Source organism: Electrophorus electricus, chromosome 1, assembly GCF_013358815.1.
Source record: "Electrophorus electricus isolate fEleEle1 chromosome 1, fEleEle1.pri, whole genome shotgun sequence".
NCBI classification, from domain to species: domain Eukaryota; kingdom Metazoa; phylum Chordata; class Actinopteri; order Gymnotiformes; family Gymnotidae; genus Electrophorus; species Electrophorus electricus.
The window spans coordinates 29,244,795-29,367,567 of NC_049535.1; the positions used below are offsets into that span (position 1 = coordinate 29,244,795).

The 122,773-nt window shown below is 41.5% G+C and overlaps 9 protein-coding genes across 15 annotated transcripts; 1 reads left to right on the forward strand and 8 right to left on the reverse strand.

The window, feature by feature from the left end:
- Positions 1-791: 791 nt before the first annotated feature.
- On the reverse strand, positions 792-8,330 carry LOC113569887 (proline-rich transmembrane protein 2). Of its 3 annotated transcripts, none has more exons than XM_026997971.2 (5): positions 7,943-8,330; positions 5,992-6,346; positions 5,392-5,690; positions 4,958-5,090; positions 792-4,233 (listed from the first exon to the last, which is right to left on the reverse strand). In XM_026997971.2, exons 2-5 carry the CDS (start codon positions 6,251-6,253, stop codon positions 4,217-4,219), a joined length of 711 nt encoding a protein of 236 aa, XP_026853772.2. In that variant the 5' UTR covers positions 6,254-6,346; positions 7,943-8,330; the 3' UTR covers positions 792-4,216. The 3 variants fall into 3 exon arrangements, with proteins under 3 accessions (XP_026853772.2, XP_026853770.2, XP_026853769.2); XM_026997969.2 differs by having other exon boundaries at positions 5,392-5,693; XM_026997968.2 differs by having other exon boundaries at positions 5,974-6,346; positions 7,943-8,308.
- Positions 8,331-9,172: 842 nt separating this feature from the next.
- Positions 9,173-21,598, reverse strand: mvp (major vault protein). The gene is given in 19 exon segments (XM_035524385.1): positions 9,173-9,622; positions 10,455-10,643; positions 10,871-10,997; positions 11,386-11,502; positions 11,854-12,065; positions 12,673-12,817; positions 13,443-13,640; positions 14,328-14,563; positions 15,034-15,231; positions 16,032-16,137; positions 16,139-16,155; positions 16,489-16,725; positions 16,993-17,087; positions 17,387-17,518; positions 17,773-17,899; positions 18,190-18,385; positions 19,843-19,939; positions 19,942-19,978; positions 21,533-21,598. Coding segments are annotated over 19 exon segments (2,655 nt in total). The 3' UTR covers positions 9,173-9,499.
- Positions 21,599-24,712: 3,114 nt separating this feature from the next.
- Positions 24,713-29,600, reverse strand: LOC118241051. Its single transcript, XM_035524389.1, has 6 exons — positions 29,595-29,600; positions 28,608-28,684; positions 26,885-27,370; positions 26,701-26,736; positions 26,388-26,486; positions 24,713-26,300 (listed from the first exon to the last, which is right to left on the reverse strand). The coding sequence occupies exons 1-6, from the start codon at positions 29,598-29,600 to the stop codon at positions 25,337-25,339; spliced, it is 1,668 nt and encodes a 555-aa protein (XP_035380282.1). The 3' UTR covers positions 24,713-25,336.
- Positions 29,601-29,850: 250 nt separating this feature from the next.
- Positions 29,851-33,932, reverse strand: LOC113569886. The gene is made up of 5 exons (XM_026997967.2): positions 33,720-33,932; positions 32,318-32,803; positions 32,151-32,186; positions 31,838-31,936; positions 29,851-31,750 (listed from the first exon to the last, which is right to left on the reverse strand). Exons 1-5 carry the CDS (start codon positions 33,731-33,733, stop codon positions 30,799-30,801), a joined length of 1,587 nt encoding a protein of 528 aa, XP_026853768.2. The 5' UTR covers positions 33,734-33,932; the 3' UTR covers positions 29,851-30,798.
- Positions 33,933-43,060: 9,128 nt separating this feature from the next.
- On the reverse strand, positions 43,061-46,009 carry dnal4a (dynein, axonemal, light chain 4a). 2 transcript variants are annotated; one of them, XM_026998003.2, is made up of 4 exons: positions 45,947-46,009; positions 45,034-45,117; positions 44,424-44,507; positions 43,061-44,072 (listed from the first exon to the last, which is right to left on the reverse strand). In XM_026998003.2, the coding sequence occupies exons 2-4, from the start codon at positions 45,103-45,105 to the stop codon at positions 43,908-43,910; spliced, it is 321 nt and encodes a 106-aa protein (XP_026853804.1). In that variant the 5' UTR covers positions 45,106-45,117; positions 45,947-46,009; the 3' UTR covers positions 43,061-43,907. The 2 variants fall into 2 exon arrangements, with proteins under 2 accessions (XP_026853804.1, XP_026853805.1); XM_026998004.2 differs by having other exon boundaries at positions 45,918-45,999.
- Positions 46,010-52,992: 6,983 nt separating this feature from the next.
- Positions 52,993-62,299, reverse strand: LOC113569861 (neuronal pentraxin-2-like). Its single transcript, XM_026997931.2, has 6 exons — positions 62,122-62,299; positions 60,174-61,978; positions 59,104-59,356; positions 57,893-58,134; positions 57,189-57,368; positions 52,993-55,094 (listed from the first exon to the last, which is right to left on the reverse strand). The coding sequence occupies exons 2-6, from the start codon at positions 60,819-60,821 to the stop codon at positions 54,861-54,863; spliced, it is 1,557 nt and encodes a 518-aa protein (XP_026853732.1). The 5' UTR covers positions 60,822-61,978; positions 62,122-62,299; the 3' UTR covers positions 52,993-54,860.
- Positions 62,300-63,328: 1,029 nt separating this feature from the next.
- On the reverse strand, positions 63,329-70,200 carry LOC113569862 (chromobox protein homolog 6-like). Of its 4 annotated transcripts, XM_026997932.2 has the most exons (5): positions 70,056-70,200; positions 69,337-69,380; positions 69,185-69,250; positions 68,232-68,298; positions 63,329-67,943 (listed from the first exon to the last, which is right to left on the reverse strand). In XM_026997932.2, the coding sequence occupies exons 1-5, from the start codon at positions 70,122-70,124 to the stop codon at positions 66,672-66,674; spliced, it is 1,518 nt and encodes a 505-aa protein (XP_026853733.2). In that variant the 5' UTR covers positions 70,125-70,200; the 3' UTR covers positions 63,329-66,671. The 4 variants fall into 4 exon arrangements, with proteins under 4 accessions (XP_026853733.2, XP_026853734.2, XP_026853735.2 ...); XM_026997933.2 differs by lacking the exons at positions 69,337-69,380; positions 70,056-70,200 and adding an exon at positions 68,652-68,793 and having other exon boundaries at positions 69,185-69,200; XM_026997934.2 differs by lacking the exons at positions 69,337-69,380; positions 70,056-70,200 and having other exon boundaries at positions 63,329-67,938.
- A 2,174-nt stretch (positions 70,201-72,374) lies between these two features.
- baiap2l2a (BAR/IMD domain containing adaptor protein 2 like 2a) lies at positions 72,375-78,121 on the forward strand. The gene is made up of 14 exons (XM_026998062.2): positions 72,375-72,428; positions 72,945-73,020; positions 73,434-73,520; positions 74,389-74,450; positions 74,550-74,621; positions 74,725-74,805; positions 75,146-75,277; positions 76,138-76,239; positions 76,330-76,387; positions 76,666-76,873; positions 77,001-77,066; positions 77,150-77,294; positions 77,876-77,916; positions 78,046-78,121. Exons 1-14 carry the CDS (start codon positions 72,375-72,377, stop codon positions 78,119-78,121), a joined length of 1,260 nt encoding a protein of 419 aa, XP_026853863.2.
- A 2,990-nt stretch (positions 78,122-81,111) lies between these two features.
- pvalb6 (parvalbumin 6) lies at positions 81,112-105,446 on the reverse strand. The gene is made up of 5 exons (XM_026997824.2): positions 105,234-105,446; positions 82,850-82,918; positions 82,367-82,499; positions 82,126-82,235; positions 81,112-81,830 (listed from the first exon to the last, which is right to left on the reverse strand). The coding sequence occupies exons 2-5, from the start codon at positions 82,908-82,910 to the stop codon at positions 81,805-81,807; spliced, it is 330 nt and encodes a 109-aa protein (XP_026853625.1). The 5' UTR covers positions 82,911-82,918; positions 105,234-105,446; the 3' UTR covers positions 81,112-81,804.
- Positions 105,447-122,773: the final 17,327 nt, after the last annotated feature.

Here is a 122,773-nt window from a genome sequence, read left to right on the forward strand (position 1 = left end):
TATACTCATTTTTGGATATTTACAAATATTGTGCTTGAACGGAAACCTGTTTTTCCATGGATGGGACCCTTTCCGCCTTGCTATATTTTTGAGATCGTCACACTTGACTATCTCATTCTCACCCGTTGAACTTTAGCTGCACTACAATAGAGGATTCTCTCGTTATATCATCTACAATCGGGCTTTCTCCTCCTTTATCCTCATTACTGATGATCCATTACTCAGTAGCAGTAGGAGTTACTAAGTATTCAATATCAGTTACATATCTCTGTGCACTGTTCACTAATATATGGCAGTGTGGTGTGACAACCGAGTTTTTGCTGTTGGTAGTATGTGCTTTCTTTGCCTGAGTACACATCTGTGCAGTGTGTCTCCTTTCTCTCATCTGCAACCCTACTTTAAATGTCTGATTCACCCTCTAGCCACTGCTTTTGCAACCCCCCTGAGTGCCCTCCCTCTCTGTCCTCTCCTCCAGCCACACCAGAAAAATCGTTAAATAATTCAAGCTGCTTTAAAATTCAAATGAGAATTTTTTTTATTAAAAGACTGGAGGCAGAGCACACTACCTCTCCTCATCCTCCCTCACACTAGTTGGCTCCTTACCAACTGTTGCCCTGGAAACTAAACATTCTAGAAGCACACAATGCTGCGGAACTAGCGAGTAAAAACAGTGGGAGGCAGATAGTGAAGACTGCTAGTAAGCATTGATTTTACTGACTCAAGAATTTGAGACATGCATACATGCACAGTTTTTGAGGTGAAGTTCGTGTTCCAGACAGAAAACACAGGAATGTCTTTGATGAGGAAGAATTTATTCACAAAGCTCATTATCAATATCAGTCCAGTACTGAAAGAAGGTCAATACAGAGAGCTCTATCAAACGATTAGACTTACATAGTATGTACGTCACATTGTTGGCTCAAAGCAGTCCATTAAGGCATGCACAGGCAAGTCTGCACAAAGTCAGGATTATAGGAGCAACAGGGTCTAGCAGTATGCCACAAACATTAAGTTCATAGAGAAAAAAAACACCAACCTCTACCACTGGTGGCTCAGCCAACATAAGGGTGAAATTATGAAATGAAGAAAAGTCATATTCACTGAACAAGAGGAGCAGAAGCAAATGGCAAAGAGAGAGTGCTTTTACGATGTGCCTAAAAAAGGCAACGAAGAAATGGACTTACTAAGACAAGTTGTGGAACCGAATGAACCTCAGAGATTAGAACTCTGCTGGTGTTGCCAAAATGTTAGACGGTTCCTCTTTCAGCAATGTCACTGAGCAGCATGTGGATTCAGTAATAAAGTGTGTAAACATGTGAGGTCAAAGTTCAGACCTCAGAAATATACCAATAAAGCAATCACAGCGAAAAGTAGATTTTAAAAGCTGTGTTGAATATGTGTATTTTGAACTCAGAAGCATAACTCTAAAACACATAACCATAAAAATACATGTAAAACAATACTTTTTGTGAAATTTGTGAAAGCTATGCAGTGGTAACAGTCAAGAATTTGCATTACTAATATTCATCAAAGAGTAACGCAGAGGCAGCAGTACAAAGTTATACATACACATATGTACATAGCTATATACAGGTGGAGAGCTAGCAGTGCAGACAGAGTAAATATCTTTAACCAATTAGAGCATTTCAAGAACAGAAACCAAGCCAAGATTTTTCCACTGGTCCGCAGACCATGTCTAAAATAATAATCATAATAAAGCATGCTACAAGTTACTTATGTTTTGGGAAAGAAAAGGAAGTGGTCAAAATGCAGAAAAATTAAACTAAAAGAACATATAATTTCTCAAGGTTTTAATAACACTTGTATCTGGAAGGCGCAGAGGTGGTCTTAGATGAACCCAGCAGGGTAACTTCTATCAACCTGTGCTTCAGAACCTTCTGCGTCTGAATATTCAATTATGTGGCCGCCACATACAGTCAATTTTGCACATTTCAGGTTTTTGTTATATTAAGTTATATTAAGAAAAGGATTAGTAAAAATTGTGCTAATAAGTAAATGGGCATCATAATTAGTGTGCACCTGACTGGACATCTCATTCAAGTCCAGGCTCAGATCCAGTTAATTGACTGTGAAAGGATAAGATGAAACATTGATTTTGAAGTGCTTATTATAGCGTCATTTTGCCCTTTAACAACACCTCATTTGTGCAGCTTTAAAACACAAAATGCATATAGCCTCTCTAGTCACTAATATAACCCAGATAACACTGGACCCACCAATGTGGGTCAGGGTGTTTAACAATCCTGTAAACTTTGTCATATCAAATGGATTTCTTCACTTTCACATATTTACAAAGTGCTACTAAAGGAGGTTTCACCTTCCCCAAAACTGAGTATATCCAATTTCAATGAATAACCCATCATCTCCTTTTCCAAAGTCATCATACTGTAAACATCAACCATGTAAGAGAATGTATGCTTCTATAGAGAGTATTTTCACAAGTTTTGAATGTTTCCATGAGGAATTGGTTTGCTCAAGGCTAAGAGGGAAATGTTCATCCAGAATGCAAATTTAGACCTCCCACATGACTTACACACAATAGGATATATATGTAAGAAGTGATTCTGTGAAAACTTGGGGATTGGGATATTTCAGAATAAAGCCCACGGTACTATCAGTAAATGCTTACCTCCTACATCGCACACTCTAATTCCCTGTCTCAGCTTACTGCATACAAACATAAACACCTTCTAAGCCAAAAGCTGTCATTCAAACATTTGGCACAGTTTTTGTTTTGGCAAAGCTATCTAAACAAAACTGAATCACTCTGTTGGGTGAAATGAAATGACTCCATCACATAAATGTGATGATTCTCCATACTGAAAGGTCCTGATCTGGTGTCTGATTGTACAGGCTAATACTGGTTTCCAGTTTTGTTGTAAACATTAAGGTATACACTATACAGCGTCCGGCCAAACTGCAAAAAACGGCTACATACTAACAGATAGCACTAATTCGCCATTACATAGATATGGCCTGCACTGGAGAATACAGAAGGAGGAAAGGAGGCATAGCTCCCCCTTTTACACATACACACATGTACACACAGTACGTTATCCTTTTTTACATCCTTCTTTGCAACACTGCATTCCTTCCACCTCTCCATGTCTGGAGTATCTATTCAGCAGTTGGCCACCTCCCTCTCCACCTCCTCCCTCCCTTCTCTCCTCCCTCATCTTTCCATCTGTGGGAAACAAAAGACTGCAGCACAGCTTGGTCCCGTGCCCCGCCCCCACCACCCAACTCCACACTACTCAAGCCTCCAGTGTGCTTTAGTGAGCCTCTCAGCCAATGAGGATCACCTGCATCTCTCTCTTGTTGTTTTTCTCCTCACATGAGCACTGTGTTTGAATCTTCATGCGCCAAAGACTAGTAAACAAAGAGGTAAGCAAAGAAGGGGTAAATAGCAAGGTAGTTGGACAGATGGATAGACATAGACAGTAAAAGAGACAACCAGGGGGAGAGAGATATATTGTAGCAGTGTCTACGGTCGATTCTTTCAAAGAAATGGCTCCTTTGGGACTTTTACCATGTGTAATAGTCTCACTTTCTCATTTAAAACACAGGCTGACATATGTTTATAGAAATCTGCTTTCCAGTAACCTGTTTATTGTTTCATTGGTTAGTAATTGCAGCAGTCCACATTGCCTGCCTTCACTCCAATCTGCCTTTGACTTAATCTCAGCTGTTCAATTAATTTCTCTATGACTTTTTTATGTGTGAAACTCATGCAATTACTCAGAAAATATATAAACTTGGTAGTGGAGGGACAGGTCATCTATGTGTTCTCTAAACAAATCACCTGCTTCAAATTCATTTGTTCTTTTCAGCTCCTCCCCCATACAAACCCACAACTGACTGGAAACAGGAAATAAGATCACACTGAAAGCTTCCTTTCTGACATCATTTAGAAAGATCAGTCCTTTTTGTTGAGAAAAAAAACAAACATGTGCACTGCTGTTTTGCTGGCTTCAGTCATTATACCTGCATTTATAGTGTTGGGGAGGTCTACATTGTTTTGTTTCTATAGGTGGAAATGGAGTGTTTAGCCTAAGAGTCTCGACAAAGAGTAGAAAAGAACGGAAAAAAGCTCCAGGTGCTTCAGAAATATCTGGAAGGATGAGAGGATGATGGGCATCATGGATTGGTTGGTTGTTCAGAGACTCCTCCTCAGCCCTCATTGTCATGGCAACCCTCAAGATTTTAATATAGCTGAAACAGATGGAAAGAGGTCTGTTAGATACAGTACACACACGTATACACACACACACACACACACACACACATACACACACACACACACACACACACACACACACACACACACACACAAAGCCAATGAATATGCACAAATAAAAATGCACAGAAAGGACTAGATGTAGAGTACCTTTCCAAACAGAAGACATTAAATACAAAAAAGCTAACAAACCCTATACAACAACCTAATGGCTTACGTAATACCTCAAATACTAATCAAGTATTTTTTTAGTGTATCAAAAAAAGATGTGGCAAAAAAAAGATGTTCAGGCACCCACAGCTAGCCATGCCAGGATAATAACACTTAATAGAATAATTTAGCCAAAATATAATAATAATAATAATAATAATAATAATAATAATAATAAACACTAATTTCCACTTATGAAAAATAAACAAAGTGTAGTCACACTAATTCTAATATGAAAGAAGCTTGTACCCACCAATTAGCATTGTGCAGACTGTACATTGAAGTTATCACATGCAATGACCTTTTCATAAACAAGGTAAGCATATGTCCTACTTAAGTGCTCTTAACACAAACAATTACACACTCTACAGTCACATAAATCATGAATACAAAGGTGGAACTAAACTATCAAGTGGCCCTATGTGACCCCCATAAAACCACCTGTCACACATTCATTTCCAATGTATTCTGAAATCAGGTGGAACTTACGTCCCCAATTGATGACAATAGCGGCAGTAATGATGAGAACTCCACCCACAAGGGAGACGATTGACAGGACCTTAGCATTGCGGCCCAGATGGCGTGCCCCATCCACGTTCCCCTGTTGCAGACTGTACCGAGACTGAGGGAAGGCGTGGCCAGAAAAAGAGCCCAGGAAAGGCAAGATGATGGAAGACAAAAACATGAGAAACAACAGTATCAGTAAGCAGATGAAGGAGGAAATGATGGAAGGCATTAAGTGTGTAATTTGATTTGGAACAAAGCGGGCTTAATATTCTGAGTGCACCAACAAACTGCACATTAATTTAGATAACATTCTAGCTATGGTACATGCTTATTGAAATCACTACCCCTGCTTGCTTGTTAAAAAATTGATCATGAAGACCAGTCCAACACCCTCTCCTTTGAAACATAACACACACCATAACAGAGAAGGTCAGGCCGACGATGTTTATGGGCCAGAGGGGGCAGAAGCAGCTGAGTATAGCCAGAATGAGATAATCGTTGGGCTTGGAGCCGTCTGCTGCCGCTTCGGTGGCAGCACTAGGCTGGCGTGTGAGTGATGGGCGAGGCGAGCCAGCATGGCTCAACGACTCCGAGCGACTGCCCAGCCGGGCATGCCCATTGATGTGGGCATGGCCAGGCTTGGCATGACGAGGTGGGGAGGTGCGGGAAGAGGCAGGAGGAGAGACATCCGTAGTGGTAGGGCAGACTCCATTACCTACTCAGGGAGTGAAGGGGAGAGAAGGTGGATACAGTACAAGAAAAGCAATGGTTAAAGAAAGAAGGAGGTTACGAGAGCGAGTAAGTGAGTGAAAAAGGGAGACATCAAATCATTTTTATAGGTTGGGGTGACTGAAAAAAATACATGGAAATGTGGGGTTTTACAGTTTACGGTGTGACTGAGGTGTTAATTACATGGCAGCAGGACTAGGCTATCAATAACATTACACTCGCGGTAAAGAAGAACGACAGAGATGTTTAGCTTAAACATTGTATTTTACTTTCAAGAGTCTGTTTACTTGTTTCCATCTTTTCGTTGATGACTGTGAGGTGGACTTTGGGTGGTTCATCCGACTTGGGGGAGGTTTCTGGGCCAGGAGCAGACTCTGAAACAGAAGTTGGATCTTGCGGCTCAATCTTCACTGGCTGAGAGGAGATTGGGGTGTGACCAGCATCGCCATTTGGTTGCTGATTGGTTCCTTGTTCTGTCTGTTGCTGCTCTTCCTCCTCCCCTACATTCTGGGCAGTTTTAGGTGCACTGGCATCTGAGTTCAGAGCCATCTTGATAATGCAGAATTTCAGTGAGGTCCAATTTTCTTCAATTTACTTTATGATACTGTTTCTTTTGAGGTAGAGTGGTTATGTATGAAATAACTGGAAAAGAATTAAAATAACAATGTCATTAATGTCTGTCAAATTGATGCAATATTTTTTATGTTTAAATTCTAATTTGCATGGGAATTCTTAAAAAGAAGGTCTAGCAAGAGGAGCGTTGAGAATATTTTACAACTGTAGAACATTTAGCCTCAACAACTGATTTTGTTCTCATATATATGAGATATAGAATGTATAGCAACTCTTAAAATAGACTACACAGTACACAGAATGGGAATGAAGGTCTCAATAATGGGTTAAAACAATTAAAACAGACTATGTGGGCTATATTTAATACAGTCAATAGCAATGCACTTAGAGGTAGTACTGAAGTGTCTTTAATGCTGTTCCAACAATTCCTAACTGTGAAGCTGTGCACCAGCGAGCTTACTGAAGAGTCAAACTTTAGAGAAGGGGACTCTACTGTGGCTCTGTATAATTTACTGTTTGCCTTTTGCATCCTCTGACATTGTAGTCAGAACTGTATACCTACCTGCATTACAATATGCAGAGAAAAGAAACCTAATTATAGATGAAAGACAAACAAGGAGTCCAGTGGATATGAGATAGCTAGCTGTGTCCTCTTCCCATCCTCTCATTGCTTGCTTGCGCTCTCTCTCTCTCTCTCTCTCTCTCATTGCTCACTTGTGCTCTCTCTCTCTCTCTCTCTCTCTCTCTCTATATATATATATATATATATATATATATATACACACACACACACACACACACACACTTGAATATATCATCATCATCGCTGAATTACACATTGATTTTTTATTGTGCAGTTCTTGGTTGGTTCACTGCTTAAATTACCAATGGTTCTTTATGTTTCCACTAGATTTCATGTGACAAAGCTTTTGGTGAAATCTATTGCACTACAGCCCAGCCACTGGCACAAGACACTATATGCACCATGTCTCTGAAATTACAGCAACTTCACTCCACCTACCCCCAGCTTTTCCTCAACCGACAGATATACAGTTAGGTTAGTAGAGAGAAGCGAGCGTTGTCTGAAAGAGTGTAAATGGGTGCAGATTCTGTATTGTGTACGACTTGCCCAAGAATATCACTAATTTTTCATTGCATTTGTTCAAAAGAACGAGAGATGGGGGTGGGGGTGGGGGGGATCAGAGGACACACCCAATGCAACCATCATTTCTGGATGAAATGGATACAAGCCATGTGGCCAAAGCCACTTATATACAGACAAGATCAATAAGCAAACACTAAAAGTGAAAAATGGCAAAAAGTCTACACAGTGCCAGGTATTCTTAAACTGTTTCATATCAGTGATTTATTTGAACTTTATGTATTCTCCTATCTCCATGACTCATATTGTTATGTGCTACGTGAAGAGACGGCCACATCAGTGCAATCATCTCTCCTGTGCGTTTTAGGCTGTATTTTAGTGGGAATAATAGCATACAACAGCATACACTTGGGAATAGTTTACAATGGCAGACACGCAGGCGCTCCAAGCGGTAAAAAGAGTGACACACCCACATTAGGCTACACGTTTGCTACTCTGTCCTGAACAGCACAATGCGCAAACAGAGCAGAATTAGGCAGCATGCAGACACGAAGTGCACCCACCTTTTCTACAGCGAGACAAGAAAAAATATTCCGATAATCATTATCATGTTGAATAAAACATACTGGTACAAGATAGTTAAGTCCAAAGAGGTTGATACGTTATTGATTAACAATTAATTCTAAATTTAATGAAGATAAATTTTCATTGACGGTTAGAAAATGTGAGAGACTACTGCATTTGAGCTTCTCGGTCCACCCCAGCAGTCCTCTTACTGCGCTGTGCGAGCCGTGTGTGTTTGTGTGTGTATGTGTGGTGTTTGGGTGAGGGTGGGGTGGGATGAGAAGGGGGAGTGGTGGTCGTGAGCCCGGAATGAGGGAGTGTGCTTGCTATGACAACTCCTTTCACAGTTCAGGCGTCGCTTGCGTCAAGGCTCTCGCCACTTTCCATTTCCCCACAATCTGCTGAGTGAGCAAGCATAAATCCGAATAAGTGTAATAACATACACCGACAATACTATTTAAATTATGTAAATCTACGTTTATTTTATCAGAGGAATTACTGTTTAGATGCCGTGGATACTAAGATAAAGGCTTTGAGAACATTCATAACTCCTACTGCGCAGTGCTGGCGGGTTTATCCAGGCAGGGCGATGCGTTTTGTTATTCGGAGCTCGGTTGTGACCCATTTCCCACGATACGCATTACCTTGGATAAACTCGTAGGGCAGTTTAGAATATAATTTGCATGCGCATACGAGGTTATTTATTCTGTCTAAGCCGGTAAATTGCCTGGATCCACAGTGGGGCTGAATTCTGCCTGAGTCATTATGAAATAAATGAAAGTGCAAGCTAAAGCCAAAAAGGTACCTAGCTCTTGCAGGATAGAAAAATTGATTGTTGAGTATTCCCAGTTTTTGAAATAGGGCTATTTTAAAATGCGGCGTCTTTAAGCAAAGCAAGCCTTGTTTTTAATCTTGGAATGAGCAAAGCGCCATAAAAAAAACCAAACCGTTTTTTATTTTTATTTTTTTAAAATGTACCTGACTGGAGGGGTCATTCGCATGATCGATGACGTGAACCACACACCTGCTGCTTTTGCAACATTTGAAACCTGCAACCGCGCAGTAGGTCTCCTACTGAGAACATCTGACAACTTTACACAGAGCCTTACAAGACTGCTTATCTTCATATGGACTAAGTCTTACGAGAAAACATTGCATGTGTGGTTTGTAGATCCTAGAAACAGCGGCTACGTCAGCAGGTGGCCAACGGTAATAAGTTCAAAGCAACATTTTAACATGCAGCTTAATTTTTATTGCTGAAAAATGGAAAAGGAAGTTATATTTGGGGTTCATTGCATGTATAAAAAGTGCTGGGTGCAAGTCATTTTGATGTAGTCAGATTAGTCTAAATTCGGAGTGGATGTGAGATACCTGAAACCTGAACACTAGAGGGCCTTAAGCGACTATTTGTCAGGTTAAGGCAATGGAACAAGATTTTACTACAGAGATGAACCAGATCAAGACTTGCACCTAGCTAAACACAGCATATGTGGTCATACTGAGGCACATCTGATAATTTCCGTAATCTTTCTTCTTTTCTTGGTTTCTTAGCTCCTTTACTCTTTCTCACTGGCCTTCATCGCCCCCAGCAGCCCATTAGCGGTAGTGAACAGATTGATGGGGGAAGAGCCGTCTGTGATCAGAGTTGACTTAAGACCCAGAGCTTGCAGCAGTTTCACCTGTAGGGGAGTGGGGACCACAGATTTATGTGATTAATTCAAACAAACAACAATATTAAGACTATTATTATTAATAATAATACATCTGAAAAGTGCTTTTATTTTACATTTATGGCATTTAGCAGACACTTTTATCCAAAGTGACTTACAATTGTGACCAAGTACAATTGAGCAATTGAAAGTTTAAGGGCCTTTTTGGTTAGAGGTGTAACAGTGGTAACTTAGTGATCGTTGGGCTTGAACTGGCCACCTTCTTATTACTAGTCCAGGACCTTAACTTCTGAGCCCCATAATGCATTTTATGTTCAGCTTACTATGATCAAGGATCTGTGAGCATATATTTTTAGTGGTTCCAGCTCAGGTGGGACAGTTCGCTTGTGTTGTGTGCTGAGATGCATCACTGTTTACTCTGCCCACCAGTGACAGTGACTACATCTGAGCATACCACACCATACCATACCACACCACACCATACCATACCAGTGAGACCGCCCAGTGTCATTACTTACTAACTTGAGTAATAATTTATAGGAAATTTAGAATGAATTGAAAAGCCCCCGAGGTATAAAACATGGCAACTCTGCCCTGACAGCCCGTATATTAAAATTACTCAAGGCATGTAACACACACACAAAAAGGCCAAATATAAGCACATCTTTAAGACAGTTTGTAACCAGTAAAAGAATACACCTGACTAAAACCAAACTAGGCTACAGCTAGAGTCAGACCACATCACAGGCAAGCCCTGTTGTTTGAAATCCCCCTCAGAGCCTGTGGAGGTTCTAACTGAATGGGTGGAGGTCAGCGTGCAGGGTTGGGTAGGAAGGTGTACCTGCAGCTCCGGTCCAGCTCTGGCCATCTCCGTCAGCGTGTCGCTGCCGATAGACTCCACCAGCTGCTTGAAGCGGTGGCTCTCAATGTCTGCCAGCTTTTGTTGCTTCTCAATCTCTAAAGAGTCCATCATCTTCTTATAGCTGAGCTCCTGCTCCCGTGCTTTGGCCAGACGTGCCAACTCCGCCTCCTGCAGGGGGTGGGGGGTGGACAGAAGACACACCGATGAAGCTGCGTCTTAAAAGTCCGTAGGAAGGTTATGGAGGATGGTGCACAGTACCGTCTACTATTTTAAATTGTTTAAGGCTTACGAACACTGTGTGAGAAAGAGGGAAAATGGGGGGTGGGGGTGGGGTGGGGGGGGATAGTGGGAGGAATGGCAAAGAATGAGACATGAGAAAGCACAGACTGACATACCGCCTCTATTTTCTGAGCTTCGGCTTTGAGCTTGGCCTCGCTGACTGCTGCCTCTCCCTGGATGCGTGCTGCCTCTGCTCTGGACTGAGCCTCAGCCTTTGCTGCTCCTGTGCTCTCCACCGTAGCGCTGCACACACACACATGCGCGCACGCACACAGCTAGCACAGCAAGCAACTAGCTCTAGGACTCTAGCCACAGGAGGTGGACTGGGCTACAAGAATCCATTTTAAGAAAAGGCATACTTTATTAATGCGTATATATTTACATTAATTTTATGATTTACATAAGTTACCCATGTTTTCACCTCTATACTGCTTTTATTTTTTCCAATCCCGAATTTGCATGTAGGTTTTGGATTAGTTTTGCAAATTACATGTTTCCATGCAGATGAACACAGGTGCACCTGACCATCAGTGGCTGCCCTGCAAAAAATCATCCCAGTTCTCCTTAGCTCTGTCAGGTTGAACTGCCTGGGTGCACTCGGGAGCCATGGAGCACAGCAGAGCGCCTTCACCTGAGAGCCTCCAGTTCCAGTAGCTCTTTCCTGGTCTTCTCAGCCTCCGCCTGGTCACTGATCCGCTGCCTCTCCAGCCGGCCACGTGCTTCCTGCTCCAGACGCTCCGCCTCGTGTCTGCGAAAGAGATTAGAGAGCAAGACAGTGTGAGTGAGAGAGAAAAGGTCATTAGAAAGAGAGACAGAGAGCGTACGAGAGAAAGAGAGAGAGAGAGAGTTAGAGACAGAAGCCATGTATGTGATCAAATGGACTCATCATGAGTTAAAAAAAAAAAAAAAATCAAGAACAAAAAGTGAATAGAAGGTTAATCACCACACAGAAGGAAGAAGCACCTCTTAAATGTGGACCCAAAAAAAAAGAGCAGGAACAGAGAAACTGGCTCAGCAAAACCTGAAAGCCAGCAGAGGCAGGGTGAGGAGGTGGGTGAGGAGGTGGGAGAGGAGGTGGGAGAGGAGGCGGAGTCCTGACCGAGCAGCGGCCTCCTGCGAGTTGGTGGTGATCTCAATGGCGAGCTGCACACTCTTCTGCAGGGCGTCACGCGTGCGCTGGTCCACGGGCTCCACCGACTGGATGTCCACGCTGCTGATCACCAGGCCGTTCTGGCCAAACCGCAGACTGGAACGCACCGCCAGCTTCTCGTCGAAGCCAAACACGGCCGAGCAGATGATCCGGTTCGAGTTCTGCAGAGGGAACAGCAGGGCGACCAGTGAGCAGCACATGAGCAACCACACACAGGGGCTTCCTGAGACTTTACAATTGGTATTACTATGAACAAGTGAGGAAACTGCTTGTGCTCAAGTCTCCAAATTAAAAACACAACATCTTTCCATTACACTGAGTGGACAGTTCTTCATTAGGCATACCTACCCTTTAACAGCATTAAATAATATTACATTTTATTACAATCAATTATGGCAGCCATATTGTATTCTGTTGGTTTACAGCCTGTGCATGTTATAGCATTTTTTATTAGCCTCTTTCATGACAAACCTGGTTTTAACCAAAGGGTAATAATTATTTGGATGCTTTTAATATACACTTATATTGCACATATAAATACTGTTTATATAAACATTTATTAATAATGTATAACTGATGCATATATACACACACACACAACACAATCTACACACAACCTCTCGAGTGGTCAGATGCTATTTGCATTGTTTTCAAATTTTAAACAGGCGTGAGTATCAGGCACCATGTGAGGGACATCTTGGCCTTTGACCAAGCCAAGGGGAAGTGCTGTGTCAGAGGTGGAGCCGCGTCCACGCCAGGCTTATGCACCTTGTGGAAGTCGTCGAACTGCACAGAGGCCACAGCTCCCCTGATTCTGGAGGCGATGGCCTTGCAGGCGTCGCCCACGAAGTCAGGCACGGAGAACAGGGTGGCGGCTTGTGCCGGATCTGTGCGGCTCTTTATGTCAAAGTGCCTGGGGGAGGGGCAGTGGGAAGAAGGCTTTTAATTGGACAGTACACATCCCCTTGCGCCCTCATTTGCCTTAATAGAATAATTTTAAGCCTGTTTGATCTAATTTAAATGGAAGTTATTTTAAATCAGGGAACACATGACATTTGACATTCATGCCAGCTATAAGGGAATGGCTTGGTCCATCTGAAAACATGAGCAGGAGAGAGGGAGATAAACTATAGCCACAGACAGAAACCCAAAATGGAGCCTGAGGGACACTGCCGCGCTGCTAAACAGGATGGGCAAGGCTTTGTGGCCACGTGACCATTTGAAACAGGAGAGACAACAAATTACCACACTAATGTATGGCCACGTCTGCCATGTGTCTCCAGAGACTTCTGCAGTAATGTCTGAATAAAGACTCTCTTTCACAGATGTCATAAGAGCAAATGTCACCAGGCACATTCAGCTTAAGGGCACTGCTGGCTATGCAGGATTTTTATTGCACTGCTAAGCAGAATTTTAACTTGCACACACACACACACACACACACACACACACACACACACACACACACACACACACACACACACACACACACACACACACACACACACACACACACACACACACACACACACACCTACCAGTTGTAGGAGAGCTGGAGCTGCAGACGGGCATGGTCGGCAGTTTCTATGGTGATGATGTCAGTGCAGAAGTCAGGGCCAAGCAGCAGGCAGATGGCTTTGATGACATTGGCGCGTTTGGGCTTGTCGCCAGACAGGGAGAGTACGGTGAACTGCTCATCTGGACCCAGCATCACCAAATCTGGCCCAAACACCACTCTGACAGGGAGAGAGAGCTATTTTAAAGTTTTTACTTTAAAAGACTTAAACAGTTTAGTTATGGTGTCAAGATTGGCCACTCCCTAGCATCGTATTGTCATGGTTACCATGTTTTATGCCTATGATTTGCTTTACTTCCTTGCTGTGGTTCTGTTCCTTAGTTTCATTTTCCCCTCCCCTCATGAGTTTCACCTGTGTCCTGTTTAGTTCTCATCAGCCCATGTACTTAATCCCTGTGTTTGCCTCAGTGTGTGGCTGGTCATTGTGTTAATCCTAGCCACTGTTTGTAATTCAGGTACAATGTTCAGGAGACAGGAGTATTCATTGTGCATGTGTAAAAGTGGATTTTTAAAGACTTCTTTGTGGGGCATTCCTGTTCAAGGTGCAAAGCAGTCTGACTAGGCTTACACAAAGCCAACATGTACTCATCCATTGTGGAACACAGCAAACAGCGTTAGGTTAAAATAAGCACTTACTAAGCATTCAGGTGTGGAATAGTAGAAAAGCACAGGTAAAAGAAAATCCTGATTACTTGCAAAAAAGTCAGCACTCCCCTACTGCAGAAAGTGCAGGCTAGCCCTGTGGGGTGTCCCCAACCTGTGCGTGTGTATATATACTATGGGTGTTAGAAGGACAACTTCCCATAAGAGTGAGTGAGGAGAGGGTTTGACAGGGGTGTGTCATTACCTGGCTTTCTTCTCTCTGTAGTCGTACACCTGCACAGCAGCATTATGGGGCACGCGGAAGGACACCACTCTGGTTTTGTCCCTTGGTTCGCCGGTATCATCCTGATTGCGCTCAGATCGACCAGCCAGCGGATCACGTGTGCTGCCCAGTAGCACCTCCACGTTGACAGGCAACTCTTTCTCCCACAGCTCCTCATCATGGGTCAGCATGTAGGTCTGACCAATCACTGCCCGCACCTGCACCACGGGACAGATCAACCAAACCGAGAGAACCAAGGATCAGGCAGAATACCTCAGTCTATTTTAAGCCTGTCTTTAGGGTGTTGCTTTTTGGAGATTAAGTTGTTTGGAGGCTTACAAACTTTCAAATGTTTCTTCACCTCTTTGACATGCTTCATCAAGCAGGTAAAGCAACCAGTATAGCAGTCATCAATCACCCACCCACTATTTAATGTGGTCAAGCCCAGTACTTTTTAAAAGAAGGGTGGAGACACTCTTTTCTAAACATTTCACAAGTGCTCATTTCTCAAACGCTCAGTCGGCAAACATTTCCATTGTGACGGAGGGCTGTGAGATCATTTAGAGATACCTGTAAAAATCCCCCTACCAAGGACCCACCCAAAAAGACCCAGCTCAATACCCACCTCCACCCACATAGTTCAAGCTCCGCCTCCCACCCACACAACATGAGCTGGCCTGTGGCACACCTTCCCGGTCTTGATGTCGCGCACGTAGATACCCTCGTTCTCGTCCAACGGGATGCTGTTCCGCTGCAGAAGGACCTCAACAGTGACAGGCGGGACATACTCGATGGGGCCACGCAACATCCAGCGGTCGCCAGGCCGACGCTGGACGCGGGCCTTTTTGGCGCGTACCTCCTCCTCCTCCCTCTCTTCCTCCTCTTGCTGATGGGGAGAGAGGGCAAGAGAGGGGGTGAGACGGAGAAAGAGGGATGGGGAGCAACGGCAGAGGACAGGGATGGGTGGGGAAGGACTCCGACATGTGTGAATAACACACTGAGCATGTGCAAGTATGTGCATGTGCATGGAGGCGTGTGAGGAAAGCAATGTGAAAAACACGATTAAAAAAGGTATCAAAATTCCAAAGCAAAAAGAATTAAAAAATTAATAGAGGAGGAGGGTGAAATTATTCAGATAAGGGGAAGGGAGACAAAGAGGAGGAGTTAAAGAATCAGGCCATGGAGAAATCAGAGACAAAGACACTTAATCAATCTCCTAAATCTCCCCTTTATTTTAAAATGCTCAATCACTATTAGGCCCCTTAAGCACAGAGCATGTCTACGTAGGAAGACTGAGAGGCGATCAAACAGCCCACGTTCTTTGTAGTTTGAGTGCGTCTGACAATCTCTTCTCACTGCGGAAGAGGAGGTGGAGCTTCATGACTACTGTTTTTGCAGTATGTTTGGACTATGAACTTTTTTTATGCACCTGGCAAGGTAAATGATGGTGCATGTTTCAGAAGGGTGTGTGGTGTATGTTTGCTGGGGAGGACAGAGTTTGGCACACATGCAGATATGATTCTGGCTGAACAAGTAGTGAAGCACGGACAGAAAGCTGAAGTTCTGTTGGACACCTGCTGCTTATCTGCTGATGGTTCTCCCACAGAAAGCCTGACCTGTTCTGTCTTTTCGGCTGCTAACTATGCCTGACACCTCTGTGCCTGTCTGTCTCTTGACCTGTCTCACCGCCTCTGTGTCGGTGAAGGCCTCCACAGCACGCAGGACCAGACCCTCATCCTCGGACAGCACATACACATCCTGAATGCCCTGCTCCAAATGCTCGCCAGCCTCAGAAGAATGACCGCTCCCCCTGAGAGAGAGAAAGAGAGAGAGAGAGAGAGAGAGAGAGAGACAGGGAGGAATGAAGAATTTATTTGCTCTAAACAACACAGTCCTGCAATAGCTTAGCTTTGCGAAAAATAAGGGTCAGTTACACATTTACAATTATCTACAATCACAATATCATAGCAGTTTGGCAAAAATGTTTGAATATCTGAAGAACTGGTATAAGAATAATTTAATTGCACTGAAGAGTCTGTAAATGGCAGCCATTTATAACATTAGTATGTTTCTCCGCACCCTTATCACACTTTAGACTGCCTGCTGAGCATTCAGTTGCCATGAGGAAGAGTAGGGAGAGCACCTTCACCACCCGCTTCTGTCCGAGCTGAGGTTTGCCGTCCGGCCCCACCGGGTCCAGGATGACACAGTACTGCCTACTGCTCAGTGTCGTCACGTCGACCACCCCAATGACCTCCTCAGCGACAGAGGGGACATGCGCTTCGCGGTCGGCGACCGTCACCAACCACTCCTCACCCGTGCGACGCTCCCGCCCTCCTTCGTCGCGGAAAGGGCGGAGCGCACGCACGTGTAGCGCGCTCTGCGGAGGCAAGGGTGGAGTCAGGCCCGGACCACACCAGTGGGATCACTCCACATGCAGTGTAAATGCATTTGTCTCTGTGTTATAAGTGTGACCTGTGGGCTAAAACACCAAACCAGTTTACTGTACATCCCTTGCTGCCCACAAGAGGTGCATGAAAAAGACAAATGGAAGACTGGGAGAGGGAGGGAGAAAGACAGCGAGAAACAAAAGAAGCAAGACATGAGGTAGAAGGAAAGAGCAGAAATAAATTAAAAGATGAGTTACCTTGTCATTGAGGATGAAAGCATTCACAATGTCGATGACTTCCTCAATTGCTCCAGGCAGGTATGCTCCCACCTTACGAACTTGCCACTCCTCACCTAGTGCGCACACACACACACACACACACACACACACACACACACACACACACACACACACAATGTAATGCTACTTTGAGCTTGTCAGAATGAAATTCATTCTAACAATTTAAGGAACTTTTGGAACAATTGGAGCCTGGTTCTAAAATACCACTTTATACCACTTCCCTCCCATGCGCATGCACACATTCTACTGAATGGCTATTTGAATGTTTGCACGTAACTGCTATGGGACAGTGTTTGAAATGGAACAATGCCTGTACAAATGATCATTTTGCTTTTGTGTGCATGTGTCTAACCAGTTACTCTGCGCACGCCACTGCGGTCTACGCCCTCTTTGCGAGCTCGGAGACGAATTGCCTGGTTCTCGCGGATCACCGTGGCTTTGATGGTCTCCAGCACGGCCACCTCCTTCCTAGGGATGTACGTCCCTGCCGGGGGTTTAGAGGACACCATGCTAGCCATACAGAGGGGAATAATGTCGCTCCAACATGATAAGAAATTCCTATTAAACGAAGAGAAGACTTGTGAAGACACGCACAGTAGCTTTGGAGGTGGGATGCAGCAAGTCTGATATCTGAATGATACGCGTGTATTCATGAAATACAGGAAGGAGAGGAGGGAACACCGGCTTGTGTGTGGGAGGAGATACAGCTAATTGAGCAGGTGGAAGGAGCAAAGGCACCTGGTCCCTCAAACAGCCACTCATCCCCAGCCACTCTCTTCTCAGCACCCTCCTCCTCCTCAAAGTCCAGCAGAGCCTGAAGGCGCAGGGCAGTGTCGGGATACACAATCTGCAGTGGGGTCACTTCCTGAGAGAAAGACAGACACACACAGTGAGAGGGACAGACGGGCAGGCAAGAGAGACAGAGAGGAAAATACAAAATAGCCTTCTGAGCAAAGAGAAAGGCAGTGGGAGGTATTAGGAAATGGCAGAGTAATTATTAGAAGGTATGGAGAGAGAAGCCAAAGAAGTCTGAAGGTAGCCCGCAGTGCTTGTAACAGATAAAAACGTGTCTAAAACATGGAACCACCAATGAATGCAGTTCTCGGGAATTAGAGAGCCTTATGAGGGGGAAGTGAGAGAGAAGATTAGCTATACCTTCTGGATCTCTTCCCCAGGGTAGAGCGGGAACGGGTCCTGGGTCAGGCGGATCTCCAGGTCAGCATGGCGGAGCTTGGCTTGGCCAGCGTCGTCGAACTGAACCCGACCCTCGTCGTCACGGGCGACCGGGTTTACGATGACACAGTAATGGCGGGGGGGAACCATGGTCATGCGGTTTGGGGGGAAGAGCACCCTGAGAGGGAAAGAGGGAGGGAGAGAATGAGAGAAAGGGGGGGAGGGAGAGAGAGAGAGAGAAGTTCAGAGGAGCCACTAAGACACAAGAAGATATCAGTCAGACTTTAGATGACTAAAGTTCTAATAATATATAAAAGATGTATACATTATGTATTACATAAATGGGAAAATTTGTTCAAGCACTGCTGGTCTAAGTATCTTGCCACTATATACATGGTTTAACAGAACACAATGCAAACTATGGACCACGAAAGGAAGGATTCGGTTACAGGTGATACAAAACCACTTGCAAAATATCAATCTGCTTAAAACAAATTATTGTCCACAAGCTATTCCACAAACACAATTATACCTCCCTAATGCTTAGTCAAAACTTCACTTTTACTTTCTTAAATATTCTCCCACTTGCTGTCCGGACAGCAAAGTCCCTTGAAGTCTTCAAATGCAGACTGAAGACCCATCTATTTGCAGAATATTTAAAGGACAACTGACACTGCTCCCATACTGACTGACTAATTTAGTACTTATTGTAGGGTATTGTTTATTATGTTTAACAAACTCTAGCACTTGTTTATTGCACTCATTGTTTAAGATGGACCTTATGTATTTTGTACGTCCAGGTATTAGCATTGATCCCTGTATTCTACAGTATTCTAGTTCATTGGTATGTTGGACTTTAACCTACTGTACTGTACTAGGATATTCTATGAGTAAATGTCAAAGCACTTTTCTAAGTCGCTCTGGATAAGAGTGTCTGCTAAATGCCATAAATGTAAATATTCAGATTTGAGGTTATTAACATTTGGGATTTACAGAGAGCACTGTAGCTGTTCAATAATGAATGAATCCTCAAAATACAAATGCCTAATAATTGTGCACAGTGTAAGGATAGGTACAGACATGGACAATTCACCCTCTCTCTAGCCTCATTTTTTAGAGCTTTGAGCCCTGCCACAAGTCTCCTGAAGTTATTAAATGCTAGTCCGCATGAAGCTGATAACATAATAAGGCGAGGTTTACATAGCTGAAAGGGTGGAGTGCATATGTTTTGTAAAGAGAACGACACTTTAGTAGGGGATATACAGGAGCTGAACTTTAATGGGCTGTCTACAGGAAGCACTGCTAGAACGTCTTCTTAAAACCATGTAGCTTGGCTGCATTCTCACACCTACACTTTGCTCCTGACCTATATAACACACCATTGCATCACTATAAGGTTCAGAAATTAAAACTACTTAATTCTTTGATCTAAGTTCATGTTTTATTGTAATAAAATAATAACTGCAACCATGAACTTCATCAGTTAGAATAATGTACCAGGACCTGCTTGTTCCTTATCCATTTGAAAATAGTAATTATTTTAAATAGGAACTGACTGGACACTAAGGTCAGGGTTCTGCATGCATGCACACCACGATGACCACATGCAGTCCGCGGGCATGCCCCGCGGACTACCTCTCATTGTCCTGGCGGATGTAGGTGAGTGGTCCGATCTCCACACGGGCAATGTTGGTATTCTGATCCAGCACATGGATGTAGTGGTGTGGGGGATCCTGATGATAGACGCGTCAGCCTGCTCCCCCAGCCTGCACTAGTCTGGTGGACAGCATCTGAGGGGAGGGGAGGGGATATGTTTGGCCAATTGTTGAAAATTGTGTCAAAGTGAAATATCAATTTGTTGAACACAATACAAAGAAAGACTGTAAAAGTTCTTGCACCGCAATCCTCAAACTATATCTGGTAGAGGCATTTTGCTGGGTGAAATCCATATTGCATTGTGACTACAATTAAGGGGGAGATATGCAGAACCTTCACTGCTTAGAAGTCAACCCCTTATCTTCTCCTCTCAAACAGATTTCTGATAAGGTTGCTAAGATGTAGCTCAATTTTATTGCTTTTTAAGATACAAATATTCAATACGAGTGTCCCTGGTGCAATCAAGCTGTGATTTGAAGGGCTAACTGGAACTTTGTTACTGTCAAACCTCATCAGCTTACCCAGAACCAATCTAATAAATGCTCCACCCTTCACCCCCAGCCACACGTTCAAAGTTCAAAAGTTCAAAGAGGCTTTTATTGTCATTTCAGCTATATACAAGTATACAGCAAAAATAAGACAATGCTCCATGCTGCAGAAGTGCAAACAATCCAATATAGTGCAAAATGTCAAACATTAAACAACAATAAATACAGGACAGGACAAATACAAAATGAATAGACAGTGCAATTATTTCGTGCAGTACACAGTGCTGGGAATATGTAAAGTGAGTTGTGCATAGGAGTCAGTGACATGCTATACTGAACATTTGCAGTCACTGGTAGCAGTTCAGAGTACAGTGATGGTTTAGTACAGTACTCTAGCAGCAAGCAGGGTAATGTGCAAGATTGCAACAGGAGTGCATATTTTATTTGTGTGAAGTTCGACTTCAGCACTAGTCCAATGCAAAACAATGTGTGTGTGTGTGTGTGTGTGAGTGAGTGAGTGAGTATAAGCATGTGTGTATGTATAAAAGTGCCCATTTTTGGAATCTGAATTGGGAATGGCGTTAGCCAGAGTTCAGGAGTCTAATGGCTTCTGGGAAGAAGCTGTTGCACAGTCCGGAGGTGCGGGACCGGACGCTGCGGCACCTTCTTCCAGATGGCAAAAGGGAGAACAGGTTGTGTGAGGGGTGTGTGGAGTCTTTCACAACGTTGGTGGCTTTCTGGATGCAGCATGTTGTGTAGATGTTCGTGATGGAGGAAGAGAGACTCCAATGATCTTCTCAGCTGTTCTCACCATTCTCTGGAGGGTCTTGCGGTCAAAGGCGGTGCAGTTCCAAAACCAGGTAGTGATGTAGCTGCTCAGGATGCATTCTACAGTACCTCTATAGAAGGTATTGAGGATGGGTGATGGGAGATGGGCTTTCCTCAACTTGCAAAGGAAGTAAAGACATTGCTGGGCTCTCTTGGTGATGGAACTGGTGTTCAGGGTCCAGGTGAGGTTCTCCGCTAAGTGAACACCAAGGAACTTGATGTTCGACGATCTCCACTGAGGAGCCATTGATGGCAAGTGGGGAGTGATCTCGCCTTGCTCTCCTGAAGTCAATAACCATTTCTTTTGTCTTGTCAACATTCAGATACAGGTTGTTGACTTTACAGCAGCTCACCAGTTCTCGCACCTCCTCTCTGTATGTTGACTCGTTGTCCTTGTTGATAAGACCCACCACGGTCATGTCATCAGTGAACTTAATGGTGGTGTTGAATGCTGAACTGAAGTCTATAACCAGCATTCTTACGTAGGTGCCCTTTTTATCCAGATGTGTGAGTGCCAGATGAAGTATGATAGAGATGGCATCATCTGTAGAGCGGCTGGAGCGGTATACGATACAACAACCCCAATCATGGGCGCTTTAAACAATGTAACATCATTATCCATAGTTCTCAAAAGAATCAGTAGTGACTAACCACTGAGAGAAGCCAGCCTGCACAGTGTCTTAGGACCAACTTTGAGACCAATCTCCCCCGTATTATCCATAGTGTTTAGTCAATGTTCAGATGATTGATCAATTGAGACATGAACAATGTAAAAGAAAACCCCAGTGTAAACACAGGAGGGTGGAAGGCAAAACCAGCTAGTCCTGTCTATGCAGCAGTTAGTCATGGTGGTAGTCACCCACGTAGCGACGAAATTCACTGTTATTCTGAAACACCTTGTCATATCCTATTTCTCATATATTAACCAAATATTATGCAAACAAAATTGAGAAAACCTAACAAGCAGCACTAGTTCAATCGTTGTTTCAATACTGTGCGGGATCTTTTCATTCTACCATTACTACGCACTTCTCAAACAATCTTTGGCTGGGACTAGGGGGCAACAGATGACAGATCGGTTTACTGAAACGCACATTTCCAGTAATCCAATCAAGAATAGAATAAAGATAGAAGCAACGCAAACTACACTAGAGGTGAAACACAGAGAAATATTTAAACCTATACTAACACGCAGTGTAAGCCTTTAATACCAAAACTGTAATAACCACGTATACTTTCTCCAAAATAGTTATAATATGGTGGCTAACCAATAGATGACGTCCATCCACTCATTATTTCCATCTGAATGTTTTACTGTTGGTCTGCTGCTGGCTCGGAGTCCATAAATCGTTTCATTCTGTTGTCGAAATCAAAGCGTCGAAGCTCGTTTCACTATTACAGGGCACACCGATTCAGTGTATTGAAGCTTGTATCACAGCTGCTATTACCACATGGCCAGTTGCCTACATAGTATGTCGCCAGTATAGTTTGCAACATTTTATTGTACTGCGTTTTCATATAAAGGTAAACAGTAAAACATACTTTTATTGTAGCACTTTAGCGACTAAACATTATTAATGATCATAATTAGATATTTTTATTAAATGTGGAGTGTAACTGGAGTCGTCATTGGAATGTAATTTCCAGTGCTGCGCAGTTTTTAAACCCGACTACTATAATTTCTGCAAAGCACCAGGTGTCACATGTTCTAATGTCGGTCTCAAAGTTCCAAAGCTTCCAATCCTTCACCGCCATAACCAGGAAGTCCCAAAAGCTTCCCGAGTATTCGTCGGCTATGATCACTGTAAAAGGTTTTGTTTTAAGACCAGAATATTTTGTTTTCCTGCAACACTTAACATCCCATGATGCTTCCATTTCCTACATGCTCCAACTCAACAGAGCCACATTCTTATAACTGGGTGAGCTTGCCCGGTTTGCGAGGAATGTAGCTGCAGTTTAACACTGCGTAGTTAAAAAAAACACAACTGAAATGTATGTAGACTTACGATTCAGATGAATAAGGATCCAAAGTGTTTAGGCTGTCCACTTGTAAGAACTGGACTGAGCAGCTGTCTTTCTCAAGCTATTGAAAAGTTGTTACGTGACAGCAGTGGCACTTTATGGGCATGTCAATGCGGAAGAGTGAGGGCAGGGGCTACATGTAATATACATTTTTATAATAAGAGTTTTCCGTGGCGTCGCCGTCCTTCTGTCACACTTTAGGACAGCGACATCACACCCCGTAAATTAAGAATAAGCCTGTATCTACAAATACTACACTACAAATACGGCCACCACATCTAAGGGGGGGGAATCCCGGCAGTCACGTGATTGATTCAAAGCAGATTAAATAATGCACCGCGTCCCCAAACGGGCATACTCAAATAAATTACTTGATAAAATCGAATATTCTTAAAGTACAGTACATTTATCAACATAACATTTCTTAGGACTAATACAAGTCCCTGCTTACCGATTTTCAGCCGTCTACATGCATCCGTTCGCCAGAAATCCCATGCTGAATACGCCGTGTTTTTCGGCTAAATTTCCACAAACACGTGCCTGCCCTTTTAAGTTGCCTTTTAAAACATTCTTCCGATATAAGAGAACTTCAGATTTTGTCATAGAAAATTCAATTGTACTGAAGCTTGTATCACAGCTGCTATTACCACGTGGCCAGTTGCGTACATAGTATGTCGCCACTATAGTTTGCAACATTTTATTGTACTGCGTTTTCATATAAAGGTAAACAGTAAAACATACCTTTATTGTAGCACTTTAGCGACTAAACATTATTAATGATCATAATTAGATATTTTTATTAAATGTGGAGTGTAACTGGAGTCGTCATTGGAATGTAATTTCCAGTGCTGCGCAGTTTTTAAACCCGACTACTATAATTTCTGCAAAGCACCAGGTGTCACATGTTCTAATGTCGGTCTCAAAGCTCCAAAGCTTCCAATCCTTCACCGCCATAACCAGGAAGTCCCAAAAGGTCACGAGTATTCGTCGGCCATGATCACTGTAAAAGGTTTTGTTTTTAGACCAGAATATTTTGTTTTCCTGCAACACTTAACATCCCATGATGCTTCCATTTCCTACATGCTCCAACTCAACAGAGCCACATTCTTATAACTGGGTGAGCTTGCCCGGTTTGCGAGGAATGTAGCTGCAGTTTAACACTGCGTAGTTAAAAACACACAACTGAAATGTGTGTAGAATTACGATTCAGATGAATAAGGATCAGCCTGGTTTTGACAGTTTGATTAAAAGCTTTGTTACCTGATAAACTCTAGGTTCAGTTGTTCTTCATTCGGAGGCTTAATTTGTTTTATATATAAAAAAAAACAAAACAGGTGTAGATATATTCATAAGCTAATACACAACTGTAGAAACAAAAAAAATGTAAAATAAGTAAATCTTTTGAAAATTATGCAAAGAGATATTAAGGTAAAGCAAATAAGATAACATGGATAACATTCTCAGCACCACTGCTGTTAGGATTGGAAATAACACTTTATCACACTATCACCTGCTTGCATTTTATATATATTTTTCTACATCATACAGCAAAGCACACTTGAATTACCAATCAGGATTATGCAAATGACTTGTGGTCACAGAGTTTCTGACCCAATTATTACTTTACATTTAAATTTATGGCATTTAGGAGATGCTTAGCAAGTATCCTTAGTTAGCTCAAATAGGTTTGCGTCCAAAAGTACCCCTAACTGTGTTTGTACTGATGTGTAGAAAGAGAGCTAGAACACAATACTAAAAAATGTGTTTTTGTTTCTGACCCATTTAATACTTTAATAAATTAGCAGATGATTGTATAAATGCAAATATAAAAGCTTCTTTTCAAGTGCCCAATTTAATTAAGGTGCTTTTAAAAGATCTGAGTTTGCAGACTATGTTTGAAGACAGTGAGGAACTCAGTGGAAGAAACTTGATCTCTTATAAAGCTCGATGGGAGAGGTATCTCAGCAGTTATGGTACTAGTCAGTATGTTGCTGGTTCAAGTTCCACTATTTTATCTATTTTAGTTTTAATTCTAGGAATGAACACGATTCACAGTACTTAATTCTTGTGTCATTGACTCCTTTGGCTAGTGCTCTATTCCCTGCTATGTAAACATTTTAGGTTGAGTTATGTGTTTAATGGTAAAAGGGTTGCTGTAAAATGTTTTTACTGCTGTCGAAATTGCTAATCCCTTCACAAAGACAATTATATATCTTCTCCCATGCCTTCACTTCTGAGCACCAAAGAGCTGATCTATTGCGGATAAGTTCAGAGGTTTCATTTTTCTTCCCTTCGGCCAGGCTTATGCTTTCGTTATAGAGAGACAGGGCATCCATACCAATGGATAATACAGCCCCAGGACCAGCCCTAAGACCAGCCTTAAGACCAGCCTTAAGACCAGGCCTAAGACCAGCCCTAAGACCAGCCCTAAGACCAGCCCTGGCTGACTTTGAAAGGATCAGAGTAGTGCCCTTGGCTAGCTTCCCAATGTCAGGCAGGTCTGCAGCAAGGCTAGTGATGCTGGCAGCTGCTTTCATCATCTGAAGTATAACCTTCTGTTGCTCAAGAAACACCTTATTAAAATCTTTGGCTACTTTTCCAGTACACATTGATACTTTATCTGTTCCAATGGTCATATTAACCATTTCTTGAGGGTCTGGAACAGGACCTTCGATGTTGGCTGCTTGCTCCATACAATCTAGAACCTTCAGCACATGCTCCATAAAACTGATGAAGATGTTATTGGCATTCTGCTCCTCATGGCTGTTCACTGCCATTTCAGTGACGCCTGTGACCATGCTGGTAACACCACTGCTGACTCCCAGTCCAGCCCCTGTCAATGTGAGGGTCAGGGACAACCCTGCAGTGACAGGGGCAAGAACCAAGCCTACGGTGGACAAGACAGTTCCTGCGATGCCTACAGAACTTCCAACCACAGTGGAGATGCTGGATCCCAGCGCCATCCTATCCAGCTGAACTGCAGCCTCCTCTAAATCAGAGAGCAACTGAAACATTCTGGAGCCATGCTGACTGAATACGTCAATGAATCGCTGGGCCTCACCACTAAAAAGGAATGTCAGCCTGAATGACTCATCCATCCTGAAATGGTCAAGAGGTAAAGAAAATCAATGCACCACAAATCTTCAAAATGCAAATATATTTATATAAGAGAAGAAATGTTTTTACCTGATTCTGTTTAGCTTTTCTAAATGGGCATGCAAGTTACACACTGACTCCTCACTCATGTTCAAAATAAACTCCAGGGAAGGTTTGGAATTTTCCCAGCTGCAGTGTAATATGTGATGAAATACATGTCAATTCGATGTTCAAATATAAGCAAAGTAAAATTAACGTTTGATTACTAAAGTTTAGCCTTAATGTTAGAATATTACTTTGTTATTAGTGTGTAGAGGCCTAGGAAGAAAAAAAGACCATACCATTTTAGAAAGGCTAATATGTTAATACATTTCTATTCAATTTCTATATGTGTAATACATACTCATGAATATCTCCAGAAAATAAAACACTGTTGGATCTGCAAAGAAGAAAACACAGTTCCACAAAATCATTGGGAGAAACTTTACAAAAACCATAATTCATATTATTATTATTATTATTATTATTATTAATATTAATATTAATAATAATAATAATAATAATAATAATAATAGAAATAAACTTACTGTTTCATTATCTTGCAGAGCTGATTTGTGATCTGGATGTACTTGTCCAGCTGGAAGACCAAGACCTCCACATTGCAGAGGAAGGGCATGAAGAAAGCAGCTGCATCTCTCTTGAAGTGGATGAGGAGTGGAGACACAGATCTGATTGTGAAGATCAGTGATTGAACAGCCTTGGCGCTCAGCCCTCTTGGCACAATGCTTTCACTCCTAAACACTTGCACTGAGGTGACTGATAGCCTCTCCAATGCATCCAGGAAGTGATGGAGTTTCTTCAGTCCCTCCAGAGTATCCTTCAGGGCTGACCCCAGCTCTTTCTCCAGTTCCTCGGCTTTGCTTTTTGCCCGGTCTTTGATGTCTCTCATCATGCGTAGCTCCGATTTCCTCTGTAGAGTCCATTTTGGCTCTCTGTCACAAAATTTCCTCACTGTTGCAATGTCTCTGAAGGTGTCTGAGATGTATTTTTCTAGTACTTGCTTTATTTGTCCTCTGTGCCAAAAAGAAAATTTATATCAGGCAATATTTTCATACACACTTAAATGTTCAACAGATCTTATGCAACCTGCAACACAATATGATAATATTTAATATGAGAAGAGGACAAAATATGATTGTTATTTGTGAATATTTTTAAAAGTTCATCATCTCATTTGGGAATCAAACATGCCTTATGTCTAGTTCCTCAGTGAGCATTAGCATGGGAACCTAACGATGGATACATTTTTAACAGTTTCACAGAAACTTGATGAAACGGTACACCTAATAGCCGCTTCGTTCTTCTGGATGTAGCATACCGTACTTTCACACACACACACACACACACACACACACACACACACACACACACACACACACACACACACACACACACACACAGCTAACTGTCACGAAATGGCCCCTGCCGCATCCTCAGACATACGTGTGTGTGTGTGCGTGCATGCGTGTGTCTGTCTGTCTGTCTGTCCGTCCGAGTTCTATGTTGTCTCAACGTGCCTCGTTAGGTTCCAAGGAAAAAATACGCGAATTCTTGAAGCTGCAGATTCAGAAGCGCGAATTTTCGGGATATCAATGTATGTCTTCTTTACAAATGAATAAACTGGCCACCTAACACCTAATTACAGGGCACACCGATTCAGTGTATTGAAGCTTGTATCACAGCTGCTATTACCACATGGCCAGTTGCCTACATAGTATGTCGCCAGTATAGTTTGCAACATTTTATTGTACTGCGTTTTCATATAAAGGTAAACAGTAAAACATACCTTTATTGTAGCACTTTAGCGACTAAACATTATTAATGATCATAATTAGATATTTTTATTAAATGTGGAGTGTAACTGGAGTCGTCATTGGAATGTAATTTCCAGTGCTGCGCAGTTTTTAAACCCGACTACTATAATTTCTGCAAAGCACCAGGTGTCACATGTTCTAATGTCGGTCTCAAAGCTCCAAAGCTTCCAATCCTTCACCGCCATAACCAGGAAGTCCCAAAAGCTTCCCGAGTATTCGTCGGCTATGATCACTGTAAAAGGTTTTGTTTTAAGACCAGAATATTTTGTTTTCCTGCAACACTTAACATCCCATGATGCTTCCATTTCCTACATGCTCCAACTCAACAGAGCCACATTCTTATAACTGGGTGAGCTTGCCCGGTTTGCGAGGAATGTAGCTGCAGTTTAACACTGCGTAGTTAAAAAAAACACAACTGAAATGTATGTAGACTTACGATTCAGATGAATAAGGATCCAAAGTGTTTAGGCTGTCCACTTGTAAGAACTGGACTGAGCAGCTGTCTTTCTCAAGCTATTGAAAAGTTGTTACGTGACAGCAGTGGCACTTTATGGGCGTGTCAATGCGGAAGAGTGAGGGCAGGGGCTACATGTAATATACATTTTTATAATAAGAGTTTTCCGTGGCGTCGCCGTCCTTCTGTCACACTTTAGGACAGCGACATCACACCCCGTAAATTAAGAATAAGCCTGTATCTACAAATACTACACTACAAATACGGCCACCACATCTAAGGGGGGGGGAATCCCGGCAGTCACGTGATTGATTCAAAGCAGATTAAATAATGCACCACGCCCCCTAGCGGGCACACGGGCGTCCCCAAACGGGCATACTCAAATAAATTACTTGATAAAATCGAATATTCTTAAAGTACAGTACATTTATCAACATAACATTTCTTAGGACTAATACAAGTCCCTGCTTACCGATTTTCAGCCGTCTACATGCATCCGTTCGCCAGAAATCCCATGCTGAATACGCCGTGTTTTTCGGCTAAATTTCCACAAACACGTGCCTGCCCTTTTAAGTTGCCTTTTAAAACATTCTTCCGATATAAGAGAACTTCAGATTTTGTCATAGAAAATTCAATTGTACTGAAGCTTGTATCACAGCTGCTATTACCACGTGGCCAGTTGCGTACATAGTATGTCGCCACTATAGTTTGCAACATTTTATTGTACTGCGTTTTCATATAAAGGTAAACAGTAAAACATACCTTTATTGTAGCACTTTAGCGACTAAACATTATTAATGATCATAATTAGATATTTTTATTAAATGTGGAGTGTAACTGGAGTCGTCATTGGAATGTAATTTCCAGTGCTGCGCAGTTTTTAAACCCGACTACTATAATTTCTGCAAAGCACCAGGTGTCACATGTTCTAATGTCGGTCTCAAAGCTCCAAAGCTTCCAATCCTTCACCGCCATAACCAGGAAGTCCCAAAAGGTCACGAGTATTCGTCGGCCATGATCACTGTAAAAGGTTTTGTTTTTAGACCAGAATATTTTGTTTTCCTGCAACACTTAACATCCCATGATGCTTCCATTTCCTACATGCTCCAACTCAACAGAGCCACATTCTTATAACTGGGTGAGCTTGCCCGGTTTGCGAGGAATGTAGCTGCAGTTTAACACTGCGTAGTTAAAAACACACAACTGAAATGTGTGTAGACTTACGATTCAGATGAATAAGGATCAGCCTGGTTTTGACAGTTTGATTAAAAGCTTTATGTTACCTGATAAACTCTAGGTTCAGTTGTTCTTCATTCGGAGGCTTAATTTGTTTTATATAAAAAAAACAAAAAACAACAAAAAAAAAACAGGTGTAGATATATTCATAAGCTAATACACAACTGTAGAAACAAAAAATAAAATGTAAAATAAGTAAATCTTTTGAAAATTATGCAAAGAGATATTAAGGTAAAGCAAATAAGATAACATGGATAACATTCTCAGCACCACTGCTGTTAGGATTGGAAATAACACTTTATCACACTATCACCTGCTTGCATTTTATATATTTTTTCTACATCATACAGCAAAGCACACTTGAATTACCAATCAGGATTATGCAAATGACTTGTGGTCAGAGTTTCTGACCCAATTATTACTTTACATTTAAATTTATGGCATTTAGGAGATGCTTAGCAAGTATCCTTAGTTAGCTCAAATAGGTTTGAGTCCAAAAGTACCCCTAACTGTGTTTGTACTGATGTGTAGAAAGAGAGCTAGAACATAATACTAAAAAATATGTGTTTTTGTTTCTGACCCATTTAATACTTTAATAAATTAGCAGACGATTGTATAAATGCAAATATAAAAGCTTCTTTTCAAGTGCCCAATTTAATTAAGGTGCTTTTAAAAGATCTGAGTTTGCAGACTATGTTTGAAGACAGTGAGGAACTCAGTGGGAGAAACTTGATCTCTTATAAAGCTCGATGGGAGAGGTATCTCAGCAGTTATGGTACTAGTCAGTATGTTGCTGGTTCAAGTTCCACTATTTTATCTATTTTAGTTTTAATTCTAGGAATGAACACGATTCACAGTACTTAATTCTTGTGTCATTGACTCCTTTGGCTAGTGCTCTATTCCCTGCTATGTAAACATTTTAGGTTGAGTTATGTGTTTAATGGTAAAAGGGTTGCTGTAAAATGTTTTTACTGCTGTCGAAATTGCTAATCCCTTCACAAAGACAATTATATATCTTCTCCCATGCCTTCACTTCTGAGCGCCAAAGAGCTGATCTATTGCGGATAAGTTCAGAGGTTTCATTTTTCTTCCCTTCGGCCAGGCTTATGCTTTCGTTATAGAGAGACAGGGCATCCATACCAATGGATAATACAGCCCCAGGACCAGCCCTAAGACCAGCCTTAAGACCAGCCTTAAGACCAGGCCTAAGACCAGCCCTAAGACCAGCCCTGGCTGACTTTGAAAGGATCAGAGTAGTGCCCTTGGCTAGCTTCCCAGTGTCAGGCAGGTCTGCAGCAAGGCTAGTGATGCTGGCAGCTGCTTTCCTCATCTGAAGTATAACCTTCTGTTGCCCAAGAAACACCTTATTAAAATCTTTGGCTACTTTTCCAGTACACATTGATACTTTATCTGTTCCAATGGTCATATTAACCATTTCTTGAGGGTCTGGAACAGGACCTTCAATGTTGGCTGCTTGCTCCATACAATCTAGAACCTTCAGCACATGCTCCATAAAACTGATGAAGATGTTATTGGCATTCTGCTCCTCATGGCTGTTCACTGCCATTTCAGTGACGCCTGTGACCATGCTGGTAACACCACTGCTGACTCCCAGTCCAGCCCCTGTCAATGTGAGGGTCAGGGACAACCCTGCAGTGACAGGGGCAAGAACCAAGCCTACGGTGGACAAGACAGTTCCTGCGATGCCTACAGAACTTCCAACCACAGTGGAGATGCTGGATCCCAGCACCATCCTATCCAGCTGAACTGCAGCCTCCTCTAAATCAGAGAGCAACTGAAACATTCTGGAGCCATGCTGACTGAATACGTCAATGAATCGCTGGGCCTCACCACTAAAAAGGAATGTCAGCCTGAATGACTCATCCATCCTGAAATGGTCAAGAGGTAAAGAAAATCAATGCACCACAAATCTTCAAAATGCAAATATATTTATATAAGAGAAGAAATGTTTTTACCTGATTCTGTTTAGCTTTTCTAAATGGGCATGCAAGTTACACACTGACTCCTCACTCATGTTCAAAATAAACTCCAGGGAAGGTTTGGAATTTTCCCAGCTGCAGTGTAATATGTGATGAAATACATGTCAATTCGATGTTCAAATATAAGCAAAGTAAAATTAACGTTTGATTACTAAAGTTTAGCCTTAATGTTAGAATATTACTTTGTTATTAGTGTGTAGAGGCCTAGGAAGAAAAAAAGACCATACCATTTTAGAAAGGCTAATATGTTAATACATTTCTATTCAATTTCTATATGTGTAATACATACTCATGAATATCTCCAGAAAATAAAACACTGTTGGATCTGCAAAGAAGAAAACAGTTCCACAAAATCATTGGGAGAAACTTTACAAAAACCATAATTCATATTATTATTATTATTATTATTATTATTAATAATAATAATAATAATAATAATAATAGAAATAAACTTACTGTTTCATTATCTTGCAGAGCTGATTTGTGATCTGGATGTACTTGTCCAGCTGGAAGACCAAGACCTCCACATTGCAGAGGAAGGGCATGAAGAAAGCAGCTGCATCTCTCTTGAAGTGGATGAGGAGTGGAGACACAGATCTGATTGTGAAGATCAGTGATTGAACAGCCTTGGCGCTCAGCCCTCTTGGCACAATGCTTTCACTCCTAAACACTTGCACTGAGGTGACTGATAGCCTCTCCAATGCATCCAGGAAGTGATGGAGTTTCTTCAGTCCCTCCAGAGTATCCTTCAGGGCTGACCCCAGCTCTTTCTCCAGTTCCTCGGCTTTGCTTTTTGCCCGGTCTTTGATGTCTCTCATCATGCGTAGCTCCGATTTCCTCTGTAGAGTCCATTTTGGCTCTCTGTCACAAAATTTCCTCACTGTTGCAATGTCTCTGAAGGTGTCTGAGATGTATTTTTCTAGTACTTGCTTTATTTGTCCTCTGTGCCAAAAAGAAAATTTATATCAGGCAATATTTTCATACACACTTAAATGTTCAACAGATCTTATGCAACCTGCAACACAATATGATAATATTTAATATGAGAAGAGGACAAAATATGATTGTTATTTGTGAATATTTTTAAAAGTTCATCATCTCATTTGGGAATCAAACATGCCTTATGTCTAGTTCCTCAGTGAGCATTAGCATGGGAACCTAACGATGGATACATTTTTAGCAGTTTCACAGAAACTTGATGAAACGGTACACCTAATAGCCGCTTCGTTCTTCTGGATGTAGCATACCGTACTTTCACACACACACACACACACACACACACACACAAAGCTAACTGTCACGAAATGGCCCCTGCCGCATCCTCAGACATACGTGTGTGTGTGTGCGTGCATGCGTGTGTCTGTCTGTCTGTCTGTCCGTCCGAGTTCTATGTTGTCTCAACGTGCCTCGTTAGGTTCCAAGGAAAAAATACGCGAATTCTTGAAGCCGCAGATTCAGAAGCGCGAATTTTCGGGATATCAATGTATGTCTTCTTTACAAATGAATAAACTGGCCACCTAACTCTTGGTCATGTCGGTGTCAATAACTTCCTGCTAACATAAATCCAAACTGAGATATATCTCAGTTTAAAAGTTAAGATATATACAATTAAACTATAGTTTAAGCTTTTTTTTTTTCTTTTTTTTAAAAATAGGAAACGCCATCATAAATCCTTAGAACATGTTACATTCATGACGTGTTACATATTCAATGACAGTGTTTTTTTGTTTTCACTTCAAATAGTAGGATGTTAGAACTACAAAGTAGTCTTTGGAAACTATTTTAAACAAAACTGCTAGAAAGGATTCTAGCCTATAATTAATAAGTACTGGGACAAATAGAAATTAACAGAACTTACTTCTGCTGCGCCATTTCATCTGCCGTGCTGGAGCAAGTGTTTCACAGTTGTTGAAGTTTCTAAGCATAGCTTTCTCCTTCAAATGGACCCACCTACCCTGAGTGACTAGGGACGAGGGGACAACAGATGACATCCGCTCATTTGCGGTAATAAAGAGTGCAGCACTAGAACAAAGACAAAACAGGAAGTAAGCTGACACAGACAGAGTTGCCACCACCCTACTTCGAGCCAAGCACACTCGTAGAGACGACGGCTGGGGGACCTGAGGCGAAGAAGAAAAGAGTACTGTGGTGGAAATTTGAATAAACAGCAAGTCAGACGTGATTAAATGAATTTAATAAAGAAAATAGGACACACAAAACACAGCTGTGTGAGAGCTAATGCTCGAAAGCGAAAGCTCTAAAGGGGTAGACTGACTCTACTCCTTATATCTAAACTTCAACCCCCTCCCCAGGGAGGGGGTGCTCTGTGATCTTGTTTATGCATTCCCTGCTCCATTTGGTGATGAAGATTCCTGCATATGCCAGGACACTTCAAAGAACAGACACCATTTGCAAGAAAACAAAAGCCTAATCCCTTTTTATGACCCCTGCAAGTCACATGCAGGTCACAAAGCAACATTCCCACAGTCATTTGTTCACACAATATACAGAGACAGAGTATGCAGACTAAACCATTCATATAGGATTATATGATGGAAAGGATTAACATGATTATATATGAATCATTACATATGAATCACATGATAATACATGATCAAATAATATTTTCCATCACATTACCCCATCTGGGTTAAACAGTATCCCCACAAGCCTGAGGCGGAATGGGGCATTAAGGACATCATTGAGGGACTTATACACGCAGGGGTGTTAGAGCCGTCTGTCTCAGAATGGAACACACCAATTCTACCGGTGGAAAAGAAAGGGACAGTAAAATATCGTATGGCTCATGACCTCAGAGCTGTTCATGAGGTGTTGCTCACACCGACAATACCAGTGCCCAACCCGTATGTGGCCCTGACGAGCCTTCTACCTGATCAGTCATGGTTCACCTGCATTGATCTAGCAAATGCATTTTTTTGTGTCCCGTTAGATGAATCATGTCGGCACATGACCTCATTCACGTATAAAGGTCAACAATTGAGATATACTAGTTTGCCACAAGGCTTTGCTTTGTCGCCCGGCATTTTTAATCAGGTCCTCTGGAATGCCCTGGAGGATTGTAAATTACCACCAGATGTGACCCTTATTCAATACGTGGATGACCTCCTGTTGGTAGGAAACTATGCTGAATCCTGCCTTGAGGCCACCGAGAACGTGCTGATGCATTTGTGGCGACAGGGCTTCGTGGTATGTAAGGAGAAATTGCAAATAGCTTGGAAGCAGGTTAGGTTTCTCGGTCGAGTAGTCTCCCAGAACGCCATTGGGCTATCCACTTCACATAGGGTGACCATCCTACATCATCCCAAGCCAGAGAAAGTGAAGGACATGCTTTCTTTCTTAGGACTGACAGGGTATAGCAGACACTACATCCCTGAATACGTGGGCCACACCCAGGCCCTACGGGACATGGCGAAGGTGCAGGGTATGAGGAATCTCAATGCCACACTGGAATGGACTGGAGAAGGTGAAACTGCTTTCATCAGATTCAAACAATTGTTGGCTCAGGCTGTAGATCTCGCTTCTCCAGACTACATGAGACCATTCTTCTTGGATGTTTCTGAAACAGCAGGGACAGTGAACGGGGTGCTGTTTCACAAAAAAGGGGGAGAGAGACAAATACTCATGCATGTGAGCACACAGCTAGACAACATGGAGAAAAGACACCCAACATGCAGCAGGAGTGGCTAAAGCCATCCAAAAAACAGTGCATCTGGTAATGGGACATCCAATCACGGTACTAACCACACACAGTGTAATAGCATATGTGAACTCACAAGCATTCACCTTGACAGTGCTAAGGCAACAGAGGATCAGCAAAATTTTGGAAGCACCACACATCACGTACACACGTGAAGGAATCAACATGGCAGACATGATGGGAGGAGGAGAGCCTCATCAGTGCGAACAGGAAGTCAAAAAGCAGGAGAAGGTGAGACCAGACCTAGAAGGAGAACCAATTCCAGGAGCATGGAACCTGTTCACTGATGGGTGTGGATTTAGAGGACCAGACGGTGATATAAAAGCAGGGTATGCAGTGGTGGCAGAAACACAGGGAGAAGTAGATGAATTTTGGACGGTGAAAGCAGAAAGGCTGAAAGGTTGGCAATCAGCACAGCGAGCTGAGGTAATAGCAGCAGTGGAGGCCTTGAAGTTAGGAAAGGGCAAGGAAGTGAATATTTATACTGACTCCGCTTACACAGTAGGGGCAGCACATGTGGAGCTAGAACAATGGATGAGAGCAAGGTTTAGGACAGCGGGAAACAAACCAATTAAACATGAGGCAGAAATGAAGGAGCTGGCAAAGGCCTTGCAGGGACCAGAAAGAGAAGGGAAAACCAGCCCTCCCACCAGGGCTCAGACCCCAGGTACTAGAAGAAGCTCATGGGATGGGTCACGTGGGTATTCGCCAGATGCTGAGGAATCTGGAAAACTGGTGGCATCCGTACCTGAAGGAGATGGTAGCACATTGGGTGGGGACATGTAGAGTATGTCAACAGTACAATCCCAAACCTACAATTAAGGTGGCACCCGGTAAGTATCTGTTGTCATTAACACCAGGGGAAGAGATAGTAATTGACTACACAGACATGGTGGACTCAGCACGGGGGTACAGGTACGTATTGATGTGCGTAAACAACTACACATGGTGGCCGGAAGCGTGGCCAACAAAACGGGAAGACAGTGCATCGGTGGTGAAGTTCCTGTTGAACCAGTACATTCCTCACCATGGGTTTCCGAGGAAGGTGAGATCAGATAATGGAACTCATTTTACAGCACGCGATTTGCAGGAGGTAGAGAAAATGCTGGGTCTGAAACATTCATTTGGGGCAGTGTATCGTCCTCAGTCTCAAGGTAAGGTGGAAAGGATGAATCTAAATGTGAAAAACAAATTGGCCAAAATCTGTGCACAGACAAAATTAAATTGGGTTGACACCTTACCTTTGGCATTAATGCAAATTAGATGCTCAGTAAATGCAACAACTGGTTTTAACCCTTTTGAATTGCAGACAGGTCGAGGATTCCACGACCCTAGGGACCCCTAACAATGAATGAGAAAACACAAACACATCTCACACACAAATCATAATTTAATTAATTGCAAAATATCGTTTCATCTTTCTCCACGCAGGTGGGGGACCTGACGAGGAGCAGACAAACCCAGACGATACCCGTTAGACTGGGCGCTACTGAGAGTCATTTTTATAATAACTGTCCCAATTTAGGACAGCGACAAAATCACACCCCGTAAATTAAGAATAAGCCTGTATCTACAAATACTACACTACAAATACGGCCGCCACATCTGAGGGGGGGAAATCCCGGCAGTCACGTGATCGATTCAAAGCGGATTAACTGTCGTAGTAGTTTAACCAGTGTGTTGGAGATTGTCTCGCGTGGCACATGGAAACGACCACGACGGGAGAGTAATTGCAGTTTGTGTGACTAGGTTTATCCGTTGCTGACTGGTATTTGAGGAAAGAAAATAGTTCGTTTCTTTATATATATATAAAGACTTGTAGCTTTTATATCGACCAATTATTATATTACAAAATTTTGGTTTTCAAATCCTCAGACAATTAAGTCCTCTTCCACTTCATGTGACTTTCATATTCATGAATTTGATGTTTGAAAAAATCCATACAATTTGCAGACTACTTCATCTTGGTTTCATCTTTAGGTAAAATATCACACACCAAATTCATGTAACTAGAATTAGAAAGGCTATCCGGAACTTGTCATTTGTCACCCTGTCATTTCTGCATTCTTAAGACAGCCAAATCTCATACAAACAGAGCTGAGAGAACTTGATGCACAACACCTGTCCAATCTCTCCATTTAGGTACCTTTTACTTAATCATTATCTCAGATTTCCCAACCATGGGCTACATGGATTCCCATTAATGCATTAAGGAGAAAGTGTTTTCCCTTTTCTTTATGACCAGAAAATAGTAAACAAGTGCATACATGGAAGATAACGCCATTGTATTTATAGGAAGAGGAGGAATGACTCACAAAATAGGTGGGACCGTGAAGAGTGTCAGCACACCAATAAGAAACTAAGACACTTTTGTTGTAAATGAATTTTGACGCTAGATGGCAGTAGATGATCAAACGTGGCACATGCATACACGCACGCACAGACATGTGCACCGTAGCAGGACCATACATGATACATGCGCATAGTAAATGACACTAGTTATAACGGTTTGCCATGGTTTAAATGGCTAGATGAAAAAAGCTCACTAAAAGCTGCACATGTACTGAAGATGAAGGCTATGTTCCCTAATTTGGACACTGTCATAAATTCACATTTATATACCTTCTGTGTACTTTCCTCTGCTGTATGTGTGATTTTAACATAATGATAGACTTACTAAAGGTAAAAGGGGGAAATAATCAATGTGTTAACAGCTTACCCATGAAAAACGTTTTACGTCTTTCAGTGAGATACTACTGCCTTTGATTCCCAGATCAAACAAGAACGATCAAACTGTCTGAACTGAATTAAAGTGAACAGATGCACTACATCTGGTCTTTCGGGTAATTATTACTTTTCTAATGTTGTGCACAAGTAAAACGACGTTACAGGGCTCAGCTAGACTACACTTGGAAATTTGAACGTCCCGGATTTAATGTTTTCTGTAAAAATGACGCCGGTCCACCATGGGAAAAACTCGGACCTGACGTCAGCACTACAGAAATAAGGAAAACAACCTACGCACTGGTTCAGAGAGTAAGGCGAGATCAAATCAAAAGATATGTGCAGCTCAAGCCGTTGCGCATGACATGGGGTGTTATTACATTGAGACGATAGACATAATCACTTTAAAGCCAAAGACAGCGCGCGGATTTGATATGTCTTTATTCTCGGACCTGCTCCTTGTCCCGCTTGGCGCGTGATCACCCGCATCATTAATTTAAAATCTGCTTGTGCATTCGCACCGCGTGACATGGAACCAACTCCCGGGCTGTGGAAAATTTACACACAGTCCCTGCACATTCCCTTACCGCCAGCGCCCACGTACTGCCTCGGATTACCAAAACTGAGTTAGCCAACTCGTGAAATAACTACGTGATTATCGCAACTAAAAAGGCATTTTATTAAATGGAAAAATCTTTTAAGATAGAACGTTTGTATTTTTAATTATTTATTAAGAGCAATATAAGACTATGCCAAAATAAATAAACTGTTAAATTCCACAGAATGCTGTATTATTCGGGTCCCACGTTTGGGAGTATTAAGGAGTTTCTCTTTCATTGTTCTCACACATACCCGCAAGGGCACCGACAGAAGCATACAGCAGGGAATGACAGACAGACAAGCATAATATTTGAAGTTAATTCTGTTTGTTATCGTACAGTGATTCAGACAATCAAATATTTATTTAGTTACAGTATGAATGTAGCTACTTGACATTCGACATATACTGAATGATGCCTGCTAGTTTAATCAATGACCTTTTCCATTTATATTTGTAGATGTATAACCTTAACTGTGGGTTTGTTTTTGTTGTGTGTGGAAGCTGCCTTTTGGCTAAGCTTCTGGTGTTAAAGAGATCACAGTGGACTTCCATCAGACAAGGTGGCGCTAATAAGGATCTGAATGAAGCAAGAGAATGAATACTATCCTGTATGTGTAATGGTAAAGTAAAAGTAACAGAACACTTTGTGTGAGTGGGTTCTGTCCACATAAATGTGACAAGCTGAGTCACTTTGAAGACACACAATCTTTCTCCCATAGTATATTAACTCCCTGCTTACCTATAAATATTTCATTACTCAGCTAAGTGTCAGTCTATAAATGGTGTGTGTGTGTGTGTGTGTGTATGAGAGAGAGAGAGAGAGAGAGAGAAGAAGAAGAAGAAGAAGAAGAAGAAGAAGAAGAAGAAGAAGAAGAAGAAGAAGAAGAAGAAATTTCAACAAACTGAAATGTTGGGAAAGGTTATTTAAATTATTGCACATATACACCAAAAATAACTTATAAAGCTTGTAGGAAACCATGTGAATGCATAGGGAGTATATGTAATGAAAGAGGTAGTACATTCTGAGAGAGGCAGTGAAAAAAGCTGAGAAGATTCCTGATAGTCTCTGATGCTTCTCTCAGTGCTGATGTGCTTTTAGCATTCTATCTTCTCCACACATTAAAAGCTTGAGCAGACTGCATGCACACACAGTCACATGCGCACATGTAGAGTTACATAACCACAGTGTAATCCCACTCACCCTTCTTTCAGGACTGCAGCATCTCTCGCTCCTGCTTCATTCAATTGTACATTCAGTTACCACATGCACTGATCACCTTAATTGTTTTGTCATGTCTTATTGCAGAATTGCTTTCCTTCTGGATATCTACTTCAGAAAAAAAATTCTCCAGTTTCCCTCCTCCGAGCGATCTCTTTTCCTTCATGCTCGGATTTCCTTTACCTTCCACATTACCTCCCTATTTAAAACACTGATTATCTTGTGACAATAGGACCTCTCAACGGGTGAGATATATTAAGCAGCAAATGAACAGTCAGTTCTTGAAGTTGATGCGTTGGAAGCAAAAAAAATGGGCAAGGTTAAGGATCTGAGTGACATTGACAAGGCCCAAATTGTGATGGCTAGACAACTGGGTCAGAGCACCTCCAAAATGGTAGGTGTTGTGAGGTGTTCCCAGTAGGCAGTGGTTAGTACCTAGCAAAAGGGATTCAGGAAGGACAACGGGTGAACTGGTAACAAGGTCATGGGCTCCATGATGTGCTTGGGGATTGAAGGTTAGCCAATCTAATCTAATCCCACATAAGAGCTGTAGCACAAATTGTTGAAAAAGTTCATGCTGGCTATGATAGAAAGGTGTCAGAACACACAGTGTAGCCACAGACTGTTCGGAGAGCCCATGCTGACTTCTGCCCACCACCTCCTACAATGGGCACATGAGTATCAGAACTGGACAATGGAACAATGGAACAATGGGTGGCCTGGTCTGTTGAGTTGCAGTTTCTTTTACACAATGTGGATGGCCAAATGTGTGTGCGTTGCAAACCTGGGGAAGAGATGGCACCAGAATGCACTGTGGGAAAAAAGGCAAGCTGGTGGAAGAAGTGTGATGCTCCGGGCAATGTTCTACTGCCAAACCTTGGGTACTGGCATTATTGTGGATGTTACTTTGACATGTACAATATATCTAAAGATTGTTGAAACCAAGTACAGCACTTCTTGGCAACTGTATTTCCTAATGGCACTGGCCTCTTTCTGTAGCAATCCCGCACTGCAAAAGGTTGTTCAGGAATGGTTTGACTCTTAACTGTCAGCGTCTTCCATCTTCATCTATTTCTCTAAAACCTAGCTTTTAGCTGTCCTTCCAGAAACCAGAAATTTCCTCAGCACCCACTGGTAAATAAACCAATGAGTCACATGAGCAGTTCCCTCAAAATTGTGGGATCTGGCAACAAGATGCTAACAGGCCTAACAGAGAGTGAGAAAGAATACCATACCCAAAGCTGTTCTTCCTCCTTCTTTAACCCTCTGTTACACATGCCCATTCCAATTCTCCTCAATCCTATCCTCATTCCCCAAACCTCTCACCTCTGTGATCATCCTTCTCTCAACTCACTGAGGGGACTAGGAGAAACAGTGTGAAGTCCTTGTCAAATCTAGCCTGACAGCTGATAATCAGGTATGTTTGGGATGAGGGAACGTCTCTGGGAACATCTGTGCTGCTCTTTTTGCAATGGATCTAGTATGCATGCCCTGAGCAAGCCACTGTCTCATCAGTTCAGAGAGAGGATGTAAGAGACGAAGGGAAACAGGTGGTGAGACACCTAAAAAAGAAATAAAGAGAGAGAAATGTCATGGGGTGAAGGAATAAGGCAAAACAGAAAGATATAAAGAGGGAAGAGACAGCACGTACAGATAGAGTGTTGGCTGCTGCTGAGACATGGAACAGTCTGTCAGGAGCCCCATTTGAGGGATGAAATACAGAGCTTAAAGAAAAGCTGGTGGTTAATGCCTTCATACTACACAAACATACACAGACACCCATTTAACCACAGAAAATGCACGCTACTGGCACACATACTTTTTATCTAATGTTGTTCATATATCACTATTTTTAACATGCACACCTGCTAGTGAAGGCATCATGAATGGGGTTCTAATGGTTTCCTCCACTTTATCAAACCACGAAACTTTGCCGAAGTTGACTTCCATTACCTGATGATAGGCCATCTAATTGCCTTTAAAGGTAAAGCCTTGCAACAAACAGGTATGCTGTAAATGTGGGAGAATATAAAAGCAGTAGCCATTGCATTTATTTAATGGAAATGAGTTTCACAAGCCAGTTTATTAAGAACACCTATCTCACAGTGCATTTTAACAGGTGAGCTCTTGTAGACTGGAGCATGTCGTCATGCACAGCATCTGTCTCAGCCATCCTCTACCCTGGTTATCACTGATCACTTTCTGACCATCACTGCTGACTGGATATTATTTGAGTGGCCGAGCATTGTTAACACAGCAGTAAAATTGACATTGGGCACCCCAGTGCTTCTGGAGATTTTATATGGGTTAATGTCACTACTAGATAAAGAGTAGCCAATAAGCCCAAAATATCCAACCAGCAGCAGTTATGTGGTCAGAAACAAGCAAAGGGTTGGAGGACTATAGGAGGTGTACTTCAGGCTTCAAGTTGGCTTTAACTGTACAGTCTACAAGGTCTTTTCTTAGAAATGTTTATATTATGAAAATTTATTAAAATTGAGTTTAGGAATATTTACATTTAGCTGTGTTTACCTGGATTAAATCTTAATTAGTCTCTAGTCTAACTAGTCTTAACTAGTCTCTAGTCTAAAGTGTGTGCTCCTACTCCTTCTGAGAGAAGGTTAATTATTATCCTCAGTCATGGTATCACAGGGATACATCCTGATCCAAAGTGATGCTCAGAACATAAACACTAGAGCCACACCAAGAGCAGAATACCATTACCCACCTGTAAATGGCCAGAGCAGCTATTTCAGTCTAAGGACCACTAGGTCTGTCTTAAGGTTTGGTTGACACAATCACACTGATGCCACAAGAAACTTAGTCTAACAGGCAAGAATAACACTGAACCTGCAATTAAGATTACTTTTCTTCCATGATATATTCAAAACTGAAAATTTTGAGAGGTAAGACAAATTAAGTACTCAAGAAAATAACTAAACTTAATTTCATTTATTTAAAAAGTTTGAGATCTACATTTGTATTCAAGTTTTCACACAGAGTACACCTCACAAATGCTGGTTTGGTAAAGAAAAAAAAAGACAAGAAAGTAGGCTGCAAGGGACACCCACCATTGGCATGGGAACAAAAGAAGGGAAAGGGAGAGAGAGAGAGAGAGAGAGAGAGAGAGAGAGGTAGTGATCTGAAGCAGATGGCATTGCAGCACACTGAGAGATAGACTCTGCCACTTGCCAACAGACAGAAGGGGAGAGAGAGAAAAAACAAAGTGGTGGAAGCATTTTTAAAAACATTTGTGATATGAAACAACAAGTACCCCAACACAGAGGACAACTCTTAAAGCCTTTAGAGTTAAATAACAACACAATGTTCTGTGCATCACTGTAGATGAACACAAAAGCCATCAGTGTTGTAACTAGACACAGCATTGATTTTCTTTTTTTAACTCTAATATACAGCAGTCCACAGATATTCTTTAATTCTTTGATAAATATTAGTGCCAGTACTGAAAAAAACAATGTTCTAGTTCAGTTTTTCCATACCTTCCCTTACAATGTGACCTTAAACACAAAATCAAAGCAGTGTTGAACACAGATGAGAAGAAGGTGAAATTTAAAGGGTCTATGCTGTTAAGGTGTCTGTTTCTCTCTCAGACATACTTGCCCAAATAATCTGACACGCACACACACACACACACACGCGCACTCATGCACACACATCAAATAGAAAAAGGACTGCATAGCTGAGACAGTACTGTGAATACGGGTATATAAATATATAAAAGTAGGTACTGTGTGAGGGAGGGGCAGGGGGACCATGGCTGGTGCTAGGAGCATTTCCACACACACACAGCCAGACTGCCACCAAAGAACATATACAGGAGATTCTTCACTTCGTGAGTCACCTCGAAGCCAAAGCCTTCCCCAATTACCACGTGCCAGGAACTCCCAAACTTCTTATCCATGGATTCCTTTATCATCTTAGCAGCACTCTGTGGGAGACAGAGACAGGGGGAAGAGAGTCATGTGAAGAGAGAAAAGACAAAGATTGTGTCAACCAACCCTTATTACTGATTTCAGACACAGATAAGCTGACAGACGGCATGTTAAAGAGGCGAGGAGGACTGATAAAAGAATGCGCAGGCTACTGTAACAGTCCAGATGGCTACGCCATGAGAGTCTGGTATGATGTAAGTGTATGGACTCTGGGCCAAACAGAAGGAGGAAGTGCCAGTACTCCCACTAGTGTGGACTGGTAAAATCACGTCACGAAGGAAGCTACTTTAGTACACCCCGTGTTATCTGACTCCACACTCACAGAGAACCATACATACAGTTCTGACCTCATTGTTGGTGGCAAACTTTTCACAGGCTGTGACGCATAGCTCCATGGTTTCAACTCTCATCTCCTCAGGCATATCTGTGTGCTACAATGCAAAGAGGTCAAAGATAAAATTAACTGAAATGTGAACACTCACTGGTTCATACAAGGGATGCTGTAACTGAGCACAAGATTAGAACAGAATTAGGGCATTTAAACCCTCTCTCACAATCCTAAAATTATTTGGCAGATACTCTTGTCCAGAGCAACTGACATATTTATCCATATGACCTTGCTCTACCTGTGCTACCTTGCCATGATACCTGAGAATAAAAACATTCAAAATGCTGATCTCACCAAGGCTGAGTTTCCTCAAAGCATTGTAAAACAAAGATTATCTTTAAATGGCAGGATCAGTATTTCATTGAACACAAACTCTCTCTCTCTCTCATTTAAGATGATTATAACACACGAATAATTTTGGGAAACAGGGATCCAAAGACAGCTATGAAACATGGACTACATTTTGGGAAAGATTGAAATAGTTCATTCCAGTGACGATTCAAATCTGTGTGCAGAACAGAATGACTTAGCAGTCCATCACCTTAAACCCACCCATTCCCCCCACGTACCCTGATGAGAGGAAAGCTGTGTAGTCTCTTGTAGTCTGCTTCCTCTTTCTTACTTTCACCTGTATCTGCCATTTTAATTACTTACTAGAGATAAAAACACAGGGAAAACTTGATTAACCTTATGTAAGGTCGTCCATCATACAAAAATGAGAAGGTGTTAGTATCTTTAATGCTTTAAATCTTTAAGTCTTAAAATTCATCTGAAGATATTATGACTGTTTATTAGACTTCTGCATTCTCAGTCCCTCAATGCACTACACAAAAACATTTATACCGTGTCTCTGTGTTATCGCATCTTATGTAACACATTATGTAATTAAAACTGTCACGAGCTGGGTGAGGTGTGTTAGAGCAGAGAACACAGTTAGTCTACTGGATCCCCAAGACTGGATCCCCAAGTTTAAGCACAACTGAAGTGGAATAGCTAGAGAATAAATTCATGTTACTGAATGAATTTCATGTTGTTTCTGACTGGTTATCTTGCTAATAACATTAATATCGACAGCTAATTATAACCAGCTATATGCTCTACTACCTATAGGTTATAATAGCTAGGGCTAGCTAGCTAGATTAGCGAAGTAACAGCAAGATATCATTGAGCGTTCAAAAATCCAAATCAGCTAACTTAACTTCAAACTACAAACATGAGCCTTAGAGATGAATAAATAAAAACGAACTTGTTTTATTGCAAGTTAACTAGGTTAGATTAGCTATCTTAACACCTTAGTCGATTTTGTTTTTAGCTAAATACTAGCTAGCTAGCAAACTAGCTAGTTTTCCTCTGGAATCCAACTACATTCTTGACAGATATTAAATGCAAAGAATAACCATGTAAATTCAGATTCATCATTAATCATTGTGTCAATCTTGTCATTTAACGTTACCGTTTGCTTAGTGCTGCGAAGAAACTTACTTTCCTCAACTACCGTTGACATGGAGACGAGTCAGCCATGGCAACCACTGAGAAGAAACCCATGTGATCTTACTATTTCCGGTGTTCTAACGTTTTAACGAGCTATACAACCCAGCGTTATTGTACGTTACTACATTAAGTTAGTGTTGATTAGCTATTTCATACTGTTTTTTTATTGTTATTGTTTCATCATTAGTGTTGTATGATAATCTGTATTTTGAAATGTATAAACAATTTAATGTTATTATTTCTCTAGTGTTCAGAAAGTGTGCAATCCCCAAAAGGGGCATCCTATTGGAAGAAGTCTTGGGAGACCACCAGTCAATCGCCAGTCATTCGACAGTCACTGTCCACCTGCCTCCGCGGCTGGCTCCAGAGTTGTGAGTTTCCCATTCATCTGCAGTGGCCACCACCAGTCCTCTTTCACAAGGTGAGTACAGGAGTATGATAAAAACAGCACTGCTCCTCTCTGTTACTCTCCATTTCATACATTGTCCACAGCATCTTTGGTACTGACAGGGGTGCTACTTGTATGCACTGCCCCTTGATTTAGGAGATCTGCCAACCTGCCCTGACGAAGCATGTTCAGCTCCTCCAGAACCATTGTTTTCACTAATGGAAAATGGGGACCATGTTGCCAGTGAGCCCTGACACTCTGCCCCGACTCTCTCCATCCAACACAGCTGACTGCTTCACTTGTTTCCTGCAAAACCTCAACATTTTCTTCCTGAGGTCGAGTATAACCTCGAATGCAGTGAAGAAACCCAAGTCAAGTATACATTCTTCATGCATAGGTGTGAGCCAGAACTCATGCACAGTGTGTTTCTTGTAAAACAATCAAACAAAACAAAACAAAGTGTACACACCTTCCTAGTGAAATACCCATACCTGTTGCTTCTAGTGCTTTCAGGCCTTAGCAGTTAAAAGGCATCTAACTGAATTGGATCTACGCAGCGCCTATAATCTCATCTGAATTAGGGTAAGAGATTAATGGAAGACAGCCTTCAGTATAGCCTCAGGACACTTCAAGTACTTAATTCTTTATTATGGCCTAGCAACCACTCCCTCTTTGTTTCAGGTGTAATGATGTCCTGTGAGAGTACCTGGACAGATCAGTCATTGCTTACATCGACGGTATTCTGATCTATTTGGTCTCTGGATGAACATATGTGCAATGTGCACCAAGTTCTCCACATACAGAGTGTTTTGTAAACTGGAGAAGTGATACAGTGATATACATTTCCTGGGCTAATGTTATAGATGAGGCCGGCTTTCAGATGCAACCCAACAAGGTCAAGGCACAGACACAGTGGCCAGACCCCTCCATGTGTAAAAGGTTGCAGTGCTTTCTAGGGTTCACAACCTTTTACCAGAGGTTTATCTGTTCATTTTGTTCTCTCACTCAACTGCTCATGGATCTCTTAAAGTTCAAGTGAATATGCCTTGCCTTGTTCTTGGAGGCGAGAGCCACCTATACTGCTTTGAAAACCACTTTCACCAAGACCCCTGTACTACAGGATCCAAACCCATCCTGTAAGAAAGTATATAGCGCTTGTGTTATATTACCGTTATGATTATTGTTGTATTACGTTTTGAGTTGTTCCTACTGAGATGCCATAGTTTTCATCAGGCAATAAACTGACCTCTGACCTCAAAGATAAAACAACCATGCATACTATAGTGGATCACCTCTCTAAAATGGTCTGTTGTATCCCTCCCACCGTGTTTCCGTTGGCATTAAGTAGTGAACCTGTTATTCCAGCACATTTTTCACCAGTTTGGACTACAGTTTACATACATCACATGCGTGGAAGGAGTTCCTGGGCTAACTCATCATCATACTTAGACTCTAGTTGGGGTACCAAACTTATCATGTTAAACAGGAGCTGGGGAAGTTCCTGCAGCTCTTCTGCCAGGCACACCCTGACACATGGAGTTCCTTCCTTGTGTGGACAGGGTACACCTAAAACTCCCTGCGCCATGCCTCTACTGGGCTTATGTAATTAAATTGTATGTTGGATTTCCAGATGCCACTGCCCCCCTGGAATACACCTACTTATCAGCTTGGAGATCAGGTATAGATGCATATCAAGAACCACTGGACCAACACCAGCAACAAGCTGGACCTCAGGTATGTTGGCCTGTATACTATCCACATAGATCCACACATCTATGAAGTCACTTGTACTTATCTGTGGGTGGCCTCATCTCTGTCTTTCCATATCAAGATGCTCAAGTCTGTCACAACAGGTTTCCTGATCTCCACAGAGTAGCATACCAGCTCTCTACCACCTCCACCTATGTAGTGAAGGCACTGATAGACTCCAGGTGGGTAAGAGCACAACTGCAGTACCTAGTTAATTGGGCAGGATATGGGCCTGAAGAGAGGAGCTGAGTGCCAGCCAGCCAGAACCATGGACCTAGACCTCAACTTGTGCCTCTGTGCCCATTCCTGTGCCCATTCCTCATCCTCTGGGTTGCCCTCGTTCACGGTCGACTGTGGGCACCTTAGCAGGGGTGCTATCACGTCCCACCTGGCACCCAGTCGAGTACCCAGCCAAGCATGCAGTGTATGCCCACAAATCATCACAACCACACACACCCTCATGAGCACCAGTCATGACTCTGGCTCACAACACACCTCTCTGCTATATCACATGACACCAAGCTTCTTTGGCTGAAAAATGAATACCTACATCTGCTTCCTATCCACCATTCCCTAGATTGTTAAATCCTGTTTATGTCTTCATGCCCTTTTGTTTTCCTTCAATGTTTAGTAGCCTTTGTTGTTATTGTTTGGTTTCTTTTAATAAATCTTTTTTGCTCATCTGCTTGCATCTTGCTCCCCTGCCTTACTTGGTTTATGAGGTAGGTTTTATTCAAAATGTTTTTATTTATTGTGTTTACATTTTAGAGCCCTCAAGAAATTAGTCATCAAACAGTAGAATGACTGGGATGTCAATCTATATTTTTATGTATATATCAGAATTTATGGCTTGTTTTTATTTTTAGGTGCAGAGTTTGTCTGTGAAGGCGATGGGCACATTTCAGTTGTGCCTAGTGAAATAAAGAAAAAAGATGACAATTACATCTGTAAAAAAGTTTGGCAAATAAAAAATAGTTTTTAAATTTATGTTTTATGCTAATTCAAAATATTCTACCTGTAGTATTAACACCGGCAGCATTTTCCGATAGTGTGATTTAGCCTATCAAATAATTATGTTAATAGCAAATGTTATAAGGGTATTTAGACAGTCAAACGATGCTACTTATAGGATGTTGGTAGAAATTTCAAATAAGGTCATTTGAGTAAAGTAGAAAAAAGTAGCACAAAACACTTGCAGTATAATATTCCAACAAGGTAGCACATATCGATAGATTGGACCTATAAATACTTGCTATGGTAGGACATTTCAACAAGGGAGGACAGAAATCGATAGAACACTGCTGTACATCATGTATTCAAAAACTCTCTTTAATAGGCTGTGGTCTCCTCTCAGTTATATGAATACAGCTATTTTGGGTGGTGTGTTTGATCAGAACTGATATTGTCTAGACAGTGAAGGATAATAAACAGGTTTGAAATGAATTCTAAACCTACAGCTCAAAACAGTTATTTCTGGCAGTCCTGTGGCACTGCAGTTTGCCTCCTCTGGCAAACCTGTTCCAGCTCAGCTAATTATCAAGTCTGCCAAGAGATGTTTTAGTGAGTTGTGGCAGAGAGAGGTTGAAAGTGTGCAGACATGCCCAAGACTGGAGGTGAAAGCCCCTGCTCTATTTTCTGGAAAGTTCCAGAGCAACTGTTATATTTCTCAAATGTTCTCAATAGACAACCATTGAACCTCACACCTTTTTTTTTTTTTTTTTTTTTTTTTTGTAACGCTGGCCCGATTGCCGCAGGGCGTGGTACAGAACGGGCAGACTCCCTCGACGGTGACGGTGATGTTTATTAACACCCAACGCAGACGTTATTGGTGGCACTCACATATAACATTTACGAGTAACACGACTCTACGCTGAACACGTAACAAAGCTAACTAACATGCAAGGGAAGACGATACAAACAGGCATAACAGCTACTCAGACGTTTTAACATTACAAGGCGACAACGACCAACGGGGATCACAACCCGACAGGGGTTTAAAAAGCCAGACTAACATTTAACATTAATCCCTGTCCAGGTGTACGCAAACCCCGAGGGGGGGCGTGGTTACAAATGACACATGCGAGCCCCCCTGCATGCCGTACCACGGGCCGTACCACGTGACTCGTGGGGGAGGAGCGTTCCGTGACACTTTTGCCGTAAACCCATTTGGTATTTTATAGGCGCAGCTACTTGTAATGTTTGAGCTGTTTGTTGGATATGGTATGATTACCAGGTTATCAGGTTATCAGTTTATAGATAACTCAACAGGAGTAATCTCAGTAAGAATTAGTACATTTTATAAATGTAATCACGAATAATAATTATGAATGTCATATGAATATCAGAATTATGAATGTCATTTTGGTAACGGCAACATTCAGATCTTGCCCTTAGGCACTATGAGGGGTCAGAGAAGAGCGTGCGTGCAGGTGTCTGTCTGTCTGTCTCTCTCTCTCTCTCTCTCTCTCTCTCTCTCTCTCTCTCTCTCTCTCTCTCTCTCTCTCTCTCTCTCTCTCTCTCTCTCTCTCTCTCTCTCCCTGTGTGTGTGTGTAAAATGTGAATGCGTGTGTCTTCTTTTCCTGGAAATATAGATCTGTATCGTTTTTTTGAGATCAATATATATTTTTTTTAAGAAAAAAGAGTCACACATCTAGTCCAACTTCTCCAATTTACTCCACTTGAGACCATGTCCATTGTCACCCAAGTTTATTTAATGTGTTATGACTTGTGCTGTGATGCAAGCAGGGGACAATTAAACCAGGGCAACGCAACTCCTCATCTTCCAAATCACACTGACCTTTTCCAATGTGCTGTTAAGCCAAACCCTTTGAAGGATCCAAATAGGAAAGTGATGTATTTCATCTTGAACTTTCATGTGATGCACAGGAAAAGTACAATTTCTTCTTCTGTAAATCTCTTTGCCATCATGCATGGAGAAAAGGTCAATAATTGGATCAATCAGCATCAAATACTGGCCTCCTACGTTAATTAACACTGGACCTTTTTGTAAACAACAACAACTCTGATTTAGGTGTTATAGTGTTGGCATTCCACAGCCAACCTTTATCATTGTGCCAGCACAATACATACTGTTTCATGAGTTTACCTCAACAGCCCTTTCCCCCTTTCTTCAGCAGAGTCCTTCATGCATTTTCTACTTCAGCCTAGATTGTTATTTTTGTGAAATATCTTGAACTAATGATTTATTAATGACTTATCTGGCCTAAAGATAAAATGTAAAGGGAAAGAAATTTCAACAAAGAAAATGACTTGGTAAAAATCTGCATATGTTTAAAAATAGTCATGAAAAGAAATGTTCACAGGAAGCTCAAAAACTGATTATTTACTTCAGGCTGACTGTGTTCAATGATATTCCAATTTCTTATATTTGTATTTAATACAGTCATTCCCCTTTCAAATATATAAATAAATATATGAGAATATTGTGTAGACAATTTATATTATAGATTTCAATATATGTATAAAATAGGCCTATACATTGTTACTTCTGTATTGAGCAAGGGGTATAGAAAACATATACAGTACAAAGTCTATTTACCTAAAAACAGAGGAAGGCACATACCAGCATTCCTCTCCTAAATAAACTTCTAGTAGCAGGTGTTGGTGTTAGGAGGTGGAGATTGTATGCACACCTGTGAGTGGGGCTGTCTGTCTGTGACTATATGTGTGTGTTTGGAGAAATATATATACTACTGGTCTGCAGGCAGCTCCACTGTGATAGGGGTTAAGAGGTCTAGCCCCTTCGCATAGATCTGCAATTGCTGAAAGTAATTAGTGTCTTGACATGGTATAAGAAAGAATGCTTTGGCTTGGTGATGTTTACCAACTGGAATCCCTGGGTTTGAGATGTGTGTCATCGCACTCCTCAGCCTTAGCCACAGATACATGAAAATCAGTCATGAAAGTAGCTGGATACTGTTTTTTTTCTATTTTTTCCTGAGAAGTAGAAATAATCATTATAAAGACAGAATGTCAATTCTAACACACACACACACACACACACACACACACACACACACACACACACACACACACACACACACACACACACACACACACACACTGTCAAGCCAACATACCGCAGGTTATATATACATAATGGGACAGAGAGGTAGAGCCAAAGAGACAGATCACTTTAGAGAGGGTTAAAAACGCAGGCAGGCAGATGACATTTGGAGGTGGGTTCTTTCTTCTCCTGGGTATTAGTTTGTGTGGTCTGCTTGAGCCCTGTTCAACCTCTATAGCACTTTAATGTGTTAGCACAGCAGAGGACTGCAGAACACTGGGGAAGTCTAATCTAATGTGGTCTAAACCAACATGGTCTAATCCAGTATTCTCATTTCAGTCTCAATCTAGCGATGTCTTCATGCAACACGCAACATTTAACATATCTAATCAGTAACTGATGAATTCCTGCAAGCTGACTCAATTATCACACCCTTTTTCACAATGCATTGGGATAGATAATGGATGTCAAACAACTGCAGCTGTTGTTCTAACATCTGAACAGGGGGTGAGGATCAGAAGGGGCTGTGTGACAGTTGGGGTCGGTGGACACACTGCCTACTGCTCCTAGGTGTGTGGTGTCAGATCGGCTTACACGGAAGCTGTTTGTTGTCTCAGGGACTGGGGAGCAATTCTGATATGTTGTTTCAGTGCATCTGTGATGCAGCTGGCCAGAAGACAAGTGTACTGTCTCTAGCACTCTCATTACATGACATAAAATGAGTGGAGTGGCTGTGATGCACTCAATGGTTGCTAAGTGATGATGACTGTCTTAAATATGCCATAATTCAGTTAGATGATAACAGGTTGAGTGAATGCATGTCTTTGGTATGATTAGAACCCCAAGGCCATGGAAGAAAGAAAAACCAAAGACTCAGTTACTAAGTAAATTTTATTCCTCATAGTGTACTTAAGAGTTTGCACATTTGGTCTCCCAGTCAGGTATACACAGTGACAAAACACAAGAATGCAAGACTAGATTAGAGATCAATTTAGAAAAAGCAAACAAGCTCCAAAATAGAGTACAGAAAAAAATGACCAGGCAAAGAGAGAAAGCTTCAATTCAAACACATTCTTGCTACTAAAAGTTTCATAGCCTTCAGAACAACCAGCAAACCAATATATATTTATATATATTTATGTATGAGCTATTTTTAATGCACACACCAAGTATATGACAGCACAGTGACCACGTAAATCCAAACTCTGAACATATAACAGGCTTCACAGTAACAACAACACAGAGTGTGAACTGGACATCAGTGATCTCCAGGACAGAGAATCAGTGAATATACTGGTCATAATAAAGGGTTTAATCCCCAGTCTCAGGCCATTTCTGATAAATGTCAAATTTCTTTCCCCTCATGCTGTTCTATTGCATGGCACTGCCATTATCACATCACCCACGAAATGTGCAAAACTGTAACAATATCCTTCCAGCACTTTTGGTTATTGTCAATTGGTTTGGACCAAAGGTTTGACCATTGTCAGCATAAGTCTATTCCTTGCTGACGTATTCTGATCTCAAACCCATGCTTGAGTCCACACATCCCAACAGGATCCAATCCATGTCACTTAAGCATCGCAGAATTTTTGATATAACAGTATAGGAGACTTCAGATATGATACAATTTCATATGACATATACACAATATTTATTGTATGATACACTTTTTGCAGTATCTCAGTCTTTGAAATAGATTTATAAGAAGATGATATGTATATTCCACATTCATCAACAATAAAAAGTATAGATATTAACAACAATGAATAATGAACAACAAACAAAAAATACTGCATTATCAACATATGGAAAGTTCTAGAAAGTCATGTTGTAGTTTGTGATTTTTACTTATACTGAGGTCTATGCCTGTAACATTTTGGATTAAGAGGAAAATGACAGTATTTTGTGTCATGGCACAAAAAACAGAAGAGGTCACTGTATTAACATTAATGTGTTCTTTTCTGAATTGGAGAGCCTACTGGTCATTCGGACTTTTAAATCTATTTTTCCTTTCTCAGCAGAACTGTATTCTGAACAGCTCTTTTCAGGGAAACCAAACCAGAGCATGATAGGTCTTAGTTCTGTTTACATGAGGAAAAATCTAATATCTCACTGCTCAACACTTGGCTGACCAATCTGTGTAAGCCTTCCTCTCTTCAACATCACCATAGAAACCAGGAGACATAAAAAAATAAATATCTAAATAATAAATAAATTATATATCATAAATAAATAAATTATATATAGATTTCGTTTCATATATATATATATATATATATATATATATAAAGACAAAAAGAACAGAAGTAGACAAACTGATATAAGACTGTTCCGAGCTGCTTGTGTGAAAAGCTTATCAGTCTTTGATGAAAAAAGATCAAAGTAGTATGAACAAAACACACCATGCAGCACAGGCATCGAACATTTACTTCTGACAACTCTGTGAAAAGTAAACTAACTAGACACTGTATCAAACTAGACAGTGTATCAAAGTCAACCTTCAAGTTGTCAAAGCTTAAACAAATCCCTCTTTTCTCTTGAAGGCCTCTGAGGATCCTTCCAAATAAGGAAACATTAAAAGCCCAAAATTTCTTTATATTTTTACTCCAGGCAAAATGGAATAATGTCTGATGATAAGTGTCCTAGTGTCTCAGAAATCAATTTGCTTTCACCTTGACCTATACTGAGACACACCACTCAGAGTAAGGCTGACCCTTGGGTGAGTATCTGCTGACCCCTCACTGCCGCACACTAGCATGATGGATGCAGCGTTCAGCTGGCTGCTTGGTGACCCCTCCAAACACTTCCACTTCACGGCTGGTCCAAGGGACCACATTACCCAGGATACTTGTGCTGCAGTGTGCCAGTGCGGAGAGCTCTGTGTGAGTGAGCGGCCGATCCCACATGTTAAACTGAGAGAGCTCGCCTACCAGAGCACGAGATGCTTCAAAACGAAGGCCACCCATTGAACTCTGTAGGAGAGAAGACATTCCTTGAAACATTTATCCTACAGTTACTCTACACACAAACACACACACACATACAGAGAGAAAAGGGCCTGAAAGTATGGAGTGAACAGGAAAGCTTTGCGTTGGGTAATGACAGGGATGATGGAGGAGCCATCATGGATGGACTGAGGCGGGATATTCCAGAACTTTGGTGGTGAGCAACAAATTGTACTGAATGTGGGAACATACCAGAAGTCTGGGTAAATGAAAGGGAATGGGAGAGATGTGAGCTGTATCACAGGTATGTGCTATAACTCTCACCACTGAATTCTGTATGCATGCTGTATGTCTTGGAGACTATGGAGGGTTTTAGATGGAATGCCAATAGAATGGGAATTACAGTAATCCAGTGGAGTCACAATAAAAGCATGGATAAAAGCTTTAGTGTCTTTGGTATGCAGCAAATGGCAAAGGTTAGCAGTATTATGAAGGTGAAATAGAGCAGTTTTGGTGACTAATGTAATGTGTGGCTCAGTAAGGGAAAGGTCAAAGGTTATATTAAGCTTCTGTACTACAGGGGATGGTCTGACAAACTCTCTATCAATATTATAGGCAAGGTTGGAGTAGCAACTACGGACTTGGGACCCACAGGTTTTATTAGTTTTACGTTTAAGATAGTTGGAGTTCATTCATATTTGTTGTCATCAATACATGAGACCATGATCCATGATAGGCAGGTGGTGGAAACAATGAGTCTATTAATACAGGGTGTCACTGCTGAACGACTATAGCAATGACTGATATAATGAATGAAATTAGTTTTATTACTTCTGCCTGTTTGAAATGTGTTTCTCTGATGGATCTCCATTTTCTTTCCTGCCACATGACTCAATCCCATAGGCCATTAAAGCAAAGGCTTAGAAACACATCCCTGGTAAAAGCAAAGAAAGCCCAGCCATTCTGCACAAGATAGAGAAAGTCATAAAGCTCAGCGAATCTTAATGAAGGGATGAGGAGTTTAATGACAGACTAAGATAAGAGAGGAGATTCAGAAGGGAGGCCATGTGGATAGAAGCTTAAGAGGGTTAACTGAGTTTACTGGAGCACTCACATATTCCATTTCCAATTGGCTAGCCCAGTTATAGTTGTGGAAAAACAGAAGTGTTGGAACCATCGCAATGCTAGAAGATCAACCAGCTGCATTCACTAACCCACTGAAAACTAATGCAGCAGTAGTTGTGTTTGCTCCTCATTAGGATACAGTATTGAGTACAAGCGTAATGGGACATATATTTTAGATTTGCATCTGTGGACTGATTAATGCTTTATGAAATTCTAGGAGCTGTGCACTCACACCATAATGTGGAAATCATATGCTTAAAAATATTAGACACAGAATATTACTTTGTACATTATAGTTCCCTAATTTACACACCCTTGTATCTGGACATGTCTAATAAGCTAGTCTCTCTTTCTGCCAAGATACACATACCCCTGATGTCCCCTGCTGTAGCCCACCACACCTCTACCCCAGCCAACTACTTCTCAGTTGCCCTTAGTGGATGTTCTCTTGCAGGGTGGGTTTTGGACACATGCACACCATTGGGACAAGACTAGGACCTCTAGAACACTGGACTAGACATTAACTGCTTATTTATTTATTTTTTTAAATTTATTTTTCTCTTAAAATTGTTATTGCGGTGACCGTTGTCAGCCAGAAGAGGATGGGCCCCATCTTTGAGTCCTGGTTCCTCTCAAAATTTCTTCCTCATGCTCTAGGGAGTTTTACCTTGCCAATGTCACCCTTGGCTTGCTCACTGGGGGCTTTTGTAACGTTTTTGCACATTTGTAAAGCTGCTTTGTGACAACATCTGTTGTTAAAAGCACTATATAAATACATTTTTATTTTGATTTTTTATTTGACCTTTAAGAGAAAATATGGGTTTAGAAATAAGTTGGAGAAAGTCTGTTTTTAAAGGGCTAAAATTACTTATACACAACGTCACTTGAAAGTATTGCAACACAGCTTTTGTGTGCGGAAGTATGACCAATTAAGCAATTTGTAGCCACCATGCTGAAACTCTGGTCTTCCAGAGATGTGGCCAGGTTATGACTCACCTGTTCCTGGCCCAGGACGAGTGTTCCTCCAGGCCGGATGGAGTGGCGTGTTGCCAGTTCCCTCCCCTCACCTTTTAGTCTGGCTCCTAGGTAAGCATGCCAAATTCCACCTCTCCTGCTCCAGCTGATGCACACATGCTGCCACATACCCACTGTCAGGTTGAGATGAAACTGCACCACCTACAAGAAGGATCAACCAAATGCTTAATGAATTGTGCAATATTTCCATACTCTCTCCTTGACATCACTTTATGGGATGCATTCCTCCAGCTACATTAATTCATGCATTTTGAACCATCCTGATGAGAGCATATGGGGCAAAGAATCACATTAAAGCTCATGATTGCCTATTATGTTACTATTTAGACCATCTGCAGCCTCTGGGATTCACTAGCCATTAGAACCTGGTTAAGGCATGAGATAAAGGGTAGCAATGAGAGCAAGTCATAGTGATCAAAGGATTATTAATCAAACCAATTTACCTAATTTAAGCGATAATATAAGTCATTAATACTCGGGGTAATCTGTTCTTACACTGGGTCAAGATAGCATGCCCATCCCAGATTATGTCCTGAACCAATATAGAGAAAACTGCAAGGCTGGGTATGTATTACCACATGAAAGGGGAATCATTTTGCATTAGAGTCATCATTTTGCATTTGTTTCAGTGACTGATCTGGGGATGGGTTAAAAGTGGTCTCTACCTCATTATTGATGATGAGCTCAGTGGGGCCATGGACCAGCTGCTGCAGCACCAGCTCATGAGTTTGCTCTGGCACGGCGTAGGAGACTCCGGTTCCCAGGATGCTCTGCGCAGGTCTTATCCACATACAGATGGTGAAGGCGTGGAGCGTAGGGATGGCTCGCTTCACCATAGCATACATAGAGCTGCTCCTCACAGGAAAAGAGAGCCTGTAACCCTCTGGGAACCTGTTCTCAGACAGACCTGACACAGAGGCACAGATATGAGCAAATATGAACAAATTTACATATCCAGGAGCTCATCACTGACTTTTATTTAGTTTAATTAAACTTAGTGAAATATTCAGATATTGCTAATTAACATATAAGGTATAATTATTTGAGTTGTCCATTCTGGGAAATGATTTGGCTATTTGTTATTGTAATTTGCAATACAGATTAATTTCAAGCAATTACAAGCAACAAAGAAACAGATGAAAGTGTCAAAGTCCTTTTACATTTTAAGTAAACACTGCAAGTAAAAAATGTGTGTCCATCCAACACAGGCCACTTGGGTTCATAATAGAATGTCTAATTAATTCAAATAAAAAACACATACACCTTATTCTCATATCTATTCTTACAGTATATAATTGATGTGGTTTGCATTTAGAAATGCACAGTTGTTAAATTATTGATCCAAATGACCAAAGTACCACTGCTTGTTTAATTTTATGTCAAAGGTATTATGTCAAACTGATTTATTGTTACAACATGCCATTTACTGCTTAAATATGCTGATGAGTGTACCATCAAATGTATCTCAAAACCTCAAAAATCTAAATCAATAAGAAACATATTATGAAGCATGTTCTTTGCCGAGTGTGCTTGATGAACAGAGGCAGAGTCTGGAGTGGAGAGAAATGTATTGGACTTGACTCATTATAGCTCTCTAGTGTATGTCTTAATGTTTAATATTGAACAGCTTTGCATAATTGATCCTGTGCTCTTAAATAGTAATATGTTTTCCATTAAACTTCACTATTTCTACAAAACACTTTCCAGAAATTACTGCAGGCGTAATCAGTATGTCCTATCAGCTCATTGCAGAAATACATGAGAAAATACATGAGAAAGTCTTCTCTTGTCCACTTTCTCTCTCTCTCTCTCTCTCTCTCTCTCTCTCTCTCTCTCTCTCTCTCTCCCTCCCTCCCTCCCTCCCTCCCTCTCTCACCTTGCTCAAGGCTGTGAATGCGCTGGTGGACAGTGTCCAGTCCATGGTCAATGTGCTGTTGATGTTTCTCTGTCTCTTTGCGAAGTGCCTTCCTCTCTTCTTCCAGAAGCTTCATCTTTCTCTTCAGCTCCCCCTCCAGATCATCCACTCTCCTCTGCACCACAGCCCCCTGGCCCTTGATGGCACTGGGGCCATTTCCAGAGCCCTTCACCCCAGTCTCTGTGTGGTTGTGGGCCTGCGGTGTCATTTCTGCCTGCATGCAAAACATCAGTGTGTTAGTGATTTACAGGTTATTGAGCTCTCTTGGGTTTTCTAACAATGGGAAACTTCAGAACTTCAGAACAACTGATGAACAAGCAACCTGCAATTTTCTTTCATGTTCAGTTTCACTGAAACATTATTTTGTATTTGTGAGAGCACGTGTCGTACATTACACGTGTCCTACACTATAGGAGCTAAGATATAGACATGCATATGGACTATATAGCTATAGACTCATAATGTGGCTTCAGCATCACCATTGCATGCTAAATGTCGTCACAGCGGGTTATTTGTTGTTTAGCGCTCTGGCTTCATGATTCCATGAAATCGTTAAATGTTGGCTGTGCTCAATTAGGCTTCGTTATTTGTGGTCGGGAACCTTTAAATAATCGATTACTAGCAAGTCTTAGTCACGCAAGCAGCCACATAAGTACATTACCACTGATGAGAGTTGTTGCACTGTGGTAATAAATCAAGAAAATGTATTCATCTGAACTCAATTTGTGAAACACGTCTGGTGCAGGATCGTAAATCTTTGCTCTGTGCTACGTGAGCAGAGCAGAAATGAGCTCGTGGAATCAAAAGGGAAGTGAACTTTATGGCCGCAGACATCTACACACGGTGTGCTGGTAATTAGGTATGTTATGCCTCTGTTTCACAATGTAGCCTCAAGTCTGTGACTCTCCCATTTCTAATATTATACAGAAAAAGAGAAGAATATAATTATATACAGTGAATAATATAGGTTCCACGGTCAGCAAACAATTTGTTTACATTATCGAACTGGTTATTCTTTGTTACCTCCCTACCTCCAATTTCTCAATACGGTCTTTCATCTGAAGTATGGCTTGCTCCAGCTCTTCCATAACGAGGGACGTCAGCACCGACGCCGAAGCTCTTGCATCGTCCTGCATCTCAAGACGGTCCCTCTCTACCTTTTTCCCGCTCCGTTTCTTTCCACTCTCGCATTCCGAGAGCTTTCCCGTTAGCTCCTGTATGGTCCGTTGGTCTGTGATAATTTCGTCCTTTTGTTGTAGCACTGTCTGCCGGAGCTCCTCGGCCGTCGTGCGGAGATAACCCCAGTCCTCGCCAGCATAGAGTGACTGGTCGTCAGCTTGAAAGTTTTTCGATTTGCACTCTCCGGGGGGAACTGGGGTACAAATGAGTCTGCTGTAGGTTACCTGCTGCTCACTGCCGGTGGCACCGGTTCCCACTCCGGTCATACCATAGAAGATGGGAGCCTCCGGGCTGACCCTCTCTCTGCTGATCGTATCAGCACCATGGAGAGCGTTCAGCGGTCCAGCCCTAGCTACAGATTTTGAGGGGGTAGACTGTCCACCTGCGCCCGGAGACAGCGACTGGTTGTCGGACAGCTGCGCTGCGGTCGAGGTAGCTGCAGGTGAGCCACCGTGGACCGCAGCGATGATGCAGATAACAGCTCCAACAAAAGCCACCATCCCGGCGGCCAGAATAACAACGATGAACTTCAGGGTGGCGGTTTGAACGGTCGATAAATATGAGAAACGGATAAAAAAAAACCGTGAGATTGAAAGCGTGCTAAAAACAAGAAGACGAAAAATAAAAAAAAACCCAAGATCGCCAGATAATCCTTCAGCCGTCAACTATATAGCCTATACTAGATCGAAAAACGTGTTGCATATCACGGCAGGTCAATTACAAATTCTGCCTTCTAAGGATGCCAGAAATGTTTTTTATTTAGACGCTCTCGTGCCGAAAGATGCCCCCGTTCTCTGCTGCACTGCCAAGCATCTCTCCCAGTAGTACCACTGACACCACGAGTCAAGCGGCAGCTCGAGCAGAGTGGGAGAGGGAGGGGAAAGAACGAAAAGCGGGTTGGCTTACAAATGTACACTAAATCTGTAGCCGCTTTTGGAAACGGAACTCATCACAAGGCATCTTAAGCCAACATACACATCGTCAGGTCGGTATGTAAGGCTAAACGAAGCACCCCGGACTACAGCTACATGCAAATCATAAGGTTTATAAGCTTATATTTCCCCCCTATGTATTTTACACTGGCGCGATTACTATTCCATAATCAGTGTCTTACAAAGAGCGTCCCAGTCTCAGCCAAAGCCAGGAGCTGAAATCTTCGTAGTGAGCATCTTGGACGCCAGTTATCAAATGTTCGCGATTCACCCCTGCCACGCCATCGTCCTCGTGAAAGGGTGGTCACGGAAAACATGCGTGAAAAAAGCGGCTGAGGTATCACAGATAAGAATGAGCTCATGCTCGTGGCACTGTGCCTAACGGGTTACGGTGATAATCCACATTTTCATATCTCTCAAAGGCTGCCCACAAACGCAGAGCACGTGTGGGAAAAAAAGACATTGGAACATGTAGAGTTAAATCACATGGTAGATATTAGTGTATCTGCAATCTACGTTTTCCTTTTATGTGGAGTCAGTAAACATCTTTAGCTCGATATATGACTGTTAGAACAGCTGAATAGATTTGACCTCGGAACAATCTGAAGTCAGACAAAGAGAGAGAGAGAGAGAGAGAGATAGAGAGAGAGAGAGAGAGAGAGAGAGAGATTGTTGCCCAGCCAGTTATTATGATAGAGAGACACTGTTGCTAAGACAGTTTTTACCTGGGGGGAGGGGGTAGAGAGAGAGAGAGAGAGAGAGAGAGAGAGAGAGAGAGATTGTTATCCAGCCAATTATTGAGGAGTGAGATGAAAAACAAAAATAGCTTTAAATACTTGTCATATAGTTGTAACTGATCATCACTTACAGAATATCATCAGGCTGAGAAGTAACATGAACTGAGACAACGGTTCTCCAAGTGCCCTCCTTTCCTGACACAGATCCCCATAGATCAGAACTTTCTTCAGTCCCCATATAGGGTTGACACTTTTAATCATCACATCAGTCAGCCCAGTTTGAGAGAAACCTGATCTCACAGAGTACATGGTCTATTTTCAGTCACACTCATGCACATCAGCTTTGCTACCAAGCATGGATTATGCAAGGCACAAATGTGTGAAAAGCACCCTGAGGGCAAATCTAACATTTTGTCCAAATACATTTTGGCTGCAGCAGAAAATGCCAGATGGTGGGTGGTGCCGTTGTCCCTGGTAGCATAACCCTTTCATCAGTCACATCCTTATATTTGCAAGAACAAACTAATTTTAGTTTATTTGTTATGGCATGGGTTATTTCTCACATGAAAGGAGATAGGAGAACAAGTTGTCCTGTTCCTTTGCACACGAGCATCTGCATTATATTAACATCGGACTGGAATAGAGAAGCGACAAGCAGCCGTTCGAGTCCCCATGGTTTTGCACGAGTTGTAGAGTGCTGCCCTCTAGTGTGAAGTTATACAACTACGTATTCGAGGCACACAGCTCTGGAAATGGACACTTCTGAAAGTATACGAAATTAAGCCTGCGTCTCCATTAGCTGTGATTTATAAAATCTAATGTTTACACTGGTAAACAAAGTAACCTTACAGTATACACTTAAAAACCTGTAGGGATAATGTCACAAAAGTGATTTCGCAGTTAGCTAATAAGCAAATAAATAAATAATGATTCGTTAAATAAATAAATAATAAAATCAGGTTTAGCTTCAAAAATCATTCCATTAAAGTTTAAGATTTAACAACTGTGATTAAAAAATAGAATGAATCTGACCACTTTAATGAACACCTCATTCCAAATAGTCGTCAAAAACCCAAATGTAAAATGAATGCCTACTGTATAGCGTCTTTATAGAGTACATTACTGACTAGTCTAACACTATGTCTAGGGACTACTAGACAGCTAGACATAAAAAGCTGGGTTGGAATTCTGTTGTGGAGAAAAGCTTAATTAGGCAGCACTTCATCAGGTAGCACTCAAAAAACTATAAGCCTTCAAGTCTTTCACTACATTTGTCAGTTGTAAATGCCTTTTTATGCTGAAATTAATATAAATGGACTCCACACATACCACACTCAGTTGCAAAACCACAGACAAGCATTTATTCAAACCTTTTTTTTTTTTACAAGCTATCCTAGGCACACTATTTGAAAGCAGTACAAAACTTGATCTCTTTTGCTAGACAATTTAAAATTTTGAAAAACCTATACAGAACACACAATAAAAAGATGCCTCTTATGTAGTATAAAAAACCAAAATAAACCTGTAAATTATCACTGCAAAATCATAATTTCATCATAAAACAGTATCATCAGAGATTCTGCTTTCCAAACTCAACACAAAGCTCATTATTGCGTGAGAGCATGTCCAGAGACTCAGGTGAGGCTACAGTGACACTCGCGACAGAAAGAAATACACCAAGAAAGACTTCAGCGACCCCCTCCCCACAAGTTAACCTGCGTAAGACTGCAGCACTTTGGATAGATAAGGCAGAATCAAAAATTTCAGACCAAATTTATCTCTACGGCCTTCTATCACGTGCATGCGTGTGCACGCACGCACACGCACACACACACACACACACACGCACACACGCACACACACACCCCTGTCTTTACCAAGAAGTGTAGTTCACAGTCTTCCTTTACACAAGAGCTTCATGTCAAAGTTTAAAGGGACAATACATAAGGACAGAGCTTCTGATCTACACAGTGACATGGCATTAGCTTGAGTGCACCACCACATGGAGTAGCATATATTGAGAATCGCCTCAAACACATAATGGGCATGATTCGGCAGGACCCAAGTGCAAAGTCTTAGGAAAACCCTCTAGTCTCATAAGACAATTACAATAGAAGAAGAACAAAAAGAAACGTGTAAAGTTATGAAAGAAAAAACAATACTTTATGTATACATGAAACTAAATATTATTTCGGTGGACATCTTAAGGCTAGGCCCTCTTGTGCAGTTTGTTGACAAGATGCAATTAAGTCGCACAGAATCATGCCATAAAACCATCTTTGCACGATTAAATAAATAAAAATAATAAAAGCATTACAATAGCATTTCTTTCTTAAATAAGAATCAACATACACTGCCAAAAAATATTAAGTGCATTAATTTTCAAGAAATTAACAATATACAAGACAAAAAACAAATACAACAAAAACAACTAAATATGGCTGTCATGCAGGTCAATCAACTAAAAAAAATAAGTTCAAAGCTATCAAGCTGATTAATTCAACAAATCACAATAAACAACTGAAAAACTGCCATTCCTGAACATTGGGGATTAACCGTGAGAGGATCTTGATCTGATCAGGCCCAAGGCTGGCATGCCGGAGTGATGTAGCTAATGCCCCGGCAGGGGTTTGGGAAGGGAGCACTCTCCTCAGTATGCTGTCCCCGCAGGGGTCAGTGTTAGGAGGGATTACTGGCGCTTCTGGCCAGCTCCACCTTGGGGGAAGGAGCTGGCATTACTGCCGCCACCACCAGGGGGCTGGCGACGGAAGCTGGGGCCCAGGCCAAGGTGCCGCTGCATGGTGCCAGTTCAGCATACCAGCCTGAAGCACTGACTTGTTCTTGAAAGGCTGTTTGAGAATCAAGAGAACAGATAATAAATGCATGTCTATGCCTGTGAGAGGTTTTCGGTGGTGGACTAAGAGAAAATGTCCTGCTTTTCTACAATGGCCTTCTTTTATGTTTGACTTGCTTGACCAACATACTGTCAACAGTCTTTTTGTAAACAAGTGCATTTACAAGGCAAAAACACTACTTTACAACTGTAACAGTCTATAAAGTTTTCAGCGCATTCAATGGCTAACAAGTTGCTCAAAGATAATCAATTCAATGCCCAGCATTTGCCCATATTTACTGCCTAATCAGGAAGAAAAAAAAAGACTCTGTTTGCCATTATCCAGGAGAATAAATACTGCAGCAGAACACATTTTAAAAGCCAGTGCTCCAAGCTTATTATCGAAACAAATAGGGTCAATTCAAAAGATAATTCCAGGTCTCCATTAAGTAAGACTGCACATCTCGTTATATGACATCACCACCCACTTCTGTTTGCTGTGTGGCCTTCCTTTTGTTGGCTAGCAGAGTGTGGCTCAGGGGTTTGGAGCTTGCCTTAAAATGAAAGTCATACTGGAGCATAACCCATTTCAGCATGGCAATGAGATCAAAACCCTGCTTTCCTTTACAAGTGCCACATGACAACTGGAGCTCATCTTTGTGGAATGCAATGGCTGCTTCCAAAAGCCCCCCTGCTGATGTTTGGTACCACAGAAAGACAAAGATATGGGTGATTCCAGGGCTGGTAATGTGACCCACTGGCTCAAGGGGAGGAAGGAGCACATGGCGAGGACACACTGAGTACATGTAGTGAATTACCTCTTCAATGATCATTGATTGCAAGTTGCAAAAACATCTTTACACATCTTGAGGGCATTTCATTTAGGTGAAGAGGACATCTGTGAACACCAGCAAATAAGACTTCTTACAGAAAACATCTTTAAAAAAAGATCAGTGACAAAGCGGGAGCCTAACTGAAGCAAATACTTAAACTGCAGTCACCCCCCCCCCCCCAGCTGACACCAGATCTCTCTAGTTGAAGCCAGTCTATTGGACAACTAAGCAGTCTGACTTGTTTTCTTCAGGTTTGTATAGAATAAAATTCGACGACTCTCACCACAGGACTGAGAAACCATAAGCCTTTCTCAATAGAGAACAGAAACAACAGTGCCTTCACCCTATCCCCTATAAATGTGTATCCCAGTTGTATACGTCTGAATGCTGAACTATTAATTGCTCAGGGTGAAAAGTCCCATGAGATAAGACCATTATTATTACACAGTTATAAAAATGTTAGGTGCTTTCAGACAGTTGATCATTAGACCAGACCATTGTCTCTGATAGCAACACTGGCCAACCACACCCAATATAACCGAGCACATATGCTCACATGCCAGACACGGAGGCTGATGACCAAGGTAGGGCATAAAATAAAATGGAAAATCCATCATAGAAGCTATTCCATGAAAAAAATGTAATTGCCTGCTCCAGCTCACAGGACAGACTTCTGCTCCAGACCAAAGAGTGTGAATAGGCAGTGAACTAATGCAAGCTACTCAGCCTCTCACCGATACTCAGTAAAATACTGTTTACTGCGAGTGCAACCAGCATGACATTTACCCGCAGGGTTTTGTGTAAAACATGATAAGGACAGAAACCCATTTCAGAGTTACCCTTTCCCACTTCTCTGGCACTTCAAGGGAACGTCATGGCACAGTATTATAAAGGGACCTGCTTCTAAGACCAACAAATGGTATAATGTATGAGACAAATAAGTCCTCAAACATGTCCTAGGTAAAAGGCAATATTTGTAGCTTCTGTGTTCAAAGAGTTTTCTCTTTTTTGGTTTTCATGGTCGAGTGTTGGTTTTATTTGAAGCTGATAAATGATTAGAGAAGCAGGCAGAAGAAACTGGTGGAGGGAGACCTGGAGGATGGCAGAACTCTTTGATGGTTACGGTGAGGAGGTTGGTCGTCACGTCTGTGACGACCACGTTGGCACACCGTGCTGCCATCTCAGGACGCCAGTCCAGATCCTCATCTTCCTCCGAGACTTTGTGAGGAAGAGGATTCTCTGGGAACTCAGCTGGCCGGCGGGGGCCAAAGGAGTTGCGCCGGCGACAACGCCGTTCAGTGCTGTGAGGCACGGAGAGGTCCAGGATGTGCTCACTGTCTTCGGATGATGAAGATGATGATGATGAGAACATGGGGGAGGAAGGCAGGGTGGACTGAGCTGGAGTGGAGTTAGGTTTGCAGTCTGTTAGCTGGGTGTTGGGTTTGGCAGGAGGTAAAATGGCAAGGTTTGCCTGACAGGGTTGGGCAGCTGAGGGAGGAGGTTGGGGATGTGTTGGGGGTGGGAAAAGGAGTTCACCCTCTGACACCTCAGGGCTGGAGGGGGAACAAGGAGGTTCACTAAGTGCTTTAGGTATGTCTGGGGTCATGACCTTTGGACTTTGAGAGGAAGACGGTAAAGATGATGAGTTACAGGCTACTTTGGGAACACACTGTTCTACCTTGGGCTTTTCTTCAGAAACCTCCATTGGATGACACTCGAATGGTTTTCCAAAAACAGGGAATCCAGCAGCTGTGGCAGGTAGGTGCAGCCCTCTATATGATACATCTCCAAACCTCCTGCTCTTTCCGATCACCCTGTTCCGAGATGGGACTTTTTGCCGCCCAATGTGGGGCTGGTGGGTAGCACTTGGAGTCCTTCTGTTATTGGCTAATCCCCCACCCCCAGGCTTATCAATCACTTTCAGATTTAAAATTACTCGACCCTTCTTCACCTCCCGAGGTTTAACCTTCCGGTTAAGGATGCGGACTGTCTCAGAGAAGGGGCTGACTGTGGGGCGGGATGAGAAGGGACCGGATGATCCAACTTGCTGAGCCAAAGGATCTAGGCGGGGCAAGGGCCGCCGTGATATACGATGACAACGGTGGATGTCTTTCTTCAGTTTTGGCTGGGCAGCTCCAGACTGAAGCTTGGCATTAGAAGGGCCACTGGGGGGGTATGAAGGTGGAGAAAGGGGAGGAGGTTGAGGTGGAGGTTTGGAAGATGGCTGGGGGCGACTGTGTTTGAATTCAGGGACTCGGGGGGAGCCCTCTGCAGCATGTGCTCTAGACTGGATGCCACACACACACACACACACACACACACACACACACACACACACACACACACACACACACACACACACCAAAGCAGGATCAGAAAAACCATGACTAAACATCAGTTTATAATGGAACATGCTTAAAGCAAGTAAAAACAGAAAGGATTTCTTAGGTTAGCCCAACTTCAGACACAGATCACATTAGTTACAAAATGACACACTTGAAACCTAAAAGTTTGAACATTGTACATATGTGACTACAATAGACATTTAATAATATAATTTACTGTATTGACCAACCTTGAGGAGCAAGGTTTTAGGCTTGGGTCCTCTCTTCTTTGGTCCATAAAGTTCCTGTTCTCTCTCTCTGGTAGGAGAGACAAGATGACAAAGATGCTGAGTCTCATACCAGTGTTAAACAAGTGTGTTATGGAATCAACTACCAAGCATATTCTTTCTTTTAGAATATGTATTTTGATAAATGGTGTGACATCATGTAAGCTTATACTGTATAGGGAATTGCACAAGTTTGTGCATTAAAATGTGCATTATACTTGCAACATCAGCTGCAAATTTCTTTTTATTTGTATAAGCAAAAAAGACATCAGACACACCACCACAATTCACTCATAGCCAACTTTCACTAATTTTTGATAGTGTTCTTATGTGGCAGAAATGACTGTTTGAGTATTTCCTGCAAACCTACATCAGAGTGCAAACCTGTGACTCACGCAGACCACTTCAAACAGTCGTACATCAACGGCCACAGCAGCATTCAGAACACATGCAACGGTCACAGTAAACATCAGCGGACTTCCTTTCCTCTAGATGATGATTGTGCATTGTCTCGCGCCATAAGCATCTGTTGGCAACTTCAGTAGGTAGTTTATGCAGTATACCTAACTTGCTGAACCTGCTTATAACCACATATATTTTGTAAATAAAGATTACTGTTTCAGTTTAATTTCGCCTGGGTTTCGGACAGCACACCATACAGGGTGGGAAGCATAATTACAACTTAAGACAAATAATGCAACACCCAATGTGGCAAATATGTTGAAAATAAATAAAACATTTATGTGGTGTAAGAAATACTTTATGCTCATTTCTGAAGTCTAAACTAACAAATGCATGTGTGCAGAATTGGAGACATGGATTTTCTTTATGTCAATTGCGTCTTTACAGATCGCACTGCCATAAACACATGTATGCACTGTATGGTGGCTTAACAGGAAAGAAACAGCAAAACTCACTTTTGTTCAAAAGCTGCTACAAGACGATCATCAAGAATATTTTCCTCTGGCTCCCAAGTACTGTACCTGCAAGAGCACCAAAAACCTGCAATCAGTCTGGGCAATGGTTTGTTTAAAAATGTATTAATAACAAAGCGATTCAGACAACTTACTTTATAGCCCACCCTTTCCATTTGACTAAGTACTCAATTCGCCCCTGTAATGAAAACAAAGGCAAAAGTGAACTTTGCTAGCTATACATCAATTTTCATAAAGTAAAAGGTTACTGTGATAGAAACTACTCTTATTCTTGCTATAGTTTAAAAAGAGACGTGTGACTTCCCTAATCTCATGGACATGACAGCAAACATTTAAGCTAATATTTGTGTGCGCTCTAGCTAAATGATTTCCAGTACTGTCCCAGCAAAGCGACTGTCGTTAACAATCAATATATGGTAGGCTATCTCTAACTCCAAATAAACCATCGCCTTGTCCCAAGGACAGACTGCTCTTTGTCAGAATTAGCAATTCGCGCAGACACAAAACAGCTGGCGCCGTCATACTAGCTAGCGATAGCTAGCTACATGGCTACCGTGCTAGCTAGCTAGAGAGATCACATCACTTTACAGTCAAGTTCAAAAAATATCGTTTCACAATAGCTAACCATATCAACAGGATCGTTACTAAAAATTTAGTTGAATGCTCTCGGCACCTTCGTGGGATAAGGTTATATAAGTGAACATTTTTCTAGGCTTGCAAATTGGAGTGGAAACACGGCATTGTATTCTCTCAGAATTTATTCTCTTAGGTTAGCTAGCTAAAGTTTAACCGTGAGGAAACTAGGCCGCAGCGAAACAAACAAACCAGACTAAAACACATGCTCGGGACTAACCTTGCGCACACGACGTTTTAGTATGGCTTCGGCGGCAAACACACGGTCCCCCGCCACAGATAGCTCCATGTTTCGGGACAGGACAGGAGGTTTAGAGCAGTGATGAGAAGGAAGGATCCCGCGTCTGGGAAAATAGCAGGACAGACGCACGGAGCCCAACCAGTAACAGCGGCCCAGCACGGTCACGTGCTCGCAGTCGGCCCCCTTCGGTCGCCCGGGCAACCAACATGAGTTTTACTGTAAGTTTTGTTGCAGAAAACGCGGGAGGGTAACAAAAGTTGATCTTTTTTTTTTTCAAAAGCATTTTTCAAATTATTGAAATGTTTTTGTATTTTTTTCAGAAGCAGCACACATTTACACACTATTGCGCACACGATTCCCTGACATTTGGTAGGACACAGCTTATTTATAAGGGTTGGCACGAGCGATCTATTATCCTCCATCGTTCCAATTGTCGTAACGTCTAAATTAAGATGTAACATGCATGCAGACATAATACAGACTTAATCTTATTACAAGCATTGTTTCGTTTTTAATAGGCTTCTATTGATCAGCTACCATCATCAAACATCATCTTTGAAGAAGGAATGTGGTCGGAAAAAAACTTGAATAATCGTGATCGGCGATCACTTAAACGTGTGGTGGAAACAAATCGTAGAAAAACAACAGTAGAACTCAGGGATATGTTTAATAGTTAAAGTAAGAGCATTCCCACACGCACAATGCGAAGGGAACTCAAGGGATTCGAATTAAACAGCTGTGTAGCCTTAAGAAAACCACTTGTCAGTGAGGCTAACCGGCAAAAACGGTTTCAATTTGCTAGGGAGCATAAAGACTGGACTCTGGAGCAATGGAAGAAGGTCATGTGGTCTGATGAGTCCAGATTTACCCTGTTCCAGAGTAAGAAGAGAGGTGGCTGAAGTGATACATCCATCATACCTAGTGCCTACCGTACAAGCCTGTGGAGGCAGTGCTATGATCTGGGGTTGCTGCAGTTGGTCAGCAATGTTATGTGCCCAAAGAATGAGGTCAGGCTTGTACCTGAATATACTGAAGGACCAGGTTATTCCATCAATGGATTTTTTCTTCCCTGATGGCACAGGCATATTCCAAGATGACAATGCCAGGATTCATCGGCTCAAATTGTGAAAGAGTGGTTCAAGGAGCATGAGACATCATTTTCACACATGGATTGGCCACCACAGAGTCCAGACCTGAACCCCACTGAGAATCTTTGGGATGCGCTGGAGAAGACTTTGCGCAGTGGTTCAAATCTCCAATCATCAATACAAGATCTTGGGGAAAAATTAATGCAACTCAGAAATAAATGTTGTGACATTGCAGAAGCTTGTGGAACCGATGCCACAGCGAATGCGTACCGTAATCAAAGCTAAAGGGGTTCCAATTAAATATTGTGTGTGTGTGTAACCTTTTTTTTAACCAGGCAGTGTATATGGTTAATTTTAAACACATTAGGCCACAGTAGAAATATAGTAAAATATTAATATAGCTCACAATGTTCAAAATGTATGACATATTTAAAAAATATACACAATATATTTCTAATATAATTCAAAATATTACATTTGTTTCAATATATTTCTTTGCATAGTGATAGTGGTCTTTTCCACAGTGTAGTGCTCAGCTGTGGTTACAGTTCCCACACGTCACTCCCCGCTCCTGCCATAGGTTCTTCCTTCTCATTCTGTAAATTGAAAATCTGTCAAAGTGATTTTTGTTCTCTTTTAGCCAGTCAGTTTTAAAATAGAGTATCATAATGAATGAATACATGAATAAATGTACAAGTAAGTAAGTAAGTAAATAAACAAACAACAGGGGGAATCACAAGATAAATGCTATACACATATTTGTGAAAACCTTTTTTTACAAGTTGATCTCACTCATATATTTTTTATTCTAAAAATTGAGTTATACTTAGGATTTACATTTGAAATCTGTATCAAATGCCATTCTCAGTTATGATCTACCTCACCCCACCTCTTTAAGACAGTGAGCAGTGTTTGTAGCAGGTGGCTAAGTCCACTCCCAGACCTTTACTATCTATCTTTGTTCAATAATTTACAGCTTAGAATGGTGTCAATAGCGCTCTTTCTCGCTCTCTCTCTCTCTCTCTCTCTCTCTCTCTCTCTCTCTCTCTCTCTCTCTCTCTCTCTCTTTCTCACACACACACACACACACACACACACACACACACACACACACACACACACAGGGCAGTAGTTTACATTACTGACATTATTGGAGTTTCGTGAGAACTCTTTGTTTAGCTATTGTTGATTTGTTTGATTTACCAGAAGGATGTCAGTGCTTAACAGTGACCAGTTACACCGCTCAACACTTGGAATATACGTGGTAAGTCTAACATTTTCAATTCATAAACCCAGTTCTTTATTTAGTTACAATGATCAGATTTCACAAAGATAACACAAACTTCCTTGCCTATTTTAAATATGTAGGTAGCAGGGGTCAAGAAAATCAGCCCAAACTGAACTGTAGGTAGATATTCATTTCTAATCCAAGGGAAAGGTTGTTTCTGATAGAGAGTGCCAGCTTTTTAAATTCGATTTAACAGAACAGGCTGACCTCTTAAGCACCCCAGTGGCTAATACTCTGATATACTGAGGTGTCCAGGCTAAAATATCCCTTCTTCTATTAAATGTCTTATACTGAGAGAAGGTCTAATTCAGTATCATAGTGCAGAAGACGGCTCTCTGACACATGCTGCTTGTTGAACTGTAGTTACTGGTCCAACGGAAACACCATCCTAAAGAGAAAAATGTGGGTAACATTGTCAGTCTCTCTTGTTCTCTCTCTCTCTCTCTCTCTCTCTCTCATTTTTATCTCCTTCTCTTTCTGTCTCTGCTTCAGACTCTAATGGAACAGTTCAATCCAAACCTGCAAAGTCTGGTAGCATTGGGGAATAACTACATTCAGGCTTTTCAAGGTATTGAGACTTGAATGTGGGAGAGATGTGTAAAAGTCACATTTTTTTGAAGAAGTGAAATGGAAAGTGTAAAAGGGGTGTGAGGGAAAGAAAGAAAGCTTTGTTCTAGCAGGTGACATGACGCTGTCCAAAAAAGAACTAATCATCATTGTAAACACATAAATAAGACACACCACCAAATGTCATATAGCAGTTAATATAGATAGTAATGCATCATAACATCTGCCATTGAACACTCTAAACTGATTACAGCATTACCCATGTGTGTAAACATTCACAGTTTGCACTCACTGTTAAAACTCATGTAGTACATTCAAAAATAAGCACTTGGCTAATATTCTCTGTACATATTCTCTACAACCAAGTGGAATATGATAATGAATGCTGATGGAGTGTTTTGTATATGTCTGAAGCCCTGGCAGTGACCAGTGAAGCCTATTTCACTGCTCTTGCAAAGATGGGCGAACAGGCTTTGCAGACCATGTCATCTCATTTACTGGGTAAGAACCAGCTTCATTTTTTCCTTTTCTTTTTTAAAATGATTTAAATTCATCAAAATTGTACTGTACTTTACATTATGAACAGAACTATTCACATTGCACAGAGGGCTATGGTAATTTAATTAAAATGCCAGCAGCCACTGTGTGATTTCTCTAATGCCTGGCTGACTGACTGACTGTGGATCTGTAAAATTAGAACATAGTCCCAGAGGTCTAAACTATCACACTCCCAACTTTAGTATCTCTGGACAGCTTGAGTTCTGTGTTGACTAACTGGCTTTATTGCAGGCTGTTAACTCAATTGAAGACTATGGCCTTCACACACAGATACAGATTAGAAAGGATTATTCACATGGCACTTTGGTCTTTTTCTGCTTCATTTTTTTTTGGTGCAAGTTTTAAATTCAATTTTAAATTTTTAGTTCTTACTTATATGGCTTCAGTGAATATATGCATGTGTGCTATCATATTACAGAGGCCCCTCTGTGGTGGTAAATTATAAATGATGACAGACCATCAACTGCACTCCATGTGTTTAACCTTTAAAAGCCTTACACACATACACACACAGTCTTGTTTACTATTCTTGTAGGGATCTTCCAGTGACATAATTATTTCTTTAGTTTTTTAATGCTACACTTAGACCTAACCCTAACCTTAATCTTATTAACCAAAATTGTTAGGCTCTTTTAGTTTTTGAAATGAAAGTATACATTTTTGTAAAAAAGCATTTGTACCCACAAGATGGTCCACACAAGATCAAAAACGTCAGATCATTTTATCCCTGTGGCGATATCTGGGAACATCTTTGTGTTATTTTAGGTTTGAAAGTGTGTCATGTACTGAGGTACAATATTTGTTTTAATAGGAAATATATTAATTCAGATTTCTGAGAGTCAGAGGAGACTTACCACTGAGCTTGAAGGAGTGGTATGTCTTCTTTACCCACATTCACCCATATCTACCTATATTTCTCTGTTCTCCACTTTTTTCTTCTCTTGGTCATAATGATCTGTGTGTGTGTTTCAGTTTAGCTGGTTTTACAATGAAGTCCTCAGAGAAATGGAGAATAATGTCAGACTGGACAAAGATTACATATCAGTAAGTAACAGCTACACATGTTATAATAACAGCAATAAATCTCTTTCAGAATTTTGTATTATTATAAGTTTAATTATTGATTTTGGCGCACTCTGGCCTCCAGGCCAGTAGGAGACGCTATGAGATGGAGGTGAGGAACCAAGCAACAGCCCTAGAGAGACAGCTGAGGAGAGGGGGTTCAAAGGTGAGTTTAGGCGATTATTGATGTGGGACAGCACTAAAAATATTAATTAACAACTGTTAAATGTAGAGGAGGTATGATGAGGCTACTGATGGTGAACTCATCTCATATGCACTCTTTTAACTTTACAACCCCATGGAATGAATGTTATGATTTACACATCTACTTTTTCATATATAACCTGGCTCCCCCTGCTACTAATTCAGAAGCACTTTGCTTGCACAGCTGATGAAGGACTTCTTTCCGAAATGTTCTGTTTTTCTGGAAACTCTGTGCACTGTACTACAGTTTTGAATATCTCTCTCTTTATATATATAAAACTATGCACTATGCCTGTGTATAGGATGGCAGTGAATATGTGCAGTTCCTAAGGGAGAGTCAGAGAGAGGCACTGAAAGAGCAAGAGAGGAGATATCGCTTTCTGGCTGAGAAACACTGTGGACTCACCCAGTCTATTGTATATCTCATCAACAAGGTACAACATCAACTGATCTTCCTCATCCTATATGATATATTTATTTGTAGCAAGCCTATCATAAATCACATATTGTCATAAAGCAAGACTATAGAATGCATTATACATGTTTCTTAATAACAACCCTAAGAAGAAAGATTTCACTTCTATAATGTTTGAATAACAGTCCACTCTGAGTGTATATTAAAGAGGAAAATATAAAAAGTAAGCTTTCTAACTATGTTTATGAGCATGTGAGGTCTATGAATACACTTCTAATGCAACATGTGCATTTCTTCATGAGTAAAGCACAGATTCCCAACCAGGTGCCCAAGGACACCCAGTCAATATTCATTGGTTGTTCTGTTTGACTTGCATTAATCAATTAATTAATTAAGCTTGACTGTTTGCATTAATCAGTGCCTGATTATTTAGCGACGTATGAAGATCTGTAAGAGAAGAGACATGTGACCTGTAGACTGGGCTGCCTGGTGTCTGCTTTCTGCTGCGGGCTATAGCTGATGTGTGGATCCACTACTGTTTCTGTTTAGAGTTTTCATATGTATATATGTTCATACATAATTCAGTATGTGTTCGCACATACTTTCTCACAACTGAGGCATTAAATGGATTTCTTTCTGAAACGCTGCCAAGATGTCACAGCCGAGGTCAGCTTGCCTGGTTCATTCAAGCATTGCTGTCTTGCAAATAGTAAACATGGACTGCGTAAAATAATTTGAAATAAATAAGAATTGTTTCCAGAGAGAAGTCACTAACTATTTTTTATTTTGTCAAATAGATAAGAGGGCAAAAGGGACCAACTTTGCATTCTAAACTGAATCTACACTGAAATTTAAAGGAGGATATGTCTCTTGATAAAGACAGGGGGCGGCCTGCAGCAGAGGGCAGAGGGATGGAGGGAGCAAGTCAACCAAACGAGAGTGTCCCGTCCACACACTCCATCAAGACTGGAGGACAACATGGTGAGAAGTTTCATGACAATGAACAAAGGTCTTAAGTTCCTTCAATGACATGCGCACGAACAATAAATTGTGCTTCTCCAACTCTGTCAGGTTGACTTTCAAGGCCATTCTTGGGCTGAGCAGCCTTTAGGCAGGGTGCCTTCGAGAGGTGAGAGGACTAAACACCAGCACAAAAGACACAAAATGCTATCACAAAACCTCAGGTTCTACACCCTCCACCAGAGCTTTAATCCAGCCCTTGGGGGCCCCCAGTCACTCCAGGTTTTTGTTTTGTTCTAGTTGCACATACACCTGAGCAAGCAGAGCTCATCTTGCCATGTTGGAAAATGGGAAAGAGTCATTTATTTGGACGGGCATTTTGTCCTTAAGGACTGGATCAAGAACCTCTATGCACCTCACACCCTGTTTCCTTTTTTCTATCCCTAGGTCCTTCCCCCCAACCCGTTCGTTCCCGCTCCAGCTCTTTTGGTGAATCTCTCGGAGTGGGTGGTGCCAGAATAATGCGAGCACTGGTCCCCCACTCTTCTTCATCAAACCCCACCCTTCTATCATTTTCCAGAGGAGAGACAATTACTGTGCTTGTGTCAGCACCCCAAAACGGCTGGCTATATGGCCGCTCTGAGAATTCTGCTCGGTGATGAAATCTACTTGTATAAACCAGGAAATATAACTATTAATAATGTGATATTCAGTCACATCAAGTGACTATTACCATGATACCATTGTCAGTGTATGTTGATTCATTTATTTTCTTGTTTTAGCCAGGGCTGGTTTCCAGCGGAATATGTTGGCCCTATAGAGGACACACTCAGACCACCTGGCCCCGGGTGAGCTGTAATCTTGTGCTTGGCAGCACCTGCTCGGGTAGCATTCTTGTCCATTCATGACTTGGCATTTTTTTCACGAACAGTTCTCTTAGAAGCAGCAGCAGCCTGAGTAACATACTTGACCAATCAACGAGCAGCAGAAGCCATGCTCCTCCACCTCCTCCCCCGGCACCACCATCCAAATCAAACAGCTCTTGGCCTGTCACACCGACTCCTTCAGAGAAAACGGTATGCTCAAAAGAGCAAAAGATGCTTTATTTTACAGTGGTCATCAATAAAAGGGAAAAAAATAATCACGGACAGAAAATGAAGGAGAAATACAAACATTCAAGTAACATACAACCAAACCATCCATTAAATGATTAATAATGTTCTTTTTAAGAAGCTAATTTTCACCATTGGCCATGAATGCATTTTAATAATACCCAAGGTAGGCAGTGAAAGGTACTGTTGAGGTGTATTTTGTGCTGAGTGTTAAGTCTCTGTTCCCCGGTCTGGCCAGCAGAGGCACTGTGGTAAAGTTTTGTTCTCCATGACGCCTCAGCCTTCCTTCTGGTGGATGGAGGGAGGCAGTTCCAGCTGCTGAGGGTCTGTCAGTGTGTGTATGTGTGTGTGTGTTGTCTTTACATGGCAGAGTTTCCTGTGGTTCTCACACTGATCTTGTGTGCATGTGGGGACAATACTATATTCCCCTGTGATACACTAGACACAAGACATCCTACTGCTTATTGTAGTTTTTGCCTGATTTACATCCTGTCTCAAAAGAAAAAAAACTTTCATTGTTTAATTCTTCACCATTGGTTCTGCAGAGAAAAGAAGGCTATGGTCCTCAACCAGAACTTTTCCCCAGGTATAAATTAACATTATAAAATATGTACACTACAGATATGTCTGCTCATTAAGTTGAACTGTATTGAAACGGTATTGAGCTATGGCTTTCTTTAATGGAACTGTTCTATCCCTTGTGTTGCTCATGAAGAGGGACCAACCCTTTTGCCACGGTGAAGCTGAAACCCACCACAACCAATGACAGATCGGCTCCATGCTTATTCTAAACTTGCCATCCAATGAAAGTTGAGAGATGCATATGGCTGACTGCACCTAAGGATACCACTTTATAATGAGACGAAGCTGCTGTAATTCATTGGCTCGTTCCTATTTCAACCAGAGATCATCTGTCAAGAAAAAAATGACAGTAAAGGTTTCGGTGGTTCAGTTTAAGGGCAGAATGAATATTGAAACAGCATTGGCAGTAATGTGACTTTTGCATGAATATAATCTAATATATGATCACTTTCATTGTATTTTGTATATGATAGCAAAAATGCTCCAGAATAACAAACCCTGTGAGTGCTGTTTGTAAACAACAGTTTGTAAACTATTTTCGTTTAATCAGTTAATAAACGCTATTTCGGTGTATTCAATCAATAAACACTATTCACACTATTCACATTTCACATCTCACATCCTGCATGTTTCCACTGAACCAGATCAGAGTCTTTGCGGATGCTATGTTCTGTGGGGGCGGGGCTTTCTTCCCTCTTCACTCCTGTGCTTATCTCTACTGGCACTGATAACCCTATGACAAACTGCAGGCTATCCCTTTATTTCATTAAATTCTAGTTTATTTATGTGTCTTTGCTTGTATTTTGTCATATAGAACACTTAAGGTCAGGTAATACGTACAAATGCTACTATCGATATCATGTATAATTTTCTGTCTTTATAAGGCCAACAGACTGGGAAGAAATTCAGGTAATGTGTTAGGAACATTGCACAGGTGCCTATTCCACAGTCAGTACTACTGTGTGGTGTTTGGGTCTATGGGAGCCATTTTCAATATTTACTAAAAGAAACTTGATAGAATTAATTATTTTTCAAGCCTGAGATTCACTGGCCTTGGCTCATTTTCTGAAGAACATGTAAAAGGATACATTTACACTCTGAACCCCCCTACACATTTATATTACATATGGGGTGTTCGGTTCACTGGATCAGAGAATAATAGAAGTGTAGTAATTGTAGGTGAAGTAAACAGAGCAAAATGAAAGAAAAAGGTTTGCCATGTACCTTCACTCTGTCTTCCTCCTACCGGGACATGCTGTTAGAGTGTGTGTGTGTGTGTGTGTGTGTGTGTGTGTGTGTGTGTGACATCCCTCCAGAATGGCAGCACGTTTCATAGAATGAATACAACCATCTTCACCATTTTATTAGGTATTATTGCCAAATGTCCCAAGCCCTGCACTCATCACACACTTCGAGCTCATAAGGATTCTTATTTCTTTTCTTTTCAAAATTGGAAATCACCCCCAAGCTTGTTGGTGGACAACATGTGCATGCACACACACACACACACTCACACACACAGAAGGTTTTGACATAGCACCAAAAACATTTCTGCTCCCGCTATGTTTTACACTCTTTAGTATGCAGACAATTCGGACAAGCGGATAACTGCCTAGATATAAAAAGAACCCTGTGCTGCCCTGATATTTTCAACATCTTGGGCATCTCAAGGTACAACGCTTTTTCATGTGTGCTGTATTGAATCCATTTTCAGTTTGTTCAGTTCAAAGCAACAATCCTCAATAATCATGAAAACCTTATTTCGTCTGTTAAGTATTTTACATAAATCTTTATAAATCGTTATTGTTTTATTAACCCAATAATGTTGCAGGTCCAGCAGACATTGGATGAGTAACAAAAACACGACCACCACACAAGGGTTAAATGAATGAGAAATGTCCAGTCATAGGACAATAAGACTGACCAGATTTGTGGGAAGACTCACATCAGTCATAAAGGAATGCTGTATGTGTCACTTCTTGGAACTTGCATGAATTAATTTATCGTAATGTATTTGAAACTCATTGAAACTTGCAGGAACCCATTCACTATAGTTACATAATTACTGAAACTGGGGCTTTTCCATGTACCATATAGGCAACAATTAACTGGAAAGAACAAAGTCAGAAGTGTCAGTTTTTACCGGACTATAAAAGCATTAAAATAATATTACGTGGATTAATTCTGACAAATTAGTAGTTTTAACAGCTGTTTTAACTGCACTTACCATAAAACAAATTTAGTGCTCAAGCAGCACTGTAAAGAATTTTTGTATTTTCTGCTGTGTTCAAGCCAGTTTCGTACTTTACAGTTTGTTTGTTTTTGTTGGTTTGTTTGTTTGTTTGTTTTTACAGTGATTTAGTTACAGCAACATGTGCTTAATTCTAGGAATATATTTATAGTAGTGGCACACTGTACGGTCAAGATCTAATATCAGAATCTAAGATCATACTGTAAGGTTACTGTAAGAACATTGTAACACAGAACAAAGACCACACTATCAGCTTTATTGTAAAACTAGATACCAAAAGCATTTTTGAAGCAACAAAAAATTCTTCAGGAGTCAAGAATGAGCAGTTTAACCGGCTAATCCAGTTTGTCCCCTTTTCTTTCCATTATTTAATTTTGCCACCTTTCTAATCTGAGCAATATAAAGAGGAACGTAACTGTAAAACTGCAGTAATATCCAGAAAACACAAAATGGTTTATTACAGTAATATACTGTGGTTAGTATGTTGTAAAAATACATTTTTGTAGTTTTTGTGAGAACAAAACATTTATTAATTACATTATTATTACATTTATGAATTAACTACCTTAAATTTGGGATATGACTCTTGCGTCTCGTAGCTCAACGACTCAAATGTTGACTGTGTGCAAGCTTTGATGTTTTCCTGACTGGTGTCTATATTTGTCAGATAGTGAATTAGCCAACTGTGCAGATCAGATCCAGTTTTCAAAGGACAGCAGACCTATTTAATCTCTTTATCTTTCTGTCTCTCTTTCTTTGTTTGTTTCTTCTCTCTCTCTTTCTTTCAGGATGGCAACAAAGCAATAAAAGATTTTTAATCAGACTTGTGTATCTAAGCCTACCAAACTCTCACTCACTCCCTCACTTACTCATGCTGTCTGAATGTCTGGTAAGTGAGAAACAAAATGAAACAAAAAAGTAAAGTAAGGATTCACAGTGAGTCAGGGCTCGAGGAATTTTCTCAGTGTTTTATTTGATTTTTTTCACAGCTTAACCTCTTTCTCCATTTGGTATGTTTCACAGCAACTCCATACCAGAGAGAAGAGAGAGAAGAAAGGAATGAGGATGGAGAGAGCGCAGTGCCAGTGAGTGGGGAGGACAGCAGCCAATAGAGAGATGAAAGGAAACCGAAACGAAAGGGGAGTCTAGAATAAACGATGAGATGAGAGGGGTGATCTTTCCTTTTTTTTAAATATCTACATACTTAGGATGAGGCCTTGCCCAGTTCAGGGCCTTTTTATCTATACACTAGCAGAAACACACACACACACACACACACACACACACACACACACACACACACACACACACACACACACACACACACACACACACACACACACACACACACACACACACTTGTATAAAAAAAACAAACAACAAATAGCTTGTATGCAAGGAGTGGGCAGGGGTGAAGATCTGCAAGGTGAGTGTGTGGGTGAGTAGCTTGTGTATGTGTGTGTTTGGTGCCCCTTCCTGTAGTGCAGGGTGCTCAGGTGATGTGAACAGTAGCATCAAGAAAGGACCATGAGTGTGTCAGTAGTGAGCAAGGGTGTGTCAGTGATGGAAGAGAGAACATGTTTTGTGTTCAGTCAGGGTCTTGGGGTTATAAGGGAATGAGGTCAGCCAGGACTGTGTTGTTTACTCGTAGACTAGAGCAGCAAACTCTGAAGGACAGACATAGAAAGAGAAATAGTGGTTAGGCCCTTTAATGCTCATTAGAATTTCCATTTTTGCAAATATCCTTACTCTCGTTAGTAGATATTTATTCATTATTCTATTCTATTTAATTGAATCATTGTATAATTTATCTTGCTCTTTTTTCCACTGTCCATAGTGGAGTACGGAAATAGAGGAGACCATGCTGGCAGGTTTCCTTTGTGTAACACAGCACTTAAAGTCCTACATTCTGCTCTTGTTTTCCTCAGTGCTATGCTAGCTCCACCCAAATGCATGCCTTACCATCCACGCCGATCTTGCCATCTCCATCTTTGTCAGCTGCCTGTAGGAAGGTTTTGGTTTCTTTATCAGTCAGGTCTCTTCCATCAGTAGCGAAGCACTTCAAAACGAATCTGCATGCATGATACACACAGTGCACATGCACATTTAACATAGGTTACACATATGCTGTAGCATTTTAAATGCTACAGCAAGTTATACATAGACAGCGTGTGCGTGCACACATTCTGTGTTTTCGTCTCACTTCAGCTCCTCCTCCTCTATGAAGCCGCTGTGGTCAGCATCCAGTAAATGGAAGACTTTCTTCACATCATCAGCTGACTTGGCCTTCAGCCCTACCATCTCAAAAAACTTCTTATGGTTGAAAGAGTCTGCAACTAAGACAAAAGCTTAGCATTAGCACAGAAACACTGTTGACATGTTATTTATTTATTTCAATTTGGCCGTGAACGTTTCCACAAGTAAAAGATTTATTATAGCTCTGTGACTCTGTAGCCTTTAGGAGATTAGAATCATGAGAGCACATTGATTTAGACAGTACAAGGTTTGAAAAACAGAATTGCTTTACACAAAGAGCCCAAGAGTCGTGAAATAATGCTCACTAAGTGTGAGTCTAGTGAACGGTCTGTGAGTTCTGGATGAAGTTAAATCTGCGCTGGGGAAAGCATCAGCTGGCAGGCTGTGTGTGTCTGGGGGTGGGGGGCAGGGAATACACTCCTCTCCTTACCTTTGAAGGCATCCAGGGCTTTCTTAATGTCATCAGCTTTTAGAATGCTACTCATTGCCATTTCTGCAGCTAGAGAGAGAACAAGAAAAAGATGAAGAAAGAGAGAGAGAGAGAGAGAGAGAGAGAGAGAAAGCGACATCAGTATAGACGATTAGTGAATAGAAAGATTTTTAGTTGTTAATGAAAAAAGTGTAATGAAATAAGTCATTAATTTGAAAATAATAGTGTGCGCAAAGAAGATGCTGCATGCTTGAATATGCTTTGTGCTTAGTGTGTGTTGCATGTATGTGTCTCTGTGTGTACGTGTGTGTGTGTGTGTGTGTGCGTGCGTGCGTGTGTGTGTGTGTGTGTGATGTTGTTTTAGCAACTCATAACTGTGATCCAGATCCTGAGTCAGCATGTGCTGCATTTGATATAGTAATACAATCTCTTTCTTACACACACACACACACACACACACACACACACAAAAGTGTTATATGCACTCTGAAATGCCATACACTTCAGGACTTTGCCCTCTTCTACCCTTGCTAGCCCTACGCTAAGCCTGCCCTTGCTACTTTACACACCACTGAAATGCAACCACACTCCATTTGCACAGATCCATAGAACCCCCCACCCCCATCCTCCGCAGAGTTGTCAGAGTGAAAGACGTTATGCTCTGCAAGAAGAGTGAGCTGCTGACAGATTCTGGGTACAGGAGGATTTTATAGTGCTACTGTTGTGTAATGCATTCTTGGTTACATGGCCATTTCCGAGCTCAGTTTACACAGGCCCCATTATCCTCCCAACTCGCCTGCAACATTTTCTGCCCTGCAGCAGAACGCCACTCACACACAGAAGACACTGAGGCCAAACATGAGAAGTCTAAGGTCAAAAGTCAGAAGGTTAGCATAGGTCAGGACAGCTGCTGCAGCAGCTGTTTCACTGCAGAACTGCAGAGCAGAGACCTGCTTGGAACGGAGGTGCAGGAGCAGCTGGCTATGCAAGTGACACGTAGGTGAGTGCAGGTGACGCATAGGTGACACGCAGGTGATATGCAGGAGACACACAGGTGATGTGCATTTGACATGCACGTGAAATGCAGGTGACATGCAGGTTCAAGAGCAGTGCACACCTTGTAGCTTTCCGCCCTCGCTGCTGTTCCAGGTTGTCGCCATGCAGTCAGGTGAAGAACAATCGACTGAAATGTGAGCTTGGGAGAAATGACCTCATAGTTTCTGGCCTCGTACGACCTCACTGGCTTTATGGATGAATAAGTTGCTGTCAGCAGTAGGATCAGCTCTGTGCAAATGTCCCTACTGAAGTCTGAAATACGAAACTGGACATGTCAGTGAAATGTATTTATTAAAATGACTCAGCAGATCTGAAGAATAGTAGTATTGAAAGTCTGACTGACTGACACAGAAACAGAAACACAGAAACTGTTATGCTAGCAGTGCAAGAAACAGAGTTAAACTTAGACTCTAATGAAGCTTGTAGAAACATCTGTTTGTATGTAGTGATGTGTGTACAGTATGTGTGTAGGAGCTGGCTAGAGAATTGGTAAGTGAAAGGATAGGGCAGAATCTGCAGAATTTACTTGCATTTTTAGAAACCTAGTTTATATTAGTTTGAACTGTGTTGTTCCAGGAGATTGTGTATATGTATATGAATGTATGTGAATGTGTGTTTCTATTGCTCTGCGAAATATGTGTGATGGGTGTTTGTGCTTTCATGTGGTCATAGGGGGTGTATAGAATGTGCCCGACTGTATAAATTATGACGTTTGAAATGTTGCTGACCACGTGTGTCAAAATGTGTGTTTGCCTTTGTGTAAGTGTGAGTCTGTGTGTATGAAAAACTGCATTTGTGCATGTAGGATTGTTTGATTAAGTGTGACTATGGCTTAAGAAACAGAAATTCTGTGTGTGTGTGTGTGTGTGTGTGTCTGTTTGTGTGTATGTGTGTGTGTGTGTGTGTGTGTGTGTGTGTGTGTGGTGTCTATGCATACTGCTCTCAGTACAGGCTTGTTGCAGATTGCAATGTGAAATTCTTTGCTATCTGGCATTCGGAAATCTCTGTACACAGCTGTAGATGTCTGTGAGTTCTCCCTAATCTCTCTGCTGTAGATGTCTGTGAGTTCTTCCTAATCTCTCTGCTGCTCAAGCACTGCGCCTGGCGGCCTTCTGCCACATCACCCCATGCTCCACCAAAGCACTGATTGGGTCATTCAGATCCACTGAGAATAATAACCACATCCCCACAGACAGTTGGATCATTTACTTCAATGATACAGTCAGGTTGGAAAGTGAGAGAACAAATATTTTCGAATGGCATTTGTTACTTGAGGGCCTGCTTTGTTAGGTTTAACTAGCACATAAAATCTGTGATACAAGCGATTACAGTATTTATTTAGTCAGGAATTTCCTTATTATGTTTATTATTAACAGAGGATGACATGTCCAAAGGTCAGGTAGAGACAGCAGCAGGACTGCTTCTGTTGACTCTGGTGTGGATAGTTGTGCAGGCAGGAGGGAGATGTTGTGGGGAGGGGGGATCACTCTGCTCACCACTCATTTCACTGCATGAGAACATAGTGAGACATGAGTGTATGGCATCTATTTAGTCTCTTCTGGAAGAAGGGATAGCCAGAACCATAACACACGCACACACAAATACTACCAAATGCACACATGCATGCATGCACACACACAAATATACACGCATATGAACAAGTACAATAAGCCATGGGTGGGTCATGGATGATGAGAGAGAGAGAGAGAGAGAGAGAGAGAAACAGAGACAGAGAGAATAATGATTGCCAGATGACAAAGTGTCAGAAAACCCAGCACATTGATAAAAATACCAATAGGCAATACCGCAGGAAGAAGGTAAGAAGGTAAGAAGGTAAGGAGTCTGTCATTTTGACCAATTTACAAACCTTTTTTTAAAAACACTACGCAGGCAGTAGATTACTGACTGTATGTAGGCAGCAGCCTCGGAGCTCAGATTCTCAACTCACTCTCTCTCTCTCTCTCTCTCTCTCTCACACACACACACACACACACACACACACACACACACACACACACACACACACACACACACACACACACTCAAACATATGCTCTCCATTTCTCTTTCACTGTTCAATTCTCCAGTTTCCAGTATCTGCTTATCTGGCCTGTTCAGTCTCTACTTCTTTCTATCACAGTTTGTGACCCCTTCTAAGGGCGATTTTTATCTGTCCCGTCTGCTGATGAATGGGCGTCCAGTCGATGGCCAGCTTGGCCAGTGCATTTCCATGCACAGCGGCTCACTGATCTTGTTCATTTGGAAGTGCTGCAACATGGCTTGCCGAAAGGTTTTCAGCAGGGTTTTGAAATCTCCTCTTCCAGTCAAAGCATGTGGAGAATTTAGAAAGCCATGGAAACGGGAGAACAAGAGATCATTTTCAGTTCTGTGCGGGAAGACATAGAAATAGTGATTGTGTGGTGGCTGCCAGAGTGGGAGTGGGCCAGAGAAAGGGTGGAGAGGAGCACAATTCCCAGGACTCCCATGCTGTTGTGTGGCTCCCTGCTTTATTGTATGGTTTAAATGTCATGCTTTTATTTGTTGTTTAATTAAACTGTGTGCTTTTTCAGTGAGACTCATTCCTTTTTACTTAAATGATCATTTCAGAAATGTTGCCATCCACCCATGTATCTATCTTCCCCGTTTCTCCAGTTAGTTTCAGTTCCTTTTTCTACTTGTTCTGTGTGTGAGTCTTTTTACAGACCATTGTTTAAAAAAGAGCTATTTAAGCGAAAATGGCATCATCAGATTTTTCTTCTGTGATTACATAGACAATACGTTTACAATGTGCTTTATGGAAGGTATAAAAATAAAATATATTACAATAACATACAAATAAAACATCAAATGTGAAACATAGAATGAAATACAGGAGTAGAAAATAATGTAAGAGTAATGTAAAACAAGTACAGGGTAATTAAAAGCTAATCAGAATGGATAGGTCTTTAAAATACTCTTAATGTGCAATCATTAAAAGACTTCAGGTCATTAGGAAATGAATTCTAGAGCTTACAGCCATATTCTTACAAAAGGCTGTCCTCCCGTACTGTACTCTGGTAGTGAGCAGGCCTATATCAGGCATATGTCTGTTGGTAGATCTAGAAGCATGCCTAAGAATCAATTCATTGTGCAGGGCAATGAACGCATTTGAAGGTGATTAAAAGAATTTAAAAATCACTTCTAAAAGGTACCCAGGTAGAGAGTGTAGATTACTTTTTCTTGCGTGTTAAAATCTCTCGGCAACATTTAGCATGCTCTTCAAACTAGAGATGGAGTTCTTTGGTAGATCAGAAGAAAGAGCAAATATCTCTCAAACCAAAGGTCACTACTGAAAGTAATACTCATGTTTTTGACTGTTTTATTTTTCACAGATGGGAACTTTAAATGTTCCAGAGTAACTCAGTTCTCCATTTCCAATAATAAGGAAATTGGTTGTGTCTTTGATGCCCTCAAGACAGGGAAAAACAGGGAACTAACGGACTTCTGAGGGACAGTGGCTAGGAATATATTGAGCTGGGTAGTTATAGCAGAAACTAGAAACCTGTCAAAAGGGATGAAAACCATGTTAAAGAGTTTCTGTGGTTTTAAACAAAGCAAAGCTCCAGTTAAAGTAGGATGTTGATGATCTATCAACATTTGATATTTCATATTCAGAACATTGGGGTGTCCTTGTGCTATTTGAAATGAAAACCAACCTCAGCCTTAACTGAATCTAAACAAACATCATTCTTAACTGAACCCAAAGAAACCTCCGTTTTAAATGAACCCAAACAAAACTCAATCTTAACTGAACCCAAAGAAACCTCACTCTTATTTGAACCCAATGAAACCTCACTCTTAACTGATCAGAACAACAGCTCTCCAGCCCTACACAGCTTTCATTTGAATCACTGTTCCATTTGGTTTCTCCCTCTGTTCCTCAGCCCTGCAACAGTAGCCCCTCTTTGCTCTCAACACTAAATGTATCAAATCAGTCACAAGCCAGGAGCTGTACCAGGGGATCAGTGTCTCTGTCTGTGGAGGTCCTGGGCAGCTGCTTACCAGGGAATATCTGAGTAAGAGAGAGGTGCAGAGAGAGAGAGAGAGAGAGAGAGAGAGAGAGAGAGAGAGAGAGAGAGAGAGACACTACAGTGTGGGAAGGATAACAGGAGTGCTGATTGCTGCTCTCATGTCTCATGGTGTGTGAGGAATGTGTGTGTGTGTGTGGTGGTGGTAGGGGGGGGAAATGTTAATATTAGTACTCGCAGGTAGAATCACATCGTGTCTCCAAATCTTAGCACCAAAATCTCACATCAGCGCCCCAAAGCAGAGCCAACATAATGCTGCAGTGCAATAAAACTAATAGAAAGAGAAAATGTTTAAATATGCTTCATTGTGGTTGTAGAACACATTGACTGCTTTTCAGGCACTATGTCAGCTAAAACATTTCTTCATCTAAAAACACTGATAAGGATTTCATAATTCAGGGACAATCAGTTCCATTTCATCTCTCACAGTAGCTCAAATGTAGTTATAAATAATTTTAAAATGTTATTTATTATAAAACATATTTTAAATTATTAAGGTCCTTTCCATATAGTGTATAGTCTCTACATTCCCATCTCCAGCCCATCACTCCCTCACACTCCGCCCCCCTGCCGCTCTGCACCCTGGCCCTCCGCCCCCCTGGTGCTTTGGCCCCTGGCCCTCTGCACCCTGGCCCTCCGCCCCCCTGGTGCTTTGGCCCCTGCCGCTCTGCCCCCTGGCCCTCCGCCCCCCTGGTGCTTTGGCCCCTGGCCCTCTGCACCCTGGCCCTCCGCCCCCCTGGTGCTTTGGCCCCTGGCCCTCTGCACCCTGGCCCTCCGCCCCCCTGGTGCTTTGGCCCCTGGCCCTCTGCACCCTGGCCCTCCGCCCCCCTGGTGCTTTGGCCCCTGCCGCTCTGCCCCCTGGCCCTCCGCCCCCCTGGTGCTTTGGCCCCTGGCCCTCTGCACCCTGGCCCTCCGCCCCCCTGGTGCTTTGGCCCCTGGCCCTCCCAAAAAAATCACTGTCAGACCAACAGAGCCTTCCATATCTACCAGAGCAACAGTTCAAACAATGCAACTTGATCATGCATCACAATGCAAGGAAATGCAGTAGGAAACTAATCTATTTAAAGCTCTGTTCCAGAAGGTTGGAATAATGAAAGTTTTCTAAATGCAAGAAGGTTTGTTAATGTGTCTGACAGCAAGTGTTTGAAAGGCACAGTGCTGAACTGTTGTTCCAGATGGGCTGCTGATTAACTGGCGAGTCTCCAACTCACTTAGGCATTATGAGACACCTGCCAGCATCAACAGGTATCACATGGCCCACCCACTTGTAGACTCTAGACTCTTTCGAGCTGCACCCTATACAGTTATAGTTCTGTTTCAGCACTTTTCAGGATAGAGAACCAAAGCTGACGCAGATACAGAGTATTTGAAAGGTGAAGACGAGAATGAAAAATACAGTAGGGTAGACATGAAAAACTGCAGTAAGAAGTTCATTCAGGAGTTGCAGGTGATGAGCCAAGTATAAAATAAAATAATACCTCACATTCAAAAATAGTGAGAGAGACAGAGACAAAGACATAGACAGTGAAAAAAGGGTCCAGAGTCTAAAAGTCTAGATCATTAAATTGCAAGAAAGAGTCTAGAGTCCAGACATCGACATCTCTAGGAGTCAGACTTTTCATTTGTAACGTCTTCCACATTCATTTAAAACAAACAAATGAACAAAAATAAAAATAAATAAATCACAACATTGCAAAACATCTTTATTTCATTATACAAGAAAAAGGTTAAAAGAAAAGGATAAAACCTGCCAAACTGTGGTTCTACATTCTTTCACTGTGTTGGTGTAAGGACAGAAATATGGTTATGACTCCATTACACTAAAAGGTGTGTGTGGGTTTCAAGGATGCTAAACCATTTTCACACTGACCCAGATATGTGGTGAATAATAATAATAATAATAATAATAATAATAATAATAATAATAATGCATTAGATGAATCTGACATAGTGTCACTCATATATCAATACACAACTCATTCATATCATATTAATGTAGAAACTTTACATAAGTACTGGAGGTGGGGGCTTGGGGTGAACTAGAGAGGGAGAGAAAACTAGACAGGCAGTGTGGAAACAGAGAGACAGGGAGAGGAAGAGTGAGAGAGAGGAAGAGTGGGGGAGAGGAAGAGTGAGAGAGAGAGTGTTGGTATATCTCTAAACTAATGAACTTTTGATATGGATCCAGTACCTCCTCAGTCATGCCACTCATGCAGAGAATAAATCTGAATGGGTAATACAACCGTGACATGGAGAAAAGAAATGAGAGACACAGGATGGAAGGAGATGGAGAGTTGCAGTCACTTGAAGCCCCTTATCATCCACAGTAATTAAGCTAGATTGAGGAGGTGTTATTTAATGTTAACTACAGACATAAAGCTTTGAGAATTGTGTGTGTGTGTGTGTGTGTGTGTGTGAGAGAGAGAGAGAGAGAGAGAGAGAGAGAGAAAGAGAGCTTCTTATATGGCACTAGTTATAAATGTCAAAGATAAAGTACAAGGCATGAGCATGAGTTTAAAACACATACATACAGGTGTTAGAATGTGTTAGAATGCAGACATGCATGTCCACACCCAGCCACACCAAACATTTTGACTTTGGATCTTAGGTGTGAATGTACACGTGTAACAAGTTTGTTGTTTTTTGGTGCAGAATGCTTCAGCTATGAATGCACTGCGTCCTGTGTCCTCACATTATGTTCTCTGAGGGATTAAAGGGAAACCGCACCTCAAGATTCCTCTGTAAGTGCAGTCAGGTGAACTACAGTGTTTTCACTGAAGATCCACCGCTACAAGAAGTACTTGAATGAGCCCTAGACATGACTGATCACAAATTCTGCATTTAATAATTTGTGATAAATCAATTGAATAAGTAAATATTGGTAGTAAAAAGGCAGTAAAAACAGGTAGTAGATAAGTAGTAAAAATGTAGATAAGTGTACATAAGTGTAGTAAACAAAGTTTCCAAAGAAGCAGATATCCTTCATCAGTTACACAAGCAAAATGCTCCAGAAACACCATCTTACATGTGCTGTTTCTCTGGAAACCTCATTTACTACACTCACATTTTACATTTTACATGTTCACAGAACACTGCAGTTGCGATCTGCGAAATCTTGTAGACACAAGACACAGCGCAAGATGTGAGTGAATGTAACAGAGAATTGTTTTAATGAAAAGTAAAAAAAATAAATAAATTGAATGCTAAAAGTGTGACCAGCAACAAAAATGGGTCCAGGCAGAAGAATAAACTTTGCAGATGAAACTGTAGAAGTTCAACTGTAAAGCACTAGAGAATGACAGCTGTTGGACTTAAATAGGAGTTAGTGAGATGAGGGACAGGGGCACAGTTGATTACTAATAAACAGGTGACTGTGAACAGGGGAGCAGTTGTGAATTGTGATATTGGTGGTTCTTTGGCTGATCAACGACTGGGGCGTGACAGAATTTCAGTTTCACACACACACACCCACACACACACCCACCCACACACATATATAATATATATATATATATATATATATATATATATATATATATATATATATATATATATATATAGAGAGAGAGAGAGAGAGAGAGAGAGAGAGAGAGAGAGAGAGAGAGAGATACACACACCATAGGTACAGAGGTCCTTCATCAGCTGTATAAGTCCTTCTGAGTTTGAAGATAATATTTGAAAATGTCGCCATTTAAGTCACAACATTCATTCCATTGGATTCTAAAATTCCAAAAGTGTAGATCATTTTTCTGAGTTTTCTAAGTGTCTAAGTGAAGAAAACAAAGAATTTTAAGTAACTCTGAAAAAGAGCAATGTCGTAAATGCTGTAAATGTAATGGATTTTTTTTCTCGCGTAAATGCAAGAACGCTTCTAACCCTTTTGTCTATTCGCAGGAATACTTCCTAATTAAAGGCTATGAAGTGTTTCCCATACCAAAATTGCTCCGTTGAGGCGCGATAGCAGGCAGGAGGAGAATGGAATGAACCTGTGAACTGTGAACTGTGAATCCCCAGTCAGTAACGCAGTCCTGACAATGAAAGGTGATGTATGAGCCTAAAGATTCTTTTTTAAAAGGATACAGTAATGTTAATGTTTTGCCTGTTTATCTTCGGTTTAAGCGCAGTCTGCACTGCGACCCTCCACTCTGCTGTGCACCAGAGTTCAGCCCTCGCTGCCGTAGAGTGCGTGGAGACCAGCCGCAATGCGGCTCAGAATATAATTCCTCTCAAGGTCTCCCTACTAGGAGTGCGATCCCGGGAGCCGCTTCGCTGGAGCGCCGTATCGCCCCTGCCATCAATTTCAGGGGCTATGGAGCGTGAGGATGGCGAAGAAGGGGAGAGACGCGACGATTACGCGCGGGTAATATGCCGTCCACCCATGTGCGAGGAATCCGTTGATAATTTGTTTTTAAAAGTAGAATTCTCCTTACTTCTACTCCGGCAGGAGTCATGCATTAGACAGCTAAATCACAACGTGTTACTTCGCAGCCGTAATGCGCGCCGATGAACTGTGGTGAACGAGGCCTATCATCCGCGCTGCTCCGCGTTTGCAGTTCAATTATACCGAATTACTCGCTCGCTTCAAGACGTTCGAGTTAAAACGCCCCCCCGGAGCTCGCGTGCATCTGCTCATTATTACAATCTTTACTGGCGGCTTCTAGACCCCGCGAGGCCCCCAATCACGTCAGACAGACAAACAAACGCGAAAACAAACACTCGGAAACATTCAGCGTTGTGTAAAGCAGCTGCTTCTGGTTGGTGTCGTTTTTTTGCCCCATTTAGCAAAAATAATTCGCCATCTGGAAAATACTGTAGTCTACTCATTACAATAAGCTATTTGTTCTTTTTAAGGATTTTTGCAAAGTATTACGTTTTTTAGGGTTGACCCTCCTCTTACACTCATTGGCTAAGACTAATTTTTATACAGCAATCTGACTACTAGTTGATTGCCTTGCCTTTTCTATGATTGTAGTAACAACCAAAATAGTTTCCAGTCCTCCCCAAGGATACAGCAGAAGTTAACCAGTTAGCATCCATTTGAGGTTTTGACCCACAGGTCAAAATAGGCTTCAAATCACATCCACTAATGTTTAGATATACATGTTCAATTATTTGAGTAGTGACTGACTGCAATATTTATTTATTTTCTGTTCTTTATCACCCCTTTTGGTAAAATAACAAAAACCTGTGTGTGTGTGTGTGCGCATGTGCATGTTCATGTGTGATCAGAGGTCTTCAGAAAGAAACATTTTTTGGAATGAAAAACATATGAAAAAACACATGAGGTGGCTCATCCTTCATTCATAAATAACACTGATGTTTGTTAGCAATTACATAAACCATCGTTTATATGACCAGGAACTCTCCTGTGAAATCCTGTGTGTGTTTGAGAGAGAGAGTGGCAGTGAATGATATGAAAGATGAAGAATGGATGTTTTATGTGTGTGTGGGAGAGAGAAAGTGTGTGTGTGTGCCTCTAGGGGGAAAAAAGCTTGTGCAGTTCTCTCGCTTATGTGTTTAGTCTTGTGATTCTCACTCCAGCTAACTCAAAAAGCATAACTCCCCTGCGGGCTTAGCATCCTTCCCCCACTCCTTACACGAACCATCTACCCAACTATCTCTCCAGCCAAAGTCAAAACTCTAAGCTTCTGTACTGGGATTTAAACCTTACCATTTCTTCATGCTTATAAACACTTTAACTCTGAATTAATCTTGCACACTCTCTGAGATTGCATAGTTCTGAACCTTCATCTTGTCTAATTGTTTAGTAATTGTGTGTTGTGAGGTTTGATACTTCAGGTGCTTGCTATATCTGCAATGAGTCTGTCTGTTTCAGTGTTCTTTTAACACACACACATGCGCACGCACACACACACACACACACACACACACACACACACACACACACACACACATTTAAAGGAGCCTTTTGAAGAATGTAGGGGAAAGAGGACATTCTGAAATATATTGGGTTCAAAAGAAGAGAAGAAAGAAAGAGCAAATGGATGAAGGAAAAAAGAAAAAGTGTGAAATTGACAGAAATGAGGAGAAGTAGTTGTGACATACATGAAGAGAGGTAGTTGTGACATGAGCAGAGGTCGTTGCAGGTAAAGGGAATGACTGTGGTGGCAATACAACTGTGCAGAGTACACTGCTGGTAATGCAGCCAACATTCAAACAGAAGCATCTACAGTGGCAATACTCTACAAGAGCAACCTGTTCAGTCAGACCTGAATACATATCCACCCTGTAGTAATACACAGAGAGAAAGTGAGAGAGAGGGAGAGAGAGAGAGAGAGAGAGAGAGAAGAAGAAGCAAAATGGGGAAACGTTAGCAGCATTGAAGAAAGGCTCACAAACACAGAAGAAGGTGGAGAGAGGAAAGGTGGAGAAAAGTGATCAAAGACAAGAGTTGTGGACAAAGCGGGTTGTCAGGTTGAGTACAGGAGAGAGGCAGCCGGCTCAGTCGGCATGGACACGCTTTTCTCCTAAACTACAGAATCTAAAAAGAAAGCCAATTTAGTTTGCAAAGCTTCTCTTTCAATTTTTCTCTGCTCTTCTTCATCTCCCAGACCCACCTCCCATTTCCCCTTTTCCAGCCTGCAGTGCTCACACTTTATCTCCTTTCATTTGTCCTTTCTTCACTCTGTCTCTCTCTATGCTAACAGTGAGCTGGCAGAGTGTGGGTGAGTTCAGTCTCTTCAGTCTCCACTGACTGGGGATCAGGGTGTGTCATCCTCGCACTGAGGTTAAACTTTAGAGAAATTCAGATCAAGCTTCTCCTAGTTTGGGCCTTAAACCTAAGAGTAGAATGTGACCCTGTTCCCATATATCAATCATTTTCCCTTCACAGAAACATGATTACCTGCATGCCGCTGATGAGACAAAACCACCTTTAACTGGCAGCACTAGCGCAAAGCAGCTGGTTTCAGGTCATGTCTTGGCACTCACATTACTGCCCAAAGTAAATGACTCATGCTCATAATGTTTGGTGCAGCAGACTCTGGCAGTCATGTGAGCTGGAGGTGGAGGGTTGGTGCAGAGTGGAGCGCACCCATCATGGTTCCGAGGGCATGGTGGGGGTGGATCTGCACTCTGGCTCTCGGCACTGCAGGGAGGGCACCCGATGCAGGGTGACTCTGGCAAATGGCCCTCCTGCGTCATGCTCCTGTGGGGGCCCCGTGGCTCTCTCTCCTGCTGGAGCACGCATGCTCAGAGCCAGCCGCACTGGCACGCTCCTCCCTCCCTCTTCAGACACAATCCTGTTCGCTCTGCTGTTGCTTTTTCGCAACACTTGATTTGTTTGGTTTTGCCCCCCATCCTACCCATTCCATGACTACATTTAGACAAATGGCAGGTGGTATTAGTCTGTTAAGGGAATGTGAAATGACCTCATATATCACTTTTCGAAAGATTAAACCCATTGATTCTTGTTTGACTCTTCAGCATAGCCCTGTATAGCTTTCCATCTGACTGTCTTTCTATGTCTGTTTGTCTCTCTCACTCTCTTTCTCTCTGTTGGCAAGATGCATAGAGAGGACATGGTGTACCATGACACTGAAGCAACACTACATTGCACTATAAACACTACATTGCACCAAAGTAACACTACATTGCACTGAATCAACACTACTTTGCACAGAATCATCAGTAAACCAACTGAGAGGAGAGGAATTTAGGAATGGTCCAGGGACACACAATCCTATCTTCTCATCTGGACTGAACAGGTTAAATCTCTAGTCGTCCTTAAAGGCAATTCGGACTCAGCTGTAGTACCACTGCAAAAGCAAGAAGAAGCTTTAGCCATCACTCCTCTACGTAAAGTACAAATAATTGAGTTATGAGGTAATAGGCATACAATTTTAAGAGACATATTAATGTAGGACTTGTGAAATGCAATAATATAATAATAACACAATGAGTATTAAAACGTAATATAATCTTAATAAATTTTTTATATTGCATTTTCAGTACATAAATTTGTGAGTATAATAACACTAAGCAATGATGTAATAAATTGTTCATTTATAGCCCCATCTTATCAACATTCAGCCAGCCAACACTATACAGGATCAGCATTGGTTTAATACCGGTTTTATGGGAGGCCAAAGGCTGTGTGTGGCCGTGTGTGCTCTGGGCTAAGCCCAGGGTTTTGGCAAAGCATGAACTCCTGAAATGTGCCCTGCCTTCTGTGCCATGTAATTACAGACACACTTATAGTGAAGACTCTACCGCGGACACGGCAATGCAAAATCTCGAAGTTATAGAGTACTATTACAGATAGCATGAACCAACCTGCTCGGTTGCACTGCAAACACGCACACATGCATGCACATGTGCACACACTCACACACTTAGACACGGGCCTCAAATAATAATGGCAGGAAATTTAAATAGTTGGCAAATAAGACTGCATGTAATCTTCTCCTTGTCCTAAAAATACCTTAGTGGAAGAATGGGCTTGGCAAAGAGAAAGAATAGACTTGCAGAAGACATGGCATGTATGACATTCCATGCAGAAGATTTTCCTTATAGACATATTGCACACACACACCCGAACACCACACACACAGCTGTATTTAACTCGGATCCCTTTGGCCGCCCCTCCTCCATTTGTGTCTTCCTCTCCATTATGCTCGAGCCCTGGCCCTGTGTGATCTGGGCTGAGGAGACTGTATGGAGGCTGTGCCGGCTGTCTGTAGACTCGGCGCTCTGTAGCAGCAGAACAAAAGGCCTATCCACACTACTAATGACTGCAGTCTGCCCGTTAGCCTTGACCCAACCTAGTCAAATGTGGATGTGTGTGGATGTGTGTGTACGTGTGTGTATGTGTGTGCGTCTGTGTGTGTGTGTACATGTGCACAATGCATGAGTAAATGTAAAAACAAATGAACAGACAAATACATACTTTCCGTTTGGAGCAGCCTTAAGAATTCACTCAGGAATTTCTGATGGGCTTCTCTCTTGAGACTGAGCATATACTCCACAAAGGCAAACCTGTCTGCTAGCCAGTCCTCCTTCCAGATGTAATGCAGCATTTTACATTGAGAATGACAATGCAGTCAATAAAATCTATCAGCAAATTAACAGGGACATTCCATTCTGGGGCACTCAGCTCTGTCTCAGTTCTCCCAGAACATAATGTAATTTTCTTCTCTATATCTGTGAGTCCTTCTCTGGTCAGTATGGATAGGTCACCCCTTTATAGAGCTCTTACCTGCTTTTTGCATTTCCTTCTAGTCTCTTCTCTACACAGGTTCCTGTTCTACCTCCTTTCACCTGCTCTCAGACCCTCCATTTTGGCTGTGTCATGGAGCTCACGTCTTCTCAGGCATCCATTGTGAAATTGCTCCCCATCTCCCCCCCCTTTCCACTCGCTCTTTTTTTGTCAGAATATATTCTCTTTATTACTATTCTTGTCATGCATATGGCTTAGGGAGATAGAAAAAAGCAGAAAGAAATCAGCATTCCCCTCATGTCTTTGCTGGGGTGTGTGTGTGTATGGTCAGTGTTTAGGTTGTAAAAAAAAAACGTGAGAACAGAATTTGTTAGAGCTCTTTTTTCCCCTAAGTCAGCAACTTTTTGTGTTTGGTAGAGCTTCCATTCATGCACCCATGCACATGAACACACACACACACACACACACACACACACGAGCATAAGCTCTTACGCAAAAAATGTTCTTAGGACGCAAGCTCTGGGCAATATTATCAGAGGATTACATTACGGATATTATTATTGAGAAATAAGAAAAAAGTGAACTGTCCTACAACTGTCTGCACACCATGACCTACACTAACAGTGTATTTGGGTCTGTTTGTGTGTTTTATATACACTATATGTTTTATATATACTATATATTTGTGCTTGTACATTAAAACATTGACAAAGTTGGAACTATTGAAATGATTTATGATTTAAGAAACATTAAATATAAGTATACATAATCATTAATATTGATATTATATGCAGCATGTGTGCATGTGAGAGTGTGTCAATGTATATCTGTGTGTGTATGAGTGCAATCCTATGGTCATACTTCTGTCAGGCTTTCTTACAGCATTATAGAAAACTCCACTCTGACCTTGCAGTGTACACACACACACACACACACACACACACACTTCACACTCCACTTACCATCTTGAAGTAGAACAGTATGCCAAGTATTTACAAAGACTGAGAGACAGGGCCAGAGAGAGAGAGAGAGAGAGAGAGAGAGAGAGAGAGAGAGAGAGTAAAATGTGCTTGAATGAAAAGTGAACCAAAAGAGGATAAAGGTGACTTCATTGAGAGAGAGAGAGAGAGAGAGAGATAGAAAGATAAAGAGAGAGAGAGAGAGAGAGAGAGAGCGATGACTTTACAGTAACAAAATTCCATACATGTAGTGAGAGACAAAGGACCAGTTAACACATTGAAGAGCTTTCACTCATAAAAACAGTCACACTTACACATACACACACAAGAGAGAGGGAGAGAGAGAGGGAGAGAGAGAGAGAGAGAGAGAGAGAATGAGAGAATGAGAGAGCGAGAAAGACAGTCCATTAGAGCAATACACATACACAGAATGGGGTGATACTGGTCAGTTAATACAATAGTGATTAACACTTCATAGCCATGCAGAGCTGACAATCAAACTCAGATATTTATCATCATTACTTAATGAAAGACACATACATATATTTCACCATCTGTATATGGCTCCTATTTCTTCAGGTACTATGTGCATTGGATGTGTGTATGTACATTGTGTAAGTACGTTTGTGTGTGTGTGTGTGTGTGTGTGTGTGTGTGTGTGTGTGTGTGTGTGCGTGTGTGTGCGTGTGTGTGTGTGAATGTTTCTAAAAACATACTGAGCAATGAAATTCTGAAGCATCAGTGTATTATTGTCAGCTCAGAGCGAACTACTGGACACATTTCCATGTTTATGTCTCTTTTCATCCATAACGAAGGTTTATTCATTCCCCTAGTCTGCTTTCTTCTTCTTCACAAGGAAACCTCCAAACTTACAGACCTCCCAACACTTACACTAACTCTCAATTACAGTACCAGAGACATCCCTCACGTTCACTAGCCCACAGCTCATAGCCATACATTACAGCTGTCAGCTACTCAATATCTGTAACGTTCCCCGAGTGCTGCAGGGCGTGGAGCAGGACACACAGACTCCCTCGACATTGTGAAACATTTAATAACACAACATGTAACAGACAACGGTGGCACTCACACATGACATTAACAGAGAACATAAACACACTTAACCCTAACAACAACGATTGTAACATGAACACAATCTAGACAAACATGGATACTAACATAAGCTTTGACTGACAAACAAACAATGACCAACAGTGAGGGACGCACTGACAGCGGTTTAAATAGACTAACAATCACTAACAATTAACCCCGTACAGGTGCGTGCCCTCACGGGGGTGTGGCCACAAACAAGCGTGAACCCCCCTGCATGCGGCAGGCCATACCACGTGACTGGTGGGGGGGAGCGTCCCGTGACAATATCACTAAGCAGTCTGGTGCACTGGTACATTGACAGTGTAGATGTTCCCTAACTGGTCTGCTCCTGTATTATTCCTGTAGTAGGAATGGGATTCATCCTCTAAATATCAGAAGAGGATAAAAGATTTATAATCTCATTACACTTTGTTACATCTCTGTTGTCATCACAATCATCAGCATTGTCACTGGCATCATCATTATCCTCATGATAATTGTTTTTCATAACCATCATCATCATCATCATCATCATCATCATCATCATCATCATCATCATCATCGTGATCACCATCAGCAGTTGCATGATCGCTGTCGTTATCGTCTTAATCGCTATCACTCTCATCATCATCATTAGTGGCTCATTTCACCAGACTTAAGTGTAAACTCTTGAGAGAACAGAGAATGTCTTCACACCTGAGGCAGCTAACAGCAGGTGATTTACTGCATGGACATTTGGCATCAGTGGGCAGCTCCGAACGACAATGGCAGCATCTCTATGTAGAGGTGATCATCATATTGCATCATTGTCTTTAGGCATAGAAAGCTGGCCAAATAGAAGACCCTGCACTGGTAACTATTCTCGCAGGGCAGGTTCTCATTGGCCTCTTGCCAAATCAAGTGAAATCTGATTGACTCCTTTGTGATTAGGACGGAGTCCATTGGACCCTTAAATGTAGGGGCAGGCCCAGGGCTATTAAGCAGGCCCAGGGCTCTTAAGGCTAATTGTATTAGATCATTTGGTTCAGGTTTCTGACAGGATCTCTTGGCAGGGTTAATTTCAGCATTTCAGCAGAGAGTGCATAAAAAGTATCACCAACTTCAAGGAGAACAGCTACATGGTCATAATCCTATAGTCTCATGCACCAGCCAGAAAGCTGGGGTTGCCTGATTGGCCAGTGAATGCATATTTCAATTGAAGTGTCAGGCCAGATGGTGCTAACAAAGTTTAACTGCATTCCTAAAAGACCAATGTCAAAATCCCCCGCTTCGTACTGCCTCGTTTCTGCCTCTCCTATCTTCCTCTCTCTCTCGGTCTCATGCCTCACACTCATTGCTGCTATGACTAAATGAATGACTGGCCTTCTGTCATAGAGAAGGAGAATGTGGAAGCCAGAATGTGATGGCAAAACCTAGCTTTATCCTATCATTCTCCCAAAAGATTCCATTTTTATAGGCTACACCTGCAAAACTGGTCCATGTCAAGGCATTTATTTAAGGCAAACCTTTTCACAAAATGAGAGAACTAAAGACCATTTTAGCCTCCTTTCCCAGCTGACTTCTGTCTAAATGGTGACCTCATTTAGGAGGTCAGGGATTGGTTAATTGAAGCTGGTGACTCAAGGAAGTACCATGATGACCTCAGTGTCAGTTAAAGCTAGACTCCACCTTCCTGACTTCTGAGCCCTGGTAAAAATACAAGCCCTAAAAATGTGACAAAGCCTAAAATATAAAACTCACAATCAAACCTCCCTTTGTTCTATCATTTCAACTGAAAGAGCATTTATAATGTGTGGGCTGGGGTGAGAGAGACAATGAGACTAAGAGACAGAGAGTGATGAATTAATGGATGGGTCCCAGTTATAATGAGTCCCAGGTATAATCATTTGTAATAGTGAAAGTATAGGTTGTTGCATGAATTTTTGTAAAAGTGCAAACAGGCGATCAGAAATATGACAGTGTCTACTAAAACAGATGTCTCACTCCCTACTGATGCTGGAAACTCTACTTCCCTGACAGAAGAAATATAGATACTATAAACATCAGAATATGTATTTGATAGAGATTATAAAGCGATTCTGTAAGTTGCTTTGGACAAGCATGTCTTCCAAACGTTGTAACTGTAAGTTAACTAGCTAGTAGAGTGATAGTAGTGGTTTGCAAACTGCTGATCATTTAACAATTATGTATGTATGTCAGGGTGTATTACTATGTAAGTACACACAGCCACACAAACATGAACACATACAGGAACACGTAAACAAATGGGTGCACATGTACACATGCACAAAGGTACACACACACACACACACACACACACACACACACACACACACACACACACACACACACACACACACAGAAGCACACTGTGCCTAATCCTCAATCATGTAGCTCGGCCCTATCAAGGACACACTCAGTGGTCATTATTTTCTCTCAGCTGTTGCAGAAACACTGCGACTCCGTGTAACTGGTTACGTGCCAAGCAAAGCCACAGCAATGTAACCCTACAGAAAGTAGAGAGCGCTCAGATGCCAACTCACAGATCAGCTCAAAGATTGGCTCGGTGAGCAGCTCCGAGACCGACTCAGAACACCTGTTACCATATGAAAATTTCCCACACAGTTACAAGGAACACATATTTAGCACCCAAAGCTTTTCATGAAGGTGCTTTTTTTGAATGGCTATTGGAACAGCAAGGTGACAGTGACCATGATGCTCACACTCACAATGCAGAGGAAACTGCAGCAGACTTAACAGGGTCTGTGCAGTCAGTTTGACAGTATCTGTGTCAGTTTAAAAGGGTCTGTGAGATCAGTTTGACAGTCCTGGTATGGTGGGGGTCTTAGGTGCTAGGCATGTGCGTGCTGGTTTGACCTTGGCAGGTTCAAATGTGACCCCTTTTACTGGGACAAAATGGCAGAAAGTCAGCGTTACACTGTGTGTGTGTCTATGCATGCATAGTAATGTTATGGCTTATAAGTGTCAGTACAGAAGCTCTGCACTACAGATGAAAGAAGGGAGGCAGGAGTGAAAAGGAGGGGAGACAAATAAATTAATGAACAGCTGAAAGGATGGTTGCACAATGTTGTGAATATCTGATGAAGGTGTTGCAGGTTTGTTTGTGTGTGTGTTCTTAAGTGCAGTAATGACATCAGGAGACACTTCTTATACAGGACAGTGTGCTGAAATTACTGTTGAAATACACCATTGGCTCACACTCCTTCTGTTTCAATTACCACTTATTAGACATTTCAAAGTGGTTCCTAATGGAATAATAATTACAAGAATCATTTTTAAAAACCTTTAATTTCTCTGTGTATGTGTTAAAATATTGTGCGTATATGCATGTGTGTGTGTGTGTGTGTGTGTGTGTGTGAGAGAGAGAGAAATGAGGATCTGATCACTGCAGCTGAGTTTCATCCAGAAGCTGCCTACATATGGTAGATGTACAAACTCGCACTTTTTACACACACACACACACACACACACACACACACACACACACACACACACACACACACACACACACAGGCAGACAGACAGAGATTACCTTCACACCTACATACGCTAACAAACTGCCAGTATATGCAGGTTCCAGATGTGTTCATCACACAGTAAAGCACTCCCAACTCACATACCACAAAACTGCAATCAGTATACTATCGATGTACCAAAACAGACTCTTCATAAAGACATCAGACACTTTCAGATGGATGCACAGCTTTGAAGCTAAATGGATTTGAAATGCAGAATCCCTGTTAACTGGTTAGTTTAATGCAGGATGAAGCTTAGTGTAATCAAACAACAAAATCCAGGAACTAGAACAAAGGATAGTCACAGAAGCTCACAACAAGAACCTAAGTGAATGCACCCATGCAAACACACACACACACACACACACACAGACACACACACACACATCACTCACACTGTTGGTTGTGACTGGTAGTTTCATGTCGATTGGTAAGATGCTCAGAATGTGTGGACTGTGATTTCATTTGTGTGTGTGTGTGTGTGTGTGTGTGTGTGTGTGTGAGAGAGAGAGAGAGAGAGAGAGAGAGAGAGAAAGAGAGAGAGAAAGTGTACAGAAGAGAGAGACTGATTCACTTCATTAAGCACAGCAAACAGCTTGCCTGCAGGAGTGATGCATCTTACACACACACACCCACATACTGCCCCCCCCCCCACACCCACACACACTGCTCTCACTGCAGAATGCCTCTGCTGGATGACGCTAACACACTAACCACATCACAATCCTACATAACTGGAACACTTTTGCCTCAAGATCACACATTAACCCACCCACCCCCCACCCCCCCGGGCCCCCATCAAACACAGCAGACAGTGAGCGCATGCATCACTGTGTGCACGTTAGCCCAGGGAGACATGCTATTGTGAGGAGTGGTGCAGCGGTTGGGCCACATGGCTGCAGCCAGGCTGTAAGTGCACCTCCCTCTCTCCCTGTATGCTGTCGCTGCTTCTCCTGCCCCTGACCTCACACCAATAGCAATTGTTTTGATTCTTCGCTTTCTGCCTGCACTCACCCTCCTTTGGAGCTTTCGAACTCTCTCACACTTGATAGTTCACTCTATTCTCTTTACCCTTGCAGACCATGCACTTATGTGTCCCCCCAACCCCCCCCACTCTCTCTCTCTCTCTCACACACACACACACACACACTGCTGATTGTGAGGTGCTAAAGGCATTCTGTCTGTGCAGCTGTTTGAACATTCACACTCTGCAGCACAGATTAAGCCAGGGAGAGGGAGCTTTCATCATCATCATAATCGACCACCAATATCCTTCTAACCTTCATCAGTGCTGCACTGGAATCCTCTTCCATAATAGTTTGTGTCCTACTGAGGAGGTCCTGTTACTAATAAGAAAGTAATTTCCCATTCACATAGAGAAACAGAACTTGGCAGCTGTTGTCACACTTAGGTTTTAGGTATTCCATTCACCTCCTGCCACACACACACACACACACACACACACACACACACACACACACACACACACACACACACACACACACACACACACAAACTCTGATACATGCACATACACAGACAGACAAAGCTCAGCCTGGCTGTCAGAGCTCAGCTGTGGTTTGTGAATGGAGTATATTACACAGTATTACACAGAGTTGATGCTACAACCACACACAGACCTTACAGAGTCCCAGTTCTCTCTCTCTCTCTCTCCCTCTCCCACGTCCCCCACTTCCTCTCTCTCTCAAACTTCCTCTCTCTCTCCCCCTTTTTTATCATGTTACTCTCTTACTCTTTCATATTTATTCTTGCATTTCTTTTCTCCCTCTCTGGTGTTTATATATAATTTCTCTTGCTTTTATTTTCTTTCACTCGTTCCCATTCACCACCTCACCTGCTCTTCTTCTGCTGCCCGCTTCTGCTTTTTGCTGCATCCCTCTCCTCTCCTCTCGTCTCACCTCCTCTCATCTCCTCTCCTCTCCTCTCCTCTCGTCTCACCTCCTCTCATCTCCTCTCCTCTCCTCTCGTCTCACCTCCTCTCATCTCATCTCCTCTCCTCTCCTCTCCTATCCTCTCCTCTCGTCTCACCTCCACTCCTCTCCTCTCGTCTCACCTGCTCTCTTACCCTCTCCTCTCCTCTCGTCTCACCTCCTCTCATCTCCTCTCCTGTCATCTCGTCTCCTCTCCTCTCCTCTCCTCTCCTCTCCTCTTTTCTGTTCCCTCTTTCCTTTATTCATCCCTCCCCTTATCTCTCCTGTCCTCTACTGGATAGCAGCAGTCCGGATGCCTCTCAGCCACCCATGCGTACCTCCCTCTTACCCGGTGTGGACTGTGTATCTGTGTATGTCCTCCAACTTACCCAGTATGGAGTGTGTGCCTGTGCATGTCCTGCCTCTTACCCGGTGTGGAGTGTGTGTGTCCTGCCTCTTACCCGGTGTGGAGTGTATGTGTGTGTGTCCCCTGCCTCCTACCCGGTGTGGAGTGTGCGTGTACTAGCTCTTACCTGGTGTGGAGTGTATGTGTTCTGGCTCTTACCCGGTGTGGTGTGCGCGTGTCCTGGCGCGAGTGCAGCAGCTGGACAGGCTTGTATGGAGCCGAGCAAACAGAGGGACGCAGACAGGCAGCCAACCGTCCGGGCTCAGAGCAGAGAGAATGAGGGAGAGGGAGAGAAAGAGAAGAAGAAAAGAGAGACAAACAGAGAGAGACAAAGCAGGAGGGAGAGGAAGCACTGACTGGTTGGAGGTGAGATGAAGGGGAGAGAGAGAGCAAGAGGAAGATAAAGAGAGGCAAAGAGGGAGGGAAGAGAGAGGGTGGGAGAGAGAGAGGGAGAGAGGGAGTGAGAGGGAGGGGTAGTGACTACACTGGGACTGCATGATGCTTCTAGGTTTAAGAAGAGCAAGTATATTATTCCAAAAGAGAAGAAAGGAAGAAATTCATTCAAAAATCAGTCAGGGAAAGAAACTGAAAAATAAAGTTAATCAGAAAATGCTGAAAAAAGTTGGCTGGACAGGAAGAGAAGTGAACAGAGAGAAGAAGAGAGGATAGCAGGCATCATTAGAATGAAAGTCAGTGATGATTCTGTGGTATGCTGGTTTGATCTGAGGGTACTGACATGAGATACATAGAGTGCTGCCACCACACAGAAAAAAGGTCAATGAATATAGATTAACATGGTAAAAGAGACTGGGGGGGGGGGGGGAAGAGAAGATACATTATGGAAGCATCCGTATTATTTCAGCCATGGGTAATTGGAGACATTGAGGACAATGTGGCTAAACTGGGGTCTTTCTGAAACAGACACAAACATAGTCACATGAAAAACAACGAACGCTCTATTTAATTCCTTGGTTTACGTATCAGGAGATAAATCATCTGGTCCTTAGCAGGTCTCAAAATGAGGTAAATACAACCTCAGATGAACAACACAACAGATTCCACCATGTCATCATTTATTTAACAAATATTAAGCCAAAATAGAGAAACTATGTGTGAAAAAACAATTACACCCCGTGAATCAATAGCTTTAGCAACAATAACTTAATCATTTTCGGTATTGACTATCAGTCTTTCACATCATTCTGGAGGAATTACGGTCCACTCTTCTTTACAAACATTACTTCAGTTCATTGAGGATTGTGGGCATGTATTCACAGCTCTCTTCAGGTCCACAGCATTTAAATTGGGTTGAGGTCTCAGCCTTGACTGGGCCATTGCAACGACTTGATTCTTTTTTTCAGCCATTCTGATTTGCTGGTGTTCTTGGGATCATTGTCCTGTTGCATGACTCAATTTCGACCAAGCTTTAGCTGTCAAATAGATAGCCTCATATTTGACTCTTGAATGCTTTTGTATATAGAAGAGTTCATGGTCGACTCAATGACTGCAGGGTGCCCAGGTCCTTTGGCTGCAAAACAAGCCCAAATCATCACCCCTCGACCACTGTACTTGACAGTTGGTATGAGGTGTTTGTGCTGATTTGCTGTGTTTGGTTTTACCAAATGTGGCACTGTGAATTTTGGCCAAACAGCTCCACTTTGGCATTATCTATCCAAACAACATTGTTCCAGAAATCTTGTGGTCATGTACTTTTTAGAAAGAAGAGGCTTTTTCCAGACAAACCTTCCTAACAAACCATGCTTGTTTGGCCTTTTTCTATTTGTACTGTCATGAGCTAGAACATTTAACATCCTAACTGAGACCTGTAGAGTCTAAGATATAGCTATTGGGTTTTTGTAGTTTCTCTGAGCATTGCACAGTCTGAAATGATTAGCAACAATCTTCTTGAATGTTTTCCACTTGTAAATAATCTTTCTCACTGTAGAATGATGGACTTCAAATTATTTAGAAATGGTCTTATAACCATTCCCAGACCAATGGGAAGGAACATTTGTTTCTCTAAGTTCATTGCTGTTTTTCGTCTTTGGCATTGTGTTAACACACACCTGTGTGCTCCAGAGCAAACTGCCCAGTGTAGAGAGAGTGTGTCCTGCTTTTACAGAGATGCTCACACTCGCTGATCAATTAATCAAGAGCATTTGATTAGTAGCATCTGGCTGCTACTTACCTTCTTAAAACTCCTATGGAAGCAGTAAGGGTGTACCTAATTTTTCACACACTGCTTCTGCATTTTGGCCTAATTTTTGTTATATAAATCATCACATGGTGTAATTTTTCATGTGTTGTTGTTCATCTGAAGTTGCATTTATCTAATTTTTAGACCTGTGAAGGACCGGACGATTTTTTTTATTATATCCTGATACATTAAACCACAGAATTCAGAGAAAGTGTACTTTGTTTTCGCCATGACTTACACATATAAACACGCCTATGCATTTGGATTATTGCAGCTGTGCTACTGAGCTTCCCATCCCCCAATAGCACTTCCTAGTCAGCCATCATGGCCATGCACACATGTGCATACCCCTGCTCTCGTTACCATTATCACTGCATTTCATCATTACAGACATTAATGGCACAGGGGCAGGTATTATAACAAAATGGCTCATCGTTAAGTGATTGCACTGCCTTAGTAGTCCATGTTAAACATCTACCAAATGAATGCTTGGTCTATACATTGACTCCTAACCTTGCTAGGGCTGTATTAAACACTGCCGGGGTGAAGGCCAGCCTTAATGTGGAGAGCACTGGCAACAGAATATTTTTACCCTACATATAGATCCTTTGACAACTTTGAAAGCAAAGTTTTTTAGACACTATAAAATAGATAGTCACTTAATTCAACTTCCTCCTTGAGTTGCATTCTAAAAGTAAACAGTCATAAACACTAGCATGAAATATTCATCTTAAAAATCTCCAAATTGCCTTTCTTCTCATACCCCCCAGTGTGTATTTGTGTGTGTGTGTGTGTGTGTGTGTGTGTGTGTGTGTGTGTGTGGTGTGTGTGTGTGTGTGTGTTTGGTTTATGTATATGAGCTTTATTCCCTCCAGAGGCTGTGTAGTGTAAAGGCACTTTAGGCTCTGATGAGAAAAGCTTTAAGCACAGGTCCCAAATCAGCTGGGCTATGATGAAGCACAGCCAGAAAGGTGGAGCCTGTTTTTAAATTAGTGCAAAGACCAAAACTGAATGCACAGTGAAATTGATCATTATTAATGTCATTGTTCGGTATTACTGTATTACTGTCATTATTAGTGTTAGTGTCGATGTTGTTTACTATTATCGTGTTGTACTTATGTCTTTGTTAGTGTTTAAACTGTTTGTATATTCATGTTATCCATTGTCCCTATGTGTGAGTGCTGCCGTTGTCATTCGTGTTTTATGTCACTAAATGTTTCACTGCGTTAAGGGAGTCTGTGCATCCTGTTCCACGCCCATCGGCACTCGGGCCAACGTTACACCAATTGATTTGTATACACACAGAAAGGAAATAATGAGAAAAATAAGAACAATGACCAAAAAAAACCAAAAAACGCCCCACTTAAATGCTCAGTATAATAGCATTTAAATACTGCTCCAATACGAAGGTCAGACAGTGGTCAATATAGTGTTATGGTTAATGGAAGGGTAGAGTGTGTTATGTGATAGGAAGGCTCTTTAGCTTTTAAAAATAGAGCATCACAGGGTCCCATGTTTGTGTGTATAATTTTCCAGATGACCATGTTAGAGGAAACTTTTATCTTCTCCAGCTTAAGCATGAGCATGTAGTCACTGTGAGGCCAATGGAGGGTGGGGTGGTTTTCAGTTCTTTTGTAATATCCTTCTTCTCGCAAGAAGTGAAGCAAAGGCAGTGACTTCTTTAATCCTAATTGGAGTCTGAGGGTGAGCATTAATCCATCCGAATATAGTAAATTCCAAAATTAATCATTATTTTTGAGCGAAATACCTCTGATAGACAGTTTGTAATTGTAATCCAAAAATGTGATAACACCAGGCAGGTCCAAAACATATATGTAAGATCTGCTTTAGCGGTATGACAGCAATCACAAAATTCATCTACCAGTTTTTGCCAATTTAGTCTTTCAGTAATGAATATGGTGGAGGACTCTGAACTGGATAAGATTGGATAAGTCGAGCACAGGAAGGCGATATATTGATTGCAATAAGAGCAGATTCCCAAGTTTTATCTAGTATTTCTACCCCAAGCTCTGAACTCCAAGCATTTCATATTTGTTCCAGCTGTATATAATTATTAGTGGTAATCATGTTAGAAATGGTAAGGCAGCAGACTCTTACTAGGCATTGTCAATTCAGGAAATTCGTCCCAGATAGATAGCAAAGTAGGGAAATTAGGATGAAGACTGCTTACAAAATTCCTGACCTAAAAGTAAAGGTAAAAAGTTGAAGGTGGTCATTGGAACTTGACTGAAAGAGTCTATTCATGTACACGTCCAATAATCTCACAATGCCCTTCTTTAGACAGACTCTAGTTTGATCCATGTTTGCAGGAGTAAAAGAATGACTATCACAGATGGGGCCTAAATTAGAAAATCTATTACATTTAAAATGCTGCCGAAATTGAACCCATATTCTTATAGTAGACCTAACAACTGGACAGAAATGGATAGAGGTAAACTTTCAGTATTTAAGTAAACTTTCAGTATTTAAGGCTGAGTGTGAGGACAGGAAACTGCTTCAGGGGTGCACCAATTCAACTGGTGACTCCTACCATAGCAATATCTTTTGTATGTTGACTGCCCAATAATGATACAAAAGGTTTGGAAAGGAAAGACCTAAACATTTCTCTTCTGGCTCTTCTTGGAATCAGATGTTTTATACTATTAATGAGATAAAAATGAAAGTAACTTGCAATCAATGTTTTCACTGAAGACACTGGGGAAAAGAATGTAGCACCAAGGATTTGTGTGCACTACTTACTCAACATGGAGTTATGGAATAACTGAATTTGGGACCATTAATCAATCTGAATATAGTAAATTCAAAATTTGGCATTATTTTTAATTGAAATGCCCAAGATTCCACCCTTATTCCTTCCTATTTAAACTCCCTAACTTCCCTATTTTCTGTGTCACGAATCTCACACCCCTCCTTCTCCCCAACTCCTCCAGAGTTCCTGTACTGCTTGCCTCTCTCTTCATTTTCAGTAGGGGGGCTTGCTTCTCCCACCTATGGAGGCTGCCCAGAGTTCTCCCGAGTTCCTCCATTCTGACAGTCACCTCTGTTCCAGCCCTCATGGAAGACATGGGCTGCACTCTCAAAATGCCCTTTAGTGTGGCTGCCTTTGTGGGGACTGTGGTCACACTCATGATAAGGGATGCTCGTCACCTGTGACTTCAAGTCCTTTCACGGTGTGTCATTTCATTTCATGTGCCTTCAATTAATGAAGCAAACCCAACTATTTGATACTACTATGCTGTAATTATTATTCTAATGTTGTTTTTTAATAATTAGATTAAGTGGTTTAAATAAATTCAACTGACAAATTAGACATCAATTTCTATTGAAAAGCTGTTTGATTAGTTTTTTTTATTCATTGCTCTTTAAATTTGGTTATTCTGTTATTCTGTCTTGTATAGTCATTTATTATAGATCTAAGTTATAGTGCTGTATCATGACCAACCCTGCCACTACATAATGCTTCACTCACATTAGGCAGGACACCCAAGTGTTTCATGATGTGCTTGGTTGAAAGCAGTTATTTGGTTTGGAAGTTAAGAGTGCCAGAATAAAAACATGACCACAAATTGCAGTCTCCCTAAACCTAAAGTAATAAATATTATTTGCTTAGTGTGTTGTATTGAATTAATTCTTCTTTGGTTGACTGCATTTAACAGCCTTTTTGTTAAAAATTCACAAACTGCACAAACAAAATTACACATCTTCATTGTACTGAAGAAGGAACACAAGAAAAAGATCACTGGTCATAGCTACAGAAAATGATTAACATTAACGTTGCACCCAGTGCTCCCAATGTTGATGAACGTTTTCATTAGTATTACACCCAGTGCCCAACATTACACATAATACCCTCTGTTGTTAAACATGGATGATAATCATAAACTTTCCACCCCGTAAAGAAAAGAACTCACCCATAAGCAAAATATGGCAGGTGGAAAACATACATCACAGCTGGGCTGCAGAACATTCAGCGTCTGCACAAGAATGGAGAAATGTCACATTATCCCATGCAATCAGAAAGGATAGCATGTATGGCCTCACCTGCCCCCTTTCACAGAGGTCAGGGTCTATGTTATATGCTTTACCTATCCACTGAGTGGGACTGCTGCACACTGGCACCCTTCTCTCCTGGAACACCTTCTGCGTCCCTTTTCTTTATTAAATTTCATCGCAGTCACTGTTTTCGGACAAACCGAAGCCAGACTTATTCACACAGATGAAATCATGTGGAGACTGGCTAGCTTCCACGACTCTGAAAGGATCAAACCCAAAGTAAATGCTCATGAGAATGCTAGTGAACGTTATCCTGAAATGGTCTATATTGTGTTCATACTAACCCTGTTAGAAGCAGAATCCTCACCTGGATAAAGTGGTGACCATATTCCGTGCTGCAATCACTATTTCTCTATGAAGAGAAAGGGTGGAAAAATTCTTCATTCTGTTTTTTTTTGTTTGTTTGTTTGTTTGTTTGTTTTTTGCCAGATTCTCACCTACTGACCTAAAGGCTCATACTTTCAACACAATATTAGTGAGCTTTGCTTGTTGTTCAATAAAATATTTGTAATTTAGCAAATGAATTTCTAAAGTTTTGGACTTGAGTGTAATAGTTTTGAAATAGCTTGCTTTGTGTTAACTGTTAAATACCCATATTTGACTGCTAAAAACTATGTGTGGTCCCATCAGACACAGTGTACAATAAAAATATAAAGTACATATACATTTTAACATAAATAAAGCTCCTTCTATTCAATAATGCATGTCTCTTTATATAAACACAATGTGCAGAAGGAAAACATGTGATTTGAATGTAGGTGTTTAAGCATACTGTCACTGGTCACTGTTTCTCTACTTTCACTGCTAGACTCTAATTCATATAGGTAATACTGTGCAATCAGTGTTTCTTCAGAGTCTCTGTTGTTTTCACAGTTATAATAGACATGTTCAAAAATTTATTTAAATGGGATTCATGTAGTTTGCTACATGGTTCCCAATTCTCTTTAATATCCAAAATATCCATATTGTTATGAGGATATAAGACAGCTAGCAAAATATACATTTTGGCTAAATTAAACAAACACCTTTATTTGTAGGGGTTTGTTAAAGGGATGGTCATGTACGAGGAACCGCCAGATAGCTATATTATGTAGACTATATATTGTTTATATATATATATATATATATATATCGCAAGATCCAATTTAGAAAATCGTTTTTTTTGTTGTTTTTTTTGTTAGTTAAACGCAATTGGAAAATGATAATAATTTAATATTTGCTTTTACATGTATTATACATTTATGTATTACAATGAATTATACATCTATAATTAATTTACACTGAACTGAATGCGGAGGTTGGTCAGGTTTGAGCAATGGAACATCTGTGTTTTTGGGATTCTTGACTGTCAGGTGTGATGTCACTGCTTTATTATTTCTGATTGGATGTAACTTGATTGGTTTTTCCGAGTCCCTTTTTCTTGTGTAAGTAACAGGTGTTTGACCGTGCGCTATGCAATTTAAATCAAATATTTTATTTTTCCGTCAGTAAACATTTCTAAAAATGAATTATTTTGTCTCGTTGCTCGCGTTTCGAAGACGTGTTTGTTTGACTGACTCCAACATACGGTGGTATACCTGCAAGGAATAATGTGCAATGCCACTACATTCGTCAAAAAACGTGCTAGCTTTATACAGCCATGTTTGAGTATAGCCATGTTGTGTGAAAAGGTCGCTAGCAAATTGGGGAAAGGGAGCAAGATCTTAGATAATTAATCAGACGCCGAAAATGGTAACCCCTGGATGTATTCTCCAAACAAGGTATCGAAAATCCTTCATATTATTTACGTGTATTACGACGAAAATGTGTAATACGTACTTATGAAAAATAATTAACGAGTTCGGAACGAGATCATTGGACTAGTATCTCCGTGAGAGTACGTTGCAGGCTTTGTTTCAGTGTGGAGTTGTGGGTGTTATTTGGAGACGTTTGCATTCGTTTGTTGAGAAAGGGGACTTTGAAACACAGTGCTTTTAAATGCAAATTGAGCGTTTACTTAAAAATAGTAAGATGGCTGATGAAAAAGAACATGGAAGTATCGAGGAGTGGAAGGTCACGCAAACTAACAAAGCTTTAGAAGAGAAATTGCAAAGATGCATCACATAACAGAAATGAAAACAGGAGCTCTAACAAATGCAATTAACGAAGTAGACACAATTAGCAATGCTCAAAACTTAAGTGTGAAAGATGTAATAAATTAATTTGTACCCTCTGAGTTTAGTCGTCTCAACAACGACGTTGCATGTGTCTTGTGTGACGATGAAAAATTATTGGATAAAGTGATGGCATCTATTAGAAATTTTATCAAAGCGACCCAAGACTGGGTTGTAGCTTTGCAAGAATCCTCATTCCCAAAGGTGATGTACTGCAAAAAGGGAGTAATGTGGTAACCGACCTGCAAGATACTATTAAACAAAATGACTTGTGAAGCGACTGTTCCATAAGCACTATGGGGATGAATTATGTATTGGCAGTGTGTATATGGATAATGCTCTAAACTGGCCAAAAATTAATTCTGATAACAGGAAAGCATTAAGTTCTTACGCAATGTTTCGGTTGGATGTTGCAACTTGGAAGACACAGAATGTTTAGAGGAGATTGACAACTCTACCAATTTATGGACGGTGGTGTCCAAATTCCCCTACAAAATGACGGAACTTTGGCATGCTAAAGCTTATAATAGCAAAGAGAGAGGAAGCAGAAGAGCAAGGTTTGCTGATTTAGTGAGTTACATAGACCACTAAGCTAAAATAGCAATGGACCCCTTCTTTGGTAATATCACACTACTCCAACTACAATTGGAAAGACTAATCAAAAGGAGACACAAGTGAGAGGTTCATGGGAGCAGTTTTACAACAATTGTTTCTATTGAAAATGGCTTTGAGGAACATGGGTGAAGCCAGTAAAATCAAGCAGAACCAGAAGCACCTTTGGGAAGCCATATTTGTACTGTCAGCAATTTTACATCTTTGTGTCATGTAGCTAAATCGAAAATAAGCCACGCAAAGAACACTTGGAGTTCCTGAAGTTAAAGGACATATGTTTTGGACAGACAGATGTCTTCTGTGCAGACAGCACAACAGTACTTAGGTACATTGATAATGAAACATCCTGTTTCAAAACCTTTGTAGCAAACAATCGCACTTATGTGAGAAGCCACCAAGACATTTCAGTGGAAATATGTTGGAACAACAGAAAAGCTTGCAGATCAGTCCAGAGGCCTGAAGGCCAATAACTCAGTTAAAGAGGGAACATGGATCAATGGACCAAACTTCTTACTGAACAATGAACAAGACTGACCAAAATGACCTGTGCAAAGAAGAGAGAGCCTTCAAAATGATGTCGAGATCAAGAGCACAGTTAGTCAACATGATCAAGGTTGCAGGTAAGGCACAACAAATGAACGAACTTGTTAACTATTACTCCGATTGGCATAGACTGAAAATGGTCAAAGGCCTGGATTCTAAAACTAAGGAAAAGTAAACTTGCAACAACTAAAGAAAGCGAGAAAGAAAGTAACAAGAATAATTGACCAAACTGAAAAGGAGCCAGAAAGGCAAAAGTCAAAGTTGGAACAGCATATGAAGGGTTTCAGAGAAGCAGCTGAGAAGAGATCACTTTCCTTGAATGATCTGATCGCTGAAGAATTAGAAGTAGTTAATTTCAGCCAAAGACAACAGTTTTGGGAAGAATTCAAGACCTGCAAAAGGGCAAACAGGTTAGTCACAACAGTCAGTTGCTCAGACTAGATCCAATTCTTCAAGATGGCACTTTGAGAATTGGTGGAAAACTAGGCAAGTCAGCCATGCCAGAGAATGTCAAACACCCAGCAATTCTCTTTAAGCATAATAAAGTTGCTACACTAATCTTGATGTACATATACCAAAGGACAGTACACTGTGGATTCAGAAAGCTAATTAGTAAATGCACAGTGTGCTGCAGGGTGGAAAAGTTGGAGAACAAAAAGTGGCAGACCTGCCTGAAAATCACCCCTTGCCCAACAAACCTTTCTCAAATACTGAAGTTGATTGTTTCGGGTCATTTGATGTAAAGTGGGGCCAGACTACCATCAAAAGGTAGTGCATGTTCTTCACTTGCCACACCCTTAGAGCCGTGCACATCAAGGCTGCATACAGTCTTTGGCACAGACAACCGCATCAGAGCAGTTTGCCGTTTTGTACGTAGAAGAGGTCAAGTCACCATCATGTGCTCTGACAACGGAACAAACTTTGCGGACGCTGAAAAGGAGCTGAGACAAGCAATCCAACATCTAGATAATGACAAGATTGAAAGCTTTGCAATTGAAGGGAATAAAGTGGATATTTAATAGCCCAGCTGCTTCCCACCAGGGCAGGGGTTGGGAAAGAGTTCGAACAGTAATGAAGGAGCAGAATATGAACAATGATTGCCTGGAGCTAATAATGTGTGAGATCCAGAGAATAATCAATGACCGACTGCTCACAGGCGTCTCGGATGTCGTGAATAACTTTGAGCCCTTGACACCCAATCATTTATATATGGATCTTTGTTTTTGGGACTGTTGTCATTGCTTTATTGTTTCTGATAGGATGTAACGATTAGTTTTGGTAAGTAACGACTGAGTCTGTTGTTGAACTGGAAGCAGCAAGTTTTTTTGACCATGTGCTAGGCAATTTAATTTAAATCTTTTATTTTTCTGTCAGTAAACATTTCTAAAAAGAAATTTTGTCTCTAAGAGTATTTGTTGAAAGGTAGTGTTTGTGTATGTAATATTTTCTGGGACAAATTTGAAATCAGTCAGGACAGTCAAAAAGTGAAATAGCACACAACATGCAAATGCCATTTGTGTATTACCTATTAGTGACGTGTCAAATTTGATTCCTGTAGAATCACTTGATTTCTTTACTGAAAAAAAAACAATTAAACTTGTTTTAAAATTAAACTTATTTGCTTTTAAGCTGTTAAATGCTTATTTCATATCAGAAGTGAACGTAATCCAACTTTAAAGGCAATCTGCCCTACGGTGTTGCATTGCCCTATGCAGTGCATTCAGTGCATTAAAATTAAATGTAAAGCACATCACTTTTTCTCATATAACTCCATAGTCTAAGCTGTATTTCCATCAAATGTGCAGCAATCATGCCACACTGAAGTGTAATCAGTATCTAGTCACAGCCCTCTCTGAACTTGGGGATGCAGATGTAAACAGTGGGTGAAGTTCCTTCAGGAGTTGCCCCTGACTGCTAACAAGTCTCAGATGCTAATGAAAGGCAGTGGTCAACAATGATTTTCTTTTCTGCAAAAATATGTTTATTTATTTTTGCATATAGAATCCAAACATGTTTTCAGAATTTCTGTCACCATAGTTCCCCACCCAGTATACTCTCATGTCATTATGTATAGTATGGAAAAGTAGTACCAAGGAAAGTGGAGCCGCAGATTGTTGGCAGACTACTGCTGGACATTGAAGTGGGTGGGCCTCAGGCCAAATATAAACAAAAGTCATACATTTTACATTTTAGAAGTAAGTTTATTTTAAGTGTAACATTTTAAGTGTGATGACAGCCATATTTATGAATCGGTAATATACTGTATAGTTATACTGTAAAATTGAATTGCATTGTCACTTAAAAACTGCATGATACAAACATTCTACAAATGGATTTGAATTCACTGTAAAAAGTACTATGACGTCCATCTGCTTTAGTTTGTGAAACAAAAATTGTTTAAATTTTGTTACCCAGAGAGAATAGTTAGCATATCCAAGGCAAGCTATTTGGTAGAGCTGACAAATCAGGAGAGGGTGCATCATCATCTATTGCAACAACGACCCCGAGCAAGGCTGCCACGTTGCAAGAACCTACGAACTTTATAACTTTTTATTTGTGTCATCACACATGATTGACAAATACTGCTGAACATCGGTGCCAACTTTGCTCAGAAGATTCCTTTGTTTTTTTTTTTTACTGGGATTGTTTTTTTTTACTGGGATTGGTTTTTTTACTGGGATTGTTTTTTTTACTGGGATTGTCTTTGTGCGGAGACCGTCCCTGCCAGAGGTGGAGAGAAAAGTACTCCAATGTCTGAGGAAAAGAGCCAGCCACCCTCAGCAGCCTCATATAAGCTTGGCAGTTGTTCAGTGCCTGTATAATACGTTCTGAGAGTTGAGAGCACGGATTTGCTTTCAGCAGGAAATGAGAGACTGCAACATGATTTGCCTTACAGAACCCTGAATGTCAGATGAGTTGCCAGACCGAGACAGACGGGGCTTTTTGAGCATTGCGCAGACGGAGTTAAAGATCTGTCTGGTAAGGACAAATTAGGGGAGTATGTATTATATGTTGAACAGATCATTTCAATGCACAAACTCTCTGAACCTTTTGCTCTCCCAATCTGGAATACCTCATGCCTAAGTGTCCGCCACATTTGGCTAGCGAGGGAGTTTACATCGGCTGTGTTTACGTTCCCTTGAATGCCGATACTAACACAGAATTGTACACGGCATTGAATGATCAGGAACGCGTAAACCCTGAAGCTGCTTTTATTGTTCCCAGGGACTTTAATCATGCCAGCCTCATATAAGCAATGCCCAGACGCTATGAGCACATCTCCTGTAACAATGGCCACTCAACCTTTGTTATTCTCAGGAATGCCTATAAAGCCATTCTTTATCCACCATTTGACAAATCAGATCACTCATCTGTCCTACTGCTCCTCTCCTATAAGCCAAAGTTCAAGCAAGATCTATGAATTATGAGGAGCATACTGTGCTGTACTGACCAATCAGATAGCACACTCCAGAACTGTTTTCATCACACCGACTGGGAAATGTTTTGTTCTGCCTCTGCTAATTTAGATGAATATACTGATTCTGCTGGAGGGTTTATTTTAAAATATTCGGAGGATGTTGTTCCAGTCAACAAAGGGCAGATTTATCCCAACAAGAAACCATGCACTAACTGAAGTCAGGAGGGCCATAAATTTCTGAATTCATGCCTTTGCCTCAGGAAATATAGAAGAATACAAGAGAGCCAGATACACTCCCTGTACGACTAGTAAATCAGCCCAGCACACATACAGAGACAAAGTGGAGGTGCAGTTTAACACCAGCGACGCTCACAGCCTCTGGCAAGGACTGCAAACCATAATGGATTTTAAAATTAAATCTGGTGGTGCAGTGACCTGCCCTGTGTCTCTCCTGGACAACTTAAATGCATTCTACACCCGTTTTGAGGTAAACACAGATGTCTCAGTGAAGGTCCCCACTATAAGTGCAGATTCAGAATCTCTGGATGCCTCCACAGACCAGTTATCAGTGTGTTTATATAAATTTACAATTGTTTTTGCCTTGTCCACTGTTTTACCTGCTTTTTAACAAACCATCATTGTTCCTGTGTCCAAGCATAATCAGGTAACATGTTTAAATAACTGGCATTCTATTACACTAATCTCCCATCATCAGTAAGTGCTTTAAGAGACATGTTAAAGAGATTATCTGCTCTGTGATTCTTGCAACATTAGAGCCACTGCAGTTTGCCTACCATCAAAGTAGCTCTATTGATGATGCAATTTCCACTGTATTATATACAATATTTACTCATCTGTAAAGGAAAAACACCTATGTGAGAATACTATTCGTGGACTATAGCTCAGCATTCAGTACCATAGTGTCCTCAGAACTGGACAGTAAGCACAGAGAGCTGCGTCTAAGTCTATCATTATGCAGAGGGATCTTCAGCTTCCTGACCAACCCAACAGCAGGTGGTATGGATGAGCGCCAACATTTCCTCTCAACACAGGGCCCCACAAGAGATATGTGTTGAGCCCACTTCTGTACTGTGTACACCAATGACTGGGCTACCAAATACCACTTGAATCTTGTCAGCAAATTCACGGATGCCACCACGGTCATAGGCCTGGGCACTGACTATAAACCTGCATACAGTGAAGAGGTTAGCAGCCTGTCACAATGGTGCCACAAAATCAGCATCACCCTCAATATTAACAAAACCAAATGACAGAAATGGTACACTTTATACTTTATTTAAACCAAACGCTCAGTTTTTTATCATACGTATCAGTAAGCAGAGGGCCTTAATTGTGAATGGAAAATTTGTGTATGCAAATATTTCGATAGAAAACTGTACATTCAGTAGTGGAGATGTCAGCTTGGTAACATTGAGAAATCAAGTTTACCAGGAAAACTGGTGTCTCCAATTTTGCTTGCTGCCAATCACAGTACAGAGGCTGGATAAGATTATGAAATTGGCTACAAGGAAGTAGCTAGGGGTGTGGTGTTGTTTAGTGTGGAATGGTATGGGAGAGGGGTGGTAGAGCTACAGCTGAAAAGTTTAGCTGAAGAATTTAAATGTGCTAAGATGAGTCCCGAGATGATTTTGTTTGGGGCGCAGTGATAAAAGTGGTGGCGCCAGTCATAAAATCAGGATATCTGTGACTGGTGGTGCAGTTAGCCAAGAGCTCATTAGAACTAAGGGATGTGATTGCCTGAGTGCAGTGTGGAAAAGCAGGTCTTGGGTCAGGTGATTTGTGGAAGGCATTTAATAAAGCCACATTGCTGGAAAGAAAGTGAATAATGACTAGTTTTATTTGCAGGCATAGTGCCTAGCAGCAGAAAAATCTAGAGAAGAGGAAAATCACCTTGCAAGAGTTGTGGGCAATGGATGTGAGTTGCATAAAATTTTTGCTTGGAGAGATTTATGATGCCCTTCCAACCCCAGAATATCTTGGACAATGGGTAGGTGAAGATCCTAGTTGTAAATTGTCTGTGGGGGTTTGAACACTGAAGCATATCTTATTGGCTTGTAATGTTAGCTTCTCGCAGGGATGATATACATTGAGATGTAATCAAGTGCTTAGCGTGTTATCATTTTTATTGAGTAATAATTGCTTAGAGGTTAAAGTTTTGTCTAGAAGCGGTGTAAATAAAGCGGGTATGTTTGTGTGTGAGGGGCAACATAGAGAGCAAGCAGAGGCTATACATATTGGTACATGGGGTGAAACACAAGATTGGAAATTGCTAGCAGATGTAGGTAAAAAAAACTACAGGTCCCACGGTGTTTTGCATTAACTATGCACAGGCTACACATGGTGTTGTACTCTGAAAGTAAACAGTTCGATTATTTTATACAGTTAACTATTCCGTTTGAAGATGCAGTCGATGAAGCTTTCGAAAGGAAGAAGCTGAACTACATAGATTTGGTGGCTGAGGTGAGAGAACATGGGTGGCAGGCGCATATAAGGCCAGTAGAGATAGGTGTTAGGGGATTTGTAGCTGCATCTGCCACATCCTTGCTTATTCAGTTTAGTTTTAGAGTTCGTAAACTAAGTGTATCTGTAAAGGAGTTATCAGAAGTAGATAGTGGCTAGTCAGGGATTATGAATAAGGAAAACACAGACTAGCTGGGGAAACACTATGAAGATGGAATGGCTGAGGTGTTCAGTGTTTTAGGTACATGAAGGACTGGGTAGGTGAGTGGGATGTAGTGTTATATCATAATGTAATGTGGTAAATCCCGATGGAACTGGTGGCACTGAGCATGCATGGTGCCAGTGGAGCTGTGTGTAGCTTTAGTCACCGGGGAGGCCAATATGGATCTGTAGTGTTGGAGAATGATTGGTGATGAATTAGGTCAAATCCATGTGGAACCGATGATACTGAGTATGCATTAACAGTGCCAGTGGGGCTGGGTATGACCTTAGTCGCTGGGAGTTACCTACCTGATGACCCCTGTGAAGAGCTTGTGATGTGTCTGTTAATGGGAAGTGAGTGGACTTTGGGGGCAGTGGTAGCCCAGTGAATAAGACTTTGGGTTATCAGTTGGTTATGGGTTTAAATCCTGGCTCTTACATGCTGCCACTGTTGAGCCCTTTAGCTAGGCTCTTAACCCTCTCGGCTCCAGGGGTGCTATATGATGGCTGACCCTATGCTCAGACCCCAATTCATGAAAAGCTGGGATATGCAAAGACTGCATTTCATGGTAGCGTATATGTATGTATGATAAATAAACACATTCCATCTTGCCAAGATCATCATCATCATCTAACAGTTTGGCATAGAATATTTGACATCTCATTCATCTCATTTTATATGTATAATTACAAATCATCATAATTTTCAGGAAGCAGAAGAAATTACACATTCCACTCACAATAAAAAGGACTACAGTGGAAAGAGTCAATGAGTACAAATTTCTCAATGTCCCCATCACAGAGGACATCAGCTGGTCATTACATATAGCAGCTGTTGTGATAAAGACACAACAGCAGGTCTACAACCTAAGGCACCTCAGGATGTTTGGCATCAACCCCAAAGTACACAAGTCGCTCTGCAACTGTACTATAGAATCTTACCCAGTAACACCACTTCCTGGTTTGGAAACTGCACTGTTCTCAACTGTAAGTATCTGCAGATAAGCCATCCCTCCAGGACAGCTACATGATGAGATGAAAAAAAGCATGGAGAGTTACGAAAGTGACTTAGCCCCCCAAACTGCGGACTGTGCTACTAACTTCAGAGAGGTTGTTCTGTAGCCTCCATACACAAGTAGACAGCTTTTCCCCACTGCAAAAACTTCAGTCACAACATCTCTGATAGCTATACTATCTTCATGTATACTACCCCACACTTTACCTCACAGTATTAGTATTCACAATTACATTCTGCATTGTACATACAAATTCTATGGACATAACTTTGCATGCTGTTGGACTGCATATTTATGTGAATAAATATTTTGAGTCAAGATGTAAAACATGGAATGTGACTGGATTTGTTAATTGTATTTGTTAATTGTTCATTTTCCATGAAAGGTGCTATATAAAACTTCATTCATAACTTCAAGTGGAGGATAATAACCTTGTTATAACTGACAATACTTTCAGTGCACCCAGAGCTCACTCAGCACAGTCCAGGACCAGGAGGAGGAGCTGACATGCCATAGATTTGGGGATAGGTGTAATAGGCTGTAGTACCCCAGAGGAGGCAGTATACAAAGAGGCAACAGTATTGTAGGTGTGAGGAAAAGTATGACAATGGAGATGGAAGGGCTGAGACATGTTAGGGTAGTGCAGGGTAGTGCAGGGCAGGGGAGGGGGTCAAGGCAGACTTGAGCAGGGTGAGGGCCTCATCCATTTCCTCCATCCATTCGATGGTCTGTGTACCTGGAGAGCCACCAGTGGGTGGTCAAGCTTAATCAGCATAATCAAGGATGAAAACTCAGTTGTAATTGAACAGATCCAGAACAGAACGCAAGCCTGTCACTGTGGTAAGATGAAGTAAATGGAGAAAGACCTGAATTTGAAAATGGAAAGGCAAGCAACCATGGCTTTCAACCAATTGCCCTAGATAGGTAATGCTAGAAGTGAGCACCTGGACCTTACCAAGGGACAAAATTAATCCAGCGGCTTGTAGGGCATAGAGTACCGGAAG

Coding starts and splice junctions, on each gene's coding strand:
- LOC113569861 (XM_026997931.2), bottom strand. CDS start 60,821: ATGGTGGCTTTTGTTGGAGCTGTTATCTGCATCATCGCTGCGGTCCAC. Junction 59,357..60,173: donor ACCGTATTGAGAAATTGGAG/GTAGGGAGGTAA, acceptor TTTTGCATGCAG/GCAGAAATGACACCGCAGGC. Junction 58,135..59,103: donor CATTCACAGCCTTGAGCAAG/GTGAGAGAGGGA, acceptor CCTCTGTGTCAG/GTCTGTCTGAGAACAGGTTC.
- LOC113569887 (XM_026997968.2), bottom strand. CDS start 6,253: ATGGCTCTGAACTCAGATGCCAGTGCACCTAAAACTGCCCAGAATGTA. Junction 5,691..5,973: donor AAGTAAACAGACTCTTGAAA/GTAAAATACAAT, acceptor CTCCCTGAGTAG/GTAATGGAGTCTGCCCTACC. Junction 5,091..5,391: donor GCCTGACCTTCTCTGTTATG/GTGTGTGTTATG, acceptor GCCTTCCCTCAG/TCTCGGTACAGTCTGCAACA.
- LOC113569862 (XM_026997932.2), bottom strand. CDS start 70,124: ATGGAGCTATCTGTGGCGGGGGACCGTGTGTTTGCCGCCGAAGCCATA. Junction 69,381..70,055: donor TAAAACGTCGTGTGCGCAAG/GTTAGTCCCGAG, acceptor TTTTCATTACAG/GGGCGAATTGAGTACTTAGT. Junction 69,251..69,336: donor TGGAAAGGGTGGGCTATAAA/GTAAGTTGTCTG, acceptor GTGCTCTTGCAG/GTACAGTACTTGGGAGCCAG.
- dnal4a (XM_026998003.2), bottom strand. CDS start 45,105: ATGGCAGATACAGGTGAAAGTAAGAAAGAGGAAGCAGACTACAAGAGA. Junction 44,508..45,033: donor ACAGCTTTCCTCTCATCAGG/GTACGTGGGGGG, acceptor TTTGCATTGTAG/CACACAGATATGCCTGAGGA. Junction 44,073..44,423: donor AGTTTGCCACCAACAATGAG/GTCAGAACTGTA, acceptor TGTCTCCCACAG/AGTGCTGCTAAGATGATAAA.
- LOC113569886 (XM_026997967.2), bottom strand. Junction 32,187..32,317: donor CTCTGCAAGATAATGAAACA/GTAAGTTTATTT, acceptor TCTTCTTTGCAG/ATCCAACAGTGTTTTATTTT. Junction 31,937..32,150: donor TTTTCTGGAGATATTCATGA/GTATGTATTACA, acceptor ATTACACTGCAG/CTGGGAAAATTCCAAACCTT.
- baiap2l2a (XM_026998062.2), top strand. CDS start 72,375: ATGTCAGTGCTTAACAGTGACCAGTTACACCGCTCAACACTTGGAATA. Junction 74,622..74,724: donor TGGACAAAGATTACATATCA/GTAAGTAACAGC, acceptor TCTGGCCTCCAG/GCCAGTAGGAGACGCTATGA. Junction 76,874..77,000: donor CGCTCTGAGAATTCTGCTCG/GTGATGAAATCT, acceptor TTCTTGTTTTAG/CCAGGGCTGGTTTCCAGCGG.
- pvalb6 (XM_026997824.2), bottom strand. CDS start 82,910: ATGGCAATGAGTAGCATTCTAAAAGCTGATGACATTAAGAAAGCCCTG. Junction 82,500..82,849: donor AGCCCTGGATGCCTTCAAAG/GTAAGGAGAGGA, acceptor CTTTTGTCTTAG/TTGCAGACTCTTTCAACCAT. Junction 81,831..82,125: donor TGGCAAGATCGGCGTGGATG/GTAAGGCATGCA, acceptor TCTGTCCTTCAG/AGTTTGCTGCTCTAGTCTAC.
- LOC118241051 (XM_035524389.1), bottom strand. Junction 26,487..26,700: donor TTTTCTGGAGATATTCATGA/GTATGTATTACA, acceptor ATTACACTGCAG/CTGGGAAAATTCCAAACCTT. Junction 26,301..26,387: donor GAAAAGCTAAACAGAATCAG/GTAAAAACATTT, acceptor TGACCATTTCAG/GATGGATGAGTCATTCAGGC.